This window comes from Gavia stellata, chromosome 2 (genome assembly GCF_030936135.1).
Source record: "Gavia stellata isolate bGavSte3 chromosome 2, bGavSte3.hap2, whole genome shotgun sequence".
NCBI classification, from domain to species: Eukaryota; Metazoa; Chordata; class Aves; order Gaviiformes; family Gaviidae; genus Gavia; species Gavia stellata.
Window position 1 is genome coordinate 102,106,351 of NC_082595.1, and position 144,179 is coordinate 102,250,529.

Consider the following 144,179-nt stretch of genomic DNA (forward strand, 5'->3'; position numbering starts at 1 on the left):
GGCACACCGACAATCACAAGAGACCCAGACTACAGGTAGGAGCTACTGCTCACACACTGCTCACTTCAGTACAGCTGCTGGAAAGTCGAAAGTGAACACAAAAATTACCCTTTCTCCTGTTATAGACTAACAGTCTTGTGCTACTATCGAGCAAAAGAGACCCTAGTGCTAGGTGCCTTCGCTAGTGAACCATCCATGTCACCTCCCTTTGGCTCCGGTACGATGGTACCAAGATCAAATATTGCAGGTAGGCAATTCTCTCCCTCCATTTTTAAACTTCTGTGACTCTTTCAGTTGTAAGTTCCCTTTTTAAGACATTCTCTACTTCCTACTAAAGAACCTTACCAACATTTCCTTTTCTGCAGTATACAGAAGAATAAGACAAGCCTTGAATGTAGTTTCAAGAGTGTCCAAAGGTAAGACTCCTCCTAAGAAAATCAGAAAATCTCCAAACATGTTTTAATTTAAATAAAATTAAACAACAACAAAATCCCCTGACATTTTATCAAGATGAATCTTTCGTGGAATTCTACGAGCCCGACATGGCAATAATCAAGCGGCCTGTGGAGCCCGTGTTTCTCGAGGTGGAGCTGAAAGATGAGAGCCCCAATGCCGAGTTATACCTGGAGAACTGCTGGGTAACCCGGTCTCTAGACTTCAACAGCACCCCAAGATGGAACATCACTGTGGATGGGCAAGTAATTATTGAACAACCAACGTGCTCATCAGCAAAGCCCTAGTTTCTTCTAGATCTGTTGCTCTGTTCTCTCAAATAGGTGTGAGATTAATGGCAATGAGTATGCTGCAGAGTTCTGCCCAGTAGCTGTTAGCCCCAGGGTGAGACACCCTTCTCATTTTAAAAGGCTAGCAGTGAGGACCCTGGCACATCGACTGGAACAGGTAAGATTAAGTGAAAGGCTCACGTCCCGCTCATGGACCCTAACCTCTGAACTTCTTAAGACCATTTAAAAATAGCCGATTTAAACACCTCACAGACTTAAGACCTAGGCAGCATTCAACCCATGTAGCCTGACTGGTGTGCAGCTTTAATTTAGTTCTCTTCTCAAATCTGCTCTGCAACATAGTTTCAGTGACTTGAGATTGGAGTGGCTGGAGTAAACAAAAGAGTTTGGTATGTAAATATGATTTTTATATGGTGATTCTGGCTTTTTGTAGGACCAGATTCATAGCACTTCAGCTCAAAATGTCTAGAACAGAAAAGTCAACTTACATGCCGTAATATCCACATGAAGTTCAGCTCTGTTGTCTCCCAGCTGTCCCAGGCAGTCAACCATCTCCTCAGATGCCAGCCCAATGGGCAGGGAAGCAGAGGCGTGTGGGTTTGGTCTTACACTTCTGAGGTCCTGTCCTCCTCTAACAGGTCTAAGAAGAGCAAAGAAAACCCCAGGACAGTCACCTGAGGGTGCTTTGCTCCTAGTGCACCCAGCTGAGTGGACTCTAGAACACGTACTGATACGAGCCATGGCAGTACCCCTGCCTGGGCAGCTTAAGTGACCACATAATTTTTTGGCTTGGCCTTTCATAAGCAGTTCAACTCATGAATTTGCTAGAAATGAACATGATGCAATTCTGGCTTGTGCTGCTTCCTAAATGCGCAGCTGCCTCTAGCAGTAGATTGAGTTTCTGTCTACCTTTGATACATAGCCTTACTGCAACTTGTGAGGTTTTAACGTCTCCTGTCTCAGCCTCTCAATTACCAAACTGCCTGAGGGCTTCTTTGACACCAGATTTGAAATTCAAGGCAGGTTCAGCTAGAAGGTGCCACATGCAAGTGTTCAGACAAGCCTAAGTCTAATCAGCTGTAACTTCTGCAGAAGGTGGACAACGGACAAAACGATGCTCTGCAAAGTGGGATTTGGTATGGACCAGGTGGTACTTTTTCTTCTCAGGTGTATGTGCACTGTTTGGTGGCAGCGCGCTCTCCTACCAACATACTACCTGGCAGTCCCTGCAGAGGACAGTGCAGCTCAAGCAGGGAGAGGAAGGGTAGGTGTTCGGGAGCAATTGCAAAGCACTCCTGACTCGATGTTTTTAAGGGATTTAGGACCTCTGGTTTTGGCATCTAAAATGCCTTGAACATGGACTGTGTAACATTACCTTTAGTTCATATTTTAATACATTAGCACTTAACATGTAGCATGTACGTATTCTTTAAAAACTACACAAATACACTGTGTATCATTCTCAGCCTTTCCAGGTCACTGTTCAGCCAGTCTCCAGGGCTACGTACTTGCTGGACCAGTCTGGATTGTTGATCCAGATCTAAGATGACGCGTGTAAACTGAATTTGGTAAGAACACCAAGCCCTGCGTACTTACCTAGAGAGGTCACCATGCTTTGTGGCACAAGCAATGCATAGCCTGTCCTTCAAGACCGTAAAACTACAAGTTCTGGGACAAGAACTAGGGAACAGGCAGGCTTTGCAGTCTCCTCGTTTAAGCTTGAGCCTGGAAGAGAGGGAAGAAGGAGAGCTACCTGCCAAGCCAAACACAGGTGGCATAGCTCTGGAGAAAATGCCAGCAGTAGAGCAGGGCAGGTTGGAGTTGGGCTGTAGCAGGCAGTTTTGGAACCAGATAATATTTCAACAGGTTTTCAACTGGACTGCCCCAGTCTGAAAGAAAATAGATCCAAATTTTTAGAAACAAACACTAAGGCACAAATCACTGCCATATTCCAAATGCTTTTGAGGGGTCCAAATCCTCCAAACTGTTAGGGTTTACCCTATAGCTTCGTCTGCCCTTAGAGAACCAGAGCTATTCATCTGTGTGCTCCAGCCTCACTCCTCACTTCACTCCGTGTGTGTCTCCAACAGCACCTGAAGACTCTGCTGTGCTGGCTGCTTTCTGAACGGTGCAACTAGACACAGGAGCTCTCTCTTTCAATGACCACCAGAACTATCTTGCCTGAAGTGAAAAGACCAGACGGTGGGACTCAGGACAGCACCACAACAGTGGAAAGTGCTAGAGTTTGCTAACAGGATTAGTAAATGTTGTAACCTGTTGCCTCTCTGAAGTAGCTACAAAAGAAAACTTACCAGAAAATAACCCAAGGCTGCAAAATAACACTTCTTGTTTCTTCCAGCTGTTGGAATATGGACTTGCAGATCACTAAATTATCCTAGCCCTGATTATGGCTGCTCCTTGTAGTATTTCATAAAGCGACTGCCAATCCTCCCACATGAATGTAAAGTGCAAATCTGAAAAGTCAAATAAAATACATACAAAATAATGTAAGTGCAGAACATCTCCTTGCTAATGTGCAACAGCAACCATCTGGTATACCAACATTGGCTTCAAAGAGCCAAGCAATCTGCTACTTAGCGTCTCTTCCACATGCAACACAACGGCATACTTTTTTTTCCCATTAATGCAGATTTTTGTTTATAACATTGCATTGAACTGAGCATCTTGGAAACCTGTTAGTTCCTCACTCTTCTCTCACCCGCCCCTGTATGGAAAAGGCTAACTCTACAAAATGGGAGAAGACTGTTGCTCTGACATGAGTAAAAAGAACAACTTACCTGGTATTTTGTTTTCTGTGCCCTCAGAAAACATTTTTTTTAAGTATTTTCTAGAGATGAAGGACAAATCAGACACATGACCACCTGTAACCACTCTCAGGACGTGCCTGCGCCGTAACTGAAGGTGTGCCTGCAGCATGAGTGGGTGTTCAGCAGCAGTGAGGAGGGGTCAGTTGCACTGATGCCGGTGCAGGCTAATAGCGCACACGTGTGCAGTCTCCAGTGGGTTTGCACAGCTCGCACGGCCTCTGTCTTCACAGGCTGGCTGGTTACGCACCCTGATCAGTGCATATACGTGGCACGCTTCCCAAAAGCTGGAGTCATGCCTGTGATGATTGCTGAATAAATGTAGTCTTAAAGCTGTATCTACTGAAGGACTACGTTTTGTAAAAAGGAATCTGAGGGTACTGGGATCCCAAGACCCCCTTCAGCAGCAGCCTGGGAGATGTCTTCCTCTCTGCTGTATGAGCAGTGCACTCTACTGTCCAGAGCTAACACTGCATAGTCAAGCAAGCTTACTGCTCCCACATGTTTTGCAAGAGAGCACGCTCCCCATTTTTAATGTTTACTGTAACAAATTCAATAGTTTAGGTTAACTTTCTGTTAATCTAAAAAGCAGTCATTTTGAAATTTGTAAACTGAGATGAAGGTTAAATAACAATGACTAAATGCTAGCTCTTCTTTATCCAGTGCTCACGGGACACTGTCTAGTTCCATGCAGATGAGCATCAGGTCTGGTGTTGCATCTCTAAGGTTCGCTCGCTCTGCAGCCTTGCAGAGTAGATTCAGGTAAACTTTTCTGCAGCAGGTGGGATATCACAGACCTTTCCCTTTTGCCCTAGAAAGCCAAGAAGGTATCCAGCAGCATTCCATATCCGTCCACCCACCACCTGGCAGATGCAGAGCCCTTTCTCTTCCAGATACGCTGGGAGGGAAAGGGAGAGGAGACAGACCTGCATTCCCATTTCAACAAGCATTTCAGGTTCCCACATTCTCACAGACAAGCCAGAGAAATTCCACATACTTGGTTTCCTCCTCCTACCTTGGTTGCTGTTCATGGCAGATGATGTTTTTTACACTGAATCACACAAGCGTGTTACGGTTAGGCATTCATTAGCTTTGAGGATGCCTTTCCCAAGCTACGATTCAGCAATGCACGGTGTATTGCTCTGCATCTGGGTTCTCCTGGGATTACTCCCTCCTCGCAGGTGTTGCAGATGGAACTTCAGCACCTAACTCATGTCCTAGACTGCAGTTTTCAGGCCTATGAGCTCAAACTCTTTCTTGGATTAGGCTTTCAGGAACCACTCTGGTCATACCACTATAGTTGAACAAGCCTTCATTATTCAGCCAACGTGGAGAAAAGGAATTAGGAAGGTGCGAGAGATACGTTAAATGCACAGTTACAGGCACACAGGAGTCCCCGTACAAGCCTGGAAAGCACTGAACTTTGCATCACCCTTTCCATAGTAATAGGCGTTCGGTTGAAACCCACTGTTGTGATGTTTATCACAGGGTTGGACTAGCTGTCCCCTGGAAACAGTAAATCTTCAGAAACTCAACTTGAACTTTAAGTTCAACTCAAATGATCACAACATGCTGCTAGGAAGGCCTCCACCTTGACCAGATCTCACAACAAACTTTTTTCATAAAAAGCAACCAGCCCTTCCATCTTGCATGAAAGCCACAGGCTGAGGTTAAATCTGTTCTACAGATCCAGCCTCTGCTGCTATTAAAAGGATTAGGCAGACTGACAATAATCTGCTAACACAAAAGAACATCGAATATTATCCTTCTACTAGCAAGTTCAGTCTTGAACGTTGTTTTTGCCTCTTTCTGAACCCTTCCCTTTCTGATAGTCAGGGGAGAGCACAACCTGCATAGCTGAGCTTGATTGATACAAAGGCATTCATTCCCCACAAAATTTGAATAGTGCACCTTCCACTACTCATTTACTCTTTACCAAGGTTACCTACTAAACAGGACAGCGCATAGAGCAGTCCTCAGTTGTAACTGAGCCAAAGATTTTTGGGTTTTTAATGCTGACTTTGCTGTCCACTCAGAGGGAAAGCACATGAAGAAGAACGTGTTCTGGCCACTTGACGACCTAGCCCTTTCCCCTCAACGTGCTGCAGTTTTTCCCTTCGGAATGGCTCTCCTTGTTCCCCACGCCACATCTCATACTGAACATACGTGAAACATTTCTCACACTGCTCTGTGCCCCGCTAATCTCAGATTTTGTCATCTTTTCCTACCTTTCTGCAAAAGCAAGGGAAATGCCTTGCAACACCGCAAGTGGTGTGACAACTCCTCCTCCTGTGTTTTAGTAAAAGGACAAATAGGGTACTAGGGAAAAGCACAAGGTGATGACATTCTTTGCCTTGTCCTCTGAGCAAGTAAGATCTTAGAGACTGTTGTTCCAGACACTGAAAAAAAAAAAAAAATTCTGTAATGTACTGAGGAAATCATGTATCTTTTTTAAGTTTAGAGGTAAATCACCAGGTGAGAACACTGTTACTCGTTGCCAAATTAATCCCAGCTATGGGGAACAAACTAAATGGAGGGGCTGCCAGCAAAGGCTGTGTGCAGGAAAGAGTCAGGGGCTTTTGGAGAGTAGGTTTATAGGTAGGAAACCTTGGGAAAGCGGCTGTGAAATACTCATGTCTGAAACATTTCTGGCCAGAGTAGAGAGACGGTCAATGTACATTAGCAGCAACCACCTGTTGGACTTGCTGGTACAGCGCCATGACTTTGACTAGCAAACGCTTCACAAGGGCGATGGAGCGGGCAGACAGGATTGACCCAGACACTCTACAGAGGTTTGTGATTTTCAAGCAGAGACAACCCCTAAAGCCCGGCAAAGGTGTAAAGCCACAGGACCTCTGCGCTGCAAAGCATCCAAAGCACACAACCCCTGCTCCTTTTACAAGCTGAGAGGTTGTCTAAATGTCATGTGGAAACACTACATAACAAGAATTTTACTACTCTCCATTAGACTTTTAATTCTTAAAGGACAACGAACAGGAAACCTTGCAGGACAAGGGGAGTTATTAAACACATCTTCCTCTTCAAGTTTGGTTTGGGTTTTTTTTTTTTTATATCGGTAATAGTGCTTTATACCCTTTCAACAGGCCTGAGTGAAAGACCACCACGCAATACTACTTTACAATTTCCGACTGAAAAACGGTCTTGGTTTAAGCCCAGTCGGACTAATGACCACACAGCCGCTCACTCACTCCCCTTCCTCAGCTGGACAGGAGAGAGAAAATAGGAGGAAAAGGCTCGTAGTTCGAGATAAGGACATAGGGAGATCACTCACCAATTATCATCATGGGCAAAATAGACTTGACTTGGGGAAATTAGTTTAATTTATCACCACTCAAAATCAGAGTAGGATAATGAGAAGTAAAACCAAATCTTAAAAAAAAACCCAACACCTTCCCCCCACCCCTCCCTTCTTCCTGGGCTCAACTTCACTCCCGATTTTTTTCTACCTCTTCCCCCCGAGCGGCGCAGGGGGACGGGGAATGGGGGTTGCGGTCAGTTCATCACACATTGTTTCTGGCGCTCCTTCCTCCTCACACTCTTCCCCTGCTCCAGCGTGGGGTCCCTCCCACGGGAGACAATTCTCCACAAACTTCTCCAACGTGGGTTCTTCCCACGGGCTGCAGTTCTTCACAAACTGCTCCAGCATGGGTCCGTTCCACGGGGTGCAGTCCTTCAGGAACAGACTGCTCCAGCGTGGGTCCCCCGCGGGATCGCAAGTCCTGCCAGCAAACCTGCTCCAGCGTGGGCTCCTCTCCCCACGGGGCCACAGGTCCTGCCAGGAGCCTGCTCCAGCATGGGCTTCCCACAGGATCACAGCCTCCTTCAGGCATCCACCTGCTCCAGCGTGGGGTCCTCCACGGGCTGCAGGTGGATATCTGCTCCACCGTGGACCTCCATGGGCTGCAGGGCACAGCCTGCCTCACCATGGTCTTCGCCAGGGGCTGCCGGGGAACCTCTGCTCCGGCGCCTGGAGCACCTCCTCCCCCTCCTTCTTCACTGACCTTGGTGTCTGCAGGGTTGTTTCTCTCACGTGTTCTCACTCCCCTCTTCTCCAGCTGCACTTTCCCAGTTTTCCCCCCCCTTCTTAAATATGTTATCCCAGAGGCGCTACCACTGTTGCTGATTAGCTCGGCCTTAGCCAGTGGCAGATCCGTCTTGGAGTCGGCTGGCATTGGCTCTATCAGACATAGGGAAAGTTTCTAGCAGCTTCTGACAGAAGCCACCTCTGTAGCCCCCCCGCTACCAAAGCGCTGCCACGCAAACCCAATACAAAACCTCAGTCTTGTGACATAAAGCCAGAGACCTAAGTGACTCGTGTGCATGTGAAAGGGGCAAATGTGTGTGAGAACCTTACCGGCCAAAATTACCTTGAAAGAATGCCAAACTATGCCAAAACGCACCATGACAGTTCATCTTCTTACAGGAGAGAGAAGGAAGTATCGTGGAGAATCTGTGATCAAATTGCTCCCAGTCCAGTGAAATATTTCTGTGCCAACAACGAATGCATTAGAAGTAACTGAGCAACATTCACAAAACAACACAAGCTGGGAAGTAGGAGGGATATTATTACTCGCATCTTTGTTTTCTAAAATACTTACTTGCTGTTAATCTTTTGATTTTTATCTGTATCCTGCCATTTAAACAATGTTCTGTGCAGAACCACATCTGTGATCTCTCCTCTCAAAGTAAAACTTCTTAGGTCATATTCAACTGTTCGTACTGTCTTTTTAACCTTCTTGGCACGGTAAGTCAGGAACAGGCTTAGCCCTAGCTCACCTTCTCACCAGCAACCAAGAGTTGGTATGATTTCTCAGTTTCTGGGACTGAGGTGGCATGAAACGTGCCAAGTCCTTAAATTATCAGTGTTGTTTTGGAGTCAGAGCACCAAGATATAAAAATGAAAGCAAAGCATCTGCTTAATACATCCAGAAGTCCAAAATTAAACTTTTGAAAAAAACGGTCATTGTTATGACATCACAGCCTGCTTTCCAAACTGTAAACGGTTACATGCTGCTATCATGCATCGTATTTATGTAACTTCAAAATTGTTGCTGTCAAGTGTCACGGAGCACAAGAGGTAAATGCAGCATCTTCTCAGCCCTGTGCTCCAGATCAGCTCACTGTGGCTGTTGCAGAGTTTCATAGCAAAGCTGAAAGCAATCTCAGTAAGGTTGCTGGGAAAGATGTTCAGAGGCTCAATTCTGTTCTCATGACTTACCCCAAAACGGTCCCACCATCTTCCGTGAGCCCTGCACTTGTGCAGGCTACAGGATCATCCATGGAGAAACTCACCACAAAAAGCAGAACTGTCATTAGCATAATTTATTTTTAAAAAAAATCCTAATGCTCACGCAGGCAATCAAAGAGTATTTCTTTTATTAGAACTTGTATTGCTATGAACATGCAAAGGTGTTTCTTATTGATGATTTATACATTTCAGCAATGGTACCTCCTATCATGTGAGAAATGAAGCTGCCTGCGTCTTCGCAGCCAGTTCAATCAGATAGATTTCACATTATATTTTTCAAGCAATTGACCTTTTCAATGAAAAGGAGAAAGCCACAATTCCTACTGTGAATAGCCCAAGTACAATCTCTACCATAAGCTCTTCACAGACAATCATGAGATAAAAAGGACACGTTCATTTTTATTCATTCAATTATTAATCTAATACTTTTACAACGGGATTACAAAAAATAGGTATGCTCTGTTCCTACCTGTTTACATAACGTAAAACTACCTCTAGGAGTGAATGAACTTATGACGAACTAAATGCTTATACCACATTCCTCCTGCAAGGTACAGATGGTGTTACCTAAAAAGATCTTACTGTTTTTGTTAAGTGTTTCTTAACACAGAAACACTCTGAACTGAAAAGAAAATTAGTTACCACAGCTTCTCAAGGACAACACCTTATAATTAACAATTGCACTTCTAGCTTAAATCAAATTTACATTTAGATGTGCATAAACTATTATTAAATCACTGTACTTCTCATAATCCAATCTTAAGTATTTAAATGTTTTATAGTTTGATTCTTCTTCCTCATGACTGTTCAAAACAATCTATGAAAGAGTACAAAACCACAGTTTTAATAAGAGAACTACAGACTTCATTAGTTGTTACTGAGCTTCCAACATCTTTATGAAGTACTTCTGTAAAAAAATCTGTACAAGTATCTCACACAGATCTAACATTACGCTTTCCCTCAACACTAACAATATCCAAAAATAGTTTATTTTGCAATCATAATCCATTTTTAAATTATTTACCCAAGAATTAGGTTTCTTCAGTAGGTCATAACAGATCTTGTATTTCATCCACCAATGACAAAAATCATGTAGGTGTTTAGCAGAACATTTTCACACCACTAGCTGCATTTTCAATAACCCCGCTTTTGTTTTTCTTCTTTATCAAGAATAGCCTGTTTTAGACTCAATGCAGCATCTTCAAACTTGGGGTTTAACTCTAACACTTTCCTGAAATCTTTCATGGCTTCATCAAAGCATCCTGTCCCAAAAAAAAGAAAGAACAAACGAATTATCTCTCTGTAACTGCTCGAACTCACAAACCGCAACTGAAGAATGACTCCCAATACTTTCACTAACAAAAAGTAGCAGCTGTATTTACTGGACCCACTACATTGGATTCTCCAGAGGCCCAGGTGCAAGTCAAAGGTCTTCAGAGCAAGAACCCAAGTGCCTATTTTTGAACTTAAAATGGGCTTAAGGCTCAATTCAGCCAGCTTATGCAAAGGGAAGGAGCCAAAAGGCCCACGCTCAGGCAACTAACTAATAGCCAGGCTGCCTTAGACCCAGACCACAGGCTCACTGCTTCCCAGCTGATGCCCTTGGTCAGGCTCCATTCTCCCAGTGCTCTCACTAGTCCCTCGGCTTCTGGATCTTGACTTTGCAATGGCCAAGCTCCAACAAAAGGAACAGGGGTGTCATTTTCTTCAGGCACATTCAAAACTTGGGTAGCAAATTCCCCAGAGATGGGTGACTGACAGCCCACTGCAAGTTGAGGCTGCGCTCACTACGGCTGCACCTGCTTAAGAGATGCTTTATCTTAGGTTTAACGGCAATGTTTGGAGTTTGCTAGTTTCAACCCAACGCAATTTCTCCCTAAACTGAAACTGCAACTTTCCCCCCGTTTTTCCCTGAATAGTATCATTTCAAATGACAGAGCAGCACATCTGCAAATCGGGGTATCTAACTGCATACAGGGCAGACTCATAGCTGAAACGTCCTACAATTATGTGAGAAAAACGTGTCTCCGTCTGCACCATTTATTTCTGGTGTGACGTCCTTCCCTGGCCGGTGCCAGGCAGGTCCCTCCATCTCCAAAATGGAGGGAATTACCCTGCAGCTTCGGGTGAATCCTGGGATAGAACAGTGCTCTCGGCTGTTCATCAGCCCTGGGAGAGCACCGGGCGGGCGGCAGCCGACAGGGGCTGGCGGGAAGCCGTGGGCAGGCGGTGCCGGGGCAGGCGGGGAGGGCCCAGGGCCGCCGCCTGGCTCACGGCGCTCACGCCCGGGTCGCCCTGCCCGGCCCCGGGTCACCCGGGCGAACGGCCCCGGGCCCGGCGGCGCTGGCGTGACCGACCGCGCGGCGAGGGCGCCGGGGCCCGGCCCGCGCTGAGGGGCGGCGAGGCGCGGCCCGTACCCAGCCGGTAGAGCACCAGGCCCCGGTTGTAGTAGGGCACCTCGAAGCCGGGCTGGCACTCGATGGCGGCCGTGTAGTCCTCCATGGCAGCGGCGAACTCCACCCGAAAGTACTTGATCTGGCCCCGGTTGTTGAGGGCGGTGGCGAGGTCGCGGTCGGCGCTGCGCGGGGACAGAGGGAGAGCGGCCGTTACGGGGGGCCCCGCGCCTCCCCCGCCCCCCCCCCCCCCCCCGCGCCCCGGCACGTACCCTGCGGGGGCGGGGCCGGCGGCGGGCCCCGCGCACCGGGCGATGAAGCGGCTGTACAGCTCCTCCGCCGCCGCCAGCCGCCGCGCCGCCAGCTGCGCCTGCGCCGCCGCCAGCAGCTCCGCCGCGCCGCCCGCCGCCTCCCGCTCCATGCCAGCGGCGCCGGGAGGCGGTGGAGTGACGTCACGCGGGACGGGCGCGTCGTTACGTCACGGGTAGGGCAGCGGCCGGAACGGGAGCCGAGCGCCGGGGGAGCCGTGAAGGGGACGGACGAAGGGCGCTGCCTGGTAAGCGGCCCCCCACGGGTCCTGCCGGTGGAGCGCGGCGTGTCGTAAGTGGCAGAGCCCTCTGATAGACGTTTCCACGGAGGAGACAGAAGCTCACATAGCAGGAGAGACCAAAAATGTTTAGTAATGCTGAATACACAAGACGGGGGTTATTCGTACCTGTTTGACGGAGAGGCACTGCTTGCCGCGGAAGACGGCGCAGAAGAGGCCTCGCGCGCCCCTCTCGGGAAGTGAGGCACGCGGGGGAGGTCAAGGCCCGGGGCTGCTGCCCGGCCGGCATGCGGGGCCGCGCAGCGGGGAGCGGGGGCTCCCGGCCCGGCCCAGAACAGAACAGCGTTCCGTAATCCTTCGTGCACAACGAGGGTGACAGTTCAGCTCCTGAAATCTGTTCAACAGATGCCAGCTGCTCTCTTCCAGCTACTTAAAGTCATGCAAATGTTTGAAGGGGCATAGAGGTTTCCTGAACTGGCTGAAGACATCACCGAAGCTCGAGAACCCAGGCTAACGGCACTGATGGCTAAATGTTTGCAAGCCCTTTATTGCTGTGGTGGGTTTAAATACAGCTGGCAAAAGAAGACAGCACAGATGTGTGCCGAAACTGGTACCATCGCTCTAGTAAAACAGCAGTAGAAAAACATACTTGGTAATACTACCACTACTGTGGCATTATTTCAACTCAGGAATGAATTACTTCAAAAGACCGAATTTTGAGAAAACTCAGTAATTTCCTATGGAATTACGAAAACAAAAAAAAAAATGGAGCTTGCTCAGAGTAAAACCTATTAAGGTGAACCTACATGCAGTTCACGTGGTTTTGAAACTAGGATCAATTTACAATGAGAAAAGAATGCTTTTACCTTAAAAAGTTGTAAAAGTAACAAAAAAATAGAGTTTATTAACACAGTTGTTTCCTCACATAAATGGAACTAGTAAAGGTTTGTCTGTGGGTTTTTCGTTGGGTTTTTTTAAATGTTTCTCTAATAGTGGCACTATCTGTTACAACACAGTACCCAAGTTGTATTTTAAAATACAGTACATCGGTAACGTTTTAGAGGGTATTTTTAGGGGACATAACAGCTACAAGGATAAACAGTCCTTTATGTTCTGCTATGCTGTACTGTGGCACAGAGGACAGAAGTTATAATTGCTTGCTTCTTTGGCTTTCATGCAATGCTTACATACACTGCACATCCAGAATCGATACTCCAGGATAGGGTCTCCTGTTGCAACACATACAGGAAGTTTCCCATCTCCACTATTTAAAAACAAAACAAGAGAAGAGTAAATAAAGCTGAAAGAATAAAACCATGGTTTTAAAATAGCAACGAAGCCTTGTTTTGTAGAAATTTGCAAAACAGCATAAATACCTAATTGTGTGCCTACAGCTAGTTACAAAACTTGTGATACTCATCTGTATTCTGCTTCTCTATTCAGCTGTTTGCCACTTTTTGATGAGAAGTTATTAAATCACGTAACATTTCATTGTTAACGTAGCCAAGTATGTAAATCTTCACACAAGAGAATGTACACCCCCAGAACCATATAGTCAACAATTCAGGACCAGCAGATCCAAAAGATCAAGTGAAAAGAGGCAGTGAAGGCCATATAAAGGTAAGGTACAATTAGACACCTGCACTACTATTACATTTATTCCTCTGAAGAGTCAACATGAAAACCCCTAGTGAGATGCTGTACATCTGCACAGTCAAAATCAAATCACAGAATCACTAAGGCTGGAAAAGACCTGTAAGATCATCAAGTCCAACCATATAAAGACAGGTTAAAATTCTATTCGTTAAAAAGAAAACTGATTCACAATCAATTTCCATACTCACGTTTCCTGCTAACAGCATGGAATTTGTATGTCAAAGACACCATTGTGGATACAGCCACTCCAAGGACTTAGCCCTTAAGCGTGCCCTTCATATTCTAATTCTTTCACTTGACATATTCATCTTCTCATACCATATTGATTTAGGTAATTCATAAACCACTGGAGACTTACTGCTTAATAATGGTTAAACATTCAGTTGTTGACATTTCCATCACACCACAGTGGTGATGCAAACAGTAACATTATTACTTTTAAGGCATGTGACACCTTATCAAAGGTCCTGAAACTCCTGTGCTCTGTCCACATGCACTTCAAATTAAGATGAAGTTACTATCTTTATGCTCAGTTGCTCGAATACAGTCAGTGTCTATTCTCCCAAATAAAATAGTACTGTATTACCCTTTCTGCAAACTGGCTAACACCTGCATCATTCTTGCTCAATATTTCGTTTAAGCGGCAAAGCACCTGATTAACTTGGTCACACAAAACGTGCTAAAACCCAAAATACAGACAACAGCAGAAAAAAAAAATGCTAGAATTATTACAGTATAATATAAATATAAACCCACCTCTCAAGAATGTCATCCAGATCAGATTTTTTGTTATACTTCGGACAATGTCTCATGAATATCTCTAGAGCAAGGTCTTCATACTGTTGCTTCTGCTCTGGCCTAAGAGTTTCCAAGGATTCTAGTTTAACAAAGGCTTTTGAACAAATATCAAATGCTCTATTTGCACATGCACAGAGTGCCAAAAGGGAATAGATTTCAACTGCAGGGATAATGTCTTCATAATCTCGCAAATGCAGAGCTAAGAAATGAAAAAAAAAATATTCAAGGAAATTATTACATGTCTTCTGAGAAGTGCAAGCATCTGTATTAAATACTTGCTACTAATAGACAGTATTAATCTTACAAATTGGATACAATGAACCAAAGTCTTTTCATTGACATGACCGGGAAGCATGCGTGGTTCAAGACTTTCTAAAAAATAAATAAAAATACCAAGATTTGACTGGGAAAGTAAAATGTGGGTTTTAGCCACTTTTTTTTTTTTTAAACATGTTAAAAGTACTTGAAACGGACCTTCATTACTTGGACAAAGTATAGGGCACTATTTGCTCCTCTAACTCCCACAGATTTTTTTATGAAGCTCTACAGGGAGGCTGATATGAATTCAGGCATGCCTTATAATTTAAGGAAATAAACAAAACAGTCAACAGAACATTTACAGAGATTGTCCAGTTTAACCAGGTAATATTTGGTAAGTTAGATTTGCATTGTCTCCAAGAAAATACTTTCCAGGTATCTTGACTGTAGCCATATTCAATGCATTATTTGGTTTTGTTTTAAATTCTATGGATCTAGCAAGAATAGAAAAATGTGCCAACTATAAATGAAATTATGTGCTGTGCAGGTCTGTAAAATTAGAACAGTTTCTTTACGAGGTTAAAAATGAAGTCCTACCTGTTTTAAGTGCTGCATCTACAGAACCTTTATAGAGCTGTCTTTGTGCAAGTATGAAAAAATGGTAAGCCTCAGCTCCTCGCCAAGCATTGTCTGCAAAGCGATTAGTTGAAGAAAGAACATCTTCTTCTAGCAAACCAGCCAAAGCCGAAGCAGTCTGAAAACAAAGCAGTATCACAAGTAATTTTTATACAAAACAGATACAGCAGGAAATAGGGATATATGAAAAGAACTTTTCTGTACTTGGTGATTACACCACTATCTATGTTAACTAGGGAAAATATAAATCCATGAACCTAAAGTGAACATTGTTAGGCATTTTATACAGTGCACAGGCAGAACATATGGTGCAGATTTTCAAAGATAAATATCACATACATGTGTACAAATATGTTCTGTGCACATCTGCAGACTGGTTCATAGTTTGGATTAATACTGCATTTCAACACCAGATCTCTTAAAACTTTGTTTAAACTATTTCATTTGTGCATATGAAGATGAAAGTGTGAGCAGAAAAAAAAAAAAATAATACTTCCATTTGCTTTCCCCATATCTGGAGCTGTCTCCCTGCTAAATTATAGCTAACATAGCTTATCTAATCACAGATCTCTCTTTGGGATTGATGCTTACTCCTAAATGACAGGAAAGTGAGAGTCTTGCAGGAAAAAAAATATCTAGAGTTTCTTAGTATGATTTTCATTGTTATAGAGAAAACATTAAGAAAAACATTAAATTTAGGAAGAAAAATATCTATTAATACATATGATTTAAATGTTTTAAAATAATGCTTTAAACAATCTGTTTTCGTGGCAGACTTGCTTTAAGGAAAGCTTTGTTCTTAGCAGGAAAAAGCATTATTAAAAAAACATAATAGCCTCACATGAAGATAGCTTTATTTATTCTGACTAGGTAGCACATACCAGAATTCAGAAAGGGGGGGGAAGATACTCTACCTCTGAACTTTTGCCTTTAACTTTTCCTCTTTGTGCATTTTGCATTTGTTCATGGCACTGTTCTATAAGTAAGGCTGATAAAACATACAGCTTTTTAACTCGCAAAGGCTTTGTTCTTTTCTTTGCCTCCTCATCTGCAATCTTAAAAAACAAAACCAAGGAATTTAATGTAGATTTTTAAAAAAAGTATTAGAAGAGTCGCTTCATTCTCTTGGACAATTGCATGCTTGTACAAAACTAGGAAATCATGCCAAAAATGATTCTGCATTTGAATGTAATAATTTAGACTGCAAACAGAACTATAAATAAAAATGTCAAAGTGAAGAATGTACATTATTCTTTATTTATTTAGCTAGCAAGTATATAAAGCCAGATTCTTGGGAAGGATAAATCAGTGTAACCATGTATAAGTCTATTGACTTAATATAAAAATAAACTAAAAAAAAAGTGATTCTTAAATACTCAAGTTTAAGAAATACATAGCTTTCAATAAGGTCTGGTGGTTTTCCCAGGAAAGAAGAATGGCTTTTGAAAGTAACATATATATATATATATATAAAAAATATATATATCTATATATAAAAAACTATAAATATTTGCTATAAAAATTACGTATCACTTTTACAGACTTTATAAGCTATGTACAGAAATCTCTGCAGCCAAACCAAATCTAAGCAACATCTTTATCTTAAAAGCACACCACAGCAGTTTCTAATTGAAGATACCAATTGAAGAAATACCAAAATTTAACTTCTAGTTAATGACATTGCTATTTTTAAAAATAAAGGAAATAAAACTAATCCACACAACATATAAAATAATGTGGACATTGCAACTAGGCCAGTCTGCTATACTCCTTTACTAGGCAATGCAGGGCCACAGGACCTTTTCTGAGGTGCAGTTCATCTCATTCTGAAGTGAAAGTCTCAAAATCTGATGGTTTCTGTCCTGAAAGTCTCCTCTCCATTGGCTACAGAGGACATCCAGGGTAACTATTTCAGATAGAGATACCTGAACTTAGGAGTTGCATTCATCTTTGTAGTAGCCGGTATAATGACATCTGCTTATTGCCTGGACATTGTTAACATTAAAATAACCCCAAGAAAATAAAAAGTAGCATGGAAATAAGAGATAGTCAAAAACCACAGTTATTTGACATAAAAATAAAACCTGCAATACCTTGAACATGAGCTTAGCAGCTTCAAAGAAATAATTGGCTTTACGATAAAGTTCTATAGCATCAAGGATTTTATTCTTTTCCAATAGATGACTTGCGTATCTGGCTAACAAGGATCCAATCTCTTTCATATTGTGATTTTTAGCCAGCTCCACAGCTTTGTTCCACTAGAAATGAAAGCAGACAATTATCAACCTCATTTTTTTCAAATACATTCTCAGAACAAGCTGGTTATCCATGAATAGTCTGCAACATTTGCATGCAATACTTCATCACCATTTAGAACCAGGCTACTATAAAATTAACATAAAAAGCAAGAGAATACAAATGCTAACATCATTGCCAATCATGTGATACAGCAGGCCTGTGAAACAAATGCTGGCCCTCTGTCCAAAACCACATGCAAAGCAGTTGCTTCTGCTTTGGTAAAAGCTTTGCAAAATCACTTCATTGCTGCTCATAACTAGACATGTGGATTTCAGACTCTCAAAAGCATGTCTAAAAGAGGACTTCAGCCCATAAGCTTAAGGCACAAATAATAATACAAACATTTGCACTGGTTAGTGATAATGGGGAACAGCTCTAGCTGTAAACATATAGATCATTTTTCAGATCAGTTTTTTTCCAGCTACATCCTAACGCAGCCACAAATATATTTGCATCTGTACAAGTAGGGGGGTGTGGAAAATGAGCATCCAGAAGCTCTCCAGTCTTCCTCCCGTTCCATCATGAGGCAGCACAGCCTGGCTCTACAAAAGCCACAAATGTCTGTTTGCTGAGCATGCTTATCACACACACCCCCACAGAAGTAGCACTGCTGCATATAGCTTTGTCCCTCCAATGGTCTAATCCTAATTTCAGATAACTGGCTTAAGCACTGAAGTACGAATTTTCCAGAAATCACAAAGAATCATTAGACCCTTAACAAGGACTTGTATTTAACTGGGCATTAGGATAGAAATTTCACTGTTAAATTGGCATCTGTAAAGCAGATTATCTACTGCTGTTTTACCTGGTTGAGATGTACACAGGTATCTACCGCATCCTTTGGTCGATTACATTTCAGAAAGGCCGACACAGCTTGTTCACACATCCCCACTCTTACAAACATATAAGCTATATCCTGCAAAAAGCATCAGCACAGTGTTAAATTCACTTCAAGGTTTTTAGTACATTGCATAGCAACTGCAATACTATCACAATCTTGTTTATTTTAATTCCAAGAAGTTGGGGGAAAGGAGTTGTTTGTTTCATGGATTCTGTGAAGACAATACACACTGTTGTAAATCTTTAGAACAGTATGTTACTTTCACACACTGCTTCTAAATTAAAAAAAAGCTATTTTAAAAATTTTTTTTCAAATCAAATCATACCAGAAGAACTGTGTTCTTACTACTTAGAGTATTTAATGAAACCTCCCTATTAGAAAGAGGTTAAAAAGAAAGTGCTATGTCTTGCTTTTTTCAAACAACTGAAAATGGCATTAATTGAGCATGTTTTGCATTTTTCAAGCATTTTGGATTCATTGGTCATATCATAGTTTTAAAGTGACTGATATATCTGTCATATCGTAGTAGGTCATTTCAGGCTATACCACTTACTTTCCCTCCTTTCAGCAGAGTATCTTCAATTTTCACTGTACATTAGCATTACCACCAGTGCTACCATGTAAGGCATTAAACCATGGAGAGCAACCAGGAAGAATTTGGGGGAAAAAAAAAAAAACAGTGTAGACTAGACAACAAAATGAAAGCTGAAGTGTCCAGCCATGAGGAGTGACTCCTCAGTGAAGCATAGCTATTTTAGAGAGAATGCCACAATTTGAGGAGGGAAGCAGTGAATTATGACTTGGCCATGTGGCCATAAAGTGAGATGAATAATCGGGTCTTTCTGGGGAACCTGGACAATACGGGGAAAGAAGAATGGTGGAGTATGAAAACAACAGTAATACTGGAGATCAATACCAAAGTAACACCATTATGCTTAAGTGAGTAGATCATATACTGCATTCTTTCTCTCTTTCTTTCTTAACCCCCCCAAGATGGGAAATTTTAAAAAAACACTTGAGCATAAGACAATGAAAAATAAAGGTGCTTTTTGCTTACAGGGAGCAATTTATTATTCTCCGGAAGTGAGTTAGCTAGATTCTCCAGTCCTTGGTAGTCCTCTAGCATGTAGTAACATTCAGCTAAACGTTCCTGGTTTCGTCCTTGTACATAATACTGTACAGCATTTAACCTAATAAGAAAAAAAAAAAAATATGTGGTGGCTTCTGATATATAAACACAAGTGAAGCTTCTCATTGTGTAAGCCTTTTGCATTTGTAAATTTAAAATGACATTATTTTAAATAGGTAACTTTGCTTGAGAGAGCTTTTGTAGCTAGAATTTCACTGTTTTTATAAAATGCACTAGAAGTTTTAATTTTCATTATATTGAAGTAGTAGCAACATTGATTCTCTGACTAGCATAAGGTTAGGAAGTCAAGGAATCTTAAACCTATTCCCACATCTGCACAGATCATGGCTGATAACGGACAACTTACAACTAAACTTTCACAAAACAGCTTTACTGTTGTGCCTCCGTTTTTTAAAACGCGTGCACTAAGATCCCCAAGACCATTCTCCAAAGTTACCCAAAGCATCCAAAAAGCAACTTTCAAGATCTGACCACAAGTTTTCAACTGCTTTGAGACCCAAGTTCTTTGTGATAATGTAGTTTGAGTAATTGCAATACATAGTGGAGCTGTGGAACTCTATGACATAGACAGTGTGTTCTGGATGCTAAAAGTTTACATGGACTTAGAAGGCAACAAGAAAAGTTCACGAAATAAAATTTCTCTGCAAGTTATTAACTATGAAGACATCACTTCTGGCTCAGTAAGCACCTGACTGCAAAACGTGTTCTGGAGAAACACCATTACATGTGTGCACTGTTCTTAAAATCTTCCTTGTGTGCCCAGTTTGGGCAATAGCTGAAGACGGATCCAGGTCAGAGAGAAGTCTGGACCTTTTCAAATATTTGTGGGTTTAAGCATGCTAGAAAGTTTGTGCTTAGTTTTGAAATTCAATGATGTTTAATAATTCCCTCCTACTTTTTTTTTTCAACTTTTGTTTTTTTTCCTTTAATATTTTCTATATCCAGCCTAATACAACTGTATAGGTATTTCTCTCCCCACCCCCCACCCCCCCACCTCCTTTGTAGCAAACAGACTTCTGGCAAAACTGAGATTTTTATCACCTTCATTCTTTAGATAGTTGATCACCAGGTCTCTGTTTAAAAGGTATATGCAGTGATAGAACCCTAAAGATCTGAGCTAAATCTCATCATTCCAAAATTATCTCATGTATTGCATCCTGACTTTCTGACGTCTGTTCCTCCTCATAAATTAAATCTTGCCATCAGTTTTATCATTTGCTTTGTAATTTCCTTCTTACTAAGTCCACTACAGAACATACCATTTCTGACGGTCTGCAAAATAATCTCCAATAGCATTGTATGCTTGTTCAAGAAGGGCATCATCTGAATCACCTGAGCCAGTTTTCAATAGTTGCAATACTCGAAACCAATCTCCCAGTTTTATCCGTAGTCCAATGGCAAGATCTCTAATATAAACACAAAACAGCAGGAAAAAGTCAAAGACAATAAAATAGCTAACAAAAATCTTGAGAAAGGCATCCAAAAGTATTTTCACATTCATAACCTATATCGCAGGTATCACAATGATCCCTGACAGCTTGCTTACAATTTAAACAGTATTCCATAAAAGCAAATACTCAGAAAGCTCACAGATTATATCATACATATGCACTTCCCTATTAGCCATACTCCTATGCGAGGAGTTAAATGAGCAGCTGGCAAGACAGTTGGGCTGATGTTACTCCAGGTTTCCTCTTATTCTGTATACCATTCTTTATCTTTCACTGCTGACTGCTACAATAGATGACAGCAGCTGCAAAAGGCTAAAAGCAGAAGGGAAATGAGGGGAAAGGCCAAGGAGCAAGGAATATGGATAATGGAGGCTAAAGCTGAGATAGAATAAAATGGATTTCAGAGACTTCTCTTTCAGATTCAAGATGACTTTGGATGAAGGAGCAAGGACTCAGAAGTAGCCTTTCCTTTTTATTATTCGTGCATTCATATGACCCACCATGTGTCTGGCATGTTTTTCCCACCATATAGAATAATTCTATATTACTTCATATAGAAGTAATTCTGCAGATGCATAGAAAATAAATGGGAGAGATATATACACACTTCTTTTAAAAATACCCTGAACTTACAAGTGAGTTAAGGAAGGCAAGAGCAAGTCAGTGCCATCAGCTAAATAAGAGCATCTCTCTAAAAATTTAAAATTGTATTTGAAAAATAGGTTTATTTCAGCCTGATTTATGGTAGGTCCTCATCAAGATTTTTCTAGTGGTGAGGAGACACATAAGGTCAATACAGAATTCCAATATTCTTGTAGCTGGAGAACAAGATGCTCTACTGTTGAAGAAACCAGTAAAAAAAAAAAAGTAAGTCTTTGACTTCTGCAATCCTATAATGGCCAAATTTCTCTTCAGCCATGTGGAAAGGAATATGCCATATCTAAAAAGCAGTGTTGCAGTGTGACTGAAGTGCTTATGAGGCAGTCCACTTCTCCAAACCAGCATACTTCCATGGGCTAATTATGTGCGAGAAAGTTTTCCATTACCAGGCTCTAACGTGCATCTCTCCCCAGCTCCTGCCTTCCACCCCTCCTCCTGACTGGGGAAGAGGAAGGTTTCTCATTCTTACAGCATGAAAGAAGAAATAATTTTTTCTCCATCATTCCCTACTTTTTATCACGGCTCCATTAATCAAAGCTTAAAAATTTCAAATGTGCGTAAGTGATTGATGCTTCTCCATGTTTGACCACCACCTACAGGCTACATCGTACAACTGCTGCTTATTATTTCTCATTATCCTTTTTCAATAAAGGGAGTGCTCTAGCTAATTACTTAGCATTAATTTATATTTCCCAGTAATATTGTAATTTTGCTTTGTTTTCATTCCTGAGCAAAAATTCCATTGATTGGTCCACAATTGCATCCAGAGTTCTTTCTGTCTCTCCAGAGATTACAGTTCATTAAAAACTCTGTTGTTTGTATATGTAATTGGAAAGAATGTGTACTTGGCTACTAGCTAAGAGCAACAGTACATAAATTAAACATTAGTTAAGATTGTTTGTTTGTATTTTTGGAATCCCAGTTAAAATACTGACAAAATACTTGCGAAAACGTCTATGAAACACAGCACTACCTAGAGCAGCTGAGGTTTTGCAGTTTGGAATTTACATATAGAATTGGTTATCTATGGATACAACAAAATACTCTCCATCTGACCCTTTTCTGTCTTTCCAGAAACTGGTAAAGAGTCTCAGTGCTAAAAGAGCCATTCCTTATTAAGGCAAGCTCTTTTTTTCCCCAGACTTTTTTTCTTTATTTGCTGCTGACTACATGCAATTACCTTCTGTCCATATCCAGATACATTCTTTCAGCTTCTTCAAATCTGCTAAAATAGGCTGCCACTTCTGCTTGCTTCATTGACTCACTCTGCAGGTTGCCTAGACGCTTCACAAATTTAATACCTTGATAATCTTTGCAACGTACAAAAGCTTGTTCAGCAGTCTGCAGATCCAGCTTCTGAAGAGCAGCTTCAGCCAGGAGACGCCTGTGTGAAAAACAAACATGATAGATGGAAAAGCAGCTATAAAGTAAATTAAATGAGGATCCATTTAACTAGTCATATTTAAAGACGACATTCAAGTTACTGCAATTGTATTGTTTACTAACTAATCTTAATTCAGTTGTATGTTTGTCCCCAGTACGTTCTGTGATCTATGCAGTACTTGCTCATAGAAAGATGTTCAAGTAATTGCTAATATTCTTTTGTTCAGCTGTTCAAATGGACACTGGCTTGGGAGGAATGGGCAGGGTTTGAGTATTACAGTTGTCCTATGTGAAATGTATTACTGGTCTCAGCGCAATTCCATTTAGATATTTCTACCTATGCATATATCATAACTTTAAGCCTTGATGGCAGCCTCAGTCTGAAGGCCTCCAACTAAATTGGCCATGAAAAATAAGTTATCCTTCTAATCCATCTGGATGTTCCTTGTCCAGTTAGGACAGCAGTCTGGGAGAGCAAGGCAGTTTGGGAAACCTTGTACTGGTACTGCCCCATTTGTTAGTTCTGCAAATACAGAATTTCTACTTTCAGGCCAACCTACATCCATCAGGTGCTTGAGTGAGCTCTAGACTTTTCTGCAAAAATAAGGCTAGATAAATTTAGACTGACTGATGGACATTGTGAAACAAAGTCAGTGCAGTAGGGCACTGACAAAACCAGCAACTTTATTGCTGTATTCAGTGACCTAAGCCATGCTTACGCAGTATCAACTCAGTATTTCTGATTCAATTTGAGAAGGTTAGATGTGCACTCAGGTGCTCATCACTGACATCAATGAAACCAAGAGAAAAACGGTATGGCAAATTTAATCAATCTGCGACACATGTTACCTGGTTTGTTGCATTCTAGCAGTAAGGGCACTGTCCCATTCTGATCTAGAATATATCTGCTTTATATTCAGCACTTCTATTCCATCTCTTCTCTATAAATATGTGACATATTGTAGGTTTCCTTGCATAACGAAAATTAAGTTCACGGCAATTTTGGAGCAAGGTGAACAGCATTTGACATATATTTTGTGATTTTACGATATAAAGCTTTTACTGATACACAAACTTGCAGAACTACCAGTCATTGTGTATTAAATAAATAGATGGTACTAGCAAAAAGCATGAACGACTTCAAAACTCTAAAAAATCTTCAGCTAGTTCAAGACATTAGTAAAAATGAAGACTCACAAAACTAACTTTCACCCTACATACTCAAACTAATAAAATTACAGTTCTATTACAGAAACTTTCAACATGTAGGTATCAAATCCTGTTTTTCAGATTGTACATTCTGGAGATGAAAGCACAACTGCATAGGAAGGAATGCTTTTTGGGACAAACTTTTAAAGTAAGTTGTCTTGGCCAGTCTTTCAGCAATTCTAAATTCCCCTCTGAACTGTCAGAATTAATAGAGGACCCCCCTTGATGCAAGCCAAACATCCAATACTGCAAGAAATCAGTTAGCTTCAAAACAGAACCAAAATTACTAAAGAAAGGTACAGACAGAAAAACAGTCTCCAGAGAATTAAAGAGAATGGGCATCATTCAACAAGTAACTTGTCAATGAAGTTTTAGTTTCTGCTACTGACTTTTCATTAAATTATCTACTGAGGCATTTAGTCTTCCAGCCCCTACGACACAGGATACTAAATAGATTTCCAGAACTCCTGTTTTCACAGGTTTACTCTGACATGTTTGCTGTGCAGGCTTTTCAAGTTCAGTTTAGTAGCTGAATCCATGTTTAGTTTAAACATGCCAACATCTCCTTTTCTCAGATTATTCTGAGAGGCTGCATCATAACATGATTAATGTACCCAGCCCTTCTCATTTCTTTCCTTTATGGTTTGTCCAAAATGCTACAAGGTTAGTCAACTGCTCTTATCTTGTTATCATTCTAATGTGTTCCCTTTACTGGGTTTTAACCTCTTTGTCATCAAGGTTCCACATAAAATATAGAAATAAATAAATACCCTCTCAACTTATGACCAATCTGAATTTTAGTTTAACCAACTTAAAGTTAGCTTTCTGCCAACTTTTGCTTTTCCTTTAGATTCGTCCCTAAAACCAGGGAGCACTGCGTTTTGGGTCTCATTCAGCATAGAGCAAAAAGATGTCCTGAGCCTGTACCCTATACTCGCTACCGTGACACACACACAGCATGCCTTCCATTCTAGGTACTACAACATTCATAAAATCGTAGAGTTCCAATTTAATAACAGCCCACTTTTTTGGGTGTATTGGGTTTGCGTGGCAGCGTTTTGGTAGCGGGGGGGCTACAGAGGTGGCTTCTGTCAGAAGCTGCTAGAAACTTCCCCTGTGTCTGACAGAGCCTATGCCAGCCGGCTCCAAGACGGATCTGCCACTGGCTAAAGCCGAGCTAATCAGCAACAGTGGTAGCGCCTCTGGGATAACATATTTAAGAAGGGGGGGAAAAAACTGGGATGAGGCAGCCGGAGAAGAGAGGAGTGAGAATACGTGAGAGAAACAACTCTGCAGACACCAAGGTCAGTGAAGAAGGAGGGGGAGGAGAGGCTCCAGGCGCCGGAGCAGAGGTTGCCCTGCAGCCCCTGGTGAAGACCATGGTGAGGCAGGCTGTGTGCCTGCAGCCCATGGAGGTCTACGGTGGAGCAGATATCCACCTGCAGCCCGTGGAGGACCCCATGCTGGAGCAGGTGGATGCCCAAAGGAGGCTGTGACCCCATGGGAAGCCCACGCTGGAGCAGGCTCCTGGCAGGACCTGTGGACCCATGGGGAGAGGAGCCCACACTGGAGCAGGTTTGCTGGCAGGACTTGTGACCCTGCGGGGGACCCACGCTGGAGCAGTCTGTTCCTGAAGGACTGCACCCCGTGGAAAGGACCCATGCTGGAGCAGTTCGTGAAGAACTGCAGCCCATGGGAAGGATGAACGTTGGAGAAGTTCGTGCAGAACTGTCTCCCGTGGGAGGGACCCCACGCTGGAGCAGGGGAAGAGTGTGAGGAGGAAGGAGTGGCAGAAACAAGGTGTGATGAACTGACCGCAACCCCCATTCCCCGTCCCCCTGCACCACTTGGGGGGAAGAGGTAGAGAAAATCGGGAGTGAAGTTGAGCCCGGGAAGAAGGGAGGGGTGGGGGGAAGGTGTTGGTTTTTTAAGATTTGGTTTTATTTCTCATTATCCTACTCTGATTTTGAGTGGTGATAAATTAAACTAATTTCCCCAAGTCAAGTCTATTTTGCCCATGATGATAATTGGCGAGTGATCTCCCTATGTCCTTATCTCGACCTACAAGCCTTTTCCTCCTATTTTCTCTCTCCTGTCCAGCTGAGGAAGGGGAGTGAGTGAGCAGCTGTGTGGTGATGAGTCCGGCTGGGACTAAACCACGACATTGGGTTCAAGAACTAGGAGCCTGGGGAAGCACTGGTCCCAAGTTCTTTTTTACGATGGCTGCTGAGGAGTCTTGAACACTTGCTCAGCATCTCCTGAAACATGAATTCTCAAATGCTCAGGAACAAAAACCTCACTTCCTTGCATTCTGGGAAATCACTACGCCACACAGCTTGAAACTGCCCAAACACATCAATTCCAAAAGAGGTGGGGAGCCAGGCTAGCAGGGGACTGCAAGGTTCTCTTTGGGCCTTCCCTCAACGCTGTCATACTCCTTTGGAGGTGGTTCAGCCCAATGAAGAGATGTTCTCAGTTCGAATAGCAGCCCTTCAGATTGCAGCTGAGCAGTGTTACTTTTGGGTTTTTTTCTTTTTCTTAAATGATTCTGTTTAAGATGTATACTGCTTTGGCTGGTTTTGATTTGAGGTTTTGGACTTTAATAGCAGATCTGTCTGAACAGAAAAAGAATACAAAAGAACACAAATTTAAACAAAGTTGGCTTATAAAGAGATTTTACCAAAGTCTGGGATGTGGATTGTCTTCTATGAATTGGGAAGATTCCTCAATGCCAACTTTTTCAATCAATGCTCGACTGTCTCGTAATGACCGAATCTCAAAATTGATGATGTAATCTTTGTTAGGATGTTCAGGATTCTAACATAATGGATAAAGAAACATAATTTTATTCCATGACACCTTTATTTTCACCCAACATAGATCTCTACTGTTCAAATCATTAAGACAGACACCAACTTTTCCTACAAAATAAAATTAATTACACTTACCTTTAATATTTCATCCAAAAGAACAGATTTTATTTCTAAATCTTCGAAGTTGCAAATATATCCAGAAGTTTGTATAGGTTCCTTAAAGTCAAATAAGTTACAAAGGAATGAACTTGTATGCTGTCTGATTAAATCATAACCAAATCTGTTAGGTATACATAAAGAGACTTTCTTCTTCTCCAAAGTAGGATTTTATTGCATTCCAATAGGATACAAGTACTAAAATCATTAACATTATTGACAATCCCATATACACAGACATAATTAAAAATCCTCACATCTTCTATAACTAAATTACGACCAAGAGATAGAAGAACACCCGCCAATATTTAGATTCAACTGAACTGTGTTTTACAAATATCTTTACTAAAATTGTGTTTGTATTTTCCAAAGCATACAAAAAAAATGCTTCTGAAAATATCTCATACATTTAAGAAAAATATGACAGCATTTTTCTCTTTCCAGGACTGATAGTTCACTTTACTTATTTGTTCCTGAACAACACTCCCACATTAGAGCTGACAACATTTTGAGATTTCCAGAAGCAAGTTTTACATCAACACTTGCCTAGTTGAATGGTAAGCACAAGAATAATGCTGTTCAACACAGAGCCACTAACTTAGAAGCAAATTTGTAAAATGAGTAGTTTATGTATGTTAATATTTACCTCCGGATCCAAGTTTCTGAAAACATACATTCTTGTTTTCTCCATCATTGCAAACAAATCTGGGTTATCTTTGGCCCATTTCATATCCCAGACATCTTTGCGTTCCAGTTTCAGCTGCTCACCTATCACTTGCTGTCCTGTACTGTCTACTACCCGTGCATCCAAGTCAAAGAAAGTCAAAACACCTGAAAGGTCTATGATAGCAACACGACTACAGAAAAACAAAGGAAGAAAAAATAAGACAGCTAAATAATATTATTCAAGGTTGTAAATCTGAAATAGTTCCCTAAACTGGCACACTCAGGCCAAATTTCCCCTCTAATCCACTACCAGCATAATTCCATAGATTCAGTGAGATGCATGTGATTTTCGTTTATCTGCACAGCAGAGAGAGACCAGAGACATGGAAAGAAGTTTTTCATCTGCTCATACAGGATCTGGCCCCGCAAAGGTTCTGAAATACGCCCACTTTTCTTTCACCATTTTGAAAATCCAGATATAATACTTCACATATCAAGTTGAGTAAATTGCAGGTTCTGCCCCTCCCCAAACTTTTCTTGTCAGAGCCCAAAATTAATAACTATACAGAATTGTTTTTCATTATTTACTAGGAGGCAATGAAGCAGATTCTTAAATTAAAAAGACAGTGTGGTAATGCAGACTGTTAATCTCTAAAGCAGGATTTCTTGTATTTCTACAAAGGGTATTCTTTAGTTTTTTTCCAGACAATATGAAGTATAATCCAATTAATCTTTGAAGTAATTTAGAAATTATGTTTTTCCCGTATTTTAAAGGGTTACATTTGAAAATTTCCAGTTACATAGTCGTTCTCTGAATCATAGTAGCCTGTATTTACTACAAAGCCATTTTAAAAGCATTTCTAAATATTGAAAGGTATTTAGACACCATTAATCTCTATTAAAATTTCAAAAGCAATTTAGAAAATTAACTTCCAAACACTTACGGATCTGAGAGTTTTTCAGTAGCACAAAGTCATTTGGGAAGGAAACAGCTTGGGTTCAAAACAAAACTAATGTGGCTCTGGCTAGATCACATTGCCTTTGAAGTGAAGCAATCTATTTTTGGACTATATCTAAAAAGGTGAGCAATCTACACATGCATTATGAATTTTGTTTGAAATTATAAAGTTTTTTTGAAGTGATTAAAATGGTCTTACAAGTCCTCTTTAGTCAGTATATTTTTGTCTTTTCTGCCAACACTCTCACTCTCTCTTGCAAAAATATAGCTGTTAATAGAAAGCAACTTCAGTACTGGCACAGCTGAAGCTTAGGAAAACCAGTCTTGCTAGAAGTATTGCCACCAGCTACAGCTTGTAACAATGGAAAATTAACATTGGATGAACAAAGTTTCCAGGCATTAGAAGGACACAGAAATAGAAAAAGCCTTAGAGATATAAAATTTTGGTTTATGACATAATTTCATCAATTCATGTCATGACCACAGGAAGCTTATGTTTGGTTCATCTAATAAAACAAAAATATTTTCATGTATATGTTTCCTTAAACTTCCCACACACACCCTAAAGAGTTCAAAACATAAGAGAGGTTTACTAACACAGTCTCTCAGAGCAATCTGACTGGCCAGGTATAATTAATCAGTAATAAATGAATGGTTAAGTAACCATTAAAAACAACTAAAAATAATAAATAGTTAATATTAAAGTAAAATTAGTACATAATTATTATAGAATCATAGAATTCATAGAATTAGTATTTTCACAAATTGTAGTAGTTTATTTTAAAATCGGATACCTGCATTAGAAGCAGATCTGTAACTTACCTGGAGTTGCAATTCAAAGACAGCTGATATGCACGACAGTTCAGGGTATACTTCTGTACTATACCAACGCTAGGAAGACTGTATCTCTGAATAGTGCCGGATTCTCTTCCCTAGAGAAAAGCAATGCTTGCTTATTGAGAGAATTTTTCCATCAATAAACTCTTCAAAAAGGTTTTTTTTATATGCTGTCCTAGACAAAGGAGTTTTTGGATAAGTGACAGAGCAGAAGTGGAGAGAAGAAATATCATCACCCTAAAAGTTCCAAATTCTGCTATTTAAACAAGATACTCTCTTAAGATGCTACAATTTACAGATCTGCTTAAATGAGGGATGTTAAAATGAAAAGCCATAGTCCACATACAGCCCACAGAACAGTTTCAGGAGCCCAACAATTACCCATGAACCTTCAGACACGGTCTAGATAACAAAAAAGGAGAACACTAAAAAGATCCCTGTCTCATGCTGGTAAATCCATTCAAACAGTGCCATATGACAGTACCAGCTCGGGTCTGAAAGCGGTACAGCTGTGTTCATGTAGTGCTGTCTGCGTGCTAACAAGACTCACAATGCTTCAAGACCTGAGCTAGCTTTAAAAGTAAATGCTGTAAAATATACTGGTTATTCAAAGGCTTGAGTAACAGCAAACAAATCTAAGTACCAATCTGGTTTATCTTTATTTTGCCAAATGACACACCCATGCCCTGTGTCAAGACACTGTCATGCCAACAGTCTAAAGTGATTTTGACACCCCTGGGCTGAAATAATCATTGCCACTATTTTCTCATAGTGTTTCTGTAGACTGAACAACATATTCAGCTTATTTTACCTACTGTTTAACCCTTATGCTGGAAATGAGTCAATATTAAAGATAGTCCAAACTTTTGTCCTTTTTTTTTTTTACCCCCCAAAGCCACCCCTAAAATCCTCAACATAAACCACCTTTCATCTTTAGCTTTTTCACGTCTGTATACTCTATAAACTGAAAAGCAGATTTGGTCAGAAGTGTTAAAAAAATCTAACCACTGTAATAGGCATTCAGCTTCAGCACATTTATCCAGATTTAGTCTCAAAGTCATATCCTCTCATTCCTTTCCTTTTAATCAAAGTCACTGATTAATTTTCCTCTTAATTTCATTTTCTCACTCTTATTCTTCAAGCACGAACAGAATGCCATAGTCATCTACTAACTGTCACACTTTTTTCATTCATGTTTTTTCCCCGTGACCCACTGATTTTGTAAAATCCAGTCAAAGGATATAAAAGCAAAAAAAAAAAGAAATCATTGGAGTAGGAACATGGGAAAACATCAACATCTTTCTTGGGAAGATGGATAAAATGAAGAAACAATGTTCTTTTGCTATCTTTGTTCTGCCTGGTTAGCTTGTTTTAAAGCCCACCGGTATGTCTGTTCATCTAACAAGATCACTCTTTTCAGATCGGAAAAACAAACGCACCAACTCTCTGGCATGATACAATACCTCATACATAATACATATGTATAATCCATAAATGTATTAAAATGTATCTAGCATACTACATACATGTGATATTATCTATCATCATCATACACTACACCATTAATATGTAAACAGACAAACTTTGTAAATCTTTGTGCTTTTACATACAGCCTAGAAGAGACTCAGATTACAGAATTAAATCCTTATCAGACCCTACGTATAAGTACTAACTCAGTCAACTAGTCTGTACTTAAATTGTAAGCACTTAGTGAATGAGCCCTCCTAAAGAAAGAGTCCAGGTTAACAGAAGAACCTGTTGAAGTTATCTCTGAAGACATCTAGAAAGAGGTTTCATCTAAGTTCTAAATTCAGAAATGCTTTGAAATTATGTTTGCTTATGAACACATTGCAGAATAATCTCCTGCCTACAAGCACAAGAGGCAATTAAGTTATTTTAATCATGTAACTTACCACAAGTAGTATCTTATCAGATGCTGTTATTGCACAAATTGGATCTCTTGTTCCCTGAAAGTATACAAGCAATATCAATATCAGTTTTAATGCAACAGTAAGAATGCACTGCTAAAGAAAGAAGTTTTATTTAAATATATTAAGAATGTTGCTACGTATCCACATGTAAAGGGGTTATCAAACCCTGTCAGTACACAGTAAATGGATGGTTTATTATATTGTTAGCCTTTGTTATGGGAATTATTACAATAATTAATATTAAAGAGCTTCTTTTCTTCTCCCGCCCCTCCTCCAGAAAAATAAGAAACACAAAACCTAACAGGTGTTTTACAGAAAACACAAGAAGGCAACTATCCCTGACTTGTGAGGCCTGTAATTAATTTTAGGTATATCAGTAAGTACAAAAGCAAGCACGAACGCGCGCACACACACACAGTGAAAAAAGGTCGGAAGTACTAGAAAAGATTACAAGGGTTATTGAGTTTCAACAAGCTTATACTTTGTTGAACTAAGGGGAGCTGCTTCTCACCAAGACAGCAGGTGTCTATACATTGGACCCCAGAATATAGTTTTTCTATGTTCCCTACAGTTTGGTGTATATTTTCAGTAATACCTAATAACACAGTAACAACAGACTAATAAGAGGGAAGAAAAAACCACTTATGTACAAAAGGTAGAAGTAAAAGAAAGCTTAAGTATGTCCACTTCTACTTATGAAAATCTATGAAAATAAGTAAAGCAATGCTAACTACTTCTCTTTCAAGCTACCAGTGACACCACAATAAACTAGTTAGAAACATCACTCACTTCAATAGCTCTGCTGTAATCAAGGTGTCCATCTGCAGATCCTGAAGGGGTGTCATCAATATGATAAATCCTGTAGAAAAGGAAAGTTAGAAGAAAAAGTGAGTCCAAAGAAAGGATCATTTTTGATAGCATATAGGTATCTTCAATCCTTGGAGACGAAATCATTGCAACTGGAAAAGAGAATAAAAGCTATGCCTGTTCTTACGTTTCAGTAGTATCCCCTTTGATAACCCTGCTTTGTATTGATACAAAGATACAGTACTTGCTTTCACTTTCACAGCCTATTCCCATATGATCTATACACTTTGATTCTGCAACAAGAAGTTCCTGCAAACCATCAACCACCCCAATTGTTTCTTTTCAAATGTGCACTTCAATATTTCCTCAGGCTCTTCTCCATACTTATGAAGACCTTCACCTTCATATCCACAAAACTTACGTATTACTGTATTCAATACTTCATCATAACTTCTCTTTTGCCTTAAAAAGTAGCATTAGGAAGGATTTTAGAACACTAAAATCACCGTTTATGCTGAATTACAATATTTACTTTTTTAGTAATTCTATCAAATTTACAATCTTGTCCAAGGCTAAGACATTCAGGCACTAGAACAATGTAAGTTATTACAAATAATTACTCATTATTACGGATATATGGTGACAGGAGATGGTAGATTTATAGAAAGATGCCATAGTGTCTCTATGGAAGAATACATAAAATAACACAAAAGAAAATCATAAAGTTGCAAGCTTGTGGAGGTGACAAAAGTTAATGCCACTAATGAGCACCTGGGAAGGAAATATTTTGGAGGCAAGATGATGTTGACTTTGGCTTGTTTAGATTGAGAGGATAAAAGTCCATACAGGATTAGATGTCAAAGATACAATCAGACACAAGTGTATTCAGAGAAAAACTAGCTGGATAGACTATGTCCGTACAGCCACTGACACACAAGAAGCAGTTAAAGTTATCAGAGGGAATACAGCTGCCTAGAAACTAAGAGTATGGAAGAAAAAAAAAGGGAGAAAAAAAAAGCATCAAGACACACAGCTCTAAGGGAAGCACACAGCGAGCAAATGGAGACACTGAACAGGAACTAATCCAAAAAAGTTTAAGATATTTGGATAACAAACACATATTTGTTATGAAAAACTACTCTTTAGTATTAAATCTTACAGGCCTGCAACTCAACCAATCTGACTAAAAAACTGAGAAGAGAGGAGTTCATGTTTTAGGCATGGGAGAATCTACCTTTATCAACAAGACCAATGCAAAGGAAGGAAAATGACAAAGACTTAGGACAAACCTTTCCCTGCCTTCTTTTCTGGTCCGTGCTACCTGATTAATTTCCATTGCTGTGAGCTTCTTGGCCACACGATACTGCCAGATGTAAAACGCTTCTTTTGAAGCTGCTATCACATGTGTTTTGGTCATTGTGACAAACAACGGCCCTGTTATGAAACCCAAATGGTTGTAAAATTAGTGCAGCAAATACTGGACTAGATGCTAATTTGTAAACTTTTTCTCAGAAGGATGAAACCATATCTCCATAGGTTAAAAGCAATAAAACAAACAAACAAAAAAAACCACCAAAACAAAAGCCACATCACACATAACCTAGCAGCAGTTTTCATTAATTGCTAAGAAATTTCACTAGGGCCTTATGGCCTTGTTCAGAACAGAGAAATTCTTTACAAGCTCTGATTTTAAAGTTAACACTTTTATCCCTATTAATTCAGCAAATTTGCATGCGCTAATGCAGAAGACAGCAAATACATATAGACAAATTTTCAGGTTAATGACCAGTTCAGGAATATCTCAAGTCTCTAACAAGATCCACAAAATACATCCATATCTGGCATATTTGTAATTATTCAAATATAAATAAAATGAAGACTACTCAAGAGTTGACAATCTAGAAGAGATTCTTTGATTAGCACCACTTAAAAACTGTTAATAAATCTTGAGTTAGACAAGACCTAGAAATGCTGTTTGTATCTTAGTTAATAGCTGGGCCAAATAACAATTCTTTAGCTTCATGGCAGCAAATTAAGTATTTAGCAAAATTTGTGCTTAGTCTTACTTCGTTGCGTCCAAAGATCACAGCATAGGGCATTTTCTTTACTTTAGCCCTAAGCCCATTTAGAATATGTAGATAAATTGAGTGTCTCATTCCTGCTGTCAATGTTCGGTGAACAAAAAAAAAAAAAAAAAAAATATATATGCACTCAGATCATTACATTATTATTTATAATACACTGTCTTGACTCTTTCTTTTTCCTTTTACAATCCTTTGCTTCATCTTTCTGAAAACCAGTGAATGCACATAAAAAGGCATAGAAAAATGTAGAAATCTATTAAGTAAATCCCCCAATATCTTCAAATTCTACAAGTAAATCAGATGCTACCAGACAAAACAGGCACATTCCGAATAATTGTGTAGCCCAGCCTGTTAGTGAAACACTGAGTCATACAGATAACATGTTGTGAGCACAAAATCTGATTCTTTGAAGTGAATCTCAATTTCTTCTGTATTTGAGCACAGAACAGAACTCTGGAGGGAGCTATAAGCCTGCCATAAAGAAGAGCAGTGCTACGAGAGACAGATGGGGGAAGACTGGTTGAACAGATTTTATTTCTTTGAAACCAAGAGGATTATATAAGCTACGTGATGGCTCTAGAATACTTTTTAGTATAAATGTAAATACTGGATAAGAAGGCTTAGCGATGATGCTTAACATGTGAGTAGTACAATAGTTTATATTATATGCAACTCAGTATATTACATATACTTATAACACATTAATTTCAATAATTAGTCACATACAACTGAAGGATACAGTCTCCTCTGTTTCATTAACAGCATTAATAAGTTCTATGTATTTGCTCTGTTCTTTTATTACCTTGCAGCTGTACGTGCAATAACAATCAATGCTTTTATCCTTTAAAAATGAAATAAGACAATCTCCTGACCTGTGAGGGAATAAGGTTTCCTCTTGCTCAAATCACAAAATTTTAGTACTAAGCCTTGTATTTGGACTCAGCTTAGTCAATGTTTAAACACTTTACTCCAAGACAATGCTAAGCCAAGTCCACATCTGAAAGCCAGGGGCATTCCTCAGACTCACCAGGTGACTCCCCATTTGACCTACAGCTTCCACGGAGCCTAAACTTACTCATTTGTGCACACCTCAAAGCACACCAATCTGAGAAAAAAGGATGTTCACACAGGCTCTGTTGCGATCCAGAAACAAGATGGGAACACATCTATGCTTTATCCAGAGGAATACAATCAATTAGGCATTTTATGAACATGCCTAAGACTTAAACTGATTGTTGCTGTCAAAAAAACCCACACATCAACTCCTGACACATTTCCCTGCCACTTCTTTTATATCAGCTCTAGCAGTAGCTTGACCACAGAGTAAGTTGGATCAGTTCATTCATCTAACTGACCTCAAAATTAAATAAATAAAATATTAGTTTAAGTTGGATTAAAGAGAGAATCACAAACGTTGGAGAGGGTGGGAATGAGCAGCCAGCATGGTGGGCAGGGCCTTCCCTTCTTTGCAACAGCAGGCTAAACGATGATCGGATTTAAGCCAAATATGAAATCATAGGGAGAGGGATACACAGCAGACAGACACAATCATCAGGATCAGATCCCTTCAAAAACACATCTGGAAAAGCAGTATCTATATGTGGGACCTAATGCTTTTACAAAATTACCTATATAGCTTAAAAAATTGAATAAAAGTAGGACATACAGGATTTTTTCTAGAATTGCTTTAGTATTTTTTTACTGGACAGTCATTAAACAAGAGAACACACACACACAAAAAAACCAAACAGAAAAATCTGTGGAAAAAGAAACTAAAATCCAAGTCTAGACTGGACATTAGGAAGCATTTCTTTACCGAAAGAGTGGTCAAACCCTGGGACAGGCTTCCTAGAGAGGTGGTCAATGCTGCAAGCCTGTCAATGTTTAAGAGGCATTTGGACAAGGCCCTTAATAACATGCTTTAACTTCTGGTCAGCCCTGGAGTGCTCAGGCAGTTGGACTAGATGACCATTGTAGGTCTCTTCCAACTGAACTATTCCATTCCATTCTATTCCCCCTTCTCACCTCAGAGCCTTAATCATTGGGCTGCACTCTGCTCCTAAAATGCTTTCTTTTTTGGCTGCATAACAGCATAGCTTCAGCACAGGAAAGGATACCCCAGCCACTCCAAGTTTGGGCTGTTGCTGGGGCAGAGAAAGAAGGGATTTGTCCTTTCCTAGGAAAGGAAAAATGCTCATTTCAAACCCTTCAGGCTGAGGAAGATCTAGAATCCCTTTCTAGGCAGCTGGTTTAACTACTTCGCTTCCTTTAATGTAGGGAAGTATTATCATCTTATACAGTGGCCTTGATTTTAGCAGCAAATGCTGCTCACTTGGGCATCAGTGTCCTTCAAAGTATTTGTGCTCTGACTGTTAAGCAGACGGAAAAGGAAGCACCTTAAGTCAGAAGGAAGCAAGAGATTTGGGCACTCCTCTGCTCAGCATTTCCACTGCATAGCAGCTTTCCATGCTAAACATGCGGACTTCTTAGATTGTCTAGCTCTTCCCGCTGATTTTGCAGATAGCTAACTTCAGTATTAATGTCTTAATACGTAATTTTCAGACCTTGAAAATATGTATGGAAAACATTTAAACAGGTGCCTTACTTTTCAGTGATCAAATACTGAAAAGGATTAAACACACCATCCCATCAAAACAAGGCCAACATGCGAAACAACTGCCCTTTAAGTTTTCTCTGGCCCTTCTTTCTCTTCTCACCTCATTTCTCTTCACTGTTCCTCCATAAAACCTCCTCCCTGAAGGAGAGAAACTTTATTTCTTAGACACCCAGCAATCTCAAATAACCTTCTGCAATGTCTGTATTTCATCCACACTCACTCCATCTCACTTCAAAACAGTTAGAAAACACCTGCTTTCATGTCTAATCTTCTTCAAAGAATAGTAGATGGAAACTGAACTTAATGCATGACTATACTCGCTGCATGAAAAAGCTGAGACACTTTCTAGTATATTACATAGGATACACAAACACAGGAGAGACAAATAATCCCACCAAAATCTGATGGAAAGAAAGCAATCTGACAGACAGACGCAAAACTAAACTTGTTTTCATACAAGCCTGTTACAGGCTGTTCCTGAGAAACTGGGACAACCTTAGTCTGATCAATAGCACCTACACAATTTTAGAGCTTGATTCAAATGTCTCTAGAAGTCTTAGCTCATAAATAGAAGAAAACATCAGACAGCAGCAGACACAACTGAACTGTACATGAGACAACTCATGAATGACCAGCGAATAGGAAGAAATACTAAAAATCAGTTATAGTTTACTTTAAAGTGATCAACTTTAAGTAACAACAATTTAAATGCTGTTTCACATGTAGTTCAGTCATCCTTGTTAAGGTGTCCAGGAGGGAGGCAAGACACCTAGGCATGACTCCAGCACTCTGCCTTTAATCCACCTGTATGTTGATCAGGCTGTTGTATTCATTTCACTGGGTGCTAACACACATGTGAAAGATAACTCAACACCACTATGTCGGTGCTCCTAAGCACATGTAAGAAGATGATATAATCCAGCCTGAGTGACATTTTCTTAGCAGATACCATCTGTTGTGTTTCCATTAAAAAAGATATTATATAACAAGATATTTAACCTTCTGTAGTTTATATTTAGTTATTCATGAAAGGACTTCGACTGAAAACCTGTGAGTCTGTGAAACAAGCACAGAAGAAACTGTGGTGGTTAATTTTTGTATCTTAGTAGGATGTTACATAATAATAATGCTAGACAATGGAGAAAAGACTAATTTATAGGCTAGCAAACACCGGCTATTGTGAAGGACACTAAAAACAAGGCACAGGAAGAAAAACGCCCTTGGACAAAATACAGACCAACATGAGGAAGAGCTTTAAGGTGTAACCATCCATCAATGTCTAAAGAAAGTTGATGTGATGGCCTTTCACCAGATAATGATGCCTGATTAATCCTTTTTTGCCATCGTTAGCAGAGGCAAGCATTAGAAAGCTAATGACATAATTAAAAATTCAACAGAATAATGGGAATAAGCATTTTTTTTTTTCCAAGACCTTCTTGAACTATTGGCTTAGAGCCCAACAATGTAAGATTTGCATCTCCTGGGGGTGAATCAAACACTGCGCACTGTCACAATTACTTTGTCATTAGGATATTAATAGCACTTCATTGAAACCATTTTATAAAATGCTATAAATTGACAGTTGGTACAAATTGTGCCTTAACACACGTTCTCAGATGCATTATTCAAATGCTCTGTCAGCTACTTAGCATCCCCAGATTAGCAATCTTTTTTCTCCACTATCAATTTCCTACCAGGTCAAAGCCCAAGAGACCTGCAGGGCATTAAAGTCTCAAGGAGGAGTAAAATCTTTATGCTCAGTGGAGTGTCAGGGGATTGCTATTCCAACAAGGGGCAGTCTGATAAAAAACCCAAAGATATTGTGTGTTCAATCTGCAGTAATTACAGCCAGTTGAAAAATATAGTTTGGACCCATGTCAGTCAAGAGCGCCCACTTAGGAACAGGCAGGAGCACACAGACATTGAGTGGTCTGATGAGGAACATCCTACTATATGAGAAGGCATGTTTCGTAAGCATTTATGAACATCAAATAAAGTAACAACCTAAGTGTTTTCAAAGTACTCTGAAAGATGGCACTTCAAAGTCTGAAGCAAGAACAAGAGTTCAAAACAAAAATTACCTAAGCAACTTATTTTCTGGACAGAACTCAATGCAACAATTTATCACTTTACTAAAAGAGAATAGCCTGAGAAACTGTTTTGGTAGAAAGAAAAATAATTTCACAGACAGATAATATATTTTTCTTAAGTCAATAACACCCCTTCAATTATCCTGAGTAAGAGATATGTTAATTTTACTTTTGTACTGCTTATATCTTAAACTATTAATGATTACTCTCACCTGATAATTGATTTAAAGCTGATTTTTTTCCATTTATAAACATGAGAAAAGGATAATGATTTTGTTAGAAATGGTGAACCAACTGGAATCTTAAAAGAACTTACAGAAAGGTCTTCTGCCTTTAAGGTTTTACAAGGTCTTCTCTCTGTATTGACCTCAGCAAGGCCAGCCAGCTGCTGAAGTTCAGCACCCTGTCAAACTGGAACAATTATACTTTCTACTGCCAAGAAGCTCCAACTGTGATAAACAGCATGATATACTGTATATTAAGACCTTGACTCTGTACAAGTGTCTACACCTCGCACAAATTGACCTTATGTTATAAATACTTCAAGTTGTTCTACAAAGTTATATCTTCAAAGGTTATAAAAAAGGAAAGGAACTATGATAAAACCAGCACAATGTGTTCCAAAACTATTGCATTTATAGGCATTTGCTTTTCACCTTCATCTTCAGTCCCTACTGTAAGTTCGGTGGGCTAACTTCAAGGGAGTCTTACAGGATGCATATATTAAAAAAAAAAAAAAAAGGTTGAATCTTTGGCTGTGTTTACTATACAGCAATGAAAGACTTGCTTGTTATGTTTGAACTACTGAGACTACAGAAATTTTTCAGGACTCAAAAATGCAAATATGCCTAACCAAGTATTTGCCAGTCTATGAGGTTGAAGGCTATAATGCCCAGCATTTTCACAAATGAACTCACAGTAGGAAAGAGCATTGTAAATCTATGCACTAAACTGATCCTCTGACACTGGAGGGAACAGAAGCAGACTGCAGAAAGCTTAGTTAAGCTAAGGGAAGCTTCTTCCAGATTGCTTAATCTCTTCAGAACAATTCAAATACAGTTGGAACAACAACAGCATTTTTCAGTTAAACAGCATTTCTCTTTAACTGTTTTGAGTCGCTGGAGAAGATTCTTTTGTGTACAGACAGCTGTAGGAGACGGCTCGTAATGGGGGAATCGGCTCGTAATGGGGGAATCGTAAAGAAACTGATACCTTTGTTTATAATGTAAATAAATAAAACTATCACAGATAGATTTAGAGAGCTCACATAAACAGAACACTAGAAAAATTCAAAGAAAAGAGTTTAAATGCAGAGTTAGAGGTGTACATGCAAAGCTAATTTTGATTGTTTGAGTGGGATTCGTCTCACCTAATTTTAGACACTCTGACAGAGATAAGCTGGTTGCCCTGGGCTTCTTTGTACCCAACAGAGAGCAAAAGACCCCTTTCAGCAATGATTCACTGAACATATTTTAGATGCCAGCTGTAGAAACGAGATGAACTACTCCCTATAAGTCCCCAAATCCTTCTCCCACTGCCCCAATCCCACCTGTCAAGTAAGTCCAGGAGACTAGTAGGCACATACAGTGTATACAGTGTAGACATCTGATCAGGAGGGGAGATGGGACAGGGGGTACACAACAGACACCCCACCCACACCACTACCACCCACCACATCATCTTACTTCAGTGCTCAGGTTTTGGGGCTTTTTTTTCCCTCCATCCATTGTAAAATTATTGGTATTGAATTTCGTGGACACTTTATTCCTTAAGATTCTCACATGCCACCCCTATTGCAAAAGGTGGCAAGAGGGCATCCAATTGACATAAACAGAAATTATGAGACTAAAAAGTACCACGATATTCCATAAACATTTCATAGGACAAAGAAGTCTAATTTATTCATCAGAGCAGGATACTCTTCATTTTAATTATGATCTACAATATAGGGCATGAATTTCACAATATATATTTGACTCACAGCTGATTTCTTCCTGTTGTCACTGAAAAACTGAACAATGGTAAAAAATGACACTTACAAACTTAGTTAATATATAATAAAACTCTTTAGTAGCACTGGTTGAGGAAAATATTCATCTTTATGAGCTCAACTATTTCTATTCTTTGGGGTTTTTTTCCTACGTATATTCTTCTGTGAATTGTTGTTACTACCTTGTCTTATAGTTCTTCACCTTACTTTCCTCATCATTTTTGTCTTACCAAAACTTTGCTAGACACTTTTCCCATTTATTTTATCAGACAGAATGGCTGTTTATCATTTAATTGTAACACCACGTATCAGCACTATGGCTTGGAACTAACTTCTCTAGTGAGATTTAGACAGAAGAATTACTTCTTGCGGAGAGGATGAAACAATGGCTCTAGGAGGCAATTTACATTGAAAAAAGTTCATAAGGTTTCTTGTCATAATAGCTACATCTTTTTTTGGCACAGGTAGGGATAAGAATTTGGTTTGGTTAAAAAATAAGCCTAATTTCTGCAGAATCAGAGCATGTAAGTTCCAAAGCTATATACACATATTAAGTAGACACCTTTACATTAATAAAGTAAGTGGGGAGGAATTCTTCCAGGTTTACAATAAGCTATCTGTTTTTATCCATAACCTGTTCCAGTATGGCTATGCTTCTCTGCTGTATCAACCATGCACGTAATTTATTTTTCTTAAGTATTTTAGTGTGCTCAGGAAGTGCTATACCACCAAGCACAGCAGTGGCATAGCATATCCCACCTTTCCAACATAGTTGAATCACATTGGATGTCTACTGCCAAATACACCTTCTATTTACCATCATTTTAGCTAAGAGGTTCTAAAAATACATATGTACTTTTCATGTAAACAACTATACTCTCCTCTCTCATTCAAAACCAAATATTCTCGCTAAAACTTAATTACAAATGGTTTAGCCTTTAAACAAAACAGAAAAGTTAATCAAAGAATCAAGCTTCAAAAAGAAAACTGCAAATGGGGTTCACAGTGTCTATCCTGAATCCAAATTCAGATCTATTTGGATAACAAACCAAAAATAAAGCAAAAACCAGAACAAACAGAAGTGAATTAATTAACCAAAATCTAAACGGTTCTATGAAAAAGCTGATTACATTATCAGTTTGTCTGCACTTCCTTCATCTGTTTGAAGGTAAAAAAATCAATTATTTTTATTCTCTAGCAAAACTCCCAGAAAAGAGTGGTTTGCAATTACTTGGCAATGTTCTGTACCACGCCTGCAGCAAACAGTAATTCAGATCTATTTAGGATTTGGAGGTATTTTTGTACTTCTGTTATAATCTACTGATTCTTTTTTTATTTGATTTTTATTTATAATCTGAAACTATTTAGATAAAATGATTGTGAGGAAGATGATAAGGAAAAGATATTATCAACACTGAAATATGAGAAATTGATCTTTAAGATATTTGGGAAGCAGCAACATGGTATTTTTAAATGAAAGTCCAGATCAAACTATTTCAATTGCTCTGAGAAACAGGATCCTCTTCAAAAAAGTAGATTTTCTTAAAAAGGAGTTGACTTACCACTGTTGTGAAGGAAAATATGAATCACAAAAACATCCATTTAAAAAAAAAAAAAAGGAAAAGTAACAATTTTTAAAAATTCCGTTGCAAATAGTTTGTATTAACTGGAAGAATCTGTTTAAATTTAGCCAACTTTTACAAGGAATAGGACTGGTTTAGCCAACTTTACAGGACTGGTTTAGCCAACTTTACAAGGAATAAGCCACTATTTTTATTAACAGAGTAATTAATAGATCTCTTCCAACACAAATTACAGTTCACAACATGTGAACCCCTGATTACATGTTTATTACATTTAAGGAGAGTCCAAACACAAGTGAGATGCCAATATAAAATCACAGTTACAACCACATATAAAGTGGGAGGTCACAACATTTGGATGCAATGGGTGTTACCACACAGCGACTGTTTCATTGAACAACAGACTTGCATAAGAAATTCATTATAAAGACTAGAAAAAACCCAACAGAATAAGACTATTGCAAGTTGCTTACCAATATCAATATATTTTGGGTCCAAGGGAGTGCCAATAGAATTGCAGAGAACCAGCACATACTGTATGGAAAAAAAAGCAAGTGTCATTACTGCCACATTTTTTGTAAATTAGTAAACTGTACAAGGTTTTCTGTGAAGGTGTATCTCAACCCACACTTCACACAGTCTAAGTCTGATCAGCAACAGAAAACAAAGGGACCATGACTGCAGTACATACAAAGCAGCATAAGCATGGAAGTAATGAGATACTTGCCAATCAGCACTATAAATGAAGCCAAACACAAAACAGGAAAACGACCAGCTGTTTCAAGCAAAGGAGCAAATTTACCAGACAAAATACAATATGCAGGATGTACCACCAGCAGGGTCCACAGACAACATGCAGGCAAGACAGCCAGTGTCTCACCCCCTGGTCTGTGGGGCACACATTGTACTGCACACACTGTACTGCAATTATTGACTAGCATGATACACCAGCAATTTCTCAGTGACTCAACTCTCACCTAGCTGTTCACGCAAAGGATAATCTAATAAACTGCAACAAACCCCCTTGCCAGCTCCCAGAAGTTAGGACTCTTGTTGCATCCTTTGCAGACCTCAATCTCCTTGAACCTCCAAGAGGGCTACAGTGTGGGGAGAATTGTGAATAAGGCTATCCCTCCACCCTGCACTATAGCAGATACTGCAAAACTGATGAGTTTTGTTAGTTTTGCCCTTCTTGTTACCCTGCTCGGGAAGGCTTTGATAGCACAGATACCTCAGATTCATCTGTTAAACTCAGGAAGATGCAGATAAATAAAAATTGACCTAGACACCACTGCTTCATTGTTCTTGCTGATGTATTTATTTTTACAGACCTAAATCAAGGATTAAATAGTTTTATGATGATTGCACAGGGAAATAAGAATGTCTTGAATGAGAAGTGTGGAAATTAAGTAGCAACTTCTACAGTAAAGTCTTTGGATTTAAAAAAAACAAAACCAAACAAACAAAAACAAACCAGGGCTGCCAAAACTTGAATCGCCTAAGAGCTGTTACCCTGACTCTCCAGGAAACGGAAGATAATTAGTTCTTCATAGCTCTTTCACCTCCTGAACAATTCATGTAATTGTGGTAGCAGACTACAGCAACTGTACAGCTTACCCCTTTAAACCGACAGATCGATAGCTTATTAATCACATGAGAATGGCAGAATTTAGGTTTTCAGCTCCTGTATGAACTTCATTCTTTCAAAGAAAAAGATTTGAACAAGGATTTCTTTTCATTAAACAATTCATTTTTCTGGTTCTGCCACCAATAAACACCTCTCAAAAATAGTATTTTTATTTCTCTGTTCATAAGAAACTTTCCACCAGCATCCTCAAATTTCTCTTTTTCCAAAAAATATGGTGAGCCTCCACCTCTACAGGAAACCACACCTGGCTTTTTAAACTCTTTTTTGTTGGTTTCCATTATGTTTATATTAATTTTGCTCTGGTAAATTATCCCAACGTTCACTCTTTAATCAACTTTGCTTTTATGCCCTTTTTACTTACTTCTGAGACTAAGTGAGTAGATCAGAGACTGACAAGGGGTGTTGGAGTAACAGTATCCAAGACAGACGCTGCATGAGCTACACAGGGTGGTGCCAGGACAAGGGAGTTTGCATTGTCTGATTTGATCAAAGCAGAAAGCTCAAGCCTTGCTATGGGTATCAACATTAAGTTCCTCGTAACTTGCTGACATTCACATCCGCTTGCAATACCTTTAAACAGTTCCTGCTGAAATTAGTCTTTTTTGCCCCATCAACTATTGCTGTACATTTTGCCATCTTGAAACCACAATTCTAATGACCAAAATCTATTGCAAAACAAATGTGTTTTTCAGAAAGCAACTCTAATGAACTGCTACCCAAAGGATAAGCCTGTTCATTTCCTAAAAGCTGACCCCCCACAGTGTTAATAATTACACTGGAGCCATTTCAAAAGAATTGAAAGATGTTTATTATCTGTAATTTTCAGATGCTAAAATTAAATCTCTTATTTATGCTCAAGAAAGTAACACTAAGTCCCTCCATTGTTTGTTTCCTATTTTAAAAATACAACCCAGAAAAATCTCATTTATTTGCAGTCAATTTCACCAAATGGTTTTGGTAATGTATACCATGTTTTCAGTCCATGTGCCAGTACACCATTTATTGCACAATCAAGCAAAGCAGCACTAAAACATTTTTTTTTTACCGTTGCACCAGTTGACTCCATCTCATGCTCCTCCTTTGTAAGCAATATACACGTGATATAGACAATAATTCAAAAGTGAACACAGTAAGAAAAAACACGTAACAGTTAGCATCACACTAACCAAACATACATTTACCAAAGAATACATTTATCATATCATTTGCCACTACATTTAAAGTAAATAAATAAACAAACAAATGGAGCAGTTCGTAGTAACATGTGATTTCCATCACCTAAAAAACGCCCCTTTTTTTTCCACTTCTGATTTATTAAATATTCATTACCTTTCTGATGCTCTCCTGCTTTTAGCTTTTCTTTGGAGAACTGTTTCTAAAGGAACATCAATGCAGTTTTCATTAAGTTACTAATGGCTACAAGGAGTTAAAGTGTAGAGGCAGTTAATTGGTTCTGCAAATTTTTGCTATTACTTTGTTGTTTGCTGGGGTTTTTTGTTTTTAAACACTGAGCCCATTCAAGTGCCATTCTGTCAAATGACAACTGAATTACAAACTCTGAAACAGATTCAGAATTTTACATTTCATCTTATTCTGGTTGTAAAGCACCGACATGTGGAACAGAGTGTTTCAAGTGAAAATTAAAAGAAAGACTTTACCTGAGGTTGATTTTCATCTGCTTTAGTTGCTAAAACACAGAAGTCTCCATAAGTTGTTATGGAAATCAAGCTCTTGACATATTTCACATACTTCTCATTGTTTTTTGTGTCCCAAAAGACTACACAGTATTCTGGACGATCAGGTCGGGTGTACGCATAAACAACCGTATTGGAGCAGTAACCCCACTGCCAAGAGATAAAATTTTTATAATACCTATCAGAAATCGTAAGAATTCAGTAATAAATTCTTCACGGCTATGAAAGAAAGTGTTTATTTCATATACACAATCAGTATTCAATATTCTTTACCTGTCAAGTGATGAACTGATTTATTAAAGTATGTGAACACAGCTCCAGTAATAAGTTATTTGCATAATTTTAATTGGCAAAAGAAGCCTTTGCAGAATAACCTGTCACAATCAGAATTGGAGGATCAACCTCAAAATGTGACAGGATCTCACTTCCCCTTGTTTCTTCCTTGTTCAGCGGGTACGCAGAAATACGCACTGCGATGATGGGTTTTGCAATAAAAATGTTTGCTCTGACACTATTGATTTGGAAACCCGCAGTTCATTTCCCAAGGGAAATATAATAAACACCTTAAACAGTGCAATTCCTGAAGCAGACAAAAATAAGCAATTATATTACAGCACTATAATAACTCACATCACCTCTTCCATACTAGTAACATGAGAAAAATCCTCCCTTCCCCCCAGAAGAATATAATTATTCGTGTAACAAGTAGGAGAAAGGGCAAAAAGGCAAAAGAAGAAATGGAATATCCAAACACTTTAAAAAACATGAAGATGTATTTTATTGCCTTCAACTGATTTAAATTATAGAAATTAATAATGTAAACCCTTTCTAACACAGGAGAATCAGAAAATATCTCAGAAAGGAGGTGAAGTTGACAAACAAACGAGATATAAAGCAAACCACTTAAGGATGATTATGCAAGTGTGGAAAAACTAACAGAATTCTCTGCATCAGCATTTACTAGAGAGAGAGGAGAAAGCTTATTAGAGAGCTGGCCAGAAGGGTTCTCACACTCTATAGGGAATGAAACCAAGGCGATAAATTAAAGTATCACAAAAGAACTTTTTTTTTTTTTAATATATCTATCTATAAATTGAATGGTAATAAATTGCCAGAACCAAATGGTTTTTCACTTAAATAGAGTTCCACGGGAATTCAAACACAATACTGTGGAGTATAGCTAGAGGAACAGGAGTGGGCAGATACAAAAAGTGTTATCATTCTGGGAATCACAAATCAGTAAATCCAGCTTGCAAACAAGGTAGAGATGTAAAAAAAATATTAATGTAATAAATAATTTAATTAGGTGCACATGGATAAATACAATACACTGGACAGCCATGTTTTTAGCACTGGAAGTTGTACCTTATTAATTTATTATTATTTATTATCTTTCAGAGAGGCAACAGGCATGCGAATGAAGATGATACAACTGATATGACCTACGTGGATTTTCAGGAAAAATCAAGCTCATTTTGGATAGAGGAAGAAAAATAAAAGGATTGGAATAAAGGTAGTTTTTTGACAACTGATGGTACTACCCACAGGATCTTTCCCAGAGATGCAAACTGGAATTTACACTATTCCAAATATTCAAAATTTATATGAAGGGACTAAATTAAGAGGTAACAAGTCAGTAAACTGTAAATCATGTTTGTCAAATCTAAAACTGATTTCAAGAAGTGGAAAAGGACCCCAGAATGCTGGATGATGAGGATGTAAAGTGAAATCCAACGTAGCTTTGAACAAGGTAATATACACCAGAAGAAGTGTAACTAGAGCTGTAGACTCTAAATTAGTATTACAACTCCAAAAGATACCATGTAAACTATAAATAGTTTAAAAAAGATCAGCTCAAGTCATAGTTTTTACTGTCATGTTAATTTAGAACCCACTTTCTCTTATTATGGTAATACTTGAAAAATAGAGGAAACTGGACTATTCAGTAGATTGGTAATGCGATACTAACACTTCATCGTCAGGTCATTAATTCCAATCCAGCCTAAGTTAATAACAGCTTTGAATCACTACCATTTAATGACTGTCACCTTTTAGAATATCAAGTTCCTAAAAGGGAGTTACTGATATAACCAGAAAGAACATAGCAGTAGTAATGTGTATTACTTATTGAAGGACAACACATATCATTCACCATAAAAATATTTAACATTGAAACTGAGTAGACTACCAACAGGTTAAGAGTTTATTTGATGCAGAAATAAACTAATTTAAGCACATCTTTTTCCACTTGAAATGTGTAAAAGGGGAAAAAAAAAGCTTACACATGCAGTTTCTAAAACTAAGGTTACAAAATATTATTCATTTTCAAACTGTGTCAGACCTTGAAATACACATGGTCTCATAGATACTGATGAGTTTAAGAAAAAGCAATAGGCCTGTGTTCCAGCTGTAACACATTTCCCAGAATAAACATTAGGTAGCATTTCCTGCAAGACTAATTTCCAGCTCAAATTTCCGAAGTCTTTTCCAGCAGATTTACAACAAACTATTTGAGATTGCTTCCCAGCAGATTTGTGTTTATAAGTCCCTGACCAATGATTTTTCACAACCAAGTAGAACAATACATTTCAATATAGCAGCAGTATGTTCCTCACGTTACGCTCTCTCTCTTTTTAATCACAGGGGTTACACACTGATGATTAAAGAACATATCCTGTGCTGGGGAAAAAAAAAATATACAATACTGTATACTGGACAGTAATCACTATTTTTTGTTAAACTGTAAATTTAAGTGAAATAGTCCTAACTCTTTAAAAAACCAACCAACCAACCAAAAACCCCATATGGTAAACAAGATAAAAACATTATTTAGAATTAGCTGAATACACACTTGTAAAAAGTATATTGGGAATTGAAATATAAGTAGCAAGTACACCTATCAGGTTGCATTCATTTCTACTGTTCAGGTTTCTACACAAGTCTCCTGGTTCAAACTAATAATTCACCACCAAAAAAATTACAGTAAGACTCAAACAATTCCCATTGTATGACTTAGTGCACTCAATTTAACCAAACAGCAATGAAAACACTGGAGCCTTACCTATATGACAGCCTCAATTACTACCAAATTTAGAATCATGCCCAGTTCTGTTTAATATTAACAAAGCGTACATTTCCTTATTATGAAAATAAAATCACAAATTCATTATAAAAGCAATGGCTAAGTCATTCCATCACCAAGACGGATACTCACATTCCACTAAAACTTCAAGTCAATAGTGTTGATCAAACAGTAATCATAAGTTAAGCATTGATTTAATATATTAGAGAAAGCTACTTTTTCAACCCATTCAGAAAGAGAATAAATAACAGGAAACTTATCAAGTCAAATTTGTCAAGTGCCACATAACTACATACCTTGTAATCTGGACGAATGTTTGCAAAATATATGTAAGAATCAACAGCTAGTGCAATTTTCAGTCCACTTCCCTCCCAAGACAAGGCAGATATCTGTTTGCCAGGAACTTTCAGCGTGCGCAAATGCTTGTTTAAAATAAGGAAAGAATAAGATTCTGAATTTATCATAGCAAAACCACCCCAAAATACATGAACAACAGTTTTGATAGTTGATGAAAATCAAACATAGATCTTCTTTACAGTATCCCCATAATGACTCCCAAATTACAATACACATGCAAACAAAGGGGGAGATATTTAACACGCATTACCATAAAGTGTTCTTTTGCCTCAATTCTTTTTTTGTCAGACAGAAAGAAAAAACAGGACTCAGTGATAGTTTAAACTTAGAAAAATAAATAACAGATGGATAATGACAGTATAAAGATTTTTTTCTTTTGGCTGGTAATTTGAATCACCTTTATTATTTTAGTAGCAACTGAAATTAACACAACAATAGCACTGATACCTGATGTGTCTCAGAAGTTTAATTTATTCTGGAAGTGTATTAGTCAGTTGGTGTGCAACACCCTTAACTACAGCTGATAGTTTAAACAAATAAAAACATATAGCTAATCTATGTCAAGAGCATACAATGAATCAGCTGCAGAGGTACACAATTTGCAGTGAGGCAATGGACACTCTCCTCTTCTCCATTCCCTTTCAAAAAAAGTCTAAGAAAGGCAGTTAGATGTCCATTTACAATTTAAGAGATAGCAAAGTAATACACTTTCCATCCTTTTTTTGTATCTTTATTTTGCTGTAGAATTTGAAGTTGAATAAAGGAAACAATTGAAAAAACTAATGTTTTCAAAAACCATAGCCTTAGTCCCACAGAGCACTTTTTTGTGGGAAGCTTTCTGTTTGCAAATAATATAGATATATGTAATAAAGGATACATTAATCTACTATTTACTGTAAGGCTTTGAATAATCTTAGGCTTTAAAAAAATACAACTTTTTACTGAGCAAAACACCAATACTTATGCTTAGATCTAACTTTCCTTTTGAGGACATAAGTTTGTGCCTAAATAAACTGTTACTAAACTTACATAGTTCAGTACCTATTTCATGCCTTCGATCAGATGCAAATGCCAAGTCCAAATACCAGTCACACAGTATTCACAGAAGATACCATCTTCCAAAAAGTTAAGTCTGTACCTGAATATCAGAACCAGTACAAACCAATTCTAAAATCTAAAGAATTTACTTCTAAACACTAGATACAGGATCTGGAATATCTGTTTCAGTTAACCTGAGGGACATTAGCAACCAGAGATGTAACATTACTGCCAAAGCCTTTAGTTCAATTTAATACTTTCAACTAAGGAAAACCCTACAGATGATGGATCTTAACCCCTTTCACAGCACAGCTCACAGCTCCATCCTTACCACAGTTACCCTCAGGGCTGATACGTACTTCCTCTGTACAAGGGACAAACTTCCTCACACTCTGATACCTAACACTAACTTACTGATTTCCAGGTATATTACTAGGATGGAAAGTGAAATTACCTTGCAAGGCAAGAGTAGCACCATGAACAAAAATATATAGAAAAGTGGTCTCTCAAATGTCGAACATTTAACATCTTATAAAAAAGACAGGAAGTACAAAACACATTTACAAAACAATAACCCCAATAGACAAATGAAAATTAGAAACAGTTTACCTTTTCTGAGGTTTCTGAACCATTGCTTTTACTGATACCAGATGCCATTTTTTCTGATTCCATAAAAATAGAGGGCAACATTCACTGCCATATTTTAAACTCCCAATCTAGAGATGCTTAGGTCTCTTATGCAGCCAGTGAAGAAAGACAAGTACTTCCAGATTTGATATACAGATGTATAACTGCTGCCTAAGCATTCCAGATCACTTATTGACTATAGTCTGAACTCAGGTATGGGAGTTAGGTGTTCAAAGTTAGACACTATGCATATCCCATCATTTAGTGTTCTATGAGACGCACTCGGATTTTCGCACTGGCCACTAACTTGCTGTTCTGAAAAGGTACCTGGTCCTGTGTCATCTTTCGAGATCCAGGTGGATATCCTAGATACCTTAGAGCATGTTAAATGCACTGAACACCTACATTTTGGCATCCAAATTCCACCAGTAGCGACCACATAGACAAAACACACTAAGATAAAAAACCCTTTGTGTTATATAAGTATATTAAATATTTTTACCTCACCAAACGGAGTATAAAACTGCACAATGTTTACATCTTTATCTTGAGAAGTTGCCTTTAGGGAGCCTGCCATCGCCAAGACGCTTCCGCAGTGGTTCCACTGAATACATACTACATTCATACCCGTGTCAATCAAAACAGGATCTAGTTTTTAAGAAATAAACATTAAGAATATAAACACAAGTAGACGTTTTTGGGTCAAGAGTAGCTCAGTAATTAGCACTCCATATTTTGTACCTACTGTGGTCATTCTCATCTCTCATTATCTGGCATCTTCCATTGTCATAACAGACAGCAAGACAAGGACAATCGGGTTCAATGTAGCCTTCTGTACCATGATACCAATGTATTCCAGCAATACTGAATGCTCCAGTTAAGTTCACCAGACAACTCAGTTTCATTTTCACCTAGACAAGAATGGTTAATTATTTAAAGTCATATACAACATGCTATTTAGAAGAACAATTTATATCTCTATGGATACCTCACAGAAGACCAGATGTCTATGCAAAATTTCTTTCCTCTCCCAAGAAAAATTTTCACATTCTCAAAATTTTAAGAATTTGGAAAACTTCCTTATTCAAAGCCAGATCAGACATATGAAGACATATTTTAACTAAAAAGAAGTACTTTAATGCTGGCATTTTCATTCTTTGAAAAGTAACTTCAAACAAAGAAAACAACACAAACAAAAAAAAAAGCCCCAACACACACACATGCATGCACACACAAGGGAACACCACTGGAACTTTGCAAAAAATAAAAATAATTTCAAACCTTTCCTGGCCACAAAATCTTTTTTAAAAAGAAACCTTTTTCCAGCTTTTTCTTGATAAAAGTCTCTTGAATAATATATAAAAATAATTGGAAAAAATAAGTGTCCGAATTAAAACACCATTAGGATAAGTTTACTTCTGTAGTAATTAGCCCTGTACATCTGGTAACACAGGTAAGGGCTTTTTCTGAAAGAGAAAAGTGCACTTTGAGGGGGGAGAGGGGGAGAGGGGGAGAGGGGGAGAGGGGGAGAGGGGGAGAGGGGGAGAGGGGGAGAGGGGGAGAGGGGGAGAGGGGGAGAGGGGGAGAGGGGGAGAGGGGGAGAGGGGGAGAGGGGGAGAGGGGGAGAGGGGGAGAGGGGGAGAGCACACACAGCCACACATACTGTTGATAAAAGGTCGGGAGGGGGGAGGGCAGGGGCAGCAACTACAACTTATTTAAAGAATTTCAGTAATTTAGATCACATGCTAGAAACACCATGACTCACACAGTGGGGAAAAAAGAAAGATACAGTGAAGGGTTAAAAACAAGAAAATAGGAAGCATAACAGATACTTTCTTAGGGAAGGGAAGGAAAGGAGGAGAAAATTCACCATAATAGGGATCTAAAAGTCAAGAACATGGTTCCACATACATTGCTCTTTTTAAAGTCAGTGTTTTACTTCCGTTTAGCATTTTGTCAGTCATATTCAAATATTCCAAATAAGTAAACCAAAGTTGTAGGAATGCAGCAATATTATAGTTACTTCCTTTCATTTTTCCACTTATTACCAGGTTTTCTCTGAAGCATGTAACGTTCCTTACATAACAAAGAATAACAGGAGCAATAGGAAAATAAACTACTGCTTTATTCTAAAAGCACGCTAGTACTTTTAACATGAGCTTCACTTAATTTAATTAGTATCACCACACATATTTTGACATTTTCAGTAACTATTGCAAGGCAAAAAGGCATTAGCTGATGTGATACTCATTTAGCTACCAAGAAAGAAGTATTTATATTAGAAAGCTGTAGCTGCACAAATCTTGAATAAAAACTTTGTGCACAAGACCTTGTCCAGTTCCCAGTGCTAAAGTCCACCAACTAAACAAACAAACAAAACAAACATGAAATAAATTAAGAGGAAGTAAGTCTTTATGCCTGTTGAAATTAATACCTTTATTATACCACCATGAACTTACAATAAAATTTCCCTGATTGTCATAAATGTGAATCTCTCCATTTGCCATTCCAAAGAGTAAAACTTTGCTATCGGAGGACCAGGCCACGTGGCACAGGTGGGTACCTTTCAAGTCTTTTCCCCAAATGCGATTGCCTGTAACAGAACATTGATTGTACTTAACAAACATACCACAAAATCAAAAATAGGATGCCAGTTACCAATGTAAAAACTGAACAGCTAAAGAAAGTAACTATTAATTGTATTTATCTAGAGAAACAGAGCCACATAATACTGAAAACAAAAGCTATGTAATACCACAACAATTAGTAAAGCTTAAATTTTACCATCCACTGATCCAACAATCACAGCTCCATCTTCATATACAATACAAATCTTTTGGCCATCAGCATTCCAGCTCATACTTCGAACAACAGATTTATTTCTGTTATTAATCATCTCTTCATACCAAGCACCTATTAGTAGTGAATGAAAAACTGAGTTATACTTCTGATTTGATAATCCTCTAGTGGATTCAAGGTACATGCTAATCACTGAATTTAAAGAATAAAATTATTCTCAATTAAAAAGATATGCAAATAGGATGATAATGACATTTCTTAGCAATATGAATTCCTGAAGTTGTTAAAAAAACCACAAATGAAACATAATACAAACACACAAAAAGTTTATAAAAGTTACCAAGCAATCAAATTAGTTGTTCAATGAAATGGAGAAACCTGAGAATAGTCTACTTATAAGTAAACACGAGATAGCAGGTTACATATGACTCTGCAATGTAATAGACAACAAAAAGATACAGAAGCAATGAATTTGGAAAGAAATTAAAACGAAGTTCTTCCGCACTTTCTGTAAAAGTCTAGCAAGACTATGCTATAGTGTCCCCCAGACTATACATAAGTATTGCGAAACCCAATGTTCAGATGTGAGCTACTTATTTCCAAAAAGAACCTGACAAACGAGGAATCGGAGAGGGGAGCCAAAGTCCGAGAGGGGCCCCACAGGAAGAGATCTGTGCTTACGTAGTTTCAGAACTGACAAAAATATAGTAGGAAACAAACAGAGGTAACAACCATCTTTGATAGGAATATGGATTAACTAATTTACCGGTTATTTTTCAAAACTAAGAGATTATTTATGTGACAGTAGCCACCACATATCAGGCAGAAAGACTAATCAAGTGATATTCTTTATTCCTGAAATGAGAAGCTGAACTGAGATTTTATTTGTTTCCATTTTCATTAAACAAAAATCCCCAAGGGATAAAGAAAACCCTTTATTTTCCTTTTCTTCCCCACAAGTGTTGTAAAGTAGTTAATTTGACGGAGAGGTTTGCTGGCTTTCAAATGAATTTAAGTGTACCAAAGAAGTATGTGTATGTGTGAAAAGGTCAAGAACAATAAAAGCCAATTACAGCAATACACTAGTTAGTCATATTAGTTATCTGCCTTAATTAAACATTTCTAACGATCATTTTTATGAAAGTATTTAATGGATGTTCTAAGCAGGGTTGCTAAGTTCTTGTAGTTCTACCAGTATGCCTGTGCTTAATGCACTTTGCCGAACTATTTAAATATTACAATGATACCCAGAACAGAACTACACAAAGAAGCACTGCTGCTCTTTTTTGTTCAATATACTATTTTACTCCAGGGAATAAAGTAACAGAGATAAGAAAATAAGAAATTTAGAGCAGTTTACCAAGCATATGGCTAAGAACGGATATCTTCTCCTAAGGTAGCTTTGCAGGACAAATGCCTTTTTTTATGTGACTACACTATGAAAAATGGAGACAATTATTACAGTAAAAACTTGGAAATTGTTTTAAATCTATTTTGAGCTTTACAGACTGCAAAATAAAGAGTCTAAAAAAGAATTGTAAAAATTTCTGGGGGAAAAAGAAAAAAGATTTCTCACAACATGGAATATTATCCCATCTCAAATTTATCCTGTAGAATACCTTTATACAGCATCCACACAATGATGAGTCCATTTTGATCACTGGTAGTCAGTTTTTGATACTGTTCATTCCACGTCACCACTTGCACAGAACCTAGAAAAGGATACAAGTTTTTTATTTAAATAAGTTAATAAAAACCACCACATCCAACTTAATCAACCTGGACCTTTTCAGAAATTTGCACTGCTGACTTTGATTAGTGTTAGGTATTCTTTCTGTATCACTCATTTCCTCTTTCAAAATTCTGAACAGCTCCTTTTGCTTCTGTATTCACCCACTTAACTAACATCCTCTCCAAATTCTGCTCAGAATATTGCTTCAATACGCAAAACCCAAATCATAGTTTTGTGGTTTCTGACCGACTCTGACATATTAGTCTGGGAAGCTGACAAAACTTTAGTGTCATAAGAAGTTTTGGGGTTTTCTTCCTCTTAGTAGTTTGATCCTCAGTAGCGCTGCATTTTTAAAACAAAATCTCCCTCACGATTACCAAAAAGAGCACTCTACACACAATTCGTTCACACCCTCAAGTCTCGTACTGGATCCTACTCATAAATATTTGACTTGACTTGAAACATCTTCAAACCATTTCTAAGCAGCATCTTATTTCATCAGTTCAACACTGGATATGAACTTGGGCACTTGAAGCATCTCACTCTTTCACGCACTCACCACTAGTCATCCACTTCTTCTGTATCCTTTCCATTTTTCATCATTTCAGTCATGAACTTTATCAACAGATGCAACCAAAGATATCCTGAATGTTGGGGATTTTTGAAAGTAACAGTAATCTATTTCAGAATTGAAGACATCCATTCAAAATATCCACTAAATCAATTCCTCACAATTCATTTTTTTCATATTTAACCAGGCCCCTAAAATAACCTGGCTGTTGGCAGATTTCAACTGCAAATTCTCATAAAGCAATCATTTCTTTAAATAATACAAGGATTTTGGCATTCTCTTCATATCCCATTGTCCACGGATGATGACCATGTAACATTTCTCATGTGCGAGTTTAATTCCTCCCTGTCTAATTTCCCTGCATTCAATTTTTACTTTCACACACTATCGTCCTCTAGCCTGTTTTCTAACCTCTCTAAACTTTGTATACTATACTGCAATCTACATACATACACATTTTGTAGTTTGTCAATAAAGGGAAAATGAAGATATTTTTAAGACAGAGATCAGGTTTACTGAACTAACTTTGATTTCTTCAGAAGAAAATGTAAAGCTACCATAACATATAAGCAAATCTCACAGACACTGTCAAAAAACCCCAGGCTTATCCACATAGGTGTCACTAGAAAAAATGCTCAAGAAGGCTTTTTATCTCATTTCTCATTTTAGCTTCTCGTTAAACCTTACATATACAGTGTAAGAGAAAATTGTTCTCCTTTAAAAAAAAAAAAAACAAAACACCAAAACAACACAGTAGAACATTATTGTTTCTTTAACTCAGCAATTCCAGCATCAACTGCCCATCAGTTTAGCTTTTCTCTTCTGCTACAAAGCTTTCTTTGTCTGTCATCTACCAAGGCAGTATGTGAACAAATGTACGGGAGTAAATGTATCACGATCTTTTATGTAAATACCTACAAATATATTCTAGTCCCATGCAACTGATTAGCACTTCCAGATTAACCATGCTGAAGTTGCAGATAACAAGTACTGTAACAGTAGCACTGCACGATTTAAAAAAAAAAAAGTCCCTATGTAATATAACACATACAATAGTATCATCCACTTAAATAGAAACCAATACTTCCTTCTCAGGATAATGAATGAGGACCAAATAAGCAAAACCTGAGGTAACACAAAACACAAGTTAGGCTATAATGTCAAAGTTCACAGACTTAACCTTGCAAAATCCATAAACAAACTTTAAATTGTAAACAGGCAGAGCAGAGCTTGGTTTGTGCATTCTGCATCACACATACCTTATCATCCAGAAGAACTGAGGTAAAGCTAGATCAGTTTGATTCTCAACCCAGTAATTCACTCACAGATTGTGGAAGATTGACTGTAGGTCTTTCATCAGATAACTTGGTAAAAATAGATATCCAAGCTGTTACATACCTGAGTTGAATACTGATAATCTTTATTTCAGGCTTATAATAAAAAGTTATAGCAAAATTACTCTATCAGCTTCACAAAGTCTGGTATTTTTTTTTTATTCTAATCAAAAATCCATTAAATGCCCAAAGACACTTACCACTATGACCTTCAAGAGTTTGATTCACAGAAAGATTGCTAGGAGCTGCAAGTCCCTTTATTTTTGCTTCATCTAAAAATAACAGAAACAACTATAAAATAAACCTAATAAAGCATACACATGACTGTGTCTCTATCAATACTGCAGCTCTAATGACTATTTACATAGATAAAATTACTTTACCTAAAAGTATGTAAATTGTAACTGCACGATGAATTTTCCACCCCTCAGTTCAATGTGTTTGATATTCACATCTGTCATCCAAATTCATATACACTTTAAGGTCTACCAGTTTTCAGGAAAAAAACAACAAAACAAACAAGCAAACCCACAGCAACAACAAAAGCTGTGGTTATCTCATTACATTCAGAAAAAGGTTTAAAAGAATTTGAAAATATATTAGATTTTACTTTTCTTGGAACATATTTGTTTAAAAAAACACACATTTTCTCCCTAAGATAATAAGGATGGTAGAGAAAGTTCAAACAAAATCAAGAAATAATAAGTTCCAAAATAAACTGGAAGCCTATACAAAAAGAACAAGAATGAAATGTATGTCCTGAAAAAAAGAAGCACTGAAGAAAACTTCAGCAGATATAACAGGTAGGCAAATTACATGTATACCATGTAAGACAAGCTGGAGGAAAACATAAGCAATATTGTCAAGTAACTTGTGAAAGGAATCATGCTTTCAGAATTCTGCAGTGTGGTGCATTTTGTTCTTAAAAAAAAAAGAGTCTCATTTACCTGTCTGTGTTTCTAATTTTAAAACTTTCAGTAATCCATCCTCTCCCCCACAGGCTATGAAACCTTGATCCTTATTCCAGGAAATACATCTTAATCGAACATTGCCAGGAATTGCAATCTGAAAAAGAAGTATTTTGTATCTCTATATAGTTCTAAAAATATTTTATTTTAAAATACTCTATCCAAACACCTCAAAGACACCTATGAGAGCACACAAGATAAACTTATTTCTATCAACAGTACATGCAAAAAGATATATTAGACAATTAGAATTACAAGCACTAGTGAAACTGTGCAACACAACACTTCAGAACAGGGAAATCTAACATATGCTGTAAATAATAATAACAGGACATCTTCAAAGGTGTGAAGAGAAGACACCATGAGCAACAAAACAGGTGAGAGGGATCACACAGCACACAAGGCTTTGCCACGAGCTGGTCTCCAGCTGAAGAGCCACGTCCAAACCCTCCCGGGGGAGCCGTTGCTTAGGGGACAGCTGAAGACCAAAGAAACCCCAAGCCCCAAACCCAGGCCGAGAGGGAGGAGGCAGGACAGAGCAGGGCAGGGCAGCACTCTGGGCAGGGACCAAGCCCACGGCCGCACCACCAGCGCAAGCGGAGGCGCAGCGGCCGCAGGCAGCGGAAGGAAGCCCCGAGGGTCTCCTCAGCGCCCCGAGGGTCTCCTCAGCGCCCCGAGGCCTCCGTGCTCCCAATCGCCGGGGGTTCCCAGGGGCGGGGGGGGGAGCGGGAACTCTGCCTGCCCCGAGGGCTGCCTGCCCGCCGTCCCGACTTTTCTCCATGCCCCAGGAGCACCTTCTTGCACAGGTAGATGAACATCCTAGAGGAGAGGGCAGCGGGCGAGGAGTACCGACCCACACCGCTCTTCACGGCGGCGCGGCGCGACGGGCACAGCACGGCCTCCCTGGTAACCGCGTCACCCTGGCAACCACCGCCGGAAGTTCGCGCCGGGTGCCCCCCCCAACTTCCGGGCGCGGGAGAAGAAAGACACGATTCATTTGCTGCCGCCCGCCCTCTGGCGCCAGGCACAAGCGCTCCCGCCCCTTTGGGGCGGAGCCAAGATCTGGCCCCGCCCTCGAAGGTGCCCGTCGAGGCGGTGGGGGGAGTGGGGCCCTGTCGCGGCCTGCGGAGCCGCCCGCCCGGCTGCCAGCCCGCCTGCCCGCCGGCAGCGATGGCGGAGGATGGGCCCCTGAGGGGGGAGGTGGGCGGGGGGTTTGCCCGCCCCGGCATAGAGGCAGCAGCGGGCAGCACGTTAACGGTCGCACCCAACTTGGGTAGAAAGCACTGGATATTAGGAAAAATTTCTTTACAGGGAGAGTGGTGAAACACTGGAAGAGGCTGCCCAGGGAGGTGGTGGAGTCACCATCACTGGAGGTGTTCAAGGAACGTGTGGACGTGGCATTGTGGGACATGGTTTAATGGGCATGGTGGTGTTAGTTGATGGTTGGACTTGATGATCTTACAGGTCTTTTCCAACCTCAGTGATTCTGTGATTCTGCAATAAAGGTTGCTCTGGTTATGCATGAAGGAAAATCTGAAAGCCTGCGAATCCCAGAGTGTTTGCACGCAGTGGTTTTAGTACAACTTGTATCAATACATCCTCAGTTACCCCAACCTCAGAGTTGTCCCAGATGTCCCTGTTCACTAGGGTGACGGGCGGCCGTGGCTGAGGCCGCAGGCGTTGGACGCCGTTCCCGCTCCCTCGGAAGGTGCTGCCGGCACCCACAGCCAGGTCTGGTCAGCCAGTTACTCACAAACACAGATGAATAATGCCTTGATTCAGTGGGTTAGAGAGGGTAAGCAAGCCCCATGGCTACTCCTACAAAGCTCTTGGACACTGAGCAGCGCAGAGGGGAAGGGGAAAGATCAAGCCTGTATTTGTGCCCCCACGAGGGGTGCAGGGGCCTTCAGGAGCAGCCTGGCTCTGCAGCACTGGCCCCAAGCTAAGCTGGACCCGGCTGCAAAATAAGTATTTTCCATACCGAAGCTGTTTTGTAGCTGACAGACAGAAAAGGGGAACATGGGAGTTGTAGAGAAGACAGTCTGTCCTGTGTCTTCTACATCCCGCTCTAAAAACTCACCTGCTTGACACAGGAGGAAAAGAAGTGCCATGTCTCCCAGGGCATCGCTCTGGCTTTCAGAGTGGCTAAGCGCTTCACAGTGCAATTATCCACAACACAAACACTGAAACATAAGCAATTTGTTTAATGTCAAAGGAGGATCACAACAAAGCCAAGTTCTCAAACCTGTGTCTCGTCAAGTTTAGCGCATTCCCCTCTTCTCAGAGAGGCTGTCTGGAAATGTAGAGAAATAGAACCAGCCGCGGGTTATCGTCACATCATTTTATTGAAGTTACATGAACGTGCAACAGCGAGGAGCATTGGGCAGCCAGCTTTTTGACTGATGCCAACTTAGAAGCACATATGTAAGACAGAACTATAAGGCAAAGCTGGCTGAACCCCTGTAAGCATCTTACAGCTGAGTAAGAGAGCTAAAGGTAATTTAGAAAATGCCCGTGGTCAGGCAGTTGGACTAGATGATCACTGTAGCTCCCTTCCAACTGAAATATTCTATTCTATTCTATTTTAGCAGAGTAAAAGTTATTTTTAAATGCCATCAAAAAGATTAAATTTAGTTCTTTTCATAACAGTTCTCTGCATTAAAGTTCTACTGCCCCAATAACTAAAACAGTATAATTACTCATGCCGTATCAACAAGCACATCTATATCTAAAATAAAAATGTTCAGTCAATAGGACGTGTTGGTATGTCCTATTTTAAAGAAATCACTTATATCACTTTGGAATTTTATCTGGTGCTCACAAACACAAAGTGAGACAAGATAATCGCTCAGAGGAATTGAATGTAAATACTATCATTTGTAACGTAAAATGGCGTTATGAATACTAACGCATGAAACAAAGCCTGCCCAGCTGACAGATTGCAAGACACATCTGGCCTCCAGAACAATTTTCCACTATCGTATAAAATTATACATCTCATCTGACAACTGGCCTTAGTGTAAATGGAACTGATGTCATCCACTCCCAATTGCCAAGAAGTTGAAAAGTCTTGCACTAGATTTACAACTTGTTTATTCTTACCAATTACGGAGGCCAAGGCATACTTCTGGCCCTATAAATCCTTATATAATACCCATGTATAAGCAGAGGACATGAAAGTAAGCAAAGCAAAGTGCTGGATATAAAACTCCATGACTTACAGAAAAAATACGCATACACAGCACTTTGAGGAAGCAAGTGTAGCATAGCTAGGTTGTTCCACACTAACTTTGATTGAACTACAGCAAATTAGTATCAGTGGGGACACATAGCAAAATATCAAACACAGACCAACCCAGCAGCCTTGGAGAGTTTATAGTCTCATTTTTAGCCCTTGCTGAAGCTGAGGCCCATGAGGCCCATGTTCACCTGTGCTATTCAGTATTATATTTTAACTTAACATTACTGTATAGACATATCTGAAGTCTTACTCACAGGTGCAGTGAACATGATAACTGAACTTCTGCCCACCGATTTTTCCTTGCAATTGTTTGTACCTATTCAGTGCAGGGTATGAAGCAAGCACAGATGTCGTTATAATATGTCCTTGGCGTACCAGCTACTGATATAATATTCGTGTAATTATATTGCAAAGCTTTACAAAATATGTTGGATTTTTCAATTCTAAAAAAAAAGAATAACAATCATAGTTTTGACTCCCATCTTCAAATTTATTTAAATATAGTTTCTAAAGCATTTGGATGATTACAAATGCCAAGTGTGCAAAACAAGTGGATTCTTTTAACAATTAAATTTTTAAATTGTTAGCTTGTGTGTTTTATCCTACCAGCCCGATTGACACAGGTAGTCCCAGTAAAGTCCGTGGTATGACAACAGGAATGAGTGACTAATAATATAAGTAAATCTTGCAGGATAAAAACCTTAAGTTGGAGGGTATCTTTTATCCTTTTGAGTGTCAAACAACATTATTAATACTTGAAATTACTATTAAACCTTTTATCTGTATTAACAAGGACTTGTAGGTTTTAAAATCAACTGGTTCTTTTTCCAACTATGTGGCTTGGGGATAGCATCCTGTTTAATTATGTGGATTTCTTCCATTTATGCCTCCTTTGAGTTTTTATTTCCTTGGTTTTGTTAAACACTTCATTACATAACACACATCCTTTAAGTTGTATACAAAAAAACTTCCAACATCAGTGTGCTGATCATACTTTATTTTATTAAAATAAGTTACAAGACCCCAAATTACTTTCCCATTTAATGGACAGATGACATAGGCACATTTTTTACTCTGCCTTGCCATTTCACAGTTTTATATAATGTGATATACTGTATCCATTCATTTTTTCTGCATTTACTTTTAAATAAGAGAATAAAAATGCAGTTACTGCAGAGAAGCAGTACCTGCTGTACTACTTGTAGTACAATCTGAAGCACAGCAGGTACAGGTAGCTTTATGGTTATAAAGTGGCTGTACATGAAGATCTTCAGGGTCACTGTATTTTCAAGACAGTTGTCTTCCTGAAGTCTTCTTGACATTTGTCAATAATAACAAACCAACTGCTGTTTTGTAAGCTGTGCCACAAAATAAAGCTTGCTGAACACAATAAAAAGGATTGCTTCTGAAAGATTATTTTAGAATTCAGTAGAATAATAGCTCATACAACCAGCTGTCTGCCTTGATACACCTGCAGCTTCTCAGACACTTCATCTAGTGGTCAGTTGTTAAGGGCAATATAATAGATGGCTATAAGGTTTGCTTTATAATCTTCCTCATTGCTGCATTTTCAACAAACAGTCTGTTTTGAGCAATGAGGTCAATACATTCTTGAACCAGAGATTTCAAAACATTTTAGAGATCTGTCAAGGTCTGGCCACTTCCCAAATGACCTCAATGACCCTAATTTCTTAGAAGGGGTTGGACCAAGTGACATTCGGGGCTGAGGAGCAGCAAATGATTGTCTCTGCTGCTTTTTCCAGGTTTTCTTGAAAGGATGCTAGGGATACAAATTGCCCACCAAACAATAACTTTGAAAGAAAGCATCAGTTCTTTGTGATAAAGTACTCCCCTAAATCAATTACTATTTGAACAAGAGTGCATTTTACGGAAAAAAGCATGTAGTCTCAAAAATTTCCAGTGATGAAAATCCTGGTAAATTGTCACAATGACCAACCCCTCTCACTTCTAAAAATCGTGCCTTATGTTGAATCACAGCTTGCCCAACTTTAACTTCCAGTTATTAGTTCCTGCCATGCCATCCGAGGGCATTTATTCCAGCATTCAGGTTTGCTGTGGTACCACAGAGTTCACCACCTTCTCTTTTTTTTTTTTGTTTTTTTCTCTGCCACATATTTGTGAAATGTCTGATCTGGGGGCTGACCACATTTCTTTTTGCTGCCGCAGGCGCCGCACTGCAGCAAATGAAACCGGCAAATGCCAGCGCAGCGTAGCTGGCACCTGCCAGCCTGCACCTCAGATGTCCCACGGACCCGAGGCTTGCCCAGTGCCTCCAACTTCGGCACCCTGCCTTGCAGCTCTCCCGTTCTCGTATATCCCAGCAGCTGGATATTAATAGGCCAGCACATTTTCACGGAAAAGAAGGTTGTGCATGAAAATTGCTTGGGTGCGTGAAAATTGCCTGCCTGTGGAGGTGGGGTGCAGAGGAATACTGCAGCTAATGGGACTGTTGTCACACTGCCTGTGAAGTTGTCTTGAAAATTTTGGGACGTAATAGGAGGGCTCAAAACTGAGCATTTGTTTTAACAGTGAAAGTCATCTGGAAGAATTACGAACAGAGCAGTGCTTGATGTTCAACAGAGCATACATAATCTAGGTGATGTGGGCATGCGCATTTCATCTGTGTCTTGATACTAAAGCCCTTCAATGAAATATGAAAGCATAATGGTATTTGCAACAACCAAGATTTTGCTCCATAACATTTCTAAAATTACCAGGAAAATACTTTCTGTTGTGAGGTGTGTTCCTTCCCTGGCTAACATCAAAGCAGCTCCCTCTGAAATACCAGTAAAAAGCTGAATGCAGAAGATCACATAAGAAAAAGGATATATTTTGTGGAGAGAGCTTCAAGGCGTGAAGTGACCGAGTCCTGCAGGACAGCTATGGCTTCACACTTACAGGATTCTTCAGTTGTTACGAGACTGCTCGTTATGGCTCCTAAGAGAGAAAACAGCATTTAGAATATTTATGACAATTATGAAACATTTAAATCCCAGGAAAACGCTTGATTCTGCAACAGGAGTTGAACTCATGCTGTGAGACTACAGCAAGCACTGCAACCCAGGGCAGTCGGGAAGGAGGGACGGCAGAGAACAGGGGCTGGTGTGCAGCCAAAGATACGAATGTCATAGTCCAGAAACAGGAGAGGCAAGAGAGAGTTTGACTCTAACCGAGGAGGAGGCAGAGCAGGTTGTTCCTCGCCTGCCTACCTGGATCCTCTGCGCTCTTTAAATTAGACCATTATTGAACAAAATATAAAAAGAGGCCTGGGTGCAGGGACCAACCAGCCTCCCCCATCAACTCTAATCACTAGACTAGTGTGAATCTTCCCTTCACTTGTTATCTCTCCCTCTTGTCCAGAATATCCCCCATCCCAAAAGGTAGGGCACCCTGGGGAGTAAAATGAGTGTGTTCAAGCGATGCAGACTGAGAAGAACCTGCAGTCCAAGTCTCTGTCTTGTAAGTAGTACTTTGACCTTGACTAGACTAGACTATCTACACAGGAAGGCCACTGGCATCACTGTAAACAGAATCTATTCAATTAGCTGTATTTAAGGCCATGACTAACTTACTGGGCTTCTCTTCAGAAGAATGATAGAATCATAAAATGATTTGGGTTGGAAGGGGCCTTTAAAGGTCATCTAGTCCAACCCCCCTGCCGTGGCCAAGGACATCTTTCACTAGACCAGGTTGCTCAAAGCCCCGTCCAACCTGACCTTAAACACTTCCAGGGTTGGGGCACCCACAACTTCTCTGGGCAACCTGTTCCAGTGCCTCACTGCCGTCATAGTAAAGGATTTCTTCCTCGTATCTAAATGTATCTAAATAGAATCTAAATCTATCTACCTATACAAAATCAAGGTTGCTGCCCTGTCAAAGCTGGATTTTAATGACATTTGGGGTACCCATCACTCCCAAACATAGCACTTCTGAGAATCCATTAGTCCAAAGTTAAACCTCCAGCAGTTTTGCAAGCCAAGCAGGAAGACACGTAGTGATTTTAGGCACATAAAGACTCGATTAGAGTGTTAGAAATTGGTCAGTTTGCATCAGTTTCTGAGATGTGGGTGGAATTTAGATACCTAAGTCTCAGCTTGGGAAGGAATTAGAAGAATTGAATTTACCACTTGGTAAACAATACAAAAATGAAAGCAGTAACACATGTATTAATTTTAAATGCTAAGCAGTAAGGTTCAGCTAAATAATCAATGTGTATCACCCCACAAGTACTCTTGGTTTGTAACATTGGCAATACGCATGCATAGGGAGTATAATTTTTGATTCATCAAGAAGTGTGAACACAAGTCCATTCCAAGGTCATGTGAATATGGATGGAGGGAACAACTTTCAAATAGGCCCAAATGAATTTAAAATCTAGTAGAAAGGCACAGCAGTATTAATGGAGGAGCCAGTTATATGACAGAGAAGTCATCAATCTCTTAAGAGAAAGCAAGCATTGCCATACTGCACAGTGGTTCCATTGAATCTCTTCCTAGGTCTTACCCTCAGTCTTCCAGACATACAGAAGACCAGCCCTAGATGTCCTAAATAATTCCTTTTTCTCCATAATCCACCACAAAACCAGGGATGATCACAAAGGGCTCAGAGAGATGATAATTTCATTGTGGTATAATAACATCAGGCATCCGCTGATGGCTGTGAGTTCATAGCTACATGAGTGGCAATTTAACCTCACCTACTCCATGAAGAAAATAGGAGTTAAGGCAAGCTGCGCCACTTGCTGCAGGCTAAGAACAAACATATCAACAGCTACTGAAGCACAGGTACTGTAATAAGATTACCGTCTACATCTGAGACCAGAATAATAAGCTTCCAAAGGCAGAGTCTTCTTAAAAGAGGGCCTACAATTATGAAATACCCTTTCAACAAGTTATCAAGAGGTATTACGTGTGTGTCTCCTGACACCTGTGTTTTTACGTTGCTTGCAAAGGCAACGACAGCAGATTATTCAATTATTTTTTCTGTAGATATATAAATGCATTTATAATAGCTGATCAATGCCAAACAAATTATGTGAGCATTGTAACAGTAAAACAATAGAAATATTATACCTGGATACAATTTCTCTTTTTTTCTGAATTGTTTTGGTTTCTTTTTATGTTTATCAATCATGCCATTGATATTTCCATTTTGCAGGGAAACTGCAAAATCTATGAACAGATTCATTTCTAGCAGTGCAGAAATTCATTTGTCTTAGAGCCAATCTTGAAACTGGTGTCTCCTTGATTCCACTGAACCTGTATTTGTTCAGCTCCCTTCTTTGGAATGTTCTGCCGGCTTTATGGTCAATGTACAAAGAAGAGCTGTTCAAGAGTCAGCTGGAGGAAGGCCAGTTCAAAATATCACACCAACGTGGTTGGTTTCCAACCAGCTGCCAGTTAATTTTTTATGTTTGCATTTAAATTCTCCAATGACAGATACAGATCCTCCTTGGATTATGTCTGTTTTAAGAAAATTACTTTTCCAACCAACTTTGGCAACTGCCCAAGGGTACCCTGAAGTCTTCTACAGTCCTTCTGTGAAATTTAGAGTCTTCCAGTATTTGATATTCAAAATCTTGGACACTCCCATTGCCACTGGGACACCCAACAAGTCATACAAAACATGCTAGAGTTGTGTTTTTACACTGCATTTATGTTTAAGTCCAGACCTACAAAAAATTACTATTTTTGCAGATGGTGTTTGGCTATAGCCACCTATTTTATAACTTTGCTCTTACATAAGGTCCTTAGCCACTTGATGTAATGGCAAGTTATTCCTCCTCTGAACCAGAGATCGGACTAGGTACCTATTGAGGTCCCTTCCAACCCAACTTTACTTATGATTCTACATCAAATGGTGCAGAGGTTCTGCCAGCAGTTGATGCCATTATTGCTCATCTGAAGGGAAAACAGTTGGTGAGTTCATGCCCGCCCCACTCAGCTTGGAGGAGTGGACAAGAACATATGGTTTAGCATTGCAGTAGTTCTTCTGACACCAGTTCTGTTCCCCTCTGACTTCCCACCATCCCCTGAATGCTGGCATGCAATTGAGTCCCATGCCCCAGAGACAGATGCCCCAGAACCCTGCCTTTCCAATCACCCCAATTATTCCCATTTCATAAGGAAATGCAATTTGTAACAGATTATTTTTTTTAATACTGTGAAGTCCTTAAATGTGTGGTGATAGGTAGGAGTCAACTGTAATTTTAAATACAATGATTGCTGTAACTAAGCAAGAAGGATCAAACTAGCTCGAAACATTAGTGGAAACAGGCAGAAAAGAATGAAAAGGGTTTATACATTCAGGGAGTTAGTGAGTTGATAGAACATTTCTCAAACAGATTAAAAGGATTTAACAAATTAAAGAGAGGTACTTCAATAAATATATTCAGAAAAAAAACCCAAACCATTAAATTATTACTTGAGCATGTTTTCTCATCTGGATTTAAGGTAAAGCCTTTATAGCAGTCACAGGTATATGATCCAGCATTACTCACACAGACCTGCTCACAGTCATGGGCTCCCGGTGCACATACATCAGTTCCTACAGAATGCTTTTTGGAGAAAGTTATCCGAAAACAAGATAACATTGCTTCCCAATGGCAATGCTTTTCCGTGCTGAGAGCCTATCCTACGTGAATCTTACCACTACTGAGATATGTAACTGATCTTGCCTTGGAGCAGCGAGATGAACTAATTGCCTTACTGGGGTCTCCCTCAGTCCTTACTTTGTACAGCCTATGCTCACTCTGACCGCAGCTGCCTGACCCCACCAGATGTGGAGTGCCAGATCACCTCCAAAGGCATGCTATGAAAAGCTGCAGCACACAATAACTTCACCGTAAGGAGACCGGGAACGAAAGAACCATTTTTATAAAAATTACATTTTTACTATAACACAAAGTTAGCTGAGAAGCTAAAGAAACAAACAGCAACATGAAATTCAGCCAGGAGGGGAGGACACCACTTCAATATCTCCTGGATGGTGGTACGCAGTTTCCACAGTACTGCAGAGTGTGTGACTGTGTGACTAACCCCAGCTTTTCTCTCTTCAGTTATGTCTCAGTTCTGGGTTTGCAGAATATTGCTTTTTTTTTTTTTTTTAAATACAGTGAAGGCCTTAGTTATAAGGTGGTAAAGAAAGACCAAATGGTAAACAGTTACATACAAAGTGCTTTATATCTCTGAATGTTGCTCGAAGTGGAAAAGGCAGAGTGACATAGAACTGTCTTATAACACTTGAATGCGTGTGAAAGTTTCTCAAACAGATCCAAATATATTAACCTTCTAATGAGAGCTATTTCAATACATGTACTTATCTGGAGAGGGTATGGGGGAATAGGGAACAGCAATCTGCTCTTACTTGAGCAAGTCTTCTTGTCTGGATTCAGGGTGTAGCCTTGGTAGCAGTCACAGGTATAGAACAGATCGTCTCTTATGCAGAGCTGCTCGCAGTCGTGCCTTCCAGGTGCACACATGTCGACAGCTGAGGAAGGCATTTGAGAAGACAATACCCAAATTTCAGCCTTTTTAGTTGGTGTTAGTAATTCCCATTTGCAAACCTATCTTCATTTGGATTCAAACCAGGATGTTTTTATTGCGTGTCAGCACACTATTAGCCATAGTAGGGTATACAGAGTGTGTTTTTATCCGGCTATCAACATCACAAAATTAATACGATTTTTGGAATACTGGCAACGCTTTTTTGCAGTTGTAACAGATTGCAAAAGGAACCGAACTAGCAGTGACCCAGTTACAAAATAATGATCCAAAGGAATTTCAGAGAACAAATATCTGGATTTTAAGAGACTATTTGGCATTATTTCAGCTCTAATTGAGTTGGATAAGACACTGTTTTATGGAGTGAAAAGACCATAAACAGAAGAGTATACATGGCTGCTAAAAAAAAGAGAGACGTGGCACCCACTGCCAGTTACAAAGTGGGTACTTTATGTGTGAGGCTGATGTTTTCTGCCAAATTTAACACGTCAGCTCTGAAAGGGCAAGCTGAGAAGGCGTTCCTATATTTGGATATCTTTGCACTGAAGAGGTCCAGTAAGGCACAAGCAAAGAAAGAAAGAAAAAAGCCCCTCCTGGACCTAGACTATTTTTATTATATCACAAAGACCTGGATGGTTGAGAAATCATTAGCGGCATACTGCAAAATGAGATTCAAAAGGAAAAAAAAAGCAAGCATATTAGGGAAATAATCTGAAATTTGACTATGCAGGGGGAGAATCAGTGCTATGAAAGGAGGTTCAGGACTGGACTCCCAAAGGGGATACCTAACTGAATTCACATTCCCTTCACAGATGTTTATTGCGTCTCTATAATGCCAGGTGAGAGCTAATCTTAGGAACTATATTTACAAAATCAGCTCCTAAACTAGGCAGGAAGAAATATTGAGGCCCTCAGGCTTCACCTCTTTGAGATGCGAGACATATGACTTATTTGGAGAGATTTGCCTAGGAACCTCCTGGAACTGGAAGCCTAGGTTCAGCGCTTTGTCACACAAAATGGAGTAAGGAAAGGAATTACGATGGAAATGGAAGAAAGGATTTTGCGTAAATAAATCATCAGTGAGACATCCAAAGAAATTAGGAGTGATATTCAAATCCTCATCTAGTGAAAATAATATAGAACACATTAATTTGTAGGTACTATATACTTAAATGTGCATCCTTAAGTACCAGCTATACCTATGCTCCTGGTCTCCACAAGAGCCCAGCACTGGGAAAGAACATTTCCCTCCATCCTCTAAAGCTTTAAGGCTGGAGTATTTTTTAAGGTCCAAACACATCCACCAGAAAGAGTGATCACACTCATGATGCAGGGGTCTCAAATTATTACATGTAGAAAAAAAGTTGCACTGTGTTTTCAGGAATTGTACAGAAACTCTTGGATAATTTGTCAGAAAAATAACATAAATTAACCTGATTTTTTAAATTTACTTGGTTTTGGCTGAACACAATGTTTCCTTGATCAGGTCTTACCTGAGCAAGTCTTCTTATCTGGATTCAGGGTGTATCCTTCAAAGCAGTCACAGAGGTAGGATCCATCATTACTCAGACAGACTTGTGCACAATCATGCCTTCCAGATGCGCACACGTCCGTGGCTGTGGTGAACCATGTTTTAGAGAAGAAAGCTATTAATCCCTCCCAGACACTCAAGCGTATTAAATGCTTCAACGTTTATAAGTACAATTTAATTAGGATTCAAATTAGGATTCAACCAGTGCCCTACTATATTATTACATTATGCTGCAGACAACTGAATTCAGTTACTAATTATTTAATGCAGGAGGCAGGTGTCTGGACTGCAAGACATTACTGTACCACGACTCAGGCAATCTGATTTTTATCAGCAATTCTAACAGCCCTGAATATCCCCAGTAAGGATGAAGCTAAAACACCATACTGAGATGAGCAATAACCTGCCACATGTCAAGGCAGAAGTTGTTTCTTGCAGTATTAGCAGTAACTGTGGTGAATCCAAATTTAACGTCATACTTTCATCCATGAGCAGAAGGCAGGCACAAAAAGCCGGGCATGATATGTAGAAATGCTATTAAATGGCAAAGAGATACAAAGCCTAGTGAGAACAAAAGCAAACAAACAAACAAACAAACAAAAAAGCAGGAGCACTAGAAGATTATGTTCTCTCTTCAGAAATAAAAAGAGTGAAAACTTCATCGTGAAGAATGCTTATGTGCTCTCTAAAGGAGGGATGCACTTACCAGTCACAAAATAGCTACCCTAAGGCTGGTGCCACTCAGAACTTCTGGATTTAAAGAAACAACTCCAGAGAAGTACTTGGGGGAAAAGAAGTTTTTATAATAATTTTCTAATAAATTTTACAATAAATTTTCAGGGTGACAATTCAAGAAGCTGCTGCCAGTGTAAGATTGGGGTTGCTATATCGCAGATCCCTGCACAGCTTGGAAGCAGAAGCAGCAAGCTGTGAAAAAAATGAGTTTCGACAGGAGAGATGGAGAGGACAGGGGAAAACCATCAGGTTTTAAGTTCTCTATGGACGAGTGGCACTCACTCTCCAATGGAGAAACAGTGCTGGTGGGCATCTCTGGAATAGGTTTATCCTCTCCCAGGGACTACGTGATGTTTATGAAATACTGCAAAGACCATAAAATGGTAGGCAAGTCCCAAATTGCACTTTTGTAATCAATACATTTAAAGAAAAATGCAATTTTACTGTTACTGGAACCAAGGGGAAATTGTACAGGTGAATTCTTATTTTAAGAGTTGATGTCTGTAAGCAATTTTTCAATTAGAAACAATGAAGGTAACTCACAGAAAACATGTCCATGTTTCCACGAGTTTCATATATTATAGTAGCCTTTAATTCTTACCTGAGCAAGTCTTCTTATCTGGATTCAGGGTGTAGCCTTCATAGCATTCACAGACATAGGATCCGTTGTTACTCACACAGATCTGATCACACTCATGCCTTCCAGGTGCACACATGTCCACAGCTGCAAGACACACATTGGAGAAACAATTCAAACAGAACAAGTAGTTTGGCGCGAAGTGCACGTTCATGTTTTTGAATATATTTCTATTTGGAATCAGCTCAGAAATGGCAATAGTAATTGAAGGAAATAGAGTAAGTGTTAGGAGAAAATATCTATACAGTGTCTACATCTGAAGACTTTGTTTTGGCATCTGGCCCTAATGAATGGTTCTGTAGGCATAATAAAAAGGATGGTGATGGAATCAAACTATTTCTGAGCATTACTTGCAGTAGACTTTATTTATTTATTATTTATTATTAGATATATTATTACTGAAGGAGATACAGACGTTCACTGTTTCACCAGAAGTACACAAGTAGCTTCTCAAATCCAATTATGATGTTAAAAAGTGATTTTTTTTCTAGTTGAACACATTTACCAAAGGAGTAATACCTGAGCAGGTTCTCTTGTCTGGATTGAGAGTGTAGCCTTCATAGCAATCGCAAAGGTAGGATCCGCTGTTACTCACACAGACCTGCTCGCAGTCATGGGTCCCAAGTGCACACACATTCGCAGCTGCAAAGGGCATTTACAGAAAAGGCATTTCAGCCATCCCAAAGGAGAGAAACATGCATTAATAATGTATGCTTACAAAGTACATCTTGAACTGTTTGCTGGATTAGTAGTAGTAAATGTCAGTGCTGTGCCACCGTCACAAAAGTTACAGGCATCTTTTGCATGATTCTGTAGCCAGAAGAAAGAGGTCATAAACAACACTGGAACAACTGCACTGAAATAACTCACCACCTGAGGTGGCAGAAAGGGAAGATTAATCTGAAAAGGGTACAACAGGGAGAGAGAGGTTTTAGGCATTTAGTAACATTACACTGGAAATGAGAACTCAGCAATGAAAAGGACCTTCTGGCTTATTATATCCAGTCCCTTTCTATTACAGACAACCAGTTCAAATAATCCCAAAATGTATCAGTCACTGTCTGGCAGCTTACTAACTTCTGCTCACTGGCATATGACCTGATTTATGAATTCCTGCTGCACTGTAAAAAACTACCATGTAAACTGCAATGTGGCAGAAAGCACAATAAATAAAATAAAATAAATAAGATAAAACAAAATAAACTGCAATAGAAAAAGCATCAAGACCAGGAGGAAAAGAAAAATGACTCAGTGGGACTAAGATAACACTGTCTTCTCAGGGATGAAGAGAGGGTCTGCATAATTATGGTGTATCAGCCAGCAAAGAAACCCACCGGTGCAAGAAGGGTGTGCGAGGGCTGCAGCTGCCTTGTTCCATCAGGTTTAAAAAGACAAGACCAAAAGAGGATACGGACGAAAGTTTCTACAGTAAGGTAGCTTTACAGGCACGTGAACCTCCTAATTGAAGGGCAGTGCAGAAATAACATCCAAACCTCAGAGAACTGAGAAGCTGAAACTGCAAACTACAAAATGAGATTCAACTTTTGGGGACCGGCTAATTCCCCAGCAGACAGTAAGGCTATCTCATCAGACTGAGAAAACAGAAAACAGTGATACGAAAAGCAGCGTGACATATGGCAGCTGATGTAACTGTGTTGTGTTGACAGGGTAGACAAAATGACTCTTGTAACGCTGAGCTGTCTCTGCAACGCACTATGTGTGCTGACAGTCTTTTCCTTCACAGATGGTCTAAGTAACTAATTCTGACCAATTTTTCTGAGGTGTATTTAGCTTTGGATCTGCTGCTTCTTCGGTCACCTCAAGATGCCTCTGTTTCTCTCCACAGACTGTAGAGGAATCCTAGATTCTTGCTTAAACTTAGATGATTTTTAGATTACTAAATTTAGATGAGATGAAAAAGGGAAGGGGAGAGGGGAGGGGGGAGGAAAAAAGGTGGAGGAAAAAAGTGGGAAGGGGGAAAGAAAGAAAAGAAAGAAGGAGGAAACAAAAGGGAAAAGGAGAAAAATGGAAGGACAAGTCTGTTATTACCTGAGATGTTATTTACATGAGTAGTTACAATGTGGGTAAAATCAAACTCCAACGCAATAGTGACATAAGAAATGAGAAGCAAGAATGCTTGAATCTTCTCATGTATTTTTGAATGAAAGGCAACATTGCCCATTTTCTAAAACATGGAAGATTTAGATGTCCCCTAATAAGGCTGATAGAAAGTGTGTCTTGTATTTCCATTGGCAAAAACAAATCTCAAAACAAGACAGCGTCTTTTCATTTTGCCACACCCTTGGGAGTAAGAGAATTCATCTCCATGACTTCTGAACAAAATCTGTGGGTGATATTTTCAACCATAACTGAGAAGCTTGGACTCAAGTGGTCAGATTTTTGTGGTAGGAAAGTCAAGCTTCCACTGACTTGGACACCAATTCAAGGTGAAGATTTTCCATCTCCAGGATGGTCTCATGTTGAATGATGCTCTCAGTGCATCAAGAACTTGATCTTAGCCAACTATTTTGCCCCTGAACATTAGCCTTCCTGTTCTCAGTTCATCCTACAAACAAATTTATTTGCCTTGGCCAAAGCAAAGAAAATCCTAATTGTCACTGGTGAGTCTCAAATTTCTGACCAAAAAGCAGTCTGGAGCTGGAAAAGACCCAGCTTACCCACACTGTCTTACAAGACCCTCTTAGATTCATTTGGTTTATAGGAACCTTTTGAAAAACTATTCCCTTTACCCCATTTTTGTCCATGAATCCCACGGATTCTGGCTAATTGCATGCAGGAAACTCAGTTACACTGGAAGGGTGTATGTGTGAGCTCTCTCTGGTTTATCCTCCAGCTTAGTAGGGGCATAATTCCTATGCTTCAGCACAATAAACAGTAAGTTTACTCTTAAGAACAAGAGATCTTTTTCTTTGGTGCTATGAAAGGACTTGCTTTGGTGAGAACATAGGTGGAAAATTAGTGCTATGTTCACAGCGCACATATCTGCCCAGCTAGGTGGGCATTTGTACCCACTTCCAGCTACCAGAGAGAGGATGTGGTCACATCAGCAACACAACATGTTGTCAAGCCAAACCTCAAGGCGTTTCCTATGATAATTATTGGGCAAAGTGTCCTGTCTACAGATGGTCCTACACATTTATTTCATACCTAGAAAAAGAGGTATTCAAATGGTATGGTGGTAATTTTTAGTAAGGCTCTGAAATAGCAAAGTAACACCTTGCCAGTCAAGTTCCCAAGGCAATGGCTGTTACTTTAATTCTCTTACAATGTTCTTTACACCTGATTTTACCCATTACTTGCTGGATATTTATTTTACAAGTAATTTCCTTAGAAATTTGCTAGAAAAAATCTACTTCATACAGGTTTTTTAACCGTCAAAAAGTCGTTGTTTGATTTTTTGGGTAGGGCTGTGGCATAGCTATCTACAGGCAGTTCTCAATACTCCAGATAAATGACTTTTTTTTCTGTAAATTACAAGAACAACCCACACTGGCCTAGCATCGTTAGTGGAGTTCTAGACCAAACCAAATATACATCCAGCATTTTTCCAAGACCAGCCCTCAAAGAGCGAAGCTAATTCAACCCATCCCACAGTTCCCTGTCTAAATCAAGTTGCAGAGAAACCCAGAAAGGTGCGAGTCCGGCAATGCCTGCAGAGTGAAAGCCCATCCCAAGATGATCTGCCATTGTGTTCGGGCACTTCATCCTGGACCAAATTTCTCAAGCTAGGGTGACAGTTCACCTGCCACACTGATTTTCCTACTCTGAATCTATAAGGAGCCCTTCAGAACCACACTTCCACCCTCCTCGCTTCCCAGCCAGACGGGAAAAGAAATGAGCAGACTGCACAGCTCCAGTATGCACTCTCGGTAAGTCAGTAAATGCACATAGCCGAATCCCAGCCAGATCGCTGTGCTTTCTCTTGCACTAAACTGGGCCAACTGCACAAGGAGGTCCACTGAAACCAGGTCTGTTACTTGCATGGTAAGGTCACTATTCAAAAGGAAAGGTCATTACTTGGCCTCCACTGAATAAAAGGGTTGAATGTTTGCTCAACGGATGGTAAAGGAAATATTTAAATGTGAAACATAGCACTTCTCATAAAGAAAAACAACTTTCTGAGATAAAGAAAAACTTCTTTCTTAGGGAGTGGAACCACAGTAGGAGCCAAAAGGAGCCAAATTACACTACCCTCTTGGACTGACCACCTTACCACAGAAAGTCTCTCTGAATTTGGATGTCAGCTTTTCGATCACACCGTAGGTCTCCACATAAAAGACGTGTTCATCCAGTGGTTCGCTGGCCATTATCCTCAGGGACTGCATGTCTGCCCGGTCTACCCCAACTGCATAGATCTCAATGCCAGCTGTCCGGGCACTTGCTGCCACGTCTTGAACCTGGTCTTGTGGTCGTCCATCTGTCACAACAATGACCACCTTGGGGATATTGAAGGTTGCTGGCCGGCTGCCCATTTCCTCAGTGAAGACTTCATCCATGGCAGTTTGGATGGCAAGGCCGGTCATTGTGCCAGCAGACAAGGGCTCAATGTGAGATATAGCCTCCTTCATAGATGCTTTATCAAAGTAGGTTCGGAGGGGAAACTCTACCTTGACAGTGCTGGCATAATTCATGACCGCCACACGGGTTGTTCTTTCACCAACGTCCAGAGTATCAATCATTTTTGACAAAAAGATCTTCACTTTCTCAAACTCTTCAGGTCGGACGCTACGGGAACTGTCTATGATGAAGACGAGGTCTAGGGGCTGGTTCTTGCAGGCAGTGTCTGTCAAGAAGGAAGGAAAACACTTCAGTCATCTCCTACACAGGATCAGAGCTCTCACCCTAGGGCAGCGAGAGCTGTCATGGCAAACTACTCCTACCAGATAAACGCTGGCACTCTTGGTTGTCTAGGAAGAGGCTCAAAATTATAGCGAGCAACACATTATTTTATCTATATGTAATATATAGATAAATAAAATAGGTATGTGTATATATATTAAATATATATATTTATATTATTATATAAATTCTTAAATGTTCATTTTGACAAGTAATAAATAATTGAACTTTTCTAAGCATTAAAAGATGTGTCCACATTTAAGCCCACAAAATGTCTAACTATCCTTGAAACAAAGGATTGTAGTTTGCACATAACAGCCAACACAGAAATGTGGCAATGATATATAAATATACTTACTTTTTATTTTTATAAAGATAAAGCCTGAATTCCATTGTTATAAGCTACAGAAATAAAATGGTAAAACAACTGGCTAGATTACATAGTGAACAAACCCCAACAATTTTTTTTAGGATAGTAACAATATAGATTGCTGATTAGGAATTATTTTGTGTTTGTAATTCACAATCCAAAGTACACAACAAGAAGAAATAAAGGCCAACAGGAAAAAGATGCAAATGATGCTGTGGTAAAGGGTTCTTTAGAAGTTGTTACTGTTTAAGGGCTTCTAGAGCAGAGAAGAAAATTGAACTTACTATTTATGAACTAATTTTACATGTAAAAATGAAGATTTACACAAATATTTCTAGCTTCTAAAATTCCTCACTGACATATAAATCTAGACAGAAACAGAAAAGCAATAGCTCAGATCAGAGACAAGCATCACTTCTAGGAAGACAAAAAATAAGCAAGACAGCAACAACAGGCAAGCTAAGCTGTGCACCCTCTGTCCTGATACCCTGACCTGACACTGACGATACCGTGAGGTTAGTTTATACCATCAAGGTATGGATTTGTACTGCTGGTTTATGAAAAACACACAACCCAAAGCACAATATTTCTACAAAAGAGACATTCCTGCTCAACAGTGCATTAAATAGAAAAATGTGAGGTGTTCAGTTTGAATACACTCCCTGAAGAGCTGTTTTGGGAATGTGACGCACCTTTCCCAGCTCCTGTCAGGTTGACTTCTATTATTCCATTCCAGTTTTAAAAAAAATAAAAATAGAAGTTCTTCACATGTCTCTTAAAAGTAGAGGTGAAAACAGCACCTTTTTTTTTTTTAGTGCATTAAAAAACTTTTTTTCTCTTGTGCAAGTTAAAAGGGGGGGAAGAAATCAAATTGCACAGATAGATCTTACTTCCATCAGGAAACACAACAGTAGAGCTGATTTTGCTTTTGAACAGAGTAATGGACTGGACGAATCTAGGATCCCATCCAGGACTGTTATATATAGTTCTACATGCATCCCATAACTCAGTTTTTGCCTAAGGATTTAGAAGAATGGCTTTGTGCCCTTCGGAAAGCTGAGAGAACATGTTTGTCCATGGATGCATAGCTTAAGACATGAAAGAAAGAGAGACACAATGTTTGTCCTACAAAAAAAGACCAAATCCAGATTTGTCGGCAGAAGAATTTTCTTTCTTAGATCAAGAAAAAAAGACCTTTTCAGCAGCCTGATCCTTCTGTGAGTCTGAAAGAGATGTTTTGAGAAATGAACGCAGGTAGGGAAGAGTTATATAGGTTTTAGAGATTAGCAAGGCCAGCTTTGCTTAAAAAAAAGTAGTTGGCACTGCTGCCTACAAGCGCACGGCCCACGGACCGCTGCAGCTACAGCGAAATGCCCCTGGGGCACAACCTTCCTGTAAAACCAAGCGTGTAAGGAAACGCCCTAAGAGGAGCGATGGTGGGGGGTCCCCGGCGCGGCTGGGGAGCAGCGAGCAGAGCGTGCAGCGAGCGAGCCGGAGGGCATCGCCCCCGGGCAGGGCTGGCCGGGGGCGCGCAGCCCCCGCGGGAGGTAGCCGGCTGCGGGGAGAAGGCAGCTGCCGCTGCCCCGCGGGAGTACGGTACCTGCCGCGGCGTGGCTCCCGGAGAGGCCGCCGCCCGGCCGCGGCTGCCGGCGCAGGCGGTGCGGGGAGCCCCGCGTCGCGGGCGGCAGCGGCAGCAGCAGCAGCAGCGGCGGCAGCAGCGCCAGGCAGCAGCCCAGGATGCCGAGCGCCCGCCCCATGGTGCTGCCGCCTGCCCCGCCGCGCCGCGCTTAAAGCTGCCGGCCGCCACGGGGGGCGCGACCGAGGTGGCATCGGCTCCCCCCGCCGCCTCCTCCCCAGGGGCGGCCGGCCGCCAGGAAGGAGCGGGCTGCCAGCCCGCCTCCCCCGCCCCGGCGGGACCTTCAGCCCGGGGGAGAGGGAAGGGCTGCAAGGATTGGAGCTGAACTTTGGGAACTTGCGGCACGGTAAGGACAGGGTTCAAACCTGGGAGCAGGGGGAGGTGAAGTGCAAACTCACCCTTTCCCCCTCCACTGGAATTATTTGATCCCGGTCTGCTAACTTTGCACTCCTGGTCTCAAGCAAGCGCCAGGCTTTATCTCCACGGCACTATTTGCAAAGAATGGGAGAAAATGCTCCCAGTGTGATCACCAAGGCACAAGAAACAGCCTTGCCTGTTTTCAAACCTGACTTAAGGCCTTTTGTCTGGTCCCGAGCACTGCAAATCCTGCCAGTTCCTGTGGGAAGCTGTAGCAAGCTTTAACAGAAAGCATGGTTTAGGGCACAAATCCGCTACGATCTCCAGCATGGTATTTCAGAAGACACCTGTGCTGAACCCACAGTCGACACATTGGACTGCAAACCATCGTTCCTCCCTTCACCTCTGTAAGGGGAAGAGGAAGCCCCAGTTTAGAACAGAAACAAACCACCACACCCTCACAACCCACCGGCAGTATAGTCTTGGGCAGGTATTGACTCACTTCAGGAAGTACGATCTTGACTGCACAGCAGAAGCAGCCACCATCACATTCGCAAAGCCTGCAGATGAAGTCAGGGTAGAGGGAACACCACCCTTCATGCAGAGGAACGCCACAGGACAAGGCTCCAGCGGCGTGCAATGGCCTTCATCTCCTAGAGGGGACTGCAGCTCTGTTTGAGCACCAGCGTGTGCACACAGACCACAGGAATTTCAAGCAGGGTCTGCCACTGCCAAGTACTGCTCACCCATATGATCACCCACCCCTTGGCCAGAGCTCCCTGCCCATATCCAACACTTTCAAGTTCCTTTGGTGCCCATTCGTGGGCAGACAGCTAAGGAAGGAGCAGGCTTTTGGCTTCACTCTGTAACACACACACTGAATCTCCCTCAGGGCAGATGGATCCAGGCCAGAGTACCTCTGGGATCAGTATTTGAGCATCACACAACACACCAATAGTTTCAGCTGTGTGTTCCTTAGACCACTTTAGTTTCATGTAGTCTTTCAGCTCCCCTCCAGAAGTCACATTTAAGCAGTCTTTGCCAGCATCCAAAGATTCCTTGGTTTTGGAGTCTCTGGGAGTCCAGATCCAATGCAGTTCCTTAGAACTTTGAAGCTGAGAGCAGCTGGGTGCCCAGGGTAACGGGGAGGGCAGGGCACTGCCAGAACAGTGGTGCGAGATGCTCTTACACCATGACAGTTACAGGTGCTCTCGCAGATGGCATCTTAGGTTCCTTAGTTTTCTCTTTACCCCTTACCAACAGCGTGGTAATGACAAAGGGCATTTCTAAACTTGTCAGGGGGAGTGGAAGGAGGTACATAACTTGAACAGACTAGAATAACCGACCACCTGTATGCTGTAGCAACTTGAATCCTTTTCCCCGGAGTTTAATTCCAGATCCCTTTCATCTTCCAAAGTAGAAAGCCATTTTTTCTTTAGGTGTATGAACAGATCACTAAATTACCTCCTACCTCTTACGACAGAGGAGGAACAGCAGAAAGTTGTTGTTTGTAGTTGGTTTTTTTTGTTTGGTCGGGGGTTTTTTGCTTTGTTGTTTTTTTTTTTTTCCTTTTCTTTTTTTAGAAGAACACCTCTGAAATATGGCATATGTCCCACAACTTTGGACATTTTCCAATGTAAATAATATTGTAGTCCTGCTGGGTGTCTGTCCTGCTCTTAACGCCTAGCTCATCAGACATCAGATTTGCCCCAAGGGTTAGAAGCCTCCAGTACAATTCCCTTTTCCCAGCTTATGTAAAAGTAGCAACCAGACAAGTAGAAGACAACCGAGTACTTGAACCGCAAAGGCTGTGATACAAGCTTATACATTAAAGGGAATCCATGTTCTCCACCCACAGGAGGACTTCTGCTGAACAACACAGATCAACCACTAAACAACCTGTAGGAAGCCAGCTACTAAGCTGCATGTATGTGGGACTATCTGCAGTACACTGAAGCACTTAAAAAATCCACAACAAACAGATCAACCAAGGCTACTGGTAAACATTTCGTAAAAGATTTATTTAAGTATCATTTATCACAAAGAGGAAAATACATATAAGATTAGAAGCATGCAACCATCTTCCACATTTCTATTTATTTTTCTTGCATTTTCAGCACATTGTAATACAACTTGTGTGCACCCTCACTTCTTCCTGAAAAATACAATGTTTCAAGACATAGGATAACCAAAAAAACACAATAAAGGTAAGATAACATATGAGAAAAGTGCAAAGTAAAAAAAGTCACATATATACCACATTCAAACCCCCTCTTCCTCCAAAAAATGGATAAAGGCAAGCCGTCCTTTTGCTGTACAAACAGATTGTCTTTACGAACTACTTAACAAAAAAAATTAATATAAATTAAGGGCACGATCCTGCAGACACTTATAATTGTAGCTAACTTCAATCATAGATTGGCTCAGTTGATATTATTAAAAGCCACAAGTTAGTCACATGCATAAGTTCTTGCAGTATAAGGCCCTAAGGCAATAAAATGTTTAAAAGCATTAAGGAGGACAAAAATTAAAGCAAACAAAAATCACTCCCAGATGTGTTTTGCTTAGTAAGTTCATATCAAACATATTTTAAACAAAACAATTTGCTCCTAAAGCCCTGAATATTTCTATTACTTAAGCAGTTTTGCAAGATTAAAAGACAAAACCCCCAGGAAGCTGGTACAGATGTTAATTAACATAAAAATTGCTTCAGACAGGTATGTAGGGAGGTGGAGGTTCCTTCTCAGGCATCTTCACTGCCATTTCATAGGTTGGCAGAACATACTAAAAAGAAGACATTTTGAAGAAATTAATGCAGAAGGTTTAGAAAAAAAAACAGAACAAAAACATGCATGCCCCATCAGCAACTTAATCCTCTGTTGTAGGCAAATGTTTTTATGAAGAACTTACTGCTGTTTCTAGTAAGCTAGTGAGGAAGTCAAAGAAGGTGCAACAGTAGTTTACTGCTCTGCTGAACCTAACCCTAGGTCATTTATTCCACCCCACTGTCTCTTGGTTTTGCAAAGCAGCAAGGAAGGTTCTGACTGGTGCAATGAGAAAGCTTCACTCTACTACAAGAAAAACATTCAAAGACTTTTCTCTACAAACCCTCCTATTTTATGCACTTTAAGAATGTAACTAAGAAATAACCCACTGTAACATTAGCTGCTTTAACTTTTTTTAATCTCTCCAGTCTTTGTTAGAAAGCTTGTAAACATACATGATATGGTGGTTTTCTACTTCAAAATAAAATGATGATGGTTCCTTTTATCTCAAAAAGAGGTTTTACCTGTGGAGGAGCTTCAAAAGCAGGGTACACAGCTATCTCTGGCAAATTTCTGTTGCTGATATATTTATAGCAGTTCCATACACAGTTAATTAGATATGCCTGAAAGAAGAGAGATTTCTCTTTTTAAAGACCTCATATACATTAGCTGATTCAGAAATCAGATGCTGGGTTACGTTCATATGACAAAAAGGAGCATAAATCAACTTAGTCGATACATATCTGAGGAATGGTTGCTATTTCACAGATTTAGCCACATACCTATGTTGTTCCCCATTTAGCTTTGCTACCATAGTGACTCACAGAGTATGAACCACACAGGTTTTAGCAAAAGAATTCACAGATCCATTCAACTAATCTCTCTATCAGCCTCTGCTAATCAAATTCATCCCTGACTGGCTTATGCTTCTGTGGATCTCAGTCCAAACTTGCCAGGAGGAGGAGAGGCCAACAGCACAGTCCCACTCACCCCTGAGCCCGCATTACTATTTGTCCAACTACCAGTGCGAAGGAGAGGGCACGAACACACAACTGGAGTGGCAAGGAGAAGACGGTATAGCAAAGTAGCCTGGACTTAAGTCAACATTAACTGCTGTAGAAAGACATACCATCATGCTCTGATGAGGATTAGATTTTTTTTTATTATTATTAATCTCTATAGCATTACTCTTGCTAAATTTTTCACTGGCAAGTTAGCATGTGGTTATACATAAGGTACCAAATTTCCCAGTCAATTACAAAAATATTATCTACTGTATTAGGCTTCCACTCTCCCCAGTCAGACATTCTTCTTGGAGAAAATATAGAAAAAAACCAGTAAAAATACTTTTTCATGACTTCACTTTTTTTCTTAAATACAATCTGAATGCAATAAAGGAATATTGTCATGGCCAATGTATATTATCAACTCATTTCTGTAATATGCTTTGTCTTCACCAGTTTTTGTAATTCAAATGAATGCCTCTGTATTTAGATCATTAGAAGGAAAATAACTGGTAATATCACTCTTTAGTAGGAAGAAAGATGCAGCTCTGAATTAACCTATGCATTTCCTCCTTCCATTATCTTTCTTCCAAAACATGCACCCTGGTTTGTTAGGCACAGTGAGAGATTTTAAAAGTTTTGTTTAAAAAACTTGTATGCAGTAACTCAATATTGTTTCACTAACAAGCTTAATTACAAATATTAAATTTATCTCCACATATGCAAAAAGATGGTATTTGAAATCTTCGTGCATTCCTACTTCCTACTCAGGAAGGGCAGAGCCGCATAAACATGCCCCACTGCATACAAACAAGTTAGTTGAAGACACCAGTACACAAAATGTAAGACTTAAGTCATACCATAATTGAACATCCTAACAATTCTGCTCAAAGTTCTTAAGTCAGCATTAAGAAGTTAGCCAAGTTCTTAATTCAGCATTAAGAATTAACTCAGATTGATAGCATCTTAACATAGTAACTCATGAAACAGACATATGCTTAAGTTTTAACTTACCTTTAAAATGATAAATAAAGCGAAGAACACCAGAACAATAAACAAGAGACAGCTGGAGTCCAAGGCAAGGAGATCATCTTTGTAAGGGAAATCCGGCTAGTTAAAAATAGGGAAGGGAGAGAAACGGAGGAGATAAGCACAAACACTGCACAGTCACAAATATGACAGAAGGACATCCAAACTTCACACCAAATGAAACAAACTCCTGCGTAAACTACTCTGCCAGAAACAACAAAAAGTTCTGTTTCTCACTAGTTTCTTCTTTATCCTCCCACAAAGCACAGTATTTATATCCTGCCTCTGTCCTGCGAGAACAGGTCACTACAGAAGAGGGCTACCTATACAGAAGCCTTGTACTATCTATGTCCGTAGTCACTACCTCAACCTCATGCTAATACAGATTTTGTACTTATAGAGCATTTGTACTTATGGTCCTCTATTGATAACTCTTTAATGACTTAGTATTAATTACCTCCCATCAGTCCAACCAGTAATGTACATACGTGCAGAGTAGAAAGGAAAAAAGTTGCCCCTAAACTTGAGACAAAACAAAGAGTTTCTGCAAATTTCAGACTCTACTCTTTCCCTGGCAACAGTAACAAAGCCCCTCTCCAACACCAATCCAATTTTTTTGTTGTTTATCTCTGTTTTAAAAGGATTTTTTTTTTAACATCCACTTGAACAGATCTAAACACCAGCCAGAAAGAACTTGTGATCCCCGTTAACTGACAGTGTGTTCTATCCATTGAGTCTTCTTGCAGTTAAAACACAAGCAGTGTTAATGTCAACTCCATTACAGTTTCCTTAGAAGGTATTGTTGCAAAATGAGAAAAGCCGTATAGAACATAAAAAGGAACCCTCAGAATCTCAGATTCCATCCCATAATGCTGTAGGACCCTACATCATATGAATCCTTACCTATCCTCTTCTTCCCCTCCCCCACCAAACAGGGGTCAGCACATTTTTCATCTGCAGTAGCAAACCTGCCACAGAACCACATCGCTTAAAGGGTTAAAGGTCAAAACCTTTGTTTTGAGTACAGATGTAGGAGAGAGTTTAAACCAACAACTACCATCACAATTCTTTCTTTACTCTCCCTGCCTTTCCTTTTAGGGAGCAATGACACCTTTGGCCCTTCCACCTCTGATAAGCTCTCATTCTCATAACCACCCTAGCAGTCATTCCCTATGGTTGCTACAGCCTGAATTCCTCTTCTGTATGCACAGGAAGGTAACTATAGCTCAGTTGCTTATCCAATTAAACCAAAGTTTAATTTCAAATGTAAAATATCAACTTGAGCTAAACAAACACTTACCAACTGATCCAGGTAATCCTTGATTCTGGGCAAGTAGGTTAGAGAACTGATGGCAACCAGACAACTGAGCACAAAGTCAAACAGTTGGTAACAGAAAAATGGGATCAGCCAGCCTACACGATGCTAAGAAGGAAAAAAAAGAAAGCAGCAGCCTGTAAGGTATCCCATTAAAGATTCAAGTAGCAAGTTTAAAACCATGTACTATAAATATACTTACAGAGATTGCACCGTACACCATCATTGCACTGATTGTGAACATGAGGAGGGAAATAGCAAACAGAACACAGGCATTTTCTGCAGTAAAAGAAAAACAATAAGCATCAGTCATTTCCTGAAGTTGTCACACTGCAGCTGACAGGTACACAAGCTCTATCCATTACTATGATCTCTTCTCACTCAACTGTTTCATCTGTGCAGCAGCACAGAATCAGACCTCTCCTAATGGAAAAAGATCTGGTTCAGGAAAACCAGCAGGCATTTGCAAAAATCCCTCTGCCTTAATCAAAAGCCTGAATAAAGCTCAGACACACCAATTAGAAGCCTGACATAGTTTGACAGTAATGCAACATAATGATGCTGATTTGCAATATATGTCAGTGCTAAAAGTATGTGGGTGATTAACTTTACAACTGGAAAGAATTTTAAGTGAAGCTAGCACAGTATCAACTTTTACACTTTAAAATGGTTTGATTATGCAATTCGGTCATTGGCAGTGGGTACAGCACTGCTCCTTCAGTAACACTAAGGAAAACAGGAAATTGCTGTGTGGAAGGTATCCCATTATTTATAAGAAAAGGCAGTTGAACAGAAGCCAAATGGTAGCAGAATCCAGGACACTCATGGGAACTGAATGATAAAGATTCTCCTTGTGGATCACAGTTACTGATGACAGAAGCACAGCTGCTTTCCATGAGTTACATTATACTAGTTCTCCTACAGTAAACACAGTTTACATTTTTAAACACAGAGAAAGAAACCAGCTTGAGAGTCTATAGATGTGGTAAGCTAATGTTTTTAGCAATACTGAAGCCAAACTGTGTGGTTCCCATGCTTGAAACAGATGATCTGAGAATTATAACTTTCTAGTCTGCAACCAATTTGAAAAGATACACTGTAGAAGCACTTATGTACTCAATTCAGTACAAGATAATAATATCTACATACACAGATGGCATCAAGAAGGAGGTCTTCCCATGCCTGAAATGCATTGCATTGATCAGAGAGCCCTAAGTACTCAGCAATAACCAACAAGTGTGGTTTTCCTCTGAGGATTTGTTACAACATCCACATGCACAATCAAAATTGTAATATCCCTTCATGCGCACAAAACCCGCTAGCCCGTATTCCAATATGGGAAACGAGAATCTTTAAATCAAAAGCATGTGATAGCCATTTTACACTAAAGAGTGGACAAAGCACCTTCAGAAGCATCTCTCAGTCATATAAGCTTATGGCTACCAAGTACACCATTTGTTACAAAACGTGACATTTTACAGATATCTGCTGTAATTCTACTTAATATCTTGGCTTTATGAAGTATTTGGTCCTTGTTCCCACTCACTTCACTACTAACAAGCGTGAGTTACAGTCACAGGTCAGAACTGACAGGTCCTCAACTCAGGTCATGAACAACTAATATGAAGACTGTAAACCAGAACTCTCAAAATCCAGATTTGTGCTGTATTGTTTATCTCTGCTCCAGACTGGATCTGACCCTCCCTAAATTTTAGGGTAATACAACCGACTTAGACAAGCCACATTAGAATTGCCCCACTCAACATATTTCTGCACATTTAAAAACACGAAAAACAAAGCAAGCGCACAAGTTTACATGTCATACTACAGTTAAGAAACTTGGTCATTACAGACAAAAGTTTGACACTGATTACACTTCTATACATCATCTACTTCTGCTCTGTTGTTATTGATGAAGTGTGTTTAATTCTGCTCATGATGCTTTCTCTTCTGTTTCTTCTACATGTCAAACTTCTTAGATAAATAGTTTGGTTTCACTGAAGTACTTGGCATCCCAATTCTTCCTCTGTTCTTAGTAAAATGGCATGGTTTTCCTCTCAGTAAACACCCATACAGTAAATGTCTTTCCTTAAATCTATGAGGATCACCAAAAGTTCCAAAAAAATCTTTAAGAATAGTTTTCTGCTTTTTGTTTTACTGACACAGCAAGGATAGTAAATGTTTATGGAGAAAGTGAATTACAGATGTTCCACATACACTTCAACACTCAAAACATTAGAAAGCCAAGAACTCTTTAGAAATCTTATTGTTTAAGACCCTTAGGAGTAATATGAAATAAAAATAATATTCGATGTAAGTATTTTTTTTTATTCTTGTAAAGACCTCAATCCCAGAATAATTAAAGAAAAATTCAGAAAACAAGACAACCATATTTAAAAGCTGTATGCATATATTACACACCGTAATACACCGGTGTGTAATACACCATGATACTGCATGGTTTATTTTCTAATCAAACAGCAGTTATACACCTACCAGCCATCCTCTCAGAGGCATAGTAATTTCCGATGACTTCATACTGGATATCAACAGTTGGCACTATATTTGGATGAGTCACTTCTACTGTCAACAAGATGCCCATCAGCAAGTTCACCACCTGAGAAAGATCACAGTTACCTAAAGGTTATTTACACTGCAACAACTATGATCTTTTTAAAGACACGTTAATAAATATTAAACTCTTTGCTTTGCCTATATGTGGAAGGAAAAAAAAAAAAGAACCCAACTTACGATTAAATTTCAAGCTGATTTAGTTAAACCACTACCAAACAAACCAGAAGATCACTGGACACTTGCTAGTTTTAACGAATCACAACTGAATAGCTCTGCAAATCAAGAGGATGGATAGGGTTTATAAGGATTCAAATGACATAATTAAACTGATGCTGCATGATGAATGCACAGATTTGTGAACTGAAAAACTGGAAACAGTTAAAAGAGGCCAGGAAGGAAAAGGTACAACAACGGACACAATGAGGACATTTGGAAAGAGTTTCCGCTTTCTACAACAAATTGAAAGGCTGACTTAATTTAATGCACAAATTAGGTCCTGCAACCTACTCTTTCAAATAGTGCTGGGAGGCAAGCAGTACATGGGGATGTGCAAGCATCACACAGTAAATGCTAAGTATGAGGGAAAACTTCCACTACAGCTCTAATCCTCAAACGTAGTTTGCTTCTTGGTTTCTTCCATGTTACAGTCAATACAAGCAGGTGAGAACTGGCTCCCTCCCCTTCCTAAATCATTTATTAAAACCTCATCAGTTCTTATCAGAAAGGCTACACAAACACAGGTAAGAAATCTCACAAAAAGATTGAACCCCAAAATTTGTAAGCATTCAGCATTGGCTCTGTGCTTACCAGTCCTTCTCCTTGCTGACACTGCCATTGAAGACTACTTCTGTTTCCCCATTTTGGTACATACCAGAAATGCTTTCAGTGACAGTAAGAGTCAGAAGTAGCTTAAGCCTCTGCAAAACTGCCTTCATAGCATTTACAACCTATTCAAGATTTACAGCGGCATAGTTTCTGTTACTAATATCTGGAGAGACACACCAAAAAAGGCTACATGACAAGAAAAAGTCATGATGGTATTTTCAAGCTGCAGTTGTTTTCCAAGCAGTATTCAGTACGGTCACCACTACCAGCAGGATCTTTTACAATTACCCTCAAAAGAAAAAAACAGACTGGTTTGCAGTTTCTCACAACTTAGGAATATTTACCAGATATTTCTTCTTTTACTAGCCTGGTTCCAGAAGACAATGATAGTAATAGTGGCAAGTCTACACACAATCACTGAAGTTTTCAGTAAGGAAAAAAAGCTTTTGGACATTTAAAAGCAGTTTTAGCTTTTAAGACTCGCAGTTCCTGCAAGACTGTTGGGTTTTTTCTTTTTTTTTCTTCTAGGGTTTAGAGATACCATGGTGATAAGCTCGCTCACACTTTCTGCTAAAAAGAACCCTTTAGTGAAATCAAAGCTTATCATTTTGTAGAAATGCTATCATGTCATCATTTATTATACAAACTCATTAGAAAGTCCAGCTACTTTCAGCCATTTGTATCCTCCATTTTATGCCTTGGAATGTAAAATATAATAAATAGTACAGCTGGCAGTAAAGAACTAAGTTTAGCCACCAATATCTTTAGCCATGAAATGAGCATATTTTCCCCCCTCGCAAGAGGCTTCCTACAGGGCAAACTGTCAAGTTGCTCATCTGCCACGTGTCTAAATCTTTTATTTTGCTTCACCATTGTTCAAATGTATAGAATACTATATTCTCTCACCACTCCTGACTCATCCTTCTCTACTCTGGCTTTCTGCTCTCAATGTATTTTCAAGCCGCCTATTTCCTCCTCTCTGTGAGTGAACCAGGGATATCAACCTGTACTTTGGAAAGTAACTTCCTGCTCTGTAGTTGTTTTAAAAAGCCTATGTCAAGGTTCAGATCGTGCCAGTCGAAACATTGATTTCTACTTCATAGAACACAGAGACACATTCAATTATAGCTAAATCATTTATTGTTTATACACAGTCATCATTTTAAACTTAAATAGTGATAAAGTTTGGGACGAAAGACAATATTACTTCAATACTGAGTTTAACTGCCACGATAAGCTATCTGCCTCAAGATAAAGAGCAAGCAGTGCTTGAATCAATATAGAAGTACTAAAGAACTTGAATGCCTTGGAATTTGTGAGACTGTGATCCTACATCTGTCACTTTTTTATTTTCATCCTATCCATGGTCCTAATTTAGCATACAAAAGTCCTTAGTAATTTCACTAGTTACTGAGCACAGTTCAAAGCATTAAAGCTTTCTTTTCTCAACTTGAAATGGCACACAAGCAAAGAAGGAAATTAAAGAGTCATTCAAAAAACTAACTTAGAAAACCCAAACAACAACCCAAACCTCTGCCAATTAACATCCCAGGATTACCAATACTCCATTACTGCTATTTGTGGATCATATCACAGCACTGAGGAATTCATCATATTCAACATATGGATTTCAGTTAAGAGTTACCAACAACTCCGAATTAGGAGTCCTTTTAAGCACAAAGCCAGAGCCTGTATTTTAACTACTACCATTCTTCTTTCACAGAAGCTTGATAGCAAGACCACAAGGCTTGTTTCAGCTTGATAGTCAACATGACTGGCAGCATGAGTATGGTTTGGATTGCAAGGCATCATCAAAGCTTAAAAGAGTATACTCATTGCAAATAAAATATATGTTCACAAATGGTCTACGTGGAGAAGAATTTGGAAGAAAAAACATAGTACAGGTAAGCCTTGGTGTAATCTGAAGATTAAAACCACCACCCCAAAAAAAACCCCACCAACCCTGACAAGCCAGCACTCCACGGATAGCGCACCATTCCAAGGTAACACCTCAGAAATCCCAGCAGTCCCTACCCTAGTCTTTTTTGTTAGGAAGTAAAAAAAAAAAAAAAATAAAAAAATAAGTTACAAAATGCACGTTCAAATTCTTATTCAAAAGATGGTTCCATTAAAATGAAAAAACCCCTTAATTTTGTAGTAGTTTAAGTATTGTATTTTACTCTTATAATTGGGATAACTGAGCTTAATGAAGTTTGGTGTAGCTTGTATCAAAACTAAAAAAATCCAATAGCTGGTATTAAAGTGGAAAGTCAGCATTTATTACAAACTGGTAACAGAAATATTAGTTCCCCACATGATCAGAACTCAAAAGACTGTGAGACTATAACAAGCATTAGCTTTTTAATTATTGTGTTTTCTCTCCATGGTATACATTTAATGCCTCATCATGCAAGTGCTTAATTTCTCTGGAGGCCTGAACATGAAGTCTAGGTTTCCCCAAGCACTCCGAGTGATGAACAGACTTGGACATAAGCAAGAAGTCCTACTTATCATTTGCTTAATGAGTGGGAAAGAAGAGGGAAATTGCCTTGCACTACTATACGTTCTCATCTTCCTCTCACTTTTCCAGTATTTTTCCTTAAACATGTTCCTGAAGAAACAAATGAAGATGGGGTTTTTGTTTTGGTTTGGGTTTTTTTATTATACTGAAATAATAAAAACTGCAAAAGAATAATTTTAAATAGAGTACTTCACTGCTTCTAGCACTGTCAAAATCAGACTGAGACTTGTTACATTCCTTCATTTCTGTAAGTCTTGTTCAGTGAATAAACGACTCCAGAGATCATCCTCACCCTCCTGCTAACCAGTAGCAATTGCACCACTTTGACTCCATTGCTGAAGTTTGCTGCCAGAACGAAACAGCCACTCCCTCCAAAACAATGCTATTGCTTTTAGACTGTTTATTGAACTCTGATCTGATTTTTGCCAGTGCAGTGTTCATGCTTCCGGTTTCTGGAAAGCACGGTGCCTACTAAGAAATTTTACAGGAAGAAACAAACTTCAAAGCCACACGTTTGCAATTATGGAACTAGGAATAGGAGGTTTCTTTTTCCTTCCTACACAGAACAGTAGTGGGTGTTGCAGAGTAAACCAAACTATATTAGACCTGGAACTCAAGTACGAGCCCACTAGAAATGTTCTTCAACTCATCTTTTTGCAAATACAGTTTTATCTATTTATCAAAAACAGTAGCAGCATACAGACTGAAGCATACTGAAAAGATGCAGTTTGATCACACAGCATCAACAGCAGACATTTTAGAAGATAATGTTCTTGTTCCCTCTAGACTCACAGAAGTACACAACAAGGACAGTGCTGTAACTGTTTTGGTGAGGAGATAAGTTAATTAGATGCAAGATTTAAGAGTATAGAAATAAGCAAGGAATAGGAAAATGCCTAAAGAAATGGTTACATAAGAGTAACGCACATGTATTAAATAGCCAAAACTCTTACCTTACTAAAACATCTGGAGTAGATTGCTATGAGACTCCATTTTATGTTTGGTATCAAATTCCTTCAGGACTGCACAGCAGGAGAATACAGTCTATCCAGTAAATGCAGGCTGACCAAGATTTTCAGTAACACAAAGCTATTGTTGAACTAAGCATTCTCCCCCACCAAAAAGCTACTTCACTCACAAAAAACCACCCCAACAAACAAAACAAAGAAAAAAGCCACCCCACACAAAGTTATTACTATTTGTCCCACTGTAACTTACAAGCACAGATTATTAAATTGATTTAGAAGTACTTACCACAAGCTAGTGTCTGGAAGACTGAAGTTAGCAATATACTTAAATGCTAGGCCATTAAATCTTATTTTGAGTTTGTAAGCAGAAAGGTAAGTTTAACTTTCACCTTTCAAATTGTACTTTACCTTCAAAAGGTATGAATTATAGTTGAAATCTGATTTAAAGCATTAAGCAAGACCACCAAAGACTTCATGGTAAGACTTTATTTCATCCCAAACAGCTAACAGTTGTCAGACTTAAAAATCACCTTTTCCAAGCTGACAGCTGGGAAGAACTGCATAAAAATTTTCAATGCATAGTTTAACAAAGTGTTTGATACAGTTTATGGAAAAACACAGCTATGAAGTACTTCACATGCACCCTGCTACCCTGAACTCAATTATATTTTTCCCTCTAGCAGCCTGAATCCGTTGCAGTTACACAAGATCAAAGGAACACTTTGCCTCAGACACCACTGTGCCTCTGAAGCCATCAGCCTCATCAATAACCTGCATGCTTTTCACCGTCCATAAGCACTACAGGTATTTGCACACATTCAGAAAGGAGGAAGAGGTGCTGCATCCAGGCAAGAAGATGAAACAGAAGTACAGCAAGAGAGACAGAAGCTGGAAATACTACCAGGTCTGTGGCCAGGGAAAGCACATCCCTGCCCAGGGCCTCCACCAAGTTCCTGGGTTTCTAGATACTCCTGGGAACAGGAAACAAAAGTGGGGAAGGCAGTAAGGTCCGTCTGTTTCATAACAAGCATGAATGTCTCCTTACTGTTAACAATTCATGCTTTTACTTGAGGTATCAGAAACATATTCTTAATCTCCTTCCATCAGCATAGGGTAAAACTTCCAGAAGTTTTGCAGGTTTCCAGAACAAGTCTGATGTTCAATACTGCAATGGACCTTACTTTTATATTTTTAAATGAACTAATAGTAGAACTTGATCAAAAGCAAGACTTTTTTTCAAATTTCTTTTTGAAAAAGAAAAAATATCCCTTTCCTAAAGTTTTGTTACACTTCCCACCCCCCACCTTGCTTTTTCTTCCATTCCTCTCCCCTGCCGTTTTATTGTTTGCCTGTACAATTTTTTGTCAATGGAAGGACTGAGATAAAAAAAAAATTAAGGATCTCCCCATACTTGCTGAAGATAAACCATAAACTTGCCAAACTTAAATCCCCATGCCTGTAAAAGCAGTTTCTGTGCATGGTTTCTTCACATCAAGGCACAAAAATTCAACATTCTCCATTTTCACAATCTGGGGAAGGGTGAAGGAGAATACAGGCTTTGGTTACAGCTTCAGGAGAACCGAAAAGCTATGATGTAATGTTTTTTAACTATCCCCACATTTTTACTGCCCATGAGGGTAAGGGAAAGAAAAGATAAAGAAATTACTTCAATAAAGGGGAACTCAATTCCCCTTTAAGGGAACTAAGGGAAGTTAAGGCTCAAGGCCTTAACTTGCTGATACTGTTATCACATTTCTACTTTACTCTAGTTCAAAACTATCTTTAATATTTCAGCTTCACTACCACAGCTCTCTCCCAGTGAAAAAGAACCCAGCAGTCTGAAAACAAAAGGTGTTCTGGAAACTAAACCTGTTTCTATCGCTCCTCAACCGCTATGCTGAGAACACAGAGTACCAAATAACCAGGAACTTCCTTTTCCACAAAGCTCTTCAACAAGCAGAAACCATGCTTATTTTGAAGACTCTCACCTTCCTCTCTGAGGTTACACACTACTCAGGGGAACCACATCTCATCATCCTATTCTCAACATTCCCCAATTTCCAGTCTCCCCAAACATTAGCATCTCCTCTCTTACCAAGGCCACGTTCAGTACCGTTTCAAACATACAGAAGACCCTACACCTTCAATCTAAGAAAAGGAATAGGAGGAGTAACAGAACCCCTCGGAGACCCAAGTTAAAACGCCCTGAACCTTCCCTTCAATTTTATTTTTCTAACCACAGCAAGGGAGGCCGCCAAGGGACAACCGGGTTTGGCAAGCCTGAAACAGCCCCCGGGAAGGAAGAGGGGCCCGAACCACGCCGGGTGACTCCAGGAAACTCGTGCAGATTCCCCCGCACAGAGCAGCGCCGGGGACAACCGCGACGGCTGGCACGGCGACAGCTGACTCCCGAAGCAGAACAACTCCCCAGGCGAGGAGGGGGGGGTGCCCCACTGCGCCCGCCGCCACTGCCCCCCTCACAGCCCCCGGCCGAGCCCACCAGTGGCGCATGCGCGCTGCCCACTCCGCGCCCACCGCGCCCAGGCTGGGCAACGGCAGCACTCCCACGCATGCGCGCTGCGCACAACCCATATCACCGCCCCCTCAGCGGCGCCGGCTGCCCCCCGCGCTACTCTCTCACCATGTACCAGGTGCCCAGAATAATCGTGCCGGTCCGCACATGGCAGCAGCCACAACAGCGGGTACTATAGAACCGGTCCCGGCTCCGCTTGAACGTCATGGTAGCAGCGGCGATGCCAACCTCCCACCTACAGGCCCGCCGCTCGCCCTCTCCAGCCACTTCTCCAGCTAAGGGCCGTAAAACCCCCGCGCGCACGTCACAGACGCTGTGGCCAATCAGCCGCCGACAGCAGGGGCGCGGGGCTGTGCCTGCGGGAGGGAGCACGCGTTGCCGCGGCAACAGGCGATTGGCGGCGCCGCGGGCCAATCACAGCACCGCTGGGCGCAACGCCCTGTTGTTCACCTGTGGCGGCGGGGTGGCGGGGCGGGACTCACCTGAGGCGAGGCCCGGTGCCCGTCGGGCCCGCGGTGGGCGTTGCCCCCTCTGTCCGCCATGTTGAGGCGGAGCCCATTCTTCCCGCCACAGCCCCCTCAGGGGTGGTGCTGCTCCGCATGGCGGATCCTGGAGGGCCAGGCTCCTGGCCGTGCTCGTCTGGCGTCTGGGGCACAGCCCGCGGTGCTTCCCCGCGCAGTGTTGGTGGAGGTTGATCAGGGAGAATAGCCGGTGCTCGGCCTCCAAGCAGGCATTCAGAACCTTACGGGGAAAACTGCATTGTCCAGCGACAACCCTTTTCTTCCAAGAAAAACCGGAGTGGGTGTCCCCTTAGTAGAGCCCGCAGTGGCCTCCTTTGAGATACTACCAACATCCCATGGCTGTCACCGAAACCGGGCAGTACTGTAGAGGATTTAATTCACTGAAACCCTTTAGCTATTCTTTTGCATTAGTTCCTTGGATTAAAGTACTAATATTGTGTGTTACGTGCTAAAAGGATATGTGATAAGAGGGTAAACAGAAGAGGTGAGTTTTAGTCCACAAGGATACGTTACTTTTTTATGAGTTAAAGTCCCTGTTTGTGAGTGGATAATAGTATTTCATTAGTCCCACTGAAAATTGCAGGTGTTGCCAGATACATGTGTTTTAATTAGAAATAATGTATAAATCCAAGTGCTGCTTTCATATGTGTATGTGATAAGAGGTTGCGCCACCACTTAGACATAAGATCTCCTGTTCCCGTATGGAGCGAGACCTGTAAACTTCCTCTGACCCAAGGGCTGTCCTGATTTTTGCAGACCTGAGCTGTTGATACAGATATGCACACAGTTTATTTTAACCCTGGTGCAGCTGCAAGTATTTCCTTCTTGGCCATGTACAACCAATCTGAGACACTCACAGAACCATAAATATTTGCTGTACATATATACACTAAAATGTATGTCATATGTCAGTATTAATAGAGTTTTTTCACTCTGAACAACGAGAAGGTAATGAACATGACTGTACTCATCCTTTTGATATATTACAGATCCTACAATTAACGCATTTTATTTTTTCAGCTACTTAGTCTATTTTTAAACATGAGCTGTTGCTGAGTTGTTTGAAATTATTTACTTCAAGGCTTTAAAACTGACCTTTTTATTTTAAATCTTCTGTGTTCCTTAATTGGCATTTTTCTTCCTTAGGGCATATTTCATTTTTGAATAAACATGTTGTAAGTGCTGCTAAGACTGCTCTAATGATCCTATTACAAACTATTGTTTGTTTCTTTAGTGCTCCTAATGTTCTCAGCCATGTGCACAGATGCTTAATTATAAACACTCTGACTTAATGTAGCAAAACCGGACTAATTTTAATCAATATACATGTATGCATGTAAATAAATAGAAAAGCAATGTGCATTCTGTTGTAATCAGTCGTTTAAAAAATGAGTTTTCTCACAGATGGCACGTTGGGAAGCCTAAGCCAACTGTTTCTACAGCGTGCACGCCTGAATTGATTACATTGTTCCTGCGGAGTTGAGAGAGGCTCTCCCTCCTATTGGACTGTCCCAGTGTGAAAGAGGAATTCACAGAACTAGAGTTGAGTCAGAATAGAAAGCAGGAGCTTCTTGCTTGAGTGAGGGCCTCCACTTGGAAACACCTAGATTCCATTCTCAATTCAAATGGTTTGTGAGGGCGAGTGTTCCAACCAAGACCTTGCAGTTGGAGACTCTGCCTTCACTGGTATCACTGGCAGCTCTCATGTCAGGCTCAGATCTTCAGGGCTATTTTCATGAGATGAAAAAAATCTTAATTAAGTGTTCATATCTTTGTCAGCCAGGCTCAGAATAAAAATTGATGTGATTCCCTTGAGCTTCACTGCTTGTTATACCCTGCAGACAACAAAGATACTGGGAAGAATAATGTGAATGTCATTTAACATCACAAAGCAGCTTTCCACAGCAGGATAGACTGATGTGGAACTATTGAGTGGGCATAAAAATCCTTTCCACTTTCTCCTCCTCTCAAAAAAAGAAAAAAAAGATTAAACAATTGTTTTGAGAATGATTGCATTGTTTCATGTACTTGGGGGCAGAGAGGATAGGTTGATGATTTTAGTCCTACTCTCTGTGAAAGATTCCAGTTCTTCAATGCCACAAGCAGCCCAGATGACCTCAGGCAAGACACTTCATTCTCTCTGACCCTTAATTTTCTCCATTTTGCTAGTTCAGAGAGGATTTGTGAGGCTAAATACATGAAAAATTCTGAAGGGCTCAGCTTACAGTCATGGCAGCCAGAGCAAAATCTCAGGGAGACGGAGAGTACTGGTGATAAACTTTTCTTCCCAAATAGCAAAAAGACCTTGACATCGCAGAAGTAAATCGTACACCTCAACAACAGTAAGAGCAGAAAGCCCTACATATATCTGCAAGTCAGAAGCAGCTGCAAAAGAATGGTTCAGATTCCTTTACCAGCATGACACTTAACTCCTTCCCTCTCAGCAGGTAGGGAGGGGAGGAGTTTTGGTATCATGGTGTTTCTCATTTGCCAAACTAGTTAGGTCTTTCAAAATCTATGTCTAGCAGGAGATTTGAACTTCTGTCTTGAGAGGGCATGGCAATGTTTTACCAAACACAAATTATTATTTTTGAATAATCATATTTGAAAATAATATAAAAACACATGTGACAGCAGAACAGCTAGGATCATGTAAATAAGAAGCCAGGTTGCATTCTTCTTCAGCTTCTTCAAGACGTTAAGTTCAACACCTGCAAGATGTCAAAACAATACAGCACTAAGACTGTTTTATGCTGATCTTTGTAATTCCACAGTCTCTCCCTTTTGTGCCATTCTTCAGTCTATCCTTGGCTAAAAGATGTTGGTTTAGACTTATGCTGTAATCATTACTTCTCCTCTGCATGCTTCTCCTCTGAACTATTGCCAGGTTGCTTATGAAAGATGAGGTGCTATTCTGCTTCAGCATTTGCTCTATGTATGTGTGCGTGTGAGGGGAAACCTACAGACCATGAGCTGATAATCGTGCGTAACCTCCATGGGCAGAGTTCATATCACTTTATAATGAAAATATTGTCCTGTGTGGTGTTGGGGAAACTGAGGCACAGTGAGATGAACTGATTTAACCAACACCACAAAGGCTAGTGAAAGCAACAGGAACATCAAGCAAGTTTCCTGTCCAGTGGCTGCTTTGCCAGTGAAGAAAAGGTGCAGTGCAGGACACGCTGGAGCTCTTCCATCCCAAATGGAAGGCATTTGACTATGAGGGCAGTAACAAGCTACTTCTACAATTTTTTTTCTATAACTTTACTCTATGCGTGTGTCTACTACTCTACATTATCAAATAAAAAGAGGAAAGGGGACTTTGCTTCTCAGACTTGGTTATTTTCCACACTGAACAACAATTTTTAAATTAAAAACAAAAAAGCAAGGTTTTTCAACATCCCAGAGAAACTAATGTCTTTACGTAGATACAGTATATAGCACCATATCCCTTTAACAGAATTTAGAAAAATCGATAGAACTGGTGAAAAATATCTGGGCTGAGAGCATGGATTGGCTTTTTGCTTCCTTCAAAAAGATAAGAATGTACTGGAGTAAAAGCAAAGCATTAACATATCAATGAGGGGAAAAAAAACCCAACCATAAAATAAACTAGTCAGGAGGGAAACTTTCCTGTTGGTGACTCACGCAGTGAAATCCTAGATATCCTGAAGTCGGCATTAACAAATTTTACCAGCCTTTGTCTCCAAGATGGATTCTGCTAGAAGAAAACAAGCTAATCTGGAGATTCAGTGGTTTCTTGTAAAAGAGATAAGAAAGTAATAAGAATGTATCATGATGAGTTTTGTGGTTATTGGATTTTTACTTTTGTTTATTGAATTAATCAACATCACTTTGAGATTCCTAATGTAATGTTCCAAGCTTCTGTACTTTCTGTTCTAGTTGATTGCTGTTAACAATATGAATTATCTTTTACCAGCAAAAGTCAATTTAACTCAGTTCCAAACCTTTTAACTTGTAACAGATGGATCAGAAAGTCAGGGTTAGAAAAGAAGCTAAAACATGACAGCATGACGTAAAACTTTTATTGGCACAAGACCGTGTTTCTGGGTTACTTGCTGTACGCTCAGGTTTTCTGAATATCAAACACTGAATAAAAATTCTTGTATTCATTTACAGAATCAAAATCTGCTAGACTAAAAGAGCTGTGTTTCATTTATATCAGGCTTTATACAGCTGAGGAGCTATAAAAACGTCTAAAAATAATGTACAGCATTTTCCTCCATCTGAAATGGTACTTGCAAGTTCAGATATCTCAGTATTTTCACATGACTAGAAGTGAGTGCTGGAAACGGGAAATGTCCTGTACTTGCTGGCAGTCTCCCCCTTCCAGCCCTCAGCCTGGACTTGCCTCTCCATGAATCCTGGCAGGGGGAACAGGAGGAGCCCGAGGACCCGAACGCTACCCACTCAGGGAAGTAGGAAGAGTTACCTTCTGATAACTGTTATTTCTTTACACGTTGGCTCTTTGAATATGTTTGCAGCTTGGGACGTCAGCAAAGATTTCCAGGAGGAACACAATGGCAAGCAGCTGACGCTGCCAAAAGTGCTTGATTAAGTAATTTATCATGTGTCTCTGTAGCTTACAGTACTCAGAACCACACCAAAGGAGAATGGCACATGGATACAGATACCAAAGTTTGATATAAATTAAAGTTTACCAAGTTTCTAGTAGTCTCTCAGTGGGATGGTACAAGGGTCAGTTATTGTTACAGGGGCTTTTTCCCAAGAAGACGGAGTTTGTTTCAGAGACCAATGCGTTACAGTGTCCTTTCAGTACAGGAGGATGCTTCCTTTGCTGATGAGAACATCTGCAGAGCTGAATGTCAGGGGTAGCACATACTGGAAACTTCATTTTGCCTTAAAAAGAGCCCTGGGTCTGATTCAGTATGATCACAGAAGAAGGACAAGATTTCCTATATCTGATCTTGGTAGCCCATGACTTAAAAACCCTCCCTCCTCACAAGGAGCCAGCTACCCTTAGAGCATTTTCAGTATTACGGAGCAGGCCTGTGTTGTTAGCATAGCAAATAAATTATTTTCCGCCAAGCAATTAGCACGTCTACCTGATACTCGGCTCATGCAGATATGTCAGCTGTGCCACTGATCTGCAGAATGGGTGGAACCTTGATAATTATAGATAATTACAACGATCAATTACAGATAATTATGGAACAGCAGGCCCAATTCCTCTCCGTGTTTGCCCCACTTAACCCTGATGGTGTTACACCACCGTTTGAGTGTGAAGCAAAGGTTCAGCCTCTGCATCTGCATACTGCAGTCTGCCTCTGAGTAAACACAGCTTTGTAGGTCAGGAGTTCAATTACAGCATCAACCACATCTTAATGCCTGACATACTCACAGACCCATCGCTTACGGATATGGCCCTATTATTAGGGATATAGCCCATCTTCCACCTTCAAAAGGCTCCCACAAGAAAGAGCATCATTACAAAAATAGAGCAGAATGAGTTTAATAGAAAGTTGCAACTTAAAGCAGTGTATTTCATAATTTGCAGCTGCTGCTGTAACAATTAATTGCTTGCTCCTAACCAGATCATAGATGTTTTCCCAGCCACACTTCACCCAACCTCCCACGCCGCGGCTGCACCAGAGGCTTGATTTCCAGCCGCTGGACCATCTGCAGGCCCAGGGAGAGCTTTTGGCTGTTCCCGAGGCGTGTGCCAATCAAGCAACTAATAAATTGCTTAGGAAAAAGGCAGGGGGAGCCAGCTGGATCTGGCCCATGAAGTGGCAATTGGGCAACTGACTACACTGGGTTGATGAACGACCAAAAAGAGGCTACTCTGGATTTACCCTTCGAAGGGATAAGTTATACAGAGAATAAAAACATTCAGCTCTAGCACAAGCAATGCTACAACCTGTTGGAGGTGTTACGCTACTCTCCAGCTACTAAAGATCAGAGACCAGGAGAATGAACGTACCAAGCACATTCGTTTAAGTCTCCTGGTGCCAGAAGCAGCATAGCAGGCTGATCATTTGCGCAGAACGGTTAATTCTCGTAGAAGAGAAGGGGAGACATGTCTTAAAAGCATAGAAACCAGGGAGTAGCCTGAACATGCAGTGATGAAAGGAAGGGGAATTTCATAAGGGACTCAAAGGTCTGCTTTTCAAAGGCGCTGACCATCTGCAAAGATGCCTCTGAGGACTAGGAAGTGAAAGAATGGAAGTTAACAGCAGCTGCTGAGTGCTTTCTGTTTTGGTTTGGTTGGTTTTTCAAACTCAGTCCATTCACTGAGGAACCAGACCCTCAGCACACTTTCCCATCCCTGGGAGCCCGTGTAGGAGCAGCCCTGGGGGATACGGCACAGAAAGGCTCCTGGCACTACCGCAGCCGTATCAACCAAACGGTGCCCAACATACCCGTCCTAACTACTCGCAGCAGTGGTACCAATACAGCAGATGAATTGCACAAACTGTACATTGCCACTAAATTTGCCCTGAAGAGAGCTTTGCAATTATTTAGGAAAGCCTATGATCAACAGTATTTAGTTGTAGGACTGTATTTATTTTTCCTACATTAGAACGTGACGTTAAGTAAGGTGCTGCTATAAACTACTGAGCCCATCTGTGTTACAGTGATGACTTCCCATCTGTGAAACAGTGGAGCCAGAAGAAAAGTACAGCTCTCCTGATACCGCTGATGTCAGTAAGAGTGGTACTGATGAATTTGACAGAAAAACTGGGTATATAATTTGCTGTTGCTTGTCATCACCACCGCAGTCAACTTGTCAGGGCTACAGGTCTTGATTGTTCTTTTATCCCAACAACAGAAGAATGTCATGAGGATTTCCTAAACCTAAAAGGGTTCAGATGAAGGAAATGTCTTAAAAAACATTAGCAGTACCTCGAAAAAGCTTGAAAATTAAATGTTTTTAGCCAAAACCACTTGCTCTTACTCACACAAATACAAACTAATTAAATAAAACCGCTCATCAGTGCTGGGCTTTGGGCAAAAGTTTTGGCTTTTTATTATAAAAACAATGAACATTTGAAATACTTTAACATGTTGAAATAAAACATAATTACATAGACATCAAAAAGTTTGCAAGCAGATATAGAGAAAAAAGCAGAAGAAATCTGGAGTCTACCAATCTTGCAATCTTGTGAGCTTCTCTTTATCATCTCCCTCATTCTTTTTTTTTTTTTTTTTTTTGGATGACAGAGGTTATCTTCAATGCTAAACAAAGACCTTGGGCAACATCCTGGCCCCAATGAGGTCAATGAATGTTTTCCATTGGCTTCAGAGATAGCAGAACTTTACTCACTACCCACATACTCATTAACACAACTAAATCCTTGAACTTGCTGTACTTGTTTCTCCAGTGAGACCATGTATTTTCTTGTTATGCATCTGTTCCAAACTAGTTACTTTCCAGATAAAAGCCCTTTGGTCTATTCAGTCCATTCATAAACTGCCTATATTTCCCCTGCACTGAGACACAAGCACCAAGATGTGCAGATTCTAGACAGTGGGCTGCTAAGTGGCATCAGTTAAGATTACCCCTCACCTGTCTGTCTGAAACAATCCTGCTGTGCCAAATTTCAGGGCACACTGTACAGCTAGCTACTCCAAAAATCTCAGCACAAGAGAACTGCCATTTAACACACAGTAGCTAAACTACAAACGCAAATACATTGCTCCAATTAAGTGCTTTTCTGAAGGATACAGCTGCTTTGACAGCTATGCAACAGATGAAGGCTATCAGGTAAAAGTGTTGAGCTGCAGGTAAAGCTCAGACAAGCCAGCATCAGGGACTGGGTGGCTGCGATGGCAGAAGCACAGAGCTCTCCTCTGGCTCAATGATGCAAACAGGAGTGCTGCTGTAGTGATGAAAAGCCATTAACATCCCTGGTTACTCAGTGTCCAACGTGAAATGAGTTTCACAGCATCAGCCCAATGCCTACGAACGTGCATACGTTTAACATGCATTAGTAAGGTAATATTCCCATAGAATCTCCAAAGGGCAAAGTCAAATGCAGATGGAGATTTGACAATCATTATCTCATCCTTCAAGGCAGCACTTCTAAGGTGGGTCAGGTGGAGGCACAGTCTCAGGACCATCTAAGAAACCCTCACAGCTACCACCAGAGCTGCAGCTCCTCTAGGGATAAAGACCTTCAGCTTTTAGTGGTGTCAGCTCAGAGCTATTTATAAACCACAGTATTCAATTGTAACACATTCCCTCCTCCATACTATAAGCCCTCTGACAACGAGAAATACACACTCTTCAATAAATACTAAAATGAAATTTTTAAAAATTTTGTTCACAAATTTAGTTTATATTAGAATATTTAAGTAACAAAATGATAAAAACTTTCCAACATCAGATTGACAAAAATTATTTCAAAAAGTTACTTCAGTCTACTATAAGTACAAATGCAACATGCTTTGGACATACAGACTTTAAACTTTAGCCCACCATGAAATCTGAGGAGAAAAAAAGGGTTTAGACCGTGTTTCCAAATAAGTTTAAAACCTCCTCTAGAAATTTTCACTCGTGGAGCAAGCTAGCCTGATGTGGGGTGAAAAGTATAAATATGTCAAGGTATGAGGCAAAAGTCTGACTGTAGCAGCCAACAAGGATTTAAAAGATTTAGGAGGTTTGAGAACGATCCATGTTATTCTCCCTTTGTCTCTGAACAATGCTTCCTTCTGTACATTAGTAGCCTGTCAATGAGCACCTCTCCAAAAATCCCAGAGACCAGACTAGCTCATGGACCCTCCACGGAACTGAAGTACAATCACGGTCAGGTACATCCCGACCATTTCTACAATGGCATATAACATTACAAGCTGACAAACAACATGACAGTGGAAAACCAAAAGGACTTAATGCAACCAGGCAAAACCCATTCAACAGCTTTTAATCAAGGGCAGCAGTTTGTAATGAACAGCCACTCTGTTTCAATGCCACCTCCTGTGCACAGCGTGCTCATACTCTCCGTTCTCTCACACACTCACGCTCTCTGGCTCACTGCTCCTCTTCTCTTCCTCTCGCTGGGAGGTCTCCTAGAGCCTCTCTTTACTTTGGGCTCAGCGCGGCATTGCAGAAAGCAGAATCCCTGCAGCTCATCAGCACGCCTGCCCCATTGGGTTGTCACTCTGGCAGCTGTACAGATCCCTCAAGTCTCTTTCTTCATTTTCTTCCTCTTCCTCCTCTCCTTTTTTCCAGGTACACCTGCCATACAAACAACAGGGGCCAGTGCACAAACCTTCCCCATGCAATCACGACCCTGGGAACTGCTGGCTTTTTGCCTGAAGAAGGGTATTTTGGGGTTCTTAGATGTGTTTTACAAGGGCCACCTACTTAAAAGGGTAATCCAAAGTCATAGGGAGGGCTCTGAATGTTTTTAGTGGGCTCTGACTCACACGTACATTTGCTTCCACTTTGCATTTAAAAGCGCTGTGCAAAAATTATTCCTGCTAAATGCAATAGCAGTTTTGCTCATTAACTCTGGCAGGAGCAGGAACAGGTATTTGTCACAGAAAAAAGTGTAACAGAGCTTCTCTAAGAATTAACACATACAGCTAAAGGAGAAGCATTTTGCATATTCACTTAAAAATGCATTTGTGAACACTTCTCAGATTACACATTATTCTGAAACCAAAATTCATCAGATGTGCAAAAACAATCACTTACCATTACTGGGTGAATTATTAGCAACGTCCAAGGATTTTTTGAAGGAAGCACAGACTGCATCACTGCTATGTTTTGTAGATATCAAGTCCCTTGGGCCTTCTTCCATTCCTGTTTCCAAACCTTGCTGGGGCTTAATTGAAACAATATGCTTCACCAAACATGTAAGTTACACGAAGCATATGCGAGTACAAAATATGGGAGAAAATGTAATTATTGGAGGGAATTAGTGTGTTTAAAGAAACTGCAGGGCAAATTAGTTTTTAAATGGTTAGAATATTCTGGCATGCCATCTACCTACCTCCTGCTTATTTGTTTTAGAAGGGATTAAAGTATTGAAATTGTCTTTCATTACAATCTTTCCCCTTGTTTTCCCCCATGAATAGAAGAACAGCAAGATATATTGAGGTGAAAGTACTGTAACTGTATAGTGAGACTGAAGACTAAGATGTGCCCAGTGACTGCTAAATGACCACAGTCCACAGAAATACTGGAGGTAGCACAGGAGGTGTGATGAGCAGCTTTGTATATCTGGCTTCATAAGTAATTTCATTTTTTTATGTCCATCTCCAAAGGATGAACTTGCACAGCGGCAGACACTGGCATTTGGGCTGACATGCAGCACAAACTCCTTCTGGCCCATCATAAACGTGCCAGAAGAAACAATGCTGTCCTGAGGAGTCTGAACAGCACTATTAAGAATCTTCATTAAGATACATACAAAGTTAAAGCAACTAATTGGATGTGCAAGAGAGAGAGTGGCCTGGCAGCCCTCTGATAACTGATGAGCTGTCCTAATGACCGTGTGGATTGCAGTCAGTGCGTTAGTTAAAAGCGTCTCCCTTAAAGTGGGAGCATCAGGAGTTCAGGGAGCAAAATTGTCCCAAGGATCAGGAGAGACCACAGTAGGTACGAGGGAAGACAAATGATACTACACAGCCGTACAAGTCCAGAGCAACATATTCAGCGACAAGTGAATGAAAAACAATTAGGTCATCTTGGGGGTCCCCTCCATTTCTCATTTCACTGAGCAGCAAGGACATCACAGCCAAGGAGTGGTCCAAAACCCAGTCAACACTCTGTTCCTTTGTACTTCCCATCCCAAATGAGCTGACATTTTCCACAGCCTTTCTCTGTTGCACTCTGAGACATTTTTCTCTCAATAAGCTTTTCACTGGTGTAACATTGGTCTCGCTTTATCTTCACTGGCTTTTGGGAACCACCTTTGCATTACTGTTAATATCTCCAGGTGACCTTCCGTCATAGATAAAACACAGCCCAGTTGTACACTAAACTTGGAGTGCACTTGCCTGAGAAAGCATTTTTTATTCTATGATTAAAGCCATCTGCTCCTCTCTGCATTGCAAAACCGAACTGTTTGTAAATATGTGAGGGAATACTGTGCTGCAAAAACCCACTGGTCACTGTGCTCACCCTTCTTTTATGGGAGGGCAGGGAGAAAAGAGAAGAGAAGAGGAAGCCAGAAGATGGAGAGGAAGAAAAGCCCCCCTTAGAGGTCATATCATCCTAATGGAAAAGACATCCCCCTCTGCTCTTGGAAAACCAGACACTACTCTGGGAATACAAAATACTCACATGCCTCAGTCCAGCTCCACCCCTTGTTTCCTTCACTTCCATTTTCTTCTTCTTCCGCTGTGTTTTGCTTTCGAGTCCAGAAAGGCAGACCTGAATGCCTGCTTTGCCTTTTGGGTAATCCTAAAAGCATCAGAGATTGTATAAGAGGAGGCCTGGGATGGCTGATTCATGTTTTTTTCAGGAAAACTGACTACCTCCAGGAGTGTGTGCTGACCGTGTATAAGCAGGGCGTCTCTCTGGATAAGATACACACCTCGGCTTAAGACAGCTGTTTGCAAAAAGCTCAGCACGCTCTTCCCACTGCTGCCAAAGAGGGACATTTCCCTGGGCTTCTAGAAAGCATTTAAACTGCAAGCTTTCTGCTTCTACCTCCCCACTCAAGCTACGACTGCATCACTATCAGCAAACCCTCTCACTTAAATAAATACCTCCCAGCCGCCTCAGATGGTGTGAAGGCTGGTGTCAGCTGTGGACTCTACACCTCTTTAAAGCCCCAGGTATTCAGGAAGGTCAGCAGCAGTAGAAAGAGTTCATTCACGCAGCATGGCAAACACCCGATGGTTTGCTGCTCGGAACAGTAATGCCATCCGGATGATGAACTCCCAGAACCAGCCAACTCCCCAAGCCCATCTCACACAAGTGTAGCCCCCAGGTCCAGCTATCTCAGACAGGTCAGGGGAGTGACCACACCAACCGCCTCCTCCCAGCGTGAGAAAGACCCCACGACCAGAGGAGTCTGGCTCTAGGGCTGGGCTGGACACCGTAGTCTGGCTGAGACTGACCCCTGTGAAGCAGGTCTCCCTTGGTCATCAGTGCCGCTGCCTCACCTTCTCATCTCCTGGCTGATGCTCCTCATCTCCCATCCAGTTTCCCCACTCTTCCGTGGGAGCCTTCCAGTCAGAGTCTAGGTCAATCGCTGAAGGATCATCTATTAGGACAAGCATACGAATGGGTTATGTTCAAATCCATACTACTTCCCAGGCTCATATTAGTAACACAAATGCTGCTTCCTCCGTCTTCCAGCTTGCCGATGGGATGCCTTGGTGTGCGTGTACGCACGTGCATCTTAGACATATTTTAAAAAGTATACATTGACTGCTCATTCACAATTAGTGACTGCACTCTTCAGGACAGGAGGAAAATTAAAAAAGGGCAGAAAAACACATACAGGAACAAAAGCCCTTCCAGCCTCCGCTTTAATATAACAGGCTTTACAAAACTAATAGCATGGCTTGTCAAACATTTTCTTTTAATCTCAGGGAGAAGGATTCAGGCATATCCAGAAACGCTAGCAGAGACAGCAGGCTCTTCCACTCACTGCAACATGCCATCCTCAGGGCAATTATTTGTATGGAAAAATAATATTAGCAAAGGATTTGTGCATTTGTTAATGCTCTCATTGGCTTTTCTTTCCTATAAAAAGCAGTACCAAGGCTTTTCTTTCCTATAAAAAATAGTACCAAGTGCCTTCTTGACTTCATCTTCCTCTTCCATTTTCTTTTCTTGAATGTAAGCCAGAAGGGCACCACACGGCATAGATTTCCAAAGCTCCCTAACATGCAACTCTAAATATGCATGAAATAGATAACACCTACCCTGCATCGATTCCGATCATTTCATGGGGACTAGGCAGAAAACTTTTGAAAATCTTTTAGGTTTCTGTATCTGCCAGCATCTGGTGCCTTTGAAAATCTGGCCACAAGCCCTCAGCTGCCTCTCTACAAAGCACTGGCAAATGATCCTCAGGCAAGAAGGCAAAACAGACCAGTCTAATTTCTTTGCCCAAACTGAATGAGGTGCAAAAAAGCAGATAAATCAGCACAAGATGTTGAAAGGACTACTTGATTATTTTTTAATGGTTTGAATGTGACAATCTTAAGTCTTGTCCTAACAGGGAGAAAGACTTTCAAAACACAACATATAATAATAACTCTTAGCTGATCACATCTCTTAAAATAAAAACAAATATAAAAAAATCCCAGGCTGGATGGAAAAACTTCTAGTTGAAGCAGGGCCAAAACCAAAAGCATGCTGGGGATGATAAAAGAAAACTGTTTCCAAAAAGTTGCTCTGTCCAGTTTGCTGCCAAATGTTATAAACATGATTATAAACATTGCTCAAGTTTCTCAGTTTAAAATCCATGCCCTGTACGTAGACAGTATTTCTTTCCTTCGTCAAAAGGGACAGGAACCAGTATTTTCTAATGTATTCCCCAAAAAATGCCAGTCTGAGCATTTTAGGCAAATGAATGCGTCTAGATTCGAGAGATGCACAATATACATGAATGACTTAGATGTCTGAAGAACAGTTTGTGTAAGTTGTAGCATGGGATAGCACCACCAAAAAGCTTCCGCTGTTTCTCTCCAATTACGTTACATAAGGGTCTGGCTCACAAATTCTGGAGGATTTAGCTGTTGTGGTTGAAGGCAATACCAACCTCTGTTCTCTACCCCTTACCTATGCCAGAAGGTACATCAGGGTGAGGACCCAGCAAGTCCCAGCTTCACAGCCGTGCGTGCTCGCTCTGCCTTGGCACTAATATACCACAAGTGTGCTGTGGCAGCAAAGAATAGAGGCAAAACCATGCTACTACTGCTAGAGAGGAGCCAAATTCTGGCTACCAGGAAGGTACACAGCATGATGCAGGGACTACTGAAATGACTTCAGGAATGACAGTCCCTCCTGAGCTGCACAGCAGCAGCTCTGCCAATGGATGCTCTCATGGGTGTGCAAGCAGAACGGGCCGTAACTTGAGGAAGGCACACTGGAAGCCGTGACGATCGTTTTCACTTATTTAACTTCTGATGTATTAGACAGCATGTTTATGTACTTATTTTTAAGCATGAAAATCGTTTTAATGGCTAAACTCCTGCAATGGGCTTACGTTCATGCTTCACCCTTGTCGTGCGAGTAGGCATGAAGCTCAGCCAGGCAGTGGTGACTGTGCCTCATCTCAGAATTACTCTTCCCAAAGCATTATGTCCCAGGGGTGCTTAAAATCAGAGTAAAATTAAGTGCAATATAAGATTCTTTACAATTTGCTGGATTTTATGGGAAAATAGGATTAAATGTAATTATCCTAGAGCTCTGGTTTAAAACCTCTCCTGTTGTGTCACGTATTTCCCTTCCAGCTACAGTGACATCTCCTGCAATGGCTTTAAACTTTAAATAATCTCTAATATTTTAAAAACAGCAACTGGTCCTGCTTAGGTCACAACTTCTCTCACAGGCTAAAACTGGTCAGTAATTCCTTCAGCAGGAAAAACCCATGAGCACAAAAGGAATGTGCCATGCAGCAGCAAGTTCTCCTGCTTCCTTGGTGGGTTTAGCACTAACGGAGGTGATCTCTCCCAGCCCATCTATAGACCAACATCTTGATAATTCCTGCTGTTCATTTTTACAAAAGCAGTGCTGCTAAATGCCATTTTCCAACTAGATTCTTGCATGCAACCCACCTCAGTCCCCCAGCAGCGGCACCCAGACAAAGCTGTGCTTTTCTGATCCCTACTAATAGCAAACATGGCCCATTTGCAGCGTGCATTTCAGGGCCGAGGTGATTTCCACATACCCCATGTAACAAAGACACTTTAAGATCCTGAAGGGCACTACTTTGAAGGTGTCTTCAAAAATCAGGGAGGATGCCAGCACTTCTGCAGGCAGAACGTCCATCCCAGCGCCAACCACGCGAACGCCCTTGGTCTCCAGCTGCCCGGGCAATGCTGGGGAGCTGCCGGCTGTGTGCTGGGAGGTGTCAGGGAGAAGGCAAATGGGGCCCCACAGCAGTAGGGTCTGGTCAAAGGGGACAGTCAGCAGGTTGCCTATGTCAGCTGATAGAGAGAGTAGAGTAGAGGATTCTACAGGCTGAACCTAATTATCTGGCCTGGAAAACAAAGTTGGAAAGTACTGCAGCAAAAATCAGTCTGTGTCACAGAAGCGGATTAAAAAATTTCTAGTCCAGAGTTGTAGGTTTGGATCCTATGCTTTCAGTATCCCTCTTTGGCATGCTCTCCCCCAATATGGTCGGCAGAAACCTAAGGGAGAGCAGCCCTTCATCTGGCAGGGCAAAATCCTTAGTGGCCTGCATATTGTCTATGCTGCTGAGTCCTTCTGTGGCTGCTGTAGAAAAACCGTCCCTTTGCAAAGGGCAGGTGGCTGTGTTATGAGCATGGTCCTAACCCAAATCCTTGCTGAGCCCTCACTTGTAGACCAAGTGGAATCCATTCAGCGCAAATGGATAGAAAATTTCCAGTCTAAAGCTTGCATTTATGTGTTACAGGTCAAAATTATTGCTACCAACAGTTGGGTGTAGGAGTCCCTCATTTGGCACCTTCCTTTGGCATAATTCAGTAGATGCAAAAATATCAAATAAATCCCAGACTGAAGACTTCTTTTAATCTAAAGAAGCTGCTTATTCCCATGAAACAAAGGAATTAAAATTCATTTTAACCCCAGGACAGAAGGAAGGATGGGAGTCATGAGAGACAGGAGCTTTCTGAAGGTTCCAGGGAAAGTCTCTCTTGGCAACCAAGAAGGATTCATTGGAAAAGATGCCAAGTCACAGGTAAAAAGACAACCATGGTGGTCATGAGATGCGCTGCATTTGCGAAGCAGAACGTGGGTCTTCTGAGACTGCCCTGCACTGTTGCCAGAGCCCAGGCCCACTGCACTCGGAAGCAGACACACGGCATAAAATCTGTATTTGCTTGCCCTGGAAGCAGACACAAGTGCTCTAAAACAGCCCGGCCGGCTGCACTGTGCGGGTTACACATTTTGTAACAGCAAAACCAGCCACAGTCCATAATGTGTTTTGTGAGACAGCTAAGCATAAGTACATAAACGTCACCAAAGGGGCAGCAGTGGACGTGTGGTATAGTTGCACAAAGGCAGTATTGGGAAACACCTGCAAGTAGTAAAGCCATCAAGGTAGAGCACAGGAGGCAGAGCAGGCAGGAGATGTCTGGTGGAGCCAGAACAACCCTGCAGAACAAGCGAGAAAGGTGCCTGTCGAAACCAGAGCAGCTGCCGGGTCCGAAAGTAAAGTGAACTATGCCAGAAACACCAGAGGTTTTCTCTTCGTGCCAGGGCTGAGAAGCATACAAACAGTAACGATGAGCAGGGAAAAATAAGGATGAAAGAAGTTGCCCACTTTGGAGCCTCCTTCCCTCATGAGGGACTGCAGCCATCAGTGCTAACCATGTGGCTTCAGCTCCAAGACACTGATTGCTAAGGACTAATTGTTTGAATACGCAGAGACAATGATTGATGACAGAATGAGGATTACAGAATCACTGAGGTTGGAAGGGGCCTCTGGAGATTGTCTAGTCCCACGCCGTTGCTCACAGCAGGCTCAGCTACAGCAGGTTGCTCAGGGATGTAGCCATGCGGGTTTTGAGTATCTCCAGGGATGGAGACTCTGCAACCTCTCCGGGAAACCTGTTCTGCTGCCTGACCACCCTCACCACAAAAAAAAAGCTTTTTCTTACATATACATGGAATTTCCTGTACTACACTTCATGCCCCTTGTCTGCTCACTGGGCAGACCAGAGCCAACCAGCCCATCATACACACAGATGGACTCTGCGGGACCCGCTCCAGTATGTCCATGCCCATCCTGTACCGGGGAGTCCAGAAATGGGCACAGCACTCCAGATGTGACAATGACTAAGAATTAACCATCAGCAACGTGTATCATTAATGAATGTCAACCTAGCAGCGTGTTGTTTTGAAACCAGCCTTGATTTATCAGTCTTCTAAACACTCCCGTATCACAGTGACCGCTCACTTCCCCAACTACTAACTCCCTCTCTCCCTCTATGTGTATACGCTTTCAGTTGCGACAACACAACACTTAAGCCTTAAACCTTTTGTGAGCTAGGCTGTTGTTATTACCGGTACTTCACAAAAAGGTAACCCGATGCGGCGTGGGGAGCCAGCCAAAGCGGCTCCGCGAGCTGGGGCAGAGGCAGGACTCCAGCATCCAGCTCCTTCTGCACCAGCCCATCGCGGAACAAAGAGACTCATTAAATGTCCTGATTTGGATTTGATAAAATGACCCCAGCTCATATTCAGGTTATGAATGGCATTTTTTTTAGTTCACAGGCCTGCAAGCGCTAACAGGCCTTGCTTAACTGTCAAAGAGCTCATTTTGCCTGCAGCGCAGACCTTAATGCCAACCATTACCTCATCTAAATTCAGGGAATACATGTTCGTGACACTCCCCTCTGCATCAGTATCAGGGCTAATGATGCAAAGGAAAAGAACTACTATTACTAAGAAGCAAGCTGTAAGGCAGGCAGAAATCCTTCCATTTCTCCTCTCAATCAAAATGCATCTGCTCCAACACTTGCGAGAGCAAGCTGCTGGATTTACTTCTCTCTTCTGCTCTCAGATGCGGCACCGAAAACAAGAGGCGCTCTGCCCAGCTTTGCAACTGCAGATCAAACCCAGACTGTGCCACGTGTGACATGTACTAAATGCAACGCAAGGAAACGCTGCTGAAGAGCTACCTACATCGCCGGCCTCCCTCCCTCCCTGCCTCCCGCACAGCGAGCCTGGGCTCAGACGTTACAAAGGGCCAGGAGCTCATCAGCAGCACAGTGAGGGTAAACAAACGCAGCGCTAAGGGAGGGGAATGCTTGGGGCTGGGATTTTTGGGTGTTGTTTTTTGTTGTTTTTTCTTTTAAAGCAAACTATGCTATTTATAAAATCCTCTGCTGGCCAAGCTGATGCGTCTGCTGGAGAGTCTTAGTTACCGCTGGGCAGAGAAGCAAGACAACCGCAGTCTTTTCTCCTCAATGCATTCAACCGCTCTGGGTTCTCCTGTAGTTAAGGCAATCACAGCAGCTAGAGCAAGAAGGGGTCTGTTCTGCTCGTCAGCCATCATTCCTGCAAGAGCAAGGCAAGGGCTCCCAACAACAGGGGTATAAATAGATACTTCACTCGATCCTGACCAAAAGGTCAAGAGAAAAGGCCATCTAATACCCACACTGTTCATGCCAAATTATTCCTGCCACTCAAGACCCATGCTGGCCTTTCAAGCAGATTTTAAAAGTTAAAAAGAACACCATTATAAGTCATAAAAAGACTGAAATCCTGATTGCCACAGTCCACTGGAGTTGGATTCTTCATCTGGGTTCCGGGTATTACAGAGGAAATTTGAAGTTTTGGCAAAGGTACCCTGTGCTCTAGCAGTGCCCTGTCCTCCCTGCGGCTGTCCCCCAGCCACCCCACCGAGCCTGGGCTGGGGGCTGCCTGGAAAGGGGCCACTCAGCTCCACCTTCCCCACCCAACGATGGGAGGGAGGGGAACACAATGCTTCAGTTATGAAAACCAAACCTAACTTTGAATTCGTTTTGCAAATTTAGTAATCTGAGATGATTGCTAACACGTGACGTTTTTTGAAGCACAGAGACCATATTGTAGCCTCTGGCTCAGGAAGTCCCTGACCCACTCTCTGCTGGGTGTGGGAAGGGACATGGGGGGATTGCCCTGTGCTTGCCCTGTTCCTGTGCTTATCTGCCAGCAACTCCTATGGGCAACTGCTGGAGAGAGGACACCAGGCTACGGGAGCCTTCAGACAGCCTCCCTACAGCTGGCCTTGCTCCCCTGAAGCTCTAATCACAATTTGCACAGCAGTTTGTATGCATCGAACAAGACTGCACCTACTGCATCCCTTTTTTGTCACCTTCTAAGTAAAAGCATAAATAAATTGCATGTTCTCACCCTTCTCAGGGGTCCCATGCAGGGTGCCTGCTGCTGTGACCACCCTGCAGCAGCTTTGGGCGCTTGCCCAAAACCAGACCCAAACTGAATTTCTCCCTCACCTCTGCCAGCCTTGTGCCAGGTGGGAAGTGGACTCTGATTTTTGAGGCTTAGAAAACAGACCAAAAAGGGTATCAGCATTAGTACACTTGTCTTGCAATAGAAAATGAGCAAAGAGACGTACCCTGCCCCTGCCACGCATCGTCTGCAGGGAGGAAAGCTGAGCTGGCATGCCAACAGCATCTGGAAGGACTGTCCTCAGATGATTTGCTCTTCATGTTAACTGCATACAGGAATAGCATCATTTTAAAAATAAAAACAAAAAAACCCCCCCAAAACCTAAAAGATAATAACATAGGTATATCCACATTATTAAAACCCATTAATCATGCCTTTATCTGCTTGCTATGTCACGATGCCTGGTCATTATGTAATTTAAGCCACACATTAATCTATGCTGCTCATCACAGTGGATTTATTAATGAAGGCTGGACGAGGACACTACACACATAAGTTAGTTATTAAAAACAACCCACTCAGGAGTAGCTACACTAACAATACTCAGAGATGTAAACTTCTGACACATCTCTGTGGGAGATGTAAGAAGGGAGCTATAGTTCCTGCAGAACAAAAGCTGCATCCGCTGTATCCAGCTCTTACTGACTTCAGTGAGAAAGCTCCTGCTCATTCTGAAAGAAAGCCGTAATTACCAAATGAATAACTCCAAGAAAAAGCACAGATGAGAGAGGGCTGCTGGAGGGAAAAGAAGAGTTAAAGTTTTTCTATTATTTTCAAGCACTAAAGCAACCAGTAGGATTCACATGCCTCCCTGAATGACTCCCCTCAGCCCTTTTCTAAGGCCTGTACATAACAGACCAGTGTTTTCTTCATTTCTTTCATACACAACAGATTTTTTTTCATATCTCTGATTTTTCTTTTCTTCCTTTCACCTAAAGAACTCCTTTGTTTATGCAGTTTTGCTCTGTATCAGCTTGGGTTTTTTTCTGCATAAATGCTGATGTTAACAAATATTTCCCCCTGTCAAGTACTTGTACACAAGGAATTGCTTCACTCCACTGATGTGGTTTTGGAAAACAGATGATAAAATGGCATGTATTATACTGACTACATGTCTGGCTTTAGAAGCCAATTTCAGCATTCTGGCTTACACTGCACATGCTGATTTGTGCACGGATGTCTGTCTATAGGTGTCTATGCTTGCCGTTAGCATCTCTAAAAGATTCAGGACCAGACTCATCAGCCAGCTGGACCTCCAGACAAATCTGAGTTTCTGGTAGGCAGAGAGTGTATGAACGAACCAGCAGCGCTCAGAGCCAGGCAGTGAGAAGGACTGACAGTTGCGGAGGGGCAAAGTGAAAGCCAGAAACGAGGCTCAAGATTAATGCAAAACCAGAAGATGCTCCATCCTTCTCAAGGCCATGCATGGAGAGGCTCAAGCTGAAAATCCCTCGCTGTGCTGGAGAGGAAGCTGCTGGCCGGGCAGCCTCTAACAGGGCCTCTCCAGGCTGGGCGTTCGCTCCCTCCCTCGGTCTGAAATTCTCTGCATTTGTTGGTCATGAGAACACAACAGAAACCTTCTGTGCGAGTAAACCTAACAGAGAAAGAATTTGCTGGGGAGGCAATATTTTTTTTATTTATTCCAAGATGAGACACAAATTTGGAAAGCGCTCAATAAAACGGTCTGATGTCACTCCTTAAAACGCTGGTAGCGCTGGACTGCAGATGCGAGCAAGCTCTACAAGGGAGAATGACTAATGAAATGTGGCTCTGAGGAAAAAGGCCCATATGTAAGCAATGGGAGTACTTTTAAGCCAAGCATCTAAGCAAGCGATGGAAGAATTCAGATAGAAGTCCAAAGAGAGACCACTCACCTAACTCTCTGGACAGCTCTGATAACGTCCCAAAGGTCACAGGACAGGATTTTACTTCTGCAATATCCCACGTTCCTGCATTTAAAAAGCAAACAAACAGTAACCCAAAATGTGATGTCGCATTCACAGCTGGCGACTGCAGCTTCTACCTGACATTCCCAATCTCATTACAGCCCTTTCATGTCCTCTCCATCCCAAGCCTGCAGCCACTGCTGTTGCTGGAGAAGAATCAAGCAAGGAGAAGTTACCTTCTATGGACAGAAAGAGTCCAGCCCAGTCACCACGTACACCTTCTCAGCCCTTCAAAGTGCACGTCACACCAGCGTGGCACTTCCTCTGGACTTAATCAAATTCCTCACTCATCTGAACTGATATACCCTTATGCACAACTGGCAGAAGCTGTCATCATGTATCAGCTTGGAATTCGGCCTTTTGAAAGCATTAGAGTGAAAAATGGTACTAACGTCCTCCCCCCATCAACACTGTACTTTGCAAAAAAAGGACTCTAGCAGAGAAAGCAACTCATCTACGGGCAACCTAAGACCATTTTCTGAATCACCAGAGTACTGGATTACTGCTAATGAAGGTGAGTCATCATATGGCCTTATATACCAATCAATCCAGCCATCAGGCTCGATTAATCAGTGCAATTGTATTGAAAATCAAATGCTTTTGAAAATTAACCAAAAAGCAGTATTCACGACTTTAACTTTTAACTCATAACTCTCCCGCCGCACCAAGAAGTCAGGAGGAGAGATACAAAGAAAGATCCTAAGGTCCAATTACCACCTAGTTATTAATTATTGGTATCGCTCTAGAATCTACAGTATCACCCACAGTAGAAATACAACATAAGACATAACTTCGCCATAAAAATTAAACCATGATGGAAATGAAAAGTCATCAAATACCAGTGAGAGAGTTGCTATCAGCATCTCCTAATCTTTAGTCTAATGGCATGGCAGTCTGTCCCTTCACTGCTTTAAAGTTTTCTGAGGTTTTAGAGACACAGTTTCCCACCTTCAGCTTATGTTACACAGAGAATGTCCCAACAGCACAACTGAGACCCAAATTAGCTCTAAATGACCTTGTTTGGACACCAACAAGGGGTGAATCAGCTGGGAAGCTGGGCAAACTGTGTAGGTACAGCACACCACTGACATGAACAGACTATTTCCAACTGTCAAATACCCAAACTGATTTAGGAATACCCTGCCTCATACTGCTTTGAAATGCATAGATATACCCTGAAGCCTAACTCTGACCGTGTATGAGCAGCCTCGGAAGGAAAGGCTTTGGTTGCAAAGGAACCAAACGCTAAATACCTGTGGGTAGAAAACAACTTGCACCCAACAGGTAGTCTGCAACACAGAAGAAATTCCTGCCGTAAGACCCCTCTTTTCACATTGCTGGAAAATAAACGACAGCTAGCAGGGTTCAAGGGGGGTGGACAACGCTGCGTGTGTGCAGGACGTATGTCAGTGGGGCTGTACTGGACGCAGTAATTCATGAAGCTTTCCTTCTGCAACGCTTGAACGTCGACACTCACCTACGTTGGAGAAAACATCCTCTTCAGACCGGGAGGGCACCGATTCTTCCCGCATGGCTCCTGAGGCCTTCAGCGCGGTCCCACACTCTGCCCTGGCAATGAGAGCACCTTTTCCACCACCACTGGTGTCCTCTGTGAGTGGCCACACCACTCCCTTCTCATCCCAGTCAAAAGTTGGCTCAACTGCCGAGCTCCCCAGGGATGCTCTGCTGGGGTCTTCTTGGGAATAAACATCATCACAGGGTCATCGTTATTTTTAATTACAATGAAGTGTTTGTACAGGGGAAACAACAGAGCAAAGCCTGATCTAAACCCATCAGATGTAATGGCTATATTCCAACTGAAATTATGTACAGATACAATGACAGAAAAGCTGAGCCCCTGGGATGGGACACTGAGGCAGCAAACGTGAAGGCCATGTGAGAAGGAAGGCACCACACAGTCCAGCAGTGAGTCCCACAGGAGATGATGCTGCACTGCAGAGGCCTTGGTCATCCCTCCCTGACTGCAAGGGTGGCTCAATGCCTCCAGAGTCCAGCTGGGGACCCAGAGCAGTAAAGGGAGAGAAAGAGGACAGCAGGACCTCCAAGGAAAAAGAAGGTAAACCTCTTGGATATTGGTAGTCAAGGCTGCTAGAGAAATCAATGCCAGGCATACAGATATTACAAATAATGGCAATTATTTCCAACATCTTTTGTTCCAAAGGTCTCCCAATGCATTTTAGGACTCCATTTTCCTGTGACTCCGGTGGGGAGGGGACTGCCATCAACCCCACCTTCACACACCTTAATGCTGCTGCTTCTTTCCTGCTAGGAAACAGCAGTCAGCACTCGGCAGGGTTAGGGCTTCTTCCTGGAAGAGCACATTTCACTGCTCTGTAAATGTCCATACTAACCAGGACCACCACGATCACCTGCTTGAGCCTCCTGTACAAGCCAGGCTCCAGGAGTGCACCAAGGACTTCTGGTGCTTCAACTGCGACTTAGTCTGCTGAGCTCCCTTGCCCATGCCCAGCAAAGCACTTAACGCCTGCATGGGCTTCGTGTTAAACAATGCGTGGTTAACCTTCTGCACATGCAGCTGGCATCCCTGACGCCAACAGGCCAACTGTCATGAATAAAGCCAAATGTGGACCCAGCTACTTTGCTGGAGAGCAAGTAGAGACCTCAGAACCTTAAGCCCTTAGAGGCTGTCATGCAAATATTTAACTCTTGATTTATAGAATCACAATGATAGAGAAAGTAGTCCCAAAATGTCTGTATATTTTAAATTAAAATTTGCGGTTCACTTACCCCAATCTTCAATTTTAGTAGAGCATCTGAGAGCACTTTAAGATAGCCTTATTGCAGACAGTGCACACCCACATTCATCCAGCTGTGTCTCCCAATCCCAAACTTCCATCTTAGCGTCTAAATTACCCTAATATATTAAACTTACAGGTTTGTCTATTATATTAATAATTTTATCACAGATAATTGAAACATTTCCAAATGCCTTAATTCCATGACCTGCTTTCATACAGCGGTTATAATAACATAATTAGTAGAAATGTATATAGGCATAAGTCCATGCAGACATTTTGAAATCCCCAGAGGAAAAATGTGGAGTGAGCACAAAACATTGTTTCATTTTATCTGATTAGGAAAAGAGTATATCCCCCCTTTATAGCTGTTTACTCTGAGCAGGCCTGGATTAAAGAACCTGTTTGGAACTGAGCAAATGACATAGGTTTTTATACACCCATTATCAGAAAACTGTCAAGTCACGCGAAAGTAACTAGTCCACATTACAGCAAACCTTTGTCAGATCTCAGATCTAACAGACATTTGCTTTCAAAGTCCTATGGGTAATACTATGTGTTTTAATGAAAGCCTGGAGTAAAAGGCAAGCTTCCAAGTAAGGGCTCCCAAAGCTGTCTTTTCCTAAGTAAACAGCCTAAGTAGGCGCAAAGATTTTGCTGCCGAATGACAAATAGAGCAAACAGAAAGATGCTGGGAAGTGAGAAGGGGTGACGAGCCCAGCCGGATCAGGTGTGTAAACTGAGCCTGTACATTTGGCACATTGTGGGACATGGTTTAATGGGCATGGTGGTGTTAGCTGATGGTTGGACCTGATGATCTTACAGGTCTTTTCCAACCTTAGTGAGTCGGTGATTCTGTGATTTACCTTTTTGTTTCAGCCTTTCCTTCCTCAAGTGTCTCTTTTCTCGGCTGCTGATCTTGGTCTGCCAAACTCCTACAACACAGAGCAAAGTTCATTTTTAAGCTAACAAGAAACTTCCTTTACTGCCTTTATGTCTCAGCACCACGGGAAACCCGGCTCGGGCAGTTTCTGGTGCTGACTCTGCAGAAGCGGCATCAGGGCAGCGCGTGCTGCCCCCCCCCGGCCTCGCGCAGCATCTCCCCCGTGCGCAGCCTTTGCTGTCTCTGCAGAAACGTGTTACACAAGAAATCCCCATCACAAACCTGTCGGTCGTGTGTCCTGACTCATGTAACTGCACATATTCTTCTGTGCTTTGTGTCAGCCTGATGTGACACCCCTTTCCCGCGGGGATGATGTCGCAACAAAGCATCAACCGCCTTGTACGTCTGACAGCGGAGACAAGTTCATGAAAATCTTAACCATCAAACAAAGCTTCAATTTACCGGCTTTCTCTAGCCCTAAACATACCCTAGGACTTGTTCTGCGATGTGGAGACCCTCTGCCACGCAGCTGATTTGCACTTTTTCATTCGCACCGATGGGGCCACGTTCTGCCTCCACCCATGCTCTCCATGACCCAACAAGTCAGGGGAGGGACTGGCACAAAGAGTTAATAAAGGAAAAAACACGGTCCCTGGATTTCACCGAAACAAGCACTGTCTTCCTCTGAAGCATCCCCGAATAACACCTGAAGCAGTTCAGCTGGCTCATCCGTTCAAAAAACTAAACATCCGCTTGAAGAAAGCCTCTGCTGTTTCCCCTTCTCCCCCGGCAGCCTTGCAGGCACTCTGCCGCTGACACAAGGGCCCCCAGGGAGGACTCCGCTCCAACAGCAGCGAAGGCTTCTCTTGCTCTCGCCACCACACTAATCGCATTATAATCTTTTAAGCCCGGAAAAGCTTAGATTGTGTTGTTTTCAGTATGACCCTTGGTGGGGAGAGGTGGAGGGGGACTCATGGGATGCAATGTATTTTCCAGTGAAATTCTAGCTCCCTGAGCCTTGCTAGCCTCTGCCAGATTTCTCTGCAGATTTGCTTGTAACCAAAGATCTTGGCTCTGTTCATGGGCGTGTGAGAAATTGGCTGTATATTACCCCAGAGCCCTTACCAGCCTCAATCACGGGCACAACAAAATGCTGCCTGGGAAGACCACAGCTTCAGCTGTGTATCAGCATGGCAGAGGCCACAGCAAGAGCATGAAGACAGGACCCCGCTACCCAGTGGACCTCTGGCCACTTCAGAGATGCTTCCTCATCCACAGATTTGCCATCCCTGTGAATGCAGTAAGGACCTGAGAAGTGTGGCAGGAAAGCACAGGGTCCCTGTCCACATAGTTACACGTAGTAAGGAGCAGATGACAGAAATAGCTCTCAAACTGGCAATTTTTCCCAATAATGTAGAACTGTAGAATAGTAGAGAAGACCTTCCTTTTGAAATATTCCATCCCATGTTGTTATTTGGTAATATAAATCAGATAACAGAAGAACCAGATCTTTTGTCACCTTCCTCCTCTTGTAGCTTGTCTTTTTCCACAGAAAGCAGATCTTTTGGCACCTCCTTGTCTGAGCACTGGGCTTTCCTCTTCTTCTTAGGCTACAGTATACAGGAGATACATGGCAGAAAGATAAAACAGGTATTTATTACATTTCATCATGAAGAAAAAAAGAATCAGGGCAAGAGTTTTGAAATGGAGACCACACGGTGGTACTCAGAGAGAGCAATAGGTCACTGGAGTCTTTAAGTGGGTGCAAAAGCCTTCCTGAGCAGATTTTATTGCAAACTCCAAACCACTAAATGCTATAGCTTTTGGCCTACAAAACTGGACTTATCTGCTAGGTTAGAAAGCTCACATTTTAATTCAGGCACCTGCTTTATAGTAAGATCTGTATTCATCATTCCTAAGTCCTAATTTTCTTCCTATGAAGGAGGAAAACCTAAAATTATTTTCCCTCTTTACAATCAGCAATGCTGAAATCAAGAGTTAGGACCCTGCCTATACTTAACCAAAAAAAACCCCCATGGAACAGCCTACTTTTAATGAAGGTATCGGTAGTTTACACTAATCTGAAAGGGCACAGCAGTGGCCGAGGCCATTTTCTTACGGCTTGATGAAACAGTAGAGCTAACCTTAAGCCTTCAATTTTGAACGTTCTAGTTTTAACACAGCCGTTCTTGACTTTCCCAAGGCAGGATACCCCTGCCAGGAACACACTTCCCTGCCTAGGCTGGGGGCTGCTCCTCACTTGGAAGTGTCTGTAAAGCATGGACACTCTCCTTCACACCAGTGCAACTGCTCAATGACCGAGACAAAACCCTTGCCCGGACCCAAGGTAACGTCCTGTGCCAGAGCTGGAACTGAAATACAGGAGATCCCAGCTCCCACTTCTGGGCTTGGACCACAAGACTGTCCCACTTGTGGTGGCAGTGACAAGCTCCACGGTGTGACTGTGCCAGAGAATTACTTGGTCTTATGTTCCTAAGTCATCTTTTAAGTGCTCCAACAACACAAACAACAAATTATCATTAAAAAGGACTACCAAATAGGGAACATTCTTAAAACAAGTGTCTCCTGAAAGATAATATATAAACTCTAAAACTCTTGCTGGTACCTTGAGGAGCTTTTTCTCTCTGAGGTTGACTGATGTTATAAGCTGGCCATTCACTGGAACCTAGAAGATGGACAATAAAAAATGCATGATGAATATATATATGCATGTGTGTATGTGTAAATACACATACGAATACAACTGTTTCAATACCTTCCTATAATACCTATGATAGGCTGAAAGACACAGCTAAATAACCCCCAGTACAAATCTGGGCTCGAATTTGTGGCCTTGTTCCAATTTGAGTTAATTTATTCCAAATTAATTAGTGTTAGCTAAGCCTTTATGAATGTAAATCCAGAAACTCCACATAGATTTATTCCAAAGCAGACATATTTGTGGTTTATCCTAAGATTTGTCTAGGATCAAAGTTGTTTTTCAAATAGGGTAAGCCTGTCTTAAAAAAGCAGTATAGACAGGAGAAGGCTTATTTTAATTCTTGTTTACTGGCTGGGGTGGACCTTATGTTCCACCTCAAGTCTATCTGACCAACTAAAAGAACAGCTTTCATCCTACCTAGATCCTGTAAAGTAAACCATAAAACTTTAAGGACTTTTCAAATTACAGTTTAATTAATGTCTCAGCTGCCTCAGAATTCACTGATAATGGCCAGCCTCCAGCTACAGGGGTGGGAGGGTGTCAATCTGCAGCTGAGACAGCATGGGCTGTGCCAGCAAAGGCCACTGCATGCTACCCAGAGGCAGCAGCACCCAAGAGAAGGCAGACCCCTTTTCTACAGGTGCCTGTTTCCCCTTGACACGCACAGGAGCATGCTGCTGAATGTATGGCACTCCTCTCCCTTGCCCAGGTTGCCCTCCTTGTGCAATATAACCCCCATTCAATGCTTCACAGGTCTTCTTCAGTCTCATCGCAGCGGAGAGCCTGACACAGCCTGACCCTGTCACCGTAGTCCCTGATCCATCCTCCACCTCTGCCTGGGGCAAGGGGCGGCGGGGAGCCCCGATGCCTGGCAGGTGAAGGCAGCCCTGCAGGGAGCAAAACCCCTGGCTGCAGCCCAGAGCTGCCGCTCGGCATCAGGAGACAGCGGACGCCCTCTCCCAAGCTGGTGATGAAGGGGCTTCAGGTGCCCACGGTCCTCTTGGGGAAGGGAAGACTGCTGATGCTTTCCACCTTCTACTCCTCCGCCCCACCCTCACAAGTCATCTCTGTCCCCGGAGACGCTGTGGCAGGGTTTATCCACACGCATGCTGGCAGATGAAACCTGCTGTGATTCAGCTGCAGAGGAGCGGTACCCGCTCTGCGCCACCACAGATGCTGTTAGCAGGGTGAAGAACAACATGTGCAACTAATGAAAAAGAGAGATAGAAATCAGCACACTCCGCAAGACACCGTACGGTAAGTCAGGAAAGCTAAAACTTGTTTTTTTTTTTAAAAAAAAGGCTCACTGGGTGGCCATATCCCTTTAGGCAACGGGGACACCACCCCAGATCTGAGAGGCAAAGACTCAGAGCCACCTTGCGACGGGCGAGATTACAGCTCTCACACGGACACACGGGGACATAAGGAAACTCTTTTCCACAGAGCAACAAGTTTTTGTGTTATCCCAAAGGCATTCGGAAATGTCATCAGGACTTGAAGCTGCTTCTTCCAGGAGATGAACCAGAGTTATTTCTTAGACACCAAAAAATAACCTCTGCTGACGTTTGCAATGATTAGTTACCAGCAAATAAAATCCTGGGGGTGATTGCCCGTGCCTGTCCCCAGCAAACCCAGTGGGGCTGCAGTCCTTCAGCCTGTTAATGCTTAGTTCTTTCGTATTTTGAAGATATTTTAGAACTATTTTTCAAAAGTCTCAGAAAGGTCTGATTTGTTGTGCATGTTAAAGACAGCACACCAGGCACCTGCACGCTGGCAGATGCTTTGCCCTTGGAGGTGCTTGCTTGGAAACCCAGACCAGTTACAAATTCGCAGCGTACAAGGGTGTAGCATGGACCCAGCAAGCTGGTGTTCAACTGACCCCCCACCATTCTTCAGAGGAGGAGCCCCAAAATTGCAGACTTTGCAACATACCGCTCTCTGAACACACAGACAACGCCGATTCTGGGTCTTCCAGTAAAATACCACAATAACAGGCGCCAAAATATCTGCCTAATTCTGTCAGTAATTCCACCAGCTTCAAATTATAAACTTAAACCAAGTGGTCCACATCTCTTTCATCTCCCTTAGCTGTCATTTGGTATGTTTACAGTTATATTCTTCTGAACATTCACTAGCAAAATAATGACTTCTGCGTTAAAACCCAGCACGTTTTGTAATAGTTAGCAAGGCGGTCTTTGGTTCTTCCCACAGGCAGTCATCTCTCTTCTGAAACTCTCAGGTTCATTTACTAGAGGCATACCCTATAAACCCCACCACAGACCAGACCATTTTCCATACCCTGCTCTGCTCAAGGAAAATATCCCACTGTGCCTGCAGCAGGGAGGGAAGAAGCCTCTGACATAGGATGGAGGACATAAAATACAAAATCAGGTGAATTTTGGTGAAAATTTGAACCACTTATATAGGGATGATCTTGAGCTTACATAATTCTTTCTTTCTCAGGATATGCTTTTGTCCGATTAAATGTATGAGAATACAAATAGATCACGTCTTCGTGAACAACAATTCCTATGCAATATAAAATGTTGGGGGTGGTGGTTTTCCACTATATGACATAGGACTTCATGAAAACTGAATTTTATAGCATGAATACACAAAGGGATAAATGGGGGAAGCCACACAACGTGTAAACACAATATTCCTTTCCAATCTCAGCAAAGCCTCCTGGTGATTTCCCAGATCTCATCATGAGATCGTAAACGTTTTCTAAAGGCTTTGCAAATGGACCTCCCAAGTTAAGCCACTTTCAGCAAGACTGCCACCATCCGCAACAGAAACGGCAGCACCGACTTACGAAGCAAGGAGGATGCTTTGTTGCCTTCTTTCAGACACACACAGAGGATAAGAGACATCCTACCTCCTATTAGCCTCTCTTTACATCAAGATGTTTCTGCAAGCATGAGGGACTACACGCAGACAGACGAGGAGGTGTCAAGATTAAGCATATGCAACTGTCTTCCTCCCCCAGGCTGCCATAAGCAAGCACAGCCCGAGGCTGTACAGAGCCCTCACAGAGGCAGGGAAAACTCCAGAGGGAAAATGTTGAGTGCAACAGAGAATTAAGGAAGATGCAAACTATATTGGCTCTGACAGACTTGTCTCAGCTGGGGCAGGATCACGTTTCTGGAACTTCTCTCCATATAAATGACAGCAAGCAAGAAGCTGGAAAAATTGCAGCATTGTTTTAATGCTTTGCCAGTCTGACTACTCTATACTTTTACCAGATGAGCACAACATTTCCTACTTAAATGATATTTCATCTGCTAGGTAAACATCCCTCTCTCCATCACTGACTAAGAGGTTAAAAATATACTGTTGACAGTCATTTACTATATCCCAGGGTCTTCATGATGACTGACCTGCTATTCAGCCCTAAATACCCGCCCGGGACTCCTGACCCTTGCTGCAGCCTTCCTAATGAGCAGCTGAGTGCAAGAAAAATACCAAACCTGACCACTGACTGAAGATCACCAATAGCCCACCACCCCGGTGATGTTCTTTCAAACCTGAAGTATCTGTTGTTTCTCCATCATCCTTCAGTAACAGTAGCAACTTCCTTCCTTTCAGTGGAAAGGTATTCTAACCTGACCTTTTGTATTAAATCCTGCCTTTATCCAACCCCTTTTCAGGCAGCAAGCAGGCTGCATGGCTGAGGAATCCCACCCTAGTCTAGTCTTCCCTTTCGGAGCCTTTAGGATATGGGATTATTCATACTCCTTTATCGTGCCATTTGGCCATTCTGAAAAGGAAAAAGGAATTTTCACTATTTTATTGCACTTAATCTAATGGACTGATTAAAGAGAAATTAATTTTGTCAGGGTAATTTTTCTCATAACGAAAAATGTAGTTTCGTACAGGGAGAACACATCTAAACCCGCCGCATTAAGTGACTGTGTAAAGTCATCAGTGCAATTCCAAATACATTAAATATATGCAGAGAAACAGAATCAGGACTTTTAGTGGAATCAGACTTAGCATATTAATTTCTACTCACATTCTGTGGAACAATAGATTATTTTTAGTTCATGGCCATTTGGTTTGTGATCCAGTGGAACAGGATTTCCCCCCCACCCCCTGCCTTTTTTTTCCTTTTTACGTAACCGAAGGTTATATTTCTGATAATTGCTCTGAAACCTTTATTCTCTTGAGCTAGCATTTAATTTGTTTTACGCTGTTAATATAGTTCTACATAAAGTCACAAAGAAAGAAGGCAAAGTGATAGGTCTTCAAATGTTAAAAAACACTGGGTTTAATCATCAATATATAAGCCGTGTATGCGAAGCCCTAAAACTGTACCCCTAGACACTTACCTTTATGCATTTCAATAGTTTCATAAGACTAGTCATTTTTACAAAACCAAACACCTTTGTAAGTGTCCATCAGGTCAGGAAGTCTGCTTTCAAATCTCAGTGCCACCAACTGGTTACAGGATTAATTAAAAATTACGTGAACGTGTGGACGAGGCATTGTGGGACATGGTTTAATGGGCATGGTGGTGATGGTTGATGGTTGGACTTGATGATCTTACAGGTCTTTTCCAACCTTAGTGATTCTGTGATTCTGTGATTCAGGTTCACTAACTGCCCTTTCTCCCACTTGGGGAAGGTGCTTAAAATTGCCTTCCTTAAGAAAGCATGCAAAGGCTTCCCCAATAGAGGGATACTAGGACAAAATAAACGCAGCGAATGAAACCCAAGGGGAGCTATTATATGCTTTACCTATTGGAAATCAGGGAATTTGTTTAAGAACATGAATAAAGTTTCAGAAAATTGTTTTTGGCTACCACTTTCAGAAAACTCCAAATAACTGAGTTGGACACTGGAAATGAAAGGATACAAAAACTACCCCATTCTGGCAGCGGGTCTGTGAATACAAAACCATTTCCAGGTTTAAGAAATACTTCAGTTAAATTGTTTCCTAGTGCTCATTTCCAGTGCAAAACCAAAATATTTTTTCACCTTGTGTTACACCACAAGATAGATGTGGTGGACTTAGGCCAGAGGCTACACTGGTACAGCAAAAGCAACACCAACATGCACTAAATTAAAAAATAGAAGAAAATTAAAAAAAAAAAAAAAAAAAAAGAAAAAAAAAAGGAAAGGACTTTCTAACTAGGGCACTAAGGAACCTCCCTGAAACATGGTGTGTTACTACTGAACAAGATATTGCTGCACTCTTCAGCTTTCTCAGTAGACCTTCAACGAGCTGAGAACTGAGCAGAAGGTCTCCATTTCTCTCAGCATCCTCTGGAAGATCTGGTCTTTGCTGCCCACACTATACACTATGAGTCAGATGTTTGCAATACCACTTGCAGTCCACTGTTTGCTCTCTGAAGATGGGTTTTTCTCTCCTGTGCACAGAAGCACAGGCTCAGCCACAGGGTGAGCAACCAGAGTGCTGCTGCGGCCAGCCAACAGCTGGTATTGCTCCATCAGCGGACAATGAGCAATCTGTATGAGAAATGCATTGGGAAATAAACCAGTTGTCATTAATAACTGAGTTTCGTTACTTCTGAATCAGATTTTCATAAATGGAAGCAGACATCCTGGCCAGTCTGGCTTTGCCACATGGTGTCCTGTGCCGATGATAGACTTCACCCTGGGAGACTTATTTCCCAAGCCAATGGGAACCAGGTCAGTGGGAAAGGACAAGCCTGCGTTTGTCAGAAGAGAAAGGATGGGGTTTAGGCAGAGCAAGAGTCCATCAGAGGGACAGGAAGGCACCGGCTTCAAGGAAAATTACTCATTCAATCCTAATAGCTGGAGAAAGGATAACACAATGGCAGTATCCGATAAGGTGACAATGGGAAGCCACAAAAACATACTGTGTTGGTTAGCAAAGGAAACTAAGAGGCTTTTCATGCATGGCAGAAGAACATACAGGCACTTCTTTGGGGCATGCCCGCTCACAACATTACACACACGTACCTGCATAGGAGAGGGAAAAAAAAGCAGGATCTTGGTTTGTGATCAATATTGTAAATATTAATCACCTTATTATTAATAGCTATTATTGATATGCATTAATACAAAGTTTCACCTGACAAAATCACTTCAAACAAATGTGATGTGTTCCCAGTAGGAAAGAAGAGTCTGTTGGAAGGGAAAATTTCATGGGAAACACACACAATGATTAGTCAGAATTATATGGGAAATACGCACTTGCAATACGTGCAATTTTTCCTTTCATTTAAGGCGCCTGGCAGAGGAAAGAGGTGGTGCTCCCATCAAATGGATGCTCCAAGAACCTCGGGGAAAAGGATCTGGCCATCAGCTCAGAAAACCTGTTCCTCTGCACATATTCCCAGGGACAAAGTTGCCCGTAGGAACCCCTTGAGCACTAACAGGTAACAAACACAGGCTGACGACAAGTAGCAGGAGCCAGAACTGCAGTTATTGCCACTCGTCTCCAAAAGGCAATTCCAAGAGAAAAGCCCTAAGATGCTACTGCCTATGTTACACATCCTGCTCCTGGCCAACCTTCCCAGATACACGAGAGGCCATATAGAGCAGCCATAAATACGGGGAGCTGACAGGTACCTGCCTCAGCTCAGCTCCTTTTATCATCTGACGAGATGTCTGGGGAAAGACAGAAGAGATTCCCCAGTGTGAGTGGATTAAAACCACTGTTGCAAGGAGGGATGAAGAAATCAGTTTCCTGGGATTTCCTATTCTAATTTATTAGAGCAGCATTACAACAAAGGATCAAGGCTCCATTTTAAGGAGGCAATTACCAAACTCCAGTACCTTCCAGGTTACTTATGAAATCAATTCTCATCCAAGACAGCTGTATGAAAATAACTGTGTAACTGTGTTGCATTGGCATGAAGAGAACCTTACAACCTGAAAAGGTAGGAGCAATGGTCTATCTGCATACTTCTGGAGCTGAGGGGATTGATAGTTAGTTCTGGCAGTGTTAAACCATCCCTGCAAGAGGCAAAAAGTATCTCCAGTTTATAAAGACACTTCTGAAAAGCAGAAAGCTTTCTTTTGGGATGTATCAGATAATACATATTTTTATAAGTTGCCTAAGGAAGATGAGATCACTGCATTTGTGCAAAAAGCTCTTCTTTTGAACTGACCAATTTGCAGAACAACCCAAAAACTTTGAATAAACACAAACCCTGAAACTCAACAGCAACCTTGTTCAGATCAGTTGGCTTCCAGCAAGTCTTGTTACCTATTTCCTAAAAGACTCTTTATTAGGGAAAAGGCTATCCTGAAAAAGACAAAACACCCTTCAGCGTGATTTCTAGAGATTTTTTTGTGTGTGGTAACAGCCAGAATGTAACTTGTTATGTGTGATGCATAATGCGATCACATTCAAAATGTGCTTGCATGATTGTGTTGAGGCATGCATCCATTTGAACAAAGTTTGTTCAACAGACTTGTTTCACATGGGCTGTGAAAGCCATTCAGACTGGGTCTTACAGTGCACAGCCTGCTCTGAGACTAGTAATCACTCCATCCTGTTAGTCCACTATACGCAAGGTTAACAAGTAGTGAGATGAAAGGCTTGAAGGCTGCCTGCCAGCAGCACTGGCATTGGGAGAGACTAACATAGTCATGCACCGTTGGTTGCATTTTAGTGACTTGGACCTGGGAAGGATTTGGACAGAGGCGGCGGGGAGGGCTGGGCCGTAGCTGGGAGCTGCAGGCTGGGAAGGAGCCTGCAGAGAGCTGAGGGCATGCTGCACCCACCAGCGAAGGCACCCTGGGCAGGCGCTGGCTGCCTGTTGCTATGGGGGAGAGGGGCACACAGAGGAAAGGAGATCAGTCCCACATCAGAGGAACTGCAGCCCTGTAAGAGCAGATTCCCGGCGAAGACAGTCTCACAGCCCACCCATGGGGCAGCGGCTGGGAATCACTGGCAAACACGCCTTCCCAAACTGAAAAAATAATTAACTGCCTAGTTTCTTTTAATTAAGATCTTGACTTATCCACCACTCCGGGATATGCAGATGTTTGGCTGCTGGGATGTATCAACACACCTGAGCACTGGAGGCGATTTGTCTCTTGGCTTTGTACCTGAGCGCGCAGCGGAGAGGGGCTCCCATCCTGTAATACCTCGCACCCCAGCTTATGGCATTGGCCATGTCCATGGGTGGAAGACTTTGTTATTAATAATATCTCTGATGCTGCCTTGGTAGAGATTTTCATATGCAAATTTCAGCATATTAAAGGTGTTCCGCTGTTCTGGCATTCTTGCATCAGCTATGTGCCAAAGCAGCATGCAGCATTTTACACTTACGTAAGGAGATAAAGGTTTTGCCTCAAGGATATGATGTTCCAAAGACAGAGATAACATGATGGGAAATGACAAGGAGCAGTGGAAAAGGGGGTAGGGAAAAGAAAACAAAAGAGACAAACAGAGAAGAGAAAGGGCAGGGTACTGTCATGGGAGGACAAGCCTGATTTTTTCATTTCAGCACGTAAGATGTATTCCCCTGGTCATCTTTCCTTAGGATCTTTCAAGTTATTTTTCTTGATCATCCTCTTCTCATCCTCCACCTCCTTAGAACCATATTTTGCTTCCACTGCACTTACAGAATAATCGGTGGGTCTCACGTAGAGGATGATGCTACTCTGTGTAAATGTGACTGCTAGAGTCTGGCCCCTGAAGAGTAGGAATTGGCTCCGTGCAGCAAAAGATGAGGTTAATGTTAGAAACTGCAGATGACTGTAAACAAATTTATCCCTTCAGTTTATCTCCTCCTCCTCTTCTTTGGTTTCTCTTATTCAGGCCTGTGAGGTACAGCATCTCTGACCAGAAAGTATCTATTTGAATCAACGTCTCCAGCTTGAACTAATAACCCCATCACCATTACAGCACCAGGTCTGTCTCTGACAACAAGGTGGGTGCTCACCCCTTTCTGTCCCGTGCTGCCTCCAATAATTGGTGGCTCTGCAAAATTTTAATTTGTTCTGCAGCCAAGTTATCTAGTATTGATGATTGTATTGATGATTATAAAGCTATAATAAAATTGTTACTGAAATCCCTCTTCATCTCTTGACACGGGCAGTTCTGTTTGGATTGCTTTTTGATTTCGTTGTTCTTTACTTCAGGGATACCTATGCTGTCGGGCCAAGATTCTGCCCTCACTGATTAAATACAAAATACACTAAAATGGAATAGCCTATTAAAATATAATACAACTAAAAGTTGAAAGTTCTGTGGCAAAATAATAAAACCCTGAAAACTAGTGTTATGATGGAAAGCCTGACACAATTGTATGCATGAAGAATAGCCCACCTAAAAAAAAAACCCCAGCAATTTTGTTCGTCTGTCTCAAAAGCAAGACCTAGGAGATACTAGTAACAGATAAAAATGTCCAGAAATGCTTGATGTATTAATTTTAAGTGCATACTTATGTTCAGTATGTTCTCCTGAGAGCTTTACTTTCCATATTGCAATACCTTGGTGAAATTGTTTTCTGTAATTTATACTGGAATTTTCTGCCACAGACAGCTTACAGCAAGTCAAAGCGACACAACCATGATAATGTCATACAGAAACTTCATCACAGTGCATCATATCAAACTCACAACATATATTCAACAAGGTGGCCATGGTCATCAGCTCACAGCTACTAGCACATATTAATGCAGTAGTAACGAAGCTTTGATTCAGAGTAAATACACATTGTTAGCACATTGTATTAACACCATAGTAGAGATACTATATGTGTCTTACACTTACACTATACTTTGTGTCCTCCTTCTTAATATGATGGACATTAACTGGAGTTTTCTTAATTCCCTGCAAACAGGATCAAGCCCATATGGAGTTAGGGTGTTAGACAGAGTGGCGGAAGAAAGGCCAATACCAGCAAGCCCAGGCCGGGGGCTCTAGCAACCTGCTGCCGTGCGCTGTAAGTTTGATGCCACCACAGGGCTGGGAGAGGAATGCTGAACCCCCTAACCCCTAAACCACCCAAAGAGAGGTTTGGGATGCAGCATCGCTAGGCAGGACAGGCTGCCAGGTGTGCGGGGTGGGATGGGATGGGATGGGATGGGATGGGATGGGATGGGATGGGATGGGATGGGATGGCGGCATGGGGTGAGATGGGATGGGATGGGATGGGATGGGATGGGATGGGATGGGATGGGATGGGATGAGATGGGATGGGATGGGATGGCGGCATGGGGTGAGATGGGATGGGATGGGATGGGGTGGGATGGGATGGGATGGTGGCATGGGGTGGGATGGGATGGGATGCGATGGGATGGGATGGCGGCATGGGATGGGATGGGATGGGATGGGATGGGATGGGGTGGGATGGCGGCATGGGGTGGGATGGGATGGGATGGGATGGGATGGGATGGCGGCATGGGGTGAGATGGGATGGGATGGGATGGGATGGGATGGGATGGGATGGGATGGGATGGCGGCATGGGGTGAGATGGGATGGGATGGGATGGGATGGGATGGCGGCATGGGGTGAGATGGGATGGGATGGGATGGGATGGGATGGGATGGGATGGGATGGCGGCATGGGGTGGGATGGGATGGGATGGGATGGTGGCATGGGATGGGATGGGATGGGATGGGATGGGATGGGATGGGATGGCTGTAGCCCGGCGGGGCTGGGAGCAGGGCGTGCAGCCCGGGCTGCCTGGCGGGACTGCGGAGCGCAAGACAGGCAGGAGGGAAAGATGCTGGGGAGGAGAAGGGGAAGGATGCTCGTCCCGGGGAGGCCCTGTGCCGGGGACGGGGAGTGAGCGAACCCCCCCGCCGCCCTTACCTGCGCCGTGCGCCTTTGTTCCTCCGGCTGCCACGCCGGCAGCGCCCCGGCCGCCCGGCCGCCGGCCCCCACGGGGCCATCCTCCTCCTCCTCCTCCTCCTCCTCCTCCGCCTCCCCGGCGGCGCGGCGGAGGGGCCCCGGCGCGGCCCGGCCGCGTCGCAGGCCCCGCAGGACCAGCAGCGCCGCCGCCGCCAGCACCAGCGCCGGCCCGAGGAGGGCCAGCAGCCGCCCCGGCAGCGCCGCGGCCGCCGGCACCAGCTCCCCCGCGCCCAGCGCCAGCCTCACCGCCGGCCCCAGCATGGCCGCCCCCGGGGCCGCCGCCGCTCCCCCGGGGCGGGCGGCGGGGGTGCTCCGCTCCGCTCCGCGGCGCACGCAAAGTTGGTGCCGGAGCCGCGCTCGCTGCCGCAGCCGGGAGCGGGCACCAGTGCGGCTGCGGAGCCGTGCCGGGCGGGGGGACCGGCTGGTCGCGGCGGAGGATGGGGGGGCTCGGGGGGGCGCGGACGCGTCTGTGCTTACGGGAGTCTCGTTGCAAAGGGTTTGGCCGTGAGGGCGGTTGCGCGGTGCGGGGGGGGGAGGTGCGGCGTGGGACCCCGGGCGCTGCCGATCGCCGCGCGGGGGGACTGTTCCGGGGGTGGAGGAAGGAGTTAATGCGCTGAATGCATCTTTTCTGCGGAAGAATGAAAGTGGGACATTACACGCGAAGGCGACGCGGTTGAAAGCAGCGGAGCTGCGGGCATCCGCATTAATTTGAGAGCAGATGTTTGGTCGAGGATCGGGATTCACGGGGATGTTCTCAAGTGATGCATTTGTGCAAAATTCCCCAGTCTAGACAGAAGAGTGTTTAGGAATGTACGTCTGTTCTCAGGCGCTGATTACAAATACGTCGTTATCGAGCAGCATCCCAGTGATGATTACAAGGATTGCCTGTGTAATGCAGCGCGTGATGCGTTCTCATCTGGTGCTGATCCTCAGAGAAATAACAGTTTATCACCGCTACCAGAACGCTGAGCAGAGTGCCTTAAACCACAAACCTCTTTGCTTTGCTGGATGGAAAATTTCTCCACCCACCTGATGAGTAAGTGCAGGTGAAAGTCTTTTTTCAAAGTCACAGAGCTTCTTTTAAAGCGACAAGTTGTATTTTATCTTGGCCAATCTAGAGGGACAACCTCTGAGAAATAAGCAGTGAATAGCAATGAAGGGAAGGAACGAACCTCTAATTCAGAAGCGTTTCTCAGCGTGGCCATGTCTTGCACCTGGCACAAACTCAGTGGGGCTCACCAGGGCTAGGCAGCATTACTACAAAGAAGATAGTAAGTAAAGCTTATTTAAATAGAACAGCATAAAAAATCATGTTTGTAGTAAACCCAGAGCAGAGAAGGGGTTGGTAAGGGAATGGGTTTGTCTGTCTTGGCTTTATTTCACACCCAGTGGGGACTGCTTTCTCCTGAGTGCGGATCCAAGCACTGAAGCTCAAACCCAAATGCGTACCTGTGCAAGAAACAGCAATGGGGAAGGCTCATTATCCATCCTTCCACTGGATTGCGAACTCAAGGGACGTGTGGACGTGGCATTGTGGGACATGGTTTAATGGGCATGGTGGTCTTAGTTGATGGTTGGACTTGATGATCTTACAGGTCTTTTCCAACCTTAGTGATTCTGTGATTCTGTGAACTCTTCAGGGACAAAAGATTCATTATTCCCGTGTCCTGGACCTAATTCCAATTCATCCTGAACAGGTCTAGGTTTTGAAAGCACAATAGGTGTCATACCACTCTGGAAACTTCCAGACAAAATACAGGAAAATTGTCGATAAAATGATGTGTTGAATGGCGTTATGGGGAGAAGGTTTTGGGAGGGAGGGAGAAATGCTTAGTTCACAGGAGAGGGCCGCGGGGGTATGGTGGTGCTTGGAATGCTGTTGTTGGGATGGGAAGCTTCTGTTTAAACATGGATCCCACAAATTATCTGTCTTCTGTCTGCCTGCCTCGTCCTGCTTATCTTCTAAAGTCTGTTGTTCGGCAATGACTAATCTTGTGGTCTGAAACCTCAGAAATTTCAGTGTTTCTGTTCTTAGCCCTGATGCTGATTTCTTATGCAAATATGCCTATCTTGTACCTATCTGGAGCCCTAAGCTGGTAACTGAGTAGTCATGTGCAAATGTCAGAGATGGGGGGCTTCCCTTGAAGTTAAAAGATGGCACCTACATGATTAGTTTTATGACATTTTAATTTGATACGTGTCTTTTATTTTTTCCCTTGATTCCCTTGATTTCTCTGCTCATCTCTCCAGGTCTGAGCTGTTAAACAGCATACAATCTATACCTTGGATCATATATAAGTATCACTACTTTAATCTCATCTAAATTAGTTTGCTTTTCTTTTTCCCAGGGAAACATAAGCTGAAAGACATTTCAGGATTCGGCATTGCTTAATTGACTATGAGATTACTGCTTTGCACCATTTCTTTCTATTTCTTTTTTTAAAATAAAGGCAATTACTGTGGCTGGCCTGTAATGGCATTTATTTTCAAAGATAAGCATCGCCATATTAGACTTTTTTCTAGTATTAATACAGGCTTATTTAATGGTATATCACGTACAGTGTTGGTCTATGAAAATAGCACAAACTGTCATGATGTCATGTTATATGGAAAGCCTGAAATTTTATTGCAAGCCTGAGAAGGTATTTTTCTATTTATGTGTGACATACATAAACTAATTGGAAATGTCTGACATGGAGTTGTTCTCCATTCAGACTCAGAAAGAAAGGTCGATAATCAGGAGCTGCAACCATCTATTTGTTGCAGATCAAAACGCAGTCAATGTACACTGACAAAAGGTACACTGACAAAGTAGTGCAGTCACCAATGCCTGATGGGCCATATTTGAACCCGTCTGCTTCTGCATGCACAGTTAGTAATTCGAGGTGCTGAAATGATGAAGGTAGGCTTTGGGAGTTTTTCTGAGGAAAAATCTAGTCTTATTAATGTTTAAAGGTTTCATGAAAACAGTTTGATTTTGACAAAACCAGATCACAATTGGAAAAAAAAAGCGAAAGTCTTTTTTTGACCAATTTTCATGATAAATGCAAAGCAGAGTTTTCATGCTAAAAGCAAAGCATAAAGTTTTATTTCAATTCTATATTTTTTCTTGAATTGTGGGAAAAATGAAAATGTCTCTGAAAAAATTAGGGCACAAAATGATTGTTTTAATAGCATTTCACAGAAATTACAAGATCGTGACCTGGTGTATTAGCAGTAGACTTAAGGTTTCACCCACGGAAGCTCAGAGCAGTACCCTACGCTGACGCTGAGTTTCTGTAGCCTTGCTCGTGTTTAATCAACAGCAACAGATGCGATAGAAAAATCAGTGATTTCACACAAGCCAGAGGCGTAAAGAGGAAGCTTTTAAACTGCCTCAGCAAAAACACCTTCTGAGGGGCAGTGAGAAGACCTCTTGGCAGTATTTAATACTCTTTAATCAGCCTCCCTGACAGTTCAGAGAACTGTAGCTGAAACCAGGCAGGTGAGTTTTGTGTCTAACCACTGCTCAGAAAGCCTTGAGTAAGGGGAGAGAATGAGCTGCCCCTTCCCTACTAGAAGCAATCGGTGCTTACCAGGTTGTTCAGAACAGACCCTTCTCATAAAATTACAAGGCTTCATCCTCCCCTCTCTGAGACGATGGGAATTAGGGGTAACTACATGGAAAACAATGGGGTTTTGGATCAGTTTAAGCGACACGGAGCAGCTCTCCTTTCAGTAGCCAGTTTCTGAGCCCTCGGTCGGGAGTTGTTTCTGGTGCAGGCGGGAGGGTGTTCGGACGCAGGTGAGATCAAAGTGCAGGTCTCCATTTCAGGCATCTGCGGGTAATGAAACGCAGAGCGAGGACGTGTCCCCTGGGCAGCGACTCCTGACACGGGGCCCTGCTCCCACCTGCGACCCTCTTGCTCTGCTGTAATGAAGCTAATTCACAGGCTGAGATGATCTCACAACCCCACGGCTATTTACAGGCTGGAAGGGACATTTGCACCAAATCCTGAGGTCGATCTGCTGATGTGCAGGAGATGTATCCATAACATATTTGCGTAATTCACAGACTTTTCCCATTTTTTCTCCTGACTGAAGCCCTGGTGCACTAGTGACTTTCCATGGACACACGTGAAGCTGATGAACTACGGAGCTTGTTTAGCTTATCGGTGAGGAAACTGAGGCACGTGCTAGCTGCACGCCTGGCAAAGCGTGTCAATAACCGGTAATGAGAAAGGACTGCTCCATCTGTTCAGACTATTCAGCTCTTTGCATGGCTGCCCATGTGGCCAGGTATTTGCCATTAAGAAAGATGATTAATTCCTTGACAAGTTGATATCTGGCCTAGCAGTCCAGCATTTTCTTTTGGCATCTGTGGCTGCTTTGAGAATACAGCTTTATAGATTTTTACTAATTACCTAATAGCTTTTCAATCTCTTGTTTCAGTACGTGGAATTGGTGTTAATTAATTACTGATCTTCAGCATACCATTCTTAACCGATTCCCCTAGTAAATATGTTTATCACTTGCCTTGGTTTCCTCTACATGATTCATTCAGTTGGTAAGTGATCCATCTTTGTTTGCTGTCAAAGTCTTTACGTTGGAAGAGGACTTTAATCATGTAACTTGGCTTTTCTGAATAGGGAGAAGAAGCGGAGTCAAATAAGCACACAATGGTAACACAAAGAAGAACCATGGCTTGGGTTTCTTTCACCAATAAAAAGTTGTGCAAGCTTCAATTTCCCTTTCATTTTCATAAAGAACATTCTGGAAACATCTATTCAGCTGAAGAAGTGAAATTAAAACAAAGAAGCAAAAACATCTTGAAAGGAGGAAAGAAGGCACTTTCCCAGCTTATGTGTTAATTAAGACCAGTCAAAGAAAACTGCTTCAAAAGGAAGGAGGAAGCCAGTGGTAAACACGGCTGCAACTGCTTTTAATAGGATACAGCAATGACATGCATGGAAGACAAAGTCATAGCAGGCATTAATGCAACGATACCAGTTCCAAGGGTACAGCGAAAAAGTTGGAGGCAAAACTGAAGTTACTGAATAGTAAAATTGTTTCAGTAGCAGATTTGTCAGCAACAGTATGGGACAAAAGAACTTGTTTAGCAGAACACGATCATCTTGAGAACTATAAACACTGCTGGTTTAAAGACAAAATCAAAGGCCTTGAGAGCAAAGCAGAAGCAGACATAAAAATATTCATAGCTGGCTTTCCTGAAGGCGAACAGGTTTGCATCCCTGCTAAACAATTCAGAAAGAAGTTGTTAAGTGCCCCAAGTTACTCTTGCACCCTTTACATCCGCTCCTCCCCTGGAAGAAAGGCTGCGCATAGCTGCATGAATATACAGCAGCACTGGTAGGTTTTCTGCGCATCCCATCAGCAGTGGAGATCTGGGAAACTGGCGGTAGAATTTATTCCCTTCCCTTCTACAAAAAAGCTGAGTGCAACCTACAATGTACTATTATAAATATTTTATACAGTAAAAAAATGGATTGTCTAGCAGCAGAAGACAGGACTGTTATTACGTTCTTTATATGCATATTTGTTCAGCCTGTGTCTCTGATCCAGCTCTCTGGGAGACCAGCTGGTAATTTTCTATTTCTTTTGACAGGCAGTTCAACCTCTTGCTTTAAAAACTTCCTAGGTCCCTTCATCAGAGACTAGCAGCACACGTGCATTTTTTCAAGATAATGATGACTACAGGCAAGTCTCCTAAAATCAAGTCCGTCCTTGTGTTATTCCAAAGTGGCACACGACACAGTGAATACAGAGTAAATTAGTGATGACACACAGTTTATTGCTATGAAAAACAGCATTCAGAGAGGTGCAGCTGACACACTGGAGGGAAGCGATCATTACCCTCAGGGAGGCTTTAGTGTCAAAAATGTATGAATACGTATCCACTGATAAAAGTGTGGCTTACGCCACAGTGTTCACACAATATCATATTCTCATGCGATCTAGGTATCAAAGGCCACAAAGTTTTCCCTAGATATGCTCACATAACCTCTGTATCTGAAGAGGATCTTCCACTTTGAGCTGGAGACATGAAGGTCTGAAAAATGTACCGCATCCACCACATCCTTCATGATTTTTTCTCATGTTTAGTCACCCTCCATGGGAAAAAACCCTACATCTTGTTGCTAACTTAATGTTATCTAGTTTCAGTTCCCCACCACTGATTTCTGTGAGTTTCTCTGACAGAGATATCCTTCTCGTACCTGCTGTATTCTTCCTGAGAAAGTGCTTCAGTGTCACAAGTGTGTTACCTCTGAAACTCACTTCTGATAAAAGATATTAAATCTCTTTATAGTTCTCACCAAAAGGCATTTCCTCCAGGTCTCACACTATTTTTGGAGGCTCTTATTTTGCACATCTCCTTGACATCCTTTTTCTGCGTCATCATACGGAGAGGTAGTATTCAGCGTCTTGAACCTATTCACTTGTTCCTAGCATATATATTGTGGAATCATTTCAGCTTTCTTTCCGCACCAATGCATTAGGGGCTCCAGTGGAGCTGTCTGCTCCTGTTTTTCCTGCTTCCTAGCCAGTTTACTAATTTCAATTAAAAAACATTTATTGGATTACTAGAGTAAATGACATCTACAAACTAGCAGGACTTGCTGGTTGCCAGCAGGTGACTGCTCTGTACTTGGTTCCTTCCCCTGCAAAGGAGAAATAATGTTTCTACAACACTTAGTCTAACTTGTCAACTCAGACTAGTCTCATCACAATGTTGGGAAGAAGTTTAATCTTTTTGTGATTAACAGGGAATCTGGAACACTTACAGATAGATCTTTTTGAGGATACTGGAGAGATTTATGGTTGTTGCATAGGCTGGTAGCCTTGGTCAGTATGACAACGTTAGCAGACAAAACCCTGGTGTGTTAGTGTTGCTTTCAGATGGTCTGTCCCGTTGTATCTGTATGGCAGGTGTGGTCAGTGGATTAAAATTTGCTTCCGCACTGTTAGCAGTATCACTTTCTGTAATGAAGGATTATTATAAATGCATTTGATTTCTTATATTCCTGTCATACCTCCTGAGAACAAAAGTAGCTTACGGAGGTTGTATTTCCATGGTGCTCTGTAGGTACGTGCCTATTTGTTCTGCCCACTGTGTACATGCAGCTGTTTGTGTTCTGTGTTTTCACATTGGAGGCAGAGAAATTGTGAGTCTGGCAGTACAAGACCACAGTGAAGTACCCAGAGCTGGCCCATCACCAGAGCTCATGCTCCAGAGGGATGGCCAGGAGAGCTGGGGCGAATGTTCTCAGCATGGGGAGTCAGACCTGAGACTTACGGGGCTGCTGCCCCCCAGATGTAACCTGGATGTAGATGATTTATTGCTTTGTCTTCTCTTCCTTTAATCCCAGGTCTCCTTATACCTGAAGGAGATCATCCTTCTTGGGCATTGCTGTTGAGACAAGCCCAAAAATTTCAGACATTGAGGACTGCTGTGGTCTCCTGGATCTGCAGAAACGAGTGCCCAGTTCCTAAGTGCCCTATGAGCGAACCCTGTATGCTCAGGGAGCTTGCTGGCCTTTGTGTAAGACAAAATGCGTGACCCTGGTTCCTTCAAAGGAGCTGTCACAGCAAAGGGCTGAGTCTTCTGCATGGTTGGTAGTTGCCTGGGATGTAAGCGTTAGCACAAAGGTTTGTTTTATTGAAGGCTCTGTCCTGTGAGCAGCCAGGTTGAAGGCCTGGAGTCATCATGAAAAAGCTTCTGGATCTGGCTCTGCAGAAGCAATCTCTATTAATGAGGGTTTTCAAACTGTTTTTTTGTCTAGATCCCAGGCTTGTGTCCCTGAGTTGTGCTGCAAGGATCCAGCCAAAGTCAGAGCAACCTGCAGGATTTGTTGGGGTTGCTGTTCCTCTGCTTACCCTGCCCAAAAAACCACAGCCTTTTGGGATGAACCCAACATTTTTTGTCTCCTTCCATAACCCACAGAGCCACGATTTCACCATAAGGCATGTGACAATGCAAGCAATGACCGCAATGGTTTCCCATTTTATAATTGCCATGGCAACTATATTGCAACTTAGATCAGCAACGTTTAGTTTCTGGGGTTATCTCTCTTAAAACATGACATAATTTAGCATTCAAAGCCATCCCACCACCCTGTTCTCTCACCACCCTGCCAGCCGCGCCGTACAACAACATTTTGTTGCAGCAGCGCTGTTGGAGACTCCCATGCATAGGGTTACTTGTTCCTCCACATCTATTCGCAAATAATGCAGCATTTCAGAAAGGAGGGCTGTGTTTGGCAGGTGTATTTCGGAAGGGAGTATCTTGTATTTTTCTGAGCCTCTGTAGGAGTGCGTGTTTAAGCCAAGCTCAATTCCTTTAGCTGTTCCCTACAGCTCAGGTTCCTTTCATGTAACATTTTCCTAAATTTAGGGTATTGAGCTTAAATTCACTGTATAAGGCATCTCCAGAGATGAGATGGCTCTTTTCTCAGCTATCAAAACCGTGCTGCCGGCAGCTTACGGTGGTCTTTAGATACCATGCAAAACATGCAATTCGACACATGCAAAACAGGAAAATAAAATCCAGTTACCCAGCATGGATCAGAGGCAGTCCTATTATGAAGCCTAGCTTGGGAATGTGGGTAGCAAAGTACCTCAGGAGGAGGAAATCCAGGCTGCAAATGGTAAGCAGCCAGGGTAAGGCAGGGCGAGGTTTTTGCCTGAGCTGTGCTGCTGCTGGGCAGAGCCGTGGTGGGCTCGGGGCAGGCAGGAGAGGGGCGAGTAGGAGAGGGGCAGGCGACTCCATGCCCGGGTGCACCCGCTGAAGAGAAACCGGCAGCGATGGATGGACCCAGAGGCCTCTCTCCAGGAGGAGCTCGCTTCCCATCACGGCTTGCTCTCGCTGAAGCCCTCACGGTCAAAAAATCACAGCTAATTCTGCCTCCTGCTTTCAGCCCTCCTGTTTCATTTGTAGTCCTGCCATTGATCCAAGGCCGGCTCCGAAACCTCCTGAAGTCAGGGAAACTGGGAAAGGTCTTCAGCGTCATGTAACCTCTTAACAGTTCTCCTCTAATTAGCGTCAGGTTGCAGGCAGCGTGGGGGAAGGCAGCTACCATAGAAAAGGGGGTTGGAGTGAACGGCATGTCCTGTGGGAAAAGCTCAAGTCCTGGAAGGAAATGCTGGCCATCGTTATGTCAAGGGTCTCTGCTGACACTTCATCATGTTTCTATCTGAAAATGAATCATTTGCTGTTACAAGCAAGTTCTAAGATGATTAAATGAAGCGGAGGAGGGGCAGCAATATTAGCCACATTTTCAGTCTGCAAAAGGGATTTTTTTAATGTTCTTGATATTTTCCATTTTACTTCTCAACCAGAAAACATAACCTTCTGGTTTATGCGCCCTTCGGAGGCCACGTAAACCTCCCAGCTCTGCTGGGTAGCTCTGGCCAAGCCATGTCGGCTCAGGAGTTAATGGCTTTGCTTTCACATCCTTCATCTGCTTGTCTCCTCAGATCAGCATTCCCCAAACTCCACCAGCCCATGGGCTACAAGGGACAGCAAGTTTTCCAGGCAACAGCACACTTTGCGCTCCCTGTGAGTCTCACTTTTAACTTACAAATTTCTTGTGCTTGTGAGCAGCATCGGGGCAAGTTCCCGCGAGCCTTGGGCTAGCGTGGCCAGCGGGGTGACTTTTCAGTGCAGGAGCTGTTGATCTCAGGATGGGCACCTGAAGCCTTGGGGACAGGTACTTGGAGGAGCATTGGTGTTGTGCCAGCTGTGCTTATTAATGTTGCTTATTGGTCTGGGAGTTCTTCATGCTGTAGAGAGAAAAACGAACCTTAAGAACTGCCTAAATCCTGAAGCAGCCCAGGATTTAAGGCATATGTCTCAGTATTTCTAATCAGCTGATTTAAACAGCTTCTTGGGTGGTGCGCTGGCCTTTCTCGGTTCGATGCCTAGGCATATACCACCCCCTCATTATATACAGCTCTTAGTAACAAAATCCTCCTGTTAACTAACTGTTAACATAATTCTGTGTCTAAGATGTAAGACATTTCATTTTCCAGTAGTGTCAGTAGATAAATATGCTAGTGATGTGAGGCAGTCGGATGTAATTATAACAGGAAGCAGGGGTAGGGTTAAAAAATTCCAGGTCAGTTGTGTCTCTTGAAATATGGCTTTTCCCTCCTGGAGACCTCACCTATATACCAACCACCCGATTCCCTGAGCTGTGTGCAGTGCTTCTGCTGACTGCCACAGATAGGTATGGAGCACAGCGTGCCTGTTCTGCAGTGACTGCCAGGAAGATGCCCCTTGTTGAAATTTTTAAATTGAAAATATGTTTGGGATGATTTCCCTGACCAGTTCTCCCAGGCAGACCTTTGAGCTCAGAAATGCTCCTGCAGAGGATGTGGGTTACCCATGTGAGGAATCTGACTACCCAAATGCACAGCCGTTTTCAGTTTTCCCAAAGTGGTGTTGCTTTCATGTTGTCAGATAAGAGATACTTGTGGTTAAGAGTGTAATGCAGTTTCAATAATAAATATCTCTATTGTTCAGTCGAGTTTGTAATAGCTCTGTGAT

The 144,179-nt window shown here is 41.5% G+C and overlaps 4 protein-coding genes across 5 annotated transcripts; all 4 read right to left on the reverse strand.

The window, feature by feature from the left end:
- Window positions 1–8,919: 8,919 nt before the first annotated feature.
- TTC32 (tetratricopeptide repeat domain 32) lies at window positions 8,920–11,651 on the reverse strand. Its single transcript, XM_059835462.1, has 3 exons — window positions 11,528–11,651; window positions 11,255–11,416; window positions 8,920–10,099 (listed from the first exon to the last, which is right to left on the reverse strand). Exons 1-3 carry the CDS (start codon window positions 11,649–11,651, stop codon window positions 9,972–9,974), a joined length of 414 nt encoding a protein of 137 aa, XP_059691445.1. The 3' UTR covers window positions 8,920–9,971.
- A 1,082-nt stretch (window positions 11,652–12,733) lies between these two features.
- WDR35 (WD repeat domain 35) lies at window positions 12,734–59,317 on the reverse strand. 2 transcript variants are annotated; one of them, XM_059833424.1, is made up of 28 exons: window positions 59,294–59,317; window positions 58,479–58,596; window positions 57,732–57,803; window positions 55,514–55,606; window positions 53,880–54,008; window positions 53,555–53,688; window positions 51,841–52,006; window positions 51,598–51,743; window positions 49,370–49,495; window positions 45,956–46,141; window positions 45,343–45,375; window positions 43,123–43,183; window positions 33,575–33,719; window positions 32,268–32,337; window positions 31,461–31,514; window positions 29,533–29,642; window positions 27,733–27,943; window positions 27,066–27,146; window positions 26,798–26,934; window positions 22,706–22,909; window positions 20,674–20,820; window positions 19,322–19,454; window positions 18,229–18,339; window positions 17,219–17,383; window positions 16,040–16,180; window positions 15,087–15,243; window positions 14,190–14,430; window positions 12,734–13,041 (listed from the first exon to the last, which is right to left on the reverse strand). In XM_059833424.1, exons 1-28 carry the CDS (start codon window positions 59,315–59,317, stop codon window positions 12,894–12,896), a joined length of 3,543 nt encoding a protein of 1,180 aa, XP_059689407.1. In that variant the 3' UTR covers window positions 12,734–12,893. The 2 variants fall into 2 exon arrangements, with proteins under 2 accessions (XP_059689407.1, XP_059689413.1); XM_059833430.1 differs by lacking the exon at window positions 45,343–45,375.
- Window positions 59,318–63,181: 3,864 nt separating this feature from the next.
- On the reverse strand, window positions 63,182–79,153 carry MATN3 (matrilin 3). Its single transcript, XM_059835805.1, has 8 exons — window positions 78,997–79,153; window positions 76,401–76,970; window positions 72,686–72,808; window positions 72,131–72,253; window positions 70,757–70,879; window positions 69,127–69,249; window positions 64,591–64,698; window positions 63,182–63,237 (listed from the first exon to the last, which is right to left on the reverse strand). Exons 1-8 carry the CDS (start codon window positions 79,151–79,153, stop codon window positions 63,182–63,184), a joined length of 1,383 nt encoding a protein of 460 aa, XP_059691788.1.
- A 2,230-nt stretch (window positions 79,154–81,383) lies between these two features.
- On the reverse strand, window positions 81,384–95,197 carry LAPTM4A (lysosomal protein transmembrane 4 alpha). Its single transcript, XM_059835322.1, has 7 exons — window positions 95,032–95,197; window positions 87,999–88,119; window positions 85,705–85,781; window positions 85,488–85,610; window positions 84,173–84,268; window positions 82,679–82,777; window positions 81,384–82,173 (listed from the first exon to the last, which is right to left on the reverse strand). The coding sequence occupies exons 1-7, from the start codon at window positions 95,128–95,130 to the stop codon at window positions 82,099–82,101; spliced, it is 690 nt and encodes a 229-aa protein (XP_059691305.1). The 5' UTR covers window positions 95,131–95,197; the 3' UTR covers window positions 81,384–82,098.
- Between the last annotated feature and the right edge of the window lie 48,982 nt (window positions 95,198–144,179).

Coding starts and splice junctions, on each gene's coding strand:
- TTC32 (XM_059835462.1), bottom strand. CDS start 11,651: ATGGAGCGGGAGGCGGCGGGCGGCGCGGCGGAGCTGCTGGCGGCGGCG. Junction 11,417..11,527: donor CATCGCCCGGTGCGCGGGGC/CCGCCGCCGGCC, acceptor TGTCCCCGCGCA/GCGCCGACCGCGACCTCGCC. Junction 10,100..11,254: donor CCTGGTGCTCTACCGGCTGG/GTACGGGCCGCG, acceptor TTTTTGGGACAG/GATGCTTTGATGAAGCCATG.
- WDR35 (XM_059833424.1), bottom strand. CDS start 59,317: ATGTTCATCTACCTGTGCAAGAAG. Junction 57,804..58,478: donor AAAATTAGAAACACAGACAG/GTAAATGAGACT, acceptor TGTTATTTTTAG/ATGAAGCAAAAATAAAGGGA. Junction 22,910..26,797: donor AATCCACATCCCAGACTTTG/GTAAAATCTCTT, acceptor TTTTTCACACAG/GCGTCTCCTGGCTGAAGCTG.
- MATN3 (XM_059835805.1), bottom strand. CDS start 79,153: ATGGGGCGGGCGCTCGGCATCCTGGGCTGCTGCCTGGCGCTGCTGCCG. Junction 76,971..78,996: donor CGGGAGCCACGCCGCGGCAG/GTACCGTACTCC, acceptor CCTTCTTGACAG/ACACTGCCTGCAAGAACCAG. Junction 69,250..70,756: donor AGATAAGAAGACTTGCTCAG/GTAAGACCTGAT, acceptor TGCCTTCCTCAG/CTGTCGACATGTGTGCACCT.
- LAPTM4A (XM_059835322.1), bottom strand. CDS start 95,130: ATGACGTTCAAGCGGAGCCGGGACCGGTTCTATAGTACCCGCTGTTGT. Junction 84,269..85,487: donor AGGATTACCTGGATCAGTTG/GTAAGTGTTTGT, acceptor ATTTTTAACTAG/CCGGATTTCCCTTACAAAGA. Junction 82,778..84,172: donor CTTTATTTATCATTTTAAAG/GTAAGTTAAAAC, acceptor CTCTTCTTTCAG/GCATATCTAATTAACTGTGT.